The sequence below is a fragment of the Bos indicus genome, chromosome 24, assembly GCF_029378745.1.
Source record: "Bos indicus isolate NIAB-ARS_2022 breed Sahiwal x Tharparkar chromosome 24, NIAB-ARS_B.indTharparkar_mat_pri_1.0, whole genome shotgun sequence".
Classification (NCBI taxonomy): Eukaryota; Metazoa; Chordata; class Mammalia; order Artiodactyla; family Bovidae; genus Bos; species Bos indicus.
The window spans coordinates 2,614,568-2,728,690 of record NC_091783.1 but is presented as its reverse complement, the minus strand read 5'-3'; the positions used below and the strand labels follow the sequence as shown (position 1 = coordinate 2,728,690).

The 114,123-nt window shown below is 52.2% G+C and overlaps 1 protein-coding gene and 2 long non-coding RNA genes across 8 annotated transcripts; 2 read left to right on the top strand and 1 right to left on the bottom strand.

Moving 5' to 3' along the window:
* Positions 1-4,048: 4,048 nt before the first annotated feature.
* Positions 4,049-108,739, bottom strand: MBP (myelin basic protein). 4 transcript variants are annotated; one of them, XM_019986568.2, is made up of 9 exons: positions 108,244-108,739; positions 84,558-84,631; positions 64,898-64,985; positions 36,248-36,678; positions 15,147-15,254; positions 14,167-14,202; positions 13,760-13,792; positions 9,953-10,072; positions 4,049-5,408 (listed from the first exon to the last, which is right to left on the bottom strand). In XM_019986568.2, the coding sequence occupies exons 1-9, from the start codon at positions 108,722-108,724 to the stop codon at positions 5,364-5,366; spliced, it is 1,416 nt and encodes a 471-aa protein (XP_019842127.2). In that variant the 5' UTR covers positions 108,725-108,739; the 3' UTR covers positions 4,049-5,363. The 4 variants fall into 4 exon arrangements, with proteins under 4 accessions (XP_019842127.2, XP_019842120.2, XP_019842121.2 ...); XM_019986561.2 differs by lacking the exon at positions 108,244-108,739 and adding an exon at positions 29,789-29,866 and having other exon boundaries at positions 84,558-84,623; XM_019986562.2 differs by lacking the exons at positions 13,760-13,792; positions 108,244-108,739 and adding an exon at positions 29,789-29,866.
* On the top strand, positions 73,932-86,052 carry LOC109577770 (uncharacterized). 3 transcript variants are annotated; one of them, XR_011563750.1, is made up of 4 exons: positions 73,932-75,038; positions 77,943-80,378; positions 81,613-81,751; positions 85,584-86,052. It is a non-coding gene; the product is annotated as an uncharacterized lncRNA (long non-coding RNA). The 3 variants fall into 3 exon arrangements; XR_011563751.1 differs by having other exon boundaries at positions 73,932-75,228; XR_002183582.2 differs by having other exon boundaries at positions 73,935-75,038; positions 77,943-78,114.
* On the top strand, positions 94,091-100,346 carry LOC139179372 (uncharacterized). The gene is made up of 2 exons (XR_011563752.1): positions 94,091-94,475; positions 96,829-100,346. It is a non-coding gene; the product is annotated as an uncharacterized lncRNA (long non-coding RNA).
* Positions 108,740-114,123: the final 5,384 nt, after the last annotated feature.

Genomic DNA, 114,123 nt, shown 5'->3' with positions numbered 1-114,123 from the left:
CCACAGTTAATCCAACTGTTACTAATTTGTTCTTTTTCTAAAATCTGTTGTATACAGTAAGGCTAAGATAAAATTATGTAACTGCTACTTTTAGACCACTCTTTTTGCCACCTAATTTCTACTCATGTAATGTAGGCATTTTGGAGTTTTTAGAAAGGAATTTCAAAAGTGCCTTGGTACACATTTGGAGCCTCTATGTCTCTACCGAATACTCCTGAAAAGCAGCATTTTTAAACCATCTCACTGTTTATAACAGTGGAGGCGAACACCTTGCTGAAGGGAGAGCCCTGCCTCAGCCTCCTGAAGCCTTTCCTGGATGTGGCCCCTAAACCTGCCACATTTGTCCCATCTGAGCTCACCCTCTGTCTCAGCTGACCCCATTCCCTTCATACCCACTGCCCCTCACTCACATGGAGGGGTGCGGCAGACTTTCGTATGGAGGACTAATAAAATACTTAAAGCATGAAAAAATAAAGAGTGACAGGAACAATAGGCAGTGATCATATAATATTCTATTTAATCTTGTGCTTCACAGCATGAAGGCTTTTGTGTTAAGATTTATAATCCATTTTACAAATTTCTAAAGTGACAGTGATTCATTCTTGATTCACCACTAAAGGACATTTTTTAAATTAATTGTTTTTAATTTACAGGAGAGTCCTTCTTTTCAATCTTCAGAATTGTCCCATGGTCTATTTCTGCATTGGATGACATTTATTTAATACAATTTTGTGTTAGGAATGCATAGTTATTCCAATAGTCACTGTGCTGGCTTTAAGAATAACAAAGTTAGTTTTGTATTATCTTAGAACTCCTATATATTTACTTATTTGGGTTTGGGGTGAGTTATAAGCATTTAAAGGTAGACGTTTTCTCTAGGTAACATTTTCAGCATGTTAACAAAATACGATGCTGAATTTGCAATGAATTCAGATCCATGGGGCTCAAACAGTCTGAGGACATCTTGTTTCCCATCCTTGAGGGTATTTTCCACTTTTTCCCTTATTTGTAAGGTATTTGAAGGTAACTTAAATGAAAATCAATCATAATATCAACTTCTCTATTCATGTAGACATGTAGGACATAGGGTTTTCCCAGAAATACCGATGGAGTTAGTTGATATTACAACATCTGGTCCCTTTTAAAGATGCATCTCAGATAACTTTTTTCTTTGTTCACCTTACTCCTAGAATACGGTGGGCACTTCATGCAATTTTTCTGACTGAAAACTAAAGTGGTTTTTATTTTCTCCTGGGCTTTGCTCAGAGAGAATGGTAAGGAATCTGCTGTTCCTCCTTGTCTGTAGGAGGAATATTGTTCTTTTGGTGTTTAAAGTACGGCAGGTGGGGAGAGGGTGCTGTTCTCTAGAAATGACTAGATTATGGCTCATCTGCTGCCTCTACCATGGATTGCCTCAGCTACTTAAAATGGCCCAGCTGCATTTTTCCAGAATGTTTGGCTTTCTGATGATGTAACATTGCTGATATTTAAACACAGTTAAGGGCGTGAGTTTACAACGCATCTTGTGCATGGGCAGACCTGGAAAACATGAGAGTTGGACTGTAAAGAATGAGCATCTTAGAGTTGATGCTTTAAAATTGTGGTGCTGGAGAAGAGAGTCCCTTGGACATCATCAAGGAGATCAAACCAGTCAATCTTTAAGGAAATCAACCCTGACTATTCATTGGAAGGACTGATCCTGAAGCTCCAGTACTTTGGCTACCTGATGCAAAAAGCCGAATCACTGGGAAAGACTCCGATGCTAGGAAAGATTGAGGGCAGAAGGAGAAGAGGATGACAGAGGTTGAGATCGTTGGATGGCATCACTGACTCAATGGACATGAGTTTGAGCAAACTCCAGGAGATGGTGAAGGACAGGGAAGCCTGGTGTGCTGCAGCCCATGGGGTCGCAAAGATGTGGACACGACTTAGCAGCTAAACCACCACCATATGAATAGAAGTATTTTTTACAAACGCCAATGATTAATTTATTCTGCATCATCCATGTTATTTCTATCACTGAGGAGACTTTATTGTCATGTAACTTTAAAGGAGCCTCCCAGATGGCTAAGTGGTAAAGAATCTGCCTGAAAAACAAGAGAGATGAGTTCAGTCCCTGGGCCAGGAAGATCCCCTCGAGAAGGAAATAGCAACCCACTGCAGTATTCTTGCCTGGGAATACTATGGACAGAGGAGCCTGATGGGCTGCAGTCCATGGGGTCGCAAAGAGTCAGACACGACAGAGCGACTAAAACAACAAGTATGGTGCAAGTGTTAAATCCCTTTAGTCTCTAAGGAAAAATGGAGAAACGGCAGTTTCTATGCTCACCCATGGCCCCACACTCTCCTTTCTGCTGATACACAGATATTTCCCTGATTTTTAAATCCTTACTCAAGCAAGAGAGATGGTTTTATGACACTATTTTAGCATCAGAATAAAGTAATTGTAGGTTACCCTGGTAACCAGCTTCAGGGGAAGAAATTCTTATAAATTAACACAAAATAGCTCTTCTTAGAGTGCCCTCAGCTAGCTCCTCCATCGTCCTGGAGAAGGATGGACAACAGCTGGCTGTCTTCCCCAAGATACTCCTCATCACGCACTTTTTCTAGGCTCGCTTTGAATTATCTTTCTCAAGTTTAGTAATCTGAACTCTTGATGCTTTCTGTGTAAACTCTTTGAAGCGATTTCAAACTTTTAGCAAAGTTGCAAGAGTAGAACAAAGAAGTCCTCCTAGACTCTTCCCCAGAGACGGCTTTCCAGCGTTGCCCGAAGTGTGAAGACTAAGACCTCTGTGTGGCAGACCCAGTGCAGGCTTGCGCCTGGCACCCAGGCCTCCTGCCTGGCTGCCTCTTCACCCTGGAGCAGCACCCCCTTCTCCTCAGCTCTGCAATTTAATTAAACTCTTGACAACTGAGGGGGGGGTTGTCTAGGAAACCTTTGTCATTGCAGGAGAAACACACCCCTGCTGTGGGCTGCCTGGTGCCCCAGATCCATTTGCTGGAGTGTTAACTCCTGATGTGATGGGACTTCCAGGAGCTGAGTACAGCTTAAACGCAGTCATGAAGGTGAGACTGGAGCCCTTACAAGGAAGGAGAGACACCACGGTGTGTCGTGTGCCCTGGAGAGCAGGCAGTGTGTGCAGCCAAGGAGAGGGGCCTCCCCAGAAACTCTTTGCTGGCGCCTTGGCCATGAGCGTCCAGCCTCTAAAGTCTAAGAACATAAAACGTGCATTGTTTCAGCCCCTCAGTCCTGGCTGTCGTATTAGCACAGCCTCAACACAGCATCCAGGGCTCGTGGAAGGCTTGGCGCTCTTGTTTTCAGAGGCTTCCCCTCCACCACCTATTTCAGTGTTTTTCTCAGGCCCATCTTCTCTCCTCACAAACCCCAAACCCAGCTCACAGCCCACACTGGTTTTATAAACCGACATCCTCGCCGCTAACCTCTGACCTGCTCCTGACCTCTGGCCTGGCCTGCTCTCCCAGGGCTTGGTGCTGGGGCCCCTGGACCATCCTCTGCCTGGGGAGGGGGGCAGACAGGAGCCCACAGACGGTTCTCGGTCTGGACCACGTGGTGCAGAGGCGGCTGGGCGGATCGACGGGGTATCTGAAAAAGCGTGATCACCGTGCTGTTCTGTGCTGGTGGGAAGAGGCTTCCTTCATCAGATAGACCCTCCTGGCACCTCTGGACTCGGTGGGACGGTCTGCAGGTGAGCACGCAGAGATGGAGGTGTGTGTGGCTGGGGGTCTAGCACACCCCCCACTCAGAGCTCCGCCTGGAAACGAACTTTCCTGCAGCTTTGGGGTGATGCAGACCTCGGGCTTCCCAGTGGCTACCTGTAAAAAACCTGCCTGCCAGTGCAGGAGACCTAAGAGACACAGGTTCAATCCCTGGGTCTGGAAGATCCCCTGAAGAAGGAAATGACAACCCACTCCAGTATTCTTGCCTGGAGAATGCCATGGACAGAGGAGCCTTGTGGTCCATAGGGTCAGCACACACACTCATGTTCTGCAGACCAGAATAAAAGTCACAGAAGACAAGCCATGCAGATATCATTAAAAGTGTATTACTTTATTTCAATACTCAAGAACAGTGCATACTTTCCTTGAGACCCGTGGTCACAGCTCTCACTGTTGGGTGTGGCCACGAATGGAGGTCACTCAGTCACAACCAGCTCAATGACGCAGTGTGTGTGTCGAGCAATTTGGAGATTTTGTTTCTGAAATTTTCTTTTTTTTTTCTTATCCTCTCATCATTGAGGCTATGTATTAATAGACATTATAGTAAACCCACGCGAAATATTCAGAATTAGAAGGGGATTAAAGAGCCACGTTTGGGCGTTACGTTGACTATTCCTCATTTTCATCCTAAGGGGGGTTGTGACGCCAGTGTGGGGACTTCGTGGGGGTCTGGTGGAAGAGATGCTGAAATCAAAAGGTGGGAATCAGTAGGTTATGGGGGAAGCAAGGGAGATGTCAGCTGGGGTTAGAAAAGAGTGGGATAGAGGACCCCTCCCCGTCCTCACTGGGGCCGGCACCCAGTCCGGCAGCGATTCGGGAAAAGCGAGTGTGCTGGTCAGTGGGTTTCTGGGAGGAAGCAGGTGGGGTGGTTATCTCTCCCCAAGGGTTAGTGTTCGCTGTGCGCACCGGCGTGCCGAGCACGCCACCTGTCACCTTCGCGCTCGCGATGGCCACGGCCACCGCGAGGCTCCCGGAACGTCCTGCCACCGCTCTGAGCTGCGCCGCCTCCGCCCTCCGGCCGGGCTCCGTAGAAAGTAGGTCGTCGCGGGGGCAGCTGCGGTCCCCGCGCGCCTGCGCCGTCGCGGGACCCCCCGAGGCCCGGCCGAGTCCGCCCCGCGTCCCTTCTCCGCACGCGCCGATCCGGCTCTTCCGGGGTGTGAGCCGCGGCCACCACACGGGACACTCCCAGCTGCCCGCCCGCCTGCCACGTACCAAAGCTCCCGCCGCGAAGCCGCTCCACTGTGATCGGTTAGGAAAGGAAGTGCTTTAAGAGGTGAGAGGAGGCGGGAAAGAAACCAAAGGAAGCTCAGAGCCACAGGCCGGTCTCCACACTCTGCATGGGGGCCCGGCGGCAGGGTCCCCAGGGCCGCGTCCAAGGCCGTCCCAGGGCAGAAGGTGGGCGTGGAGGGTCGCCCACCCTGGACCCTCAGGGACCTCGCTGATCTTCAAGGGTGAGCTGACAGCTGCACCGTCTTCTCCATTGAGCCGCTGGCCAGGAGCCTGCAGGACGCGCATGTGGGCAGGGTTGGGGGATGCCTGCTGCACTTGGGAATTTAGACAATGGTTAGCGTCGAGGCGGTTGTATTAAGAAGCTGGGGACGGGGTTCTGGGAGAGGAGCTGGGCTTCAGCGTCTTGCCATCGGGGACCCAGAACGGCTGTCTCGTCCTCCCTGAGAAAAAGAAAGAGAGAGTTGGGAGAGCCAGGGCCCTGTGGTCAGTGGTTACCAGGTGCAGGGCCTCTCTCCTCGGGGTCTGTCTCTAGGAATGAAGCTGCATGGGGCTGGTCTCTAAGTCCGCGGCTCACAGCATCCTTTATCTCACTGCACATCCAAGCACCACAGGGCAAACAGGACAGGGCGTGTGGGTGCTGCTCTGGGAACCATGCGTTTCTGGGGGTGAAAAACTCAACTGATACATTGTTATGTCTCAAAGGAGGGCTTGTTTTCTCCTAACATTCCCCCCTCAAGAGATGGGAGGCCCAATTACCCTGCTGTCCCTGCTCAGCAGGAAGTAGCCAGAAAGACCTCAACCCCCCATTGCCAAAGAATTTGGCCTCCCATCTCTTGAGGGGGGAACGTTAGGTAGTTAGAATAGGAAAAAGGAGTCCAGATGGCAGTGGCTAAAAGACAAGGAAGGGAAAAGCCCGCAAAAATAGAACAAAGGAAGGTCTGAGGACCGGAGTGAGGACCTCAGGAAAAACAAACAGCACTCCTGGCTGACCCAGTTTACAGAGCAGGCCCGGGGGGAGGAAAAGACATATAAGAAGAGGAGCCAAAGGGCCAGGGGTCTCTCTCCAGTGCACGCGCGCTCTCTCTTCTCTTCGCATCTTCTGGGTCGGCATGCCCTCGCACCTCGAGGATGTATTTTCCTTTACTTTCTAAATAAAACTGAGCTGTAACATGGCACTGTAACACTGTCTGAGAGCTGTGATGCTCCGAAGGCTTTAATGTCCATAGCTTAAAATTTTTGTTGTGAGGAGACAGAACCAAGGAAATTACACACTCCCCTGACATCTAGACTAGAGATTCCCAGGGACCACGGGAAGTGGTCCATGAACGATGCCCGGGATGGGCTCATCTGCGTGAGGCTGAGATGCCGAGAGCACAGACCCACTTGGTTCACCAGGGAGCAGCCTCTGCCCCACCTGCGAGCCCTCTCCTGCATCACCAAGGAAACCAGCCTCCCAGATGAGCTGTCTACAAACTCTGACCTCAGGGTCTTCAAAAAACAAGAGTTGACATGTTTTCTGGACAAATACAATTTGCAGAAGAGCTGGCAGTGTTGGAGGCGGAGACAGTGGGTGGGGATGATGGAGACGAGGGAGCTTGTCCAGGCATTGGCTCGAGAAGGCAAGTGTCACCCCAGCTGTCACTTAGATGAACTTGGAGGAAGGTGCTTTTTTTTTTTTGCATTTGAATTCTCATTCAAATTTTAGTCTCTTGTTGGTTTTTCCTTTTCTCATAGGTTATGAATGAAAACTTGATCTCTTAAGGATCCCCTTGAGACTGTGAGCCCCCGGAAAGAAAGATGAACATGAAATATGCTATTGATCCGATGACAGACGGGCCTCATCCACGTCTTGCGTCACCCACGTGACCCAGAGATTAGGCAATGGAAGCACAAGGCCCCAGGTCTTATAGCTAACTCGGTCCACAGAAAGATGATGGCTCTGATTTCTTGCAATTTTGCTTTCCCCCCAAAACATTCCTCCATTGCTGATTCACTAGAGGCATTTTATTTTCATGTGTGGGGAAGTCTGTGGAATTCTAGCCTCTGGAGGTGTCGGGCATCATTCAGAGATAACTCCTCCTGCAGGAAAGGGGCTTTGTTCCCCAGCCTCAGGGCCAAGCCCTTCAGCAGGGACCTAGGTCTAGTCCCAGGTAAGTCTGGCTGGGCTTTGGGTACTTGGTCCTCAGAGCCGCTCCTGGAGTAGCCCTGAGCCAGGCAGCACTGGCCCCTCCTTGTCCTGAATTTCAGAGAGATTAACCTTAGGGTCTCCTGGAAAGTGGGATTTAGTCATGCAGAAGAGCAGATCGCTGCTCCATCTGACCAAGCACCTCTGCACTGAGATGGCTTAGTCCCCCTCCTACGCTGTTTGCTGAACAGCTTACGTGAGACACCACTGAGGGGAACTTTTGAATAAAAGACGGCAGATTTATGGCTTTTCTTTTTGATTACTGTGCCTACAATTTATTATCTACTGTGATCTAAATCTCTGACATCTGTTTCATCTTGTGAACAAGCAAGCCAGCCTAGGGGGGTGGGTGTTCCTAGCATCCCTGTTTGCTAGTTGAAGGAGCCGAAGCTCCTCAGAGAGGTTGAGTCATTTCCCCAAAGTCAGCCAGCAGAGGGGAGCTGGTGTTAGAAACTCTGATGAGGACGGACATCGTCCCACCTGCAGACATCTGGGTTTTGCCCTTGGTCGCTCTGGTCCGGAAGTCTTGGGGACTCAGAAATGGTCTGGACACTGCAGGTGACCTGATAGAAACACTGCAGCTCTGGATTTAGACCCAGAGCCCCGCCAGGATATGTGTCATCGCTGTCTCATTTCAGAATCAAGACACGAATATTGTAAGGCTCTCTGTTTCTTGGACATTTGAGATAGTATTTATCTCCTTATCAGATTTGCCTCAGGATCAACATTTTGAAGACTGAGTCCTACCCACATTGAATCTGACACCAGCCAGCTTAGCAATGGGTCACTCACCACTCACTTCATGTATTTAAATGTCTTCCTGAAGAGACTGAGTCTCCTCAAAGCTGAGTCCTGCTTCTCATCACCCTTCAGAGTCCAGCACCTTTCAGAGCCTAGGTCGCTGTGTCTGTCCTGGCCGTCTGTGTATCGCGACCACTGGATGTGCCACACACACATGGGACTTGATGCAGAATTAAAGTGAGGTGACTAACCCATGAGTCTCTGTGTTCCTGACCAAACCATTTCACCGTAAATTGTAAAATCTCGACGTTTCAACGAGCTCAGCAGGAAGCACACTTCTGCAGGTCAGAGGTGATTGGGGTTGAGGAGCCATCACGCTTTGCTGGTGGGGACTGAGCCCTTGGACGGGGCGCATGGGGCTGTTGGTCTCCTGGTGACACAGCCTCGCCACAGACCGCAGGACCTTCTCGGGTGAAATCACACTGTGACCTGCCGTAAGCCAGCAGGTGAGCCTTGGGAGACACTCCTGATCTCATCCGAGACCACAGACACCTGGGACAGGAGTCCGTGGAAACGAAGGTCTCCCCCGGGGGGCTGCTGGCCTGGGGCACGGGCAGAAGAAGCTGCCACATGGGGTGAGAGCATGGCAGCGATGCCAGCACCACGATGCCCGAGGCTGCAGGACGGTCCCGTGGCCCTGGGGGCACCGTGAGCGCCACGTCCTTACACGCTGCTCCTGCTGTAGCACATGGCCTCTGTCTTTCCTCGCTGGTGTCTGTCTTCCTCATGACACTTCTTTCAGCTGGAAGGGGAGTTGACTGGACCCTTGTAAGAGTCAGGACTGCAGTTGTAGCTGGACGGCAGCAGTTAAGTCATGGCCTCATTTGGGTCAAGAGTCAGTGAAAGTGGTGGCTGGGCTGATGCTCTAATGAGAAAACCAGTGGGACCGAGATTTGGTGACGTTTGTTCCTTCCTGCCAGGCTGCCGTGCAAATGTGGTTCCATTATCAGGGATGAAAGGCACCCCCGCAAGCCTCGAATCTTTGTGGAAATGGTCCCAGCTGCTCAAGAGGCTTGCTGGGGCTCCACAGGCTCAGCTCAGCTCCCGAGCCCCTCCAGCTCTAAGCCTGCTGCCCTTTTCCACCTTCTCGAGGCCTGTCCGGGCATCTGGGCCCTGCCCACTGGGGCAGCCGCGTCTGCTCTGTCTCAGGAGACTAGAGCCTGGACCAGCCCTTGGGCGTCCAGGCTCTAGGGCCTCTGTCTCCAGGGTGTTCCATCTCCTCACAGGTAAGCTTGGCCTCTGGACCTGGGCACCCACCCCTCTCACCCCAGGACAGCTCTGCCTGCTTGCAGCTTTGGGAGGAAGGAGTCTGAGGGGCTTGGTGTGAGGGGTTACTGCCTGGGGTCTGCCCCTCCTGAGTCCAGAACCTTCCCTTCCCTCCTCCATCCGGCTCAGGCCTGGGGGGGCTATGCCTTGTCCCCCATCAGGGCCCCTCCTGAGATCTCAGGTTTCTGAGCAGGGCTGACGTGTCACTGGCGATGCCAGCTGTTTCGAGGAGGTCTGGGCAGGGAGCCGGGCAGGTGGCATGGTACCCCTCCTGTCAGAGCAGCTCCCCACACATCCCCCCGTCTCACAGAGGATAGACGAAGCCTCAGGGAGCCCGAGGGACCTGGGCGTGTGGCTCCAGTGTGAATCAGCAAGACAGATGCCTGAGGTCCCCAGGTCCCTCTCATCGCCCTCAAGGACCAAGGTGCTGCTGCCCCAGCCAGGAGGCCACCTGACCTTCCAGACAGGTTGGTGCCCTCCAGGCCCCTGAACCTCTCGGGGTCCAGCACGACCCCTCTTGTCCTCAAGCTCCCTGAGGAACCCTGGCCTGGCACCTGGTGCAGCACCTGCTCAAGTGAGCTCTGCAGAAACGCCCGCCTCGAAGGGCTGGGATGTGCAGGAGCAACTCCTGAGAAGCAGCGGGTGGAGGGTCTGGAGACTGGCATCCCCAGACCGACCCAGACTTGTCCCCGGGCCCCTCCCAGCACCTCCCATGTGGAGAAGGTACGTTACCAGCTTGAAGATTTTGGAAAGCGTGCCCTGGGCGTCGTGCCCCTTGAGTCCCTTGTGAGCCGATTTGTAGTCAGACGCTCTGCCTCCATAGCCGAATCCTGGCTTCTGGCCCTCAGCCCCCTGCAAGAGAGGGTGAGGCTCGCGGTCTGTGCCTACGGCCTGCGGCCCTGCCCTGGTCCACATCCATCTGGCCTCAGCAGCCATTCGGCCACACACTGGGCGCCCAGCGCCTCCGGTGGGGGGTGGGACCTTCCCCGTGGCAGTATCTGCCCTTCTCCTGGCTGAGCGGGTCCCAGGGTGGATCAGCCAGAGTCACACACACTCTCCAGAGTCTTTGTCTGCACACCTTGGGGGAAGGGGTGCCTGGACTGTGCTGGAGAAGGGTGGGTGAGGCTGCGCCCCTGACGGGAGCCCAGGAGACAACGCCCAGCCCCAGGCTGTTCTGGCCATTGGCACAGACCCTTCACGCCAGCTCCCCTAGGGCTCAGCAGACTTCACACTTGGGGAATTGGGGGCTCATCTGTTTTTAAAGGGCAAAGACACAATTCCCAACTCTCCAGCTTGGAGAGGCCTCTTGCAGGCCAGAACCAGCTCCCCTGGCTGCGCTGTGGGTGCCCTGAGTGTGGATGGACCAGGATTCTTCCAGGGGCTCTGGGCTGTGAGTTGGTGATCATAGAGGGAGGGGGAGAAGTGGGCTGGGAAGCCGTGTCCCCCAGCTGTGCACCTGGGCACTGTCCCAGGACCGGCAACCGGGGTGGGTCTCAGCAACCCCGCTCCCTGGCTGCGTGGCCTTGGGCAACTGTTGGAAGCTCTCTGAGCTTCAGTTTCCTCTTCTGTAACATGGAGATGATGGACAACCTGCTCTGAGACTGGAGCTTGTTGCTCTGAACTCTGAAGCTTGCTGAGGGGGCTCCTCAGGCAGCCCCCACCTCTGCCTCCAGCTTCTCTGGGGGGACCCCTCTCACTTCAGGGAGGATGGAGAAAGCTGGCTTCCCGCAGGTAGCAACGACACAGTTACTGAAATGTAAAGGCGTGTGTCTCTGGGGCCAGTTTGCATTCATATAAGCTCTAGTTTCAAAGGGACCTTGCACTGTGAGCACGAGAAGGAAGGGGGACTCTGGGGCTCAGACATGATGAAAGTTAGCGCCTTGGGGTGCATGTCCCTTGCACGGATCTCATGCAACGGACAGGCTCTGGGATCTCACTTCACATTTTGCCAACAAGAAGCGGGACTCTTTCTGCCTGGGCCTCTCCTGAGAATTCTACAAATGAAGTAAAACCGTCTCTGATCGAGCTCTAGAGCCCTTGGCCTTAGCCTGTGGTCCTTTTCGGTGTCAGGACGGTGTTGTGGGGCTGGAGGGAGCTCGGGAAGCGTGGAGTCCATCCCTCTGGTTCAGGGGTGCTGGAGGTGGGCTCCAGGAGCTTCACGGATCTTGCAGGCCGGCTCCCTCATGTTTGGACTGAAGCTGGACCAGGGCCACCTGTCTAGGCCCCCACCCTCCCCCCACCCCACCCCAGCGCTACTTCTGCGGGTTCCTTCACTTTCAGCCAGAAACAGATGCTGGGAATAGATGCTGGCCACTCAGAACGAGGCATCCACTTTCATGTGAAAATCTGGTTTCAAGGGGTGTCAAGTGCGTGAGTCTTGGGGACTACACACAAGGGGCGCCTACTGCTGCCCTCGCATCCCACAGTTTCCACGGACACACTCCCTTGGTCACGGTCGCAGGGGCCAAGGACAGTTAAAGAGAGCTGCGCTGAAGGATAGACCAGCAAGGGAGAAAGCCGTGCTGTCCCACGCGAGCCTGTCATGCTCTGACTCTGTTGATTTTCTCCAGAATAAAATGCTTCTGAGAATAAAATGCAAGGATTGGTTTTCAGATTGATAATCTGCTTAATTTTTCTCCTTTCAAATTTTTGGTCACTTTTATCTTTGGACAACCTAGAATTTGCCAGAAAAACATACAACGTAGTTTAGAAAACTAGTGAAATTTTCAGGATCTCCAAATGAAGACAGTCATGCGGATCTCGGAAACCAACAGACCGGCTCACGGAACACAGAGCAGAATTTTGCTTTGGAAAAAAGAGAAAATTAACGGGTTAGTGGGAACAAAAACGGAGACATGGAGAGGCATGCAAAGGCATTCTATTAGCTGCTGGGTTGGAGGGGCCTTAAACGACGGGAAGAAAAAAGGTCTCCTCCCCCCATCACTCTCAGTCGTCAGCGGCTCTGCCCTGATCCACCACGCCTAGAAAGTTAAGAGGCAGGTCGAGTAGTTAATGAAGTAGGATATCTGAGTCAGAAGTGGGTTTCATTCTTCAGTGTCACCTTTTTCTCCTGCTGGCACAAGAAGTCCGTCATTAATTGGCTGTGGCCGCTGGCCCGCGTCAGTTCTCTACGTCATCGGCACTCTTTGCAAATTCATCAGATCAGAAAAAGGCTCACGTTTATCTGTATGAATGTCCCAGCAACCTCTCAGTTCACTCTGCAGTAATCATGTGTTGGAGCGGTTCCCAGAAGCTTCCTCTGCCTTTTCTCTGAGGGTGGATGCCTCCCTCCCTCCTTCCTTCTTTTTTAAAAATGTACTTACTTTTTATTGAAGGATAATTGCTTTACAGTATTGTGTTGGTTTCTGCCAAACATCAATGTGAAGCAGTCCCTCCACCTTCCTTCCCCGCCCTCCTCCCCGCTCTTCCCTTTTCTCTTTCCTTCCTTCCTTCTTTCTTCCTCCCTCTTCCCTTTCTTCTTTCTTTCTCTCTAAATTCATGCATTCATTTCTATGTTGCCTACTGACTGTGCATCAGTGAGATGCAGGCTCTGCGCTAGAGAGATCTTGTGTCTCCAAGGACGTTGGAGAATGTGTTTCTGTCTCCAAGACAGACACAGTTCCTGGCCTAGAGGTTAGTGGGCCTCTATTTATTCTGGAAATTTGATCAAGACTGTATCTAATATTTACTGGTAAATACTGCTGTTTGGTTGCTTAGTCGTGTCCAACTCTCTGAGACCCCATGGATGGTAGCCCACCAGGCTCCTCTGTCCATGGGGTTCTCCAGGCAAGAATACTGGAGTGGGTTGCCACGCCCTCCCCCAGGGGATATTCCAGACCCAGGGATCCAACCTCAGTCTCCTATGGCTCCTGCACTGGCAGCCAGGTTCTTTACCACTGAGCCACCAGGGAAGCCTTTACTAGAAGGTAATTTAGTTAAAATACAGATCAGCATTAGAAGTTGGTGTAGACACCAAATTTTACTAGAAGCTGAACAAGTCAGCCCTTTAAGATTTTCATGGACACTTAGTTCTCAGAAATTCCTAAAAAGGTTTTTCTGGATGGCTTGGTATCTAAGCTTTAGTTATTGCTAAATCAAAACCCAAACCAAAATCTTTTGGATCACTTAGGTTGTTATAAACTGAGTAACTGAACTCAGCATCCTTTTGCGTTGTTAGCAGAATCACCGTTTCTCAACAGAATGTCAACATCTGGCGGGGTGGGGTTAGTTCTTTGGACACGTGCGCAGGCCGACTGCAGGGACTGGACTTCCTCCTCCGCTGTTTTGGAAGGAAGTCAGGAACTTGCTCAAAGACGGGGGTCCTCCTTTCCTGGGGAGAGTCCAGCAGAGTCTCCTAGGAGCCCCTCGGTGCGTGGGCCCCGGGGCGAGGAAACAGGAGCGCTGGAGCTAGGAGGAAGGGCCTGCTGTGGGGGAAGCAGCGGGGCACAAGCCGGGAGGATGGAAGGAACGTGGACGTGCGAGCCTCCGGGCCGGAGAGGACAGGGGAGGGGAGGGGAGGGCGGGGCGCGCGGCACCTACCCAGCTAAATCTGCTGAGGGACAGTCCTCGCCCCTGCGTGAGGAAGAGAAAGAGAAAGTAACACAGGGATCAGTGCAGGCACGGCGCTCTTTCATCCAGCAGGAGACACAGAACAGCACTGAGCTGAGGCAGGAAATCGGTTTTGTCAGACGCGGCGCATCCCTGCGCGTGGCCACAGCTGCCCGGAGCCGCCCCGAAGGAGGACTTCCGATCCAGGCAGGGAGGGGAGGGGAGTGCTATCTGCCTGGGACAAGCGTTTCTCAGCCCGTTCTAGTTCTACGTGGGTTCCACGTGGCAAAACATCTTGGGGGGAAATGAGGGAGCGCTGAGTCCAGCCTGCTGTCTGGCCCATTCAGGGGTCCCAGGCGGGTGAAGCGATGGCGGCTCAGTGCCTTCAGAGCCCTTACCTTTCCTTGCGATGGAGGAGGTGTGCGGGGTGTCACCTGCAAAGACACAGCAGAATGGTGAGCTGGGGCGTGGTGCCTCCCTCACAGCGGCCCTGACCGCCTCGAGAGGGCCTCCTGTGGTCACCTGTCACCCCTGTATTCACCCAGCTCGTGTCCAGTTCCCAGCTAGATGGAGCTGCTTGCTGGGAGGGTCTGGCACCAATGGTATGAGAAACCACCTACTCGATCTCTGCCCTGCGACCCTGTTCTGTCCCAGGTGAGGGAGAAACACAGGATTTGAGGATCTGAAAGCACCCAGCGGCACCCAGATCGTCCAGGACACTCTGAAAGTGTTTGGGAGGATGTGAAACACGCCCAGGGCTCTGCACTCTGCGAGGCGAGCCCTTGACGGAGAGGGCGAGTGTCACAGAGACCTCTCTGGGGTCGGCAGTCAAGGGCCCCAAATACGAGGAGCCTCAGAAGGAGAGAGCCCTCAGGTGTGTGGTCCCTAAAGCCCTCATCATCCTGAAAAAGGAGGTCTACAACTAGAGCCTGTGCTTCTGCTTGTTTTTAAGACTTTATTTTTTTTTAGAGCCAGTTCTAGGTTTCTAGAAAAATTGCACAATAATTGCAGAGCATTGTCATGACCTACCATCCTCTGCACAGCCCACCCCCTGCCTTCTGTGTGGTCATTTGTTACAACTGGTGAGCCAATCTACCACCCTCCAGAGGGTTATAGCTGTGTCCCATTGGGATATTCTCAGACCCCCCCCCCAATAGATTAGAGCTGTCACCTGGGGATGTGCTCAGACCCCTTGTGGATCAGAGCTTAGAGTCACCTGGGGATATACTCAGATCTCTCCCCCCTGGATTAGAGCTGTGTCACCTGGGGACACACTTAGGCTCTCCTGGGTGGGGGCATGGCCAGGCACCCCTCACCCCTCCGCTCCCCCACCCTTGCCCTGCACCCCTCCACTCCCCACCCCCACGCCAACACTCACGATGTTCTTGAAGAAGTGCACTACGGGGTTTTCGTCTTGGGGCCGGCCGTGCTGCGCCTTCTGGGGCAGGGAGCCATAGTGGGTGGTTCTGGCCGCGTGGTGTCCATCCTGAGAGACAGGGGGAGATGTCTGGAAGGTCAGAGGAGATCTTCACGGGGACCTCCTGCAAGCCACCGGGACAGTGAGCCGCAGCCTCACGAACGCCTCCTCCATCCCCAGCTTGGGGCGCGGTTCAGAAGGACCCTTCTTGCTCACAAGGTGCTGTTGTCAGCAAGTCTAGAGTGTGCTTCTCGGGAGTTCAGTGCGTTTACTGGGCTCAGTGTTGCTGCTGGGACTCGTGCTCCTGTCTGGATTGTCATTGGCGTCACTGGCACTAGTTACAGGGGCGTGTTCCCACACGCGTCACCATCAGTGTCTATGACTCTCTGCAGATGTCCTCCCACCCCATCCACCAGGTCGGAAGCCCTGCAGTCATCCTGGGCTCTCTCTCTGCTCTATTTCCCCTTTGGGTCTGTTCACAACCCTTATAGGCTTTTCTTTAAAATAGTCCCTGCATTTGTCTCTGCCCCACATTGACAGCAAAGCCGAGACTGGGGCAGCCCTGCCGGGGCCCCGCACTTTCCCACCCAGATTCATTTGCAAAGAGAGGATGCTCTGTGCCTCCTGTCCACTCCCCCCTCCACCCCCCGGCCAGCCCCTGCGTCTGCTCACAAACTGGACCCTTCTCTGCAGCCCGGGGAGCAGGAGGAGCAGCTGAGAGCTTACACCACACAGCACATCCAAGTTTTTTCCACTTTCTGAGAACTTGTCTTGGCTTTGAGCTGTCCAGTCCCTCTCTGTCTTTTGAACGAGGTGTCCATAGGCCCTCCAGTCCTCCTTCTGTGACTCTGCGCCCTGCTGGCCCCTCAGGTTCTAAGTCCCTCCTTCTGCGGGTCCTGCAGGGGCCCAAGCTCCCTGCTCCCCCTGCCTCTCCCCACTGTGTCCAGACCCCACCTCCCCGATGCCCTGGCCATGCATTCTGCCAGCTGCAGTTCTCAGTTTCTCTCTGGCAGGCTCAGCAAGTGACCTGTTTCCTGTGCAGCTCAGTCACAGCCTCCCTCGGAGGATGGAGCCAGGCCTGGGGGTCAGTGCTGAGCCTCCCTCCCCGCATGGGGCCGGAACTTCATGGTATTCAGGTTCCCCGCGCAGGAAGCCCAGGGATTTGTGTTATTCCAGGTGGTGCTCATGGTGAAGAACCTGCCTGCCAGTGCAGAAGATGTAAGGGACTCAGGTTTGATCCCTGGGTCGGGAAGTTCCCCTGGAGAAGGAAATGGCAACCCACTCCAGTATCCTTGCCTGGAGAATCCCATGGACAGAGGAGGAGCCTGCCAGGCTATAGTCCATGGGGTTGCAGAGAGCTGGACATGACTGAGCAACTCAGCACTCAAGCACATGGGCATGATGGCGTGGGTGGAGGCCGATGCAGTGGACATTTGAGTTGAATACGCTGGCCACAGGGGCAAGCTGGAGCATTTCAGGAAGTGCTGAAACACTTCGCCCTCCTGACTCTAACTCATCCTCTCTGTGGGTGCTGCCAAATAATCTGCTTCTCCCTGGGTTGTGTTGTCTGTCACCCAGGGCCAATCAGATTCCGTCACTGCAGGCCAACCCTACACATTCTTCTCCAGTGAAGGAAAATGTGAAACCAAGAAGTAAAAAAGAAAACAGATGAGCTAGGAAACTGTTTAAGTTACTTGTGCATATGTTCTGAGTCACTTCAGTCGTGTCCGACTCTCTGTGACCCCGTGGACTGTAGCCCGCCAGGGCCCTCTGTTCATGAGATTCTCCAGGCAAGAATACTGGGGTAGATTGCTGTGCCCTCCTCCAGGGGATCTTCCTTAAGTTACTCACGTCAAGAAAAGTATCTTTTGTGTTTAGACACAAAAATATCTTTGTGTCTAAATATCCAGTGTATCTGGCAAATGAAGTTATTTGTTAAATAGCACCTTGCTGCTACTGCTAAGTCATTTCAGTCGTGTCTGACTCTGTGCGACCCCATAGACGTCAGCCCACCATGCTCACCCGTCCCTGGGATTCTCCAGGCAAGAACACTGGAGTGGGTTGCCATTTCCTTCTCCAACGCATGGAAGTGAAAGTGAAAGTGAAGTCGCTCAGTCGTGTCTGACTCTTAGCGACCCCATGGACTGCAGCCTACCAGGCTCCTCCGTCCATGGGATTTTCCAGGCAAGAGTACTGGAGTGGGGTGCCATTGCCTTCTCCGAAATAGCACCTTAATGGCCCAAAATGATGAAAACAGCTCAGATTTTTGCACAACTAATGCTTATTTTGGGGTAAGAAATGGCAGTCCACTCCAGTATTCTTGCCTGGAGAATTCCATGGACAGAGGAACCTGGTGGGCTTTGGTCCATGCTGTTGCAGAGAGTTGGACATGACTGAGCTAATGAATGCATGCTTACTTTGGTGTTTATACACCATTTTTCTGCAGGATGTGTTGGAATTTTCGTCCCAGAAACATTGTGTACTTCGATTGGCCCATTCTGTGACTAAACTAAGAAAGTTTCTTAAACTTTATGAAAAGGTTTTAAATAAATGTTCAGGAGTATCATGCAGATATGATATTATTAAACTTATTCATGCTGTGATGTAGTTAATGAAGTGTTGTGTGGGCAATAACAATGTTTCACGCCTAAACCACACACATCAGCTTCTAATGCTGAAAGAAACAGAGCGTGTATTTTGGTGATTTTTATAATGAGTACCTAGGAGAAGAAGACCTCCGTGCCATGAGGGTAGTCAGTAAGTTTACTGACCTGACACTGAAAGCGTGATCCATAAAAGAAACAAAACTGATAAATTGGACCCAATCAATATTTACAACTTTTGCAAAGGTCACTTTTAAGAGAATGAAAAGAAGCTACATACTGAGAAAACATTTGCAATCACATATATGATGTGGGACGTGAAACCACAATATGTAAAGAACTCTAAACAATCAATGGTAAAAAAAACAATCAACCAAGTTTAAAAATTGGACAAAATAGGTGACTAAACACGTCATTGCAAAGGATGAGCAGAAGGCAAGCAAGCACATGAAGAGATGCCCAGCATCATTAGCCATTAGTGAGACGTAAGTCAAAGCCACCCAGAGACACCACTTTCCCCTATTAGAATGGCTGCAGTAAAGAATACTGACAATACTAGGTGTTGGCTAGGATGTGAAGCAAATGGACCTCACACGCATTGCTGGTGGGAATGCAAAATGGTATCCTCACTCTGTAACACAGTTTGAGTCTCTAATAAAGTTAACCATGCACTTACCATATGACTCAGCAATCCCACTTCCTGCTTTGAATGATAAAAGAAAAATTACATGTTTTTGGAAGTGATTTTTATAATTAATGTATTCATCTCTGCTCTTTTGATGCAAGTAATTTAAATCTTACAACTTACAATCACACAAAACTCGGCCATGAATGTTTATAGCAGCTCAATTCATAATCACTAGCTCTGTAAATGAGGCAAATGTTCCTCACTGAGTGAAGTGATAAACAGACTATAGTGTGTCCATGTGACGCCGCACTGCACAGCAAGTAGGAAGGAGCAGACTTTCATACACTTGACAACTCAGAGGCATCTCCAAGGCACTGGGCTCAGTGAAAGAAGACGCTCCAAAAGGCTTCATACTGTGTGATCTCACACACATGATAGTCGTCAAAAGACTGCACTACGGGGAGGGGGACGGGAGCAGGGCTTGGCAGAGGTTGGGGTGGGGAGGGAGGGTGTGGTGTGAACTGGAAGGGAGGTTTGGGGGCGATGCGTCCCTATGGTGGTGGCAGCCATGTGCGTGTGAGAATTCACAGACCTGCACACCATACACAAGCCAGTCTCACTGTGTGTGGTCCCGCCACTTCATGGAAAATAGATGGGGAAACAATGGAAACAGTGAGAGACTTTATTTTCCTGGGCTCCAAAATCACTGCAGATGGTGATTGCAGCCATGAAATTAAAAGACGCTTGCTCCTTGGAAGGAAAGTTATGACCAACCTAGATAGCATATTAAAAAGCAGAGACATTACTTTGCCAACAAAGGTCCATCTAGTCAAGGCTATGGTTTTTCCAGTAGTCATGTATGGATGTGAGAGCTGGACTATAAAGAAAGCTGAGCACCGAAGAATTGATGCTTTTGAACTGTGGTGTTGGAGAAGACTCTTGAGAGTCCCTTGGACTGCAAGGAGATCCAACCAGTCCATTCTAAAGGAGATCAGTCCTGGGTGTTCATTGGAAGGACTGATATGTTGAAGCTGAAACTCCAGTACTTTGGCCACCTGATGTGAAGAGCTGACTCATTTGAAAAGACCCTGATGCTGGGAAAGATTGAGGGCAGGAGGAGAAGGGGATGACAGAGGATGAGATGGTTGGATGGCATCACCAACTCAATGGACATGGGTTTGGGTGGACTCCAGGAGTTGGTGATGGACAGGGAGGCCTGACATGCTGCGGTTCATGGGGTTGCAAAGAGTTGGACACGACTGAGCAACTGAACTGAACTGACCTAACATGAAACCTACCATTTTGCCATTTTTAATAGCACATTTTGGTGTCATTAAGTACATTTATGATGTTGTGTGTCCATCAGAGCATCCAGCTCCAGACCTTTCCCATCTTCCCAAACCAACACTGCACCCAGCAGATACTGGGTCCCATCACTGGTCCTGGCCTCCTGGAAAGCCCCACCCTACGCCCCCTGTGATTGGCCACTTCAGGGACCCCTGACCAGTGGGATCACGCAGTGCTTGTTTTTTGGGGACTGGCTCCTTTCTGCCATGCACAGCTTGCATCCGAACTTCCTTCCTGCTCAAATGCCATCCCTGGGGCCCATGTAAACCGCGTTCTGTTCACTCATCGCCCCCCTGACGGACACACGGTTATTCCCACCCTGGCTGGGCTCAGGCCCTGCAGTGCCGGCGGCTCTGAGGGTGCAGCCCAGCCTGCTTCCCCCGCGTCCTGAAGTGCACCCCTGACTCTGCGTGAGCTGGACAGCCAAGACCCCGCGGCTGCACTGAGGGCCCGACGGTACTGGGGAAAGGGGCTCACATCCAGCCCGGGGGCGCCGGGCGGGGAGGTTCCGGCCAGGCCACCGGTGGTCTGTGCCATCGGCGGTCAGTGCGCGGTCAGAGCAGTGCCAGCCCTTGTCACCCAGGCAGGGCAGGAGCCCCTGGCGGTCCTGGAGGCGTGCTTTAAAGGCAGCATGGTTTGGCTTGTTACATTTCACAATTTGCGGGGAGCAGATACTGCTTTCCTCATGCCTCGCTGTAAACAAGGGGGTCTGTTCTGTCCTGCAGGGGGATGGGAGGCCGGGGAGGAGGGGAGGGGAAGCCGGGGAGGAGGGTAGATGGCAGGGCCGTCCGGGTGCCCAGGGGGCCCCGCAGCCTCACAGCCGCTCAGGGATGGGGGGGTGCGGCCTGGCTGCTGATGCCCCCACATCCTCAGGCGGTCCCCTGACCCCATCTCTGCCCCCACCCTGGGGACCCCAGCCTCTGCCTCCGAGCTTGTGACGCACAGGTTTCCCCCTCAGGAGAGCCCTGGACTTGGCTCCTGACTCAGGACTGGTTAGTCACTCCCCGAGGGGTGAACGCTCCTCCTCTCTGCTCAGAAAGCACAGAAAAGCCAGAGCCGCTCACACTTTGAATTATTTGCCAGGACTGGCATCACTTTGTCTGCATCTATCCTGCTTCCTGATGCGAAGAGCTAACTCCTTGGAAAAGACCCCGATGCTGGGAAAGATCGAAGGCGGGAGGAGAAGGGGACGACAGAGGGTGAGATGGTTGCATGGCATCACTGACTCAATGGACATGGGTTTGAGTAAACTCTGGAAGTCGATGATAGACAGGGAAGCCTGGCCTGCTGCAGTCCATGGGCTTGAAAAGAGTCGGACACGACTGAGTGACTGAACTGAACTGATCCTGATCAGTTTGCAGGCGATGGAAAGGCAAAGAAGGAACTTGAAGGGCGGTCCTGCTGTAAAATAAGAGCCGGGCCAGGGCGGAGGAGGTGGGGAGGGGCAAGCGACAGTCACCCCCGACCCTGAGAGATCAGAAAAGGAAAAAGGGCCGGAGGTGGGGACCCCCACCCCACACCACACTGCTCTATACGTGAGGTTAGGATGTCCACACATTCTCTCCAAAGTACATAGAGCTGAATATTTGGGAAGCGAAGTTAGAAAATTAGTCCAGTTCTTTAAAAACGAAAGCTTCAGTTCAGAAAAATAGCATTTATTACACAGGGATTTCAAATAAAGTAGAGAAGTTTGTAGAAGAAACCCTGCCCCTTGGGGCTGTGCTTTGTTCACATGCTGGTGAACCACGGGCAGACCTGGCCTTCTGTACAGGGCAAGATGTGAGTCGTGCAGGGCCTTGGCACATGATCAAGCACGCGGAGGGTTACAGGCCCCTGACGTGTCACTCTTTCTTGACGTAACAATTAAAACAACAACTTCCTGGTGGCAAATAAAATAACGTTATGCTAAAAATCTAAATACTGTGGAAGGAAAGCCATGGGGTAAAGGACAACCGGTCATTAATGTTTGACATAAATTGCTTTTTCCCTGAGCCTGTTTGAAAAATTATGATTAATTTCCCCCCCACTTGTGATAACGTGTGCTTCACCAGCAGGGGGAGCTCGTGCACTTGGCGTGCCAGTCCCATCTCCAGACACCATGAAGGATTTTTAACTATTTTCCAATTTGCTCAAACTTGGAAGTAATAACAGGAGATTAGTTTTCGCCCGACACAGTGAAGATCAATGGTCATCCGATTGGGTAAAGATTCATTCCCTCGACTCTGACGGCTATTTTATGAAAATAGGGTCGAGGCATTTGTCTGCGTCATCATTTGCATTTGGATTTGATTAGAGACGAAGGGATGGAATTGTTCCCTCAGAAGAAAATGCTGCAGCTTGGAAAAATGAACACCCACTGTGTCTGGGGTTTGTGCTCAGGGGAAAATAGAGTCCTAGAGCTTGATTTAGTTCTTGTCTGCAAGAATTTAAAATCTTTCCTGAGGAATTGATTCTTTCAAATTGTGGTGCTGAAGAAGACTCTTGAGAGTCCCTTGGACGTCAAGGAGACCAAACCAGTCAATTCTAAAAGAAATCAACCCTGAATACTCATCGGAAGGACTGATGCTAAAGCTGAAGCTCCAGTATTTTGGCCACCTGATGCAAAGAGCTGACTCACTGGAAAAGACCCTGATGCTGGGAAAGATTGAGGGCAGGAGGAGAAGGGGACGACAGAGAATGAGATGGTTGGATGGCATCATCAACTCAGTGTATATGAGTTTGAACAAATTCCAGGAGACGGTGAAGGACAGGGAAGCCTGGCGTGCTGCAGTCCATGGGGTCACAAAGAATTGGACACGACTGAGTGACTGAACAGCAAGAACAACAACCTGGATCCACCATTAGAATGCCAGTGGCGGAAATTTGAGTGAATCCTGGGTCTGGGACATGTCTCCCCTCTGCATCCACCCTGCTTGAGCTCTGCACCCTAGACGCAGTCACACCAGTCAATCCTGAGGACAGTTGGACCCTAGAGCCTGGCTCCCTCCCCTCTCTCTGCCCAGGCTTCAGTTTGCTGGCCTTTTCTCCGGATGGATGACACTCACTGGGTGGGTGCCGAGGAGGGGCCTGGAGAGTAGTGGTAAACGCCAGGCAGACAGGCATCTGAGGACTGCCCAGATGCAGACTCACGGCTTGGAGATGTCACACAGGAGAGACGGGCCTCTAGAGGACTTCGGAGCGCAAGGCTCTGCCCTGCGGTGTGTTACGGGGAGCACGTTTCTGGCCCTCACAGAGCCCCGGCTTCCCTCAGGTCACAGGCGGTAGCGAGAGGCACTCGGGCTCCTGCTCTTGCACTCTGTGTCACTGTGCGCTGGCGGTGGGGAACTCGGTCCTTCAGTCACAACGTGCGTGGGTGATGAGCGTCGCTGACACCTGCTCCATCTTTTCCGCGTTGTGGGGAGGGACGTGAGCTCTTTGTGGAGCTGCTGTTTGGAAACGGTTGCCCTTTTTAAAACTTGAAATCGAGCATTTTCATGGAGGTCACGAGTGTGGGTGCCCTCATGCCAGGGTGCCTCACCCACCACCTGCGGGTCTGTTGTGATGGGTGCCTCAGAGCTGCCCCGGGTCTGGCCCGTCAGCAAGCAGCTAACCCTGTGATGGGGACCTTGAGGTGACCGAGGCCCGCGTCCTGCAGCCCGCCTCTCTCAGGGACAGGTGGAAGTGCTGTGTCAGAAGGACGCAGCCCAACATGACCTCTCTGTGGATCAGCCTCGGCCGCGTCCAGATGGTCGTCCAGAGGCTAAAAGCAGGACCCTTTTCTTTCTGGCACTTTCTTAGTCAAGTCGATCCTGTGAGTTCTAGCTATGCATGCAGCCCTCTGTGTCCCCAGGCTGATATAAAAGAGGAGCAAGGAAAGCCGTTCCTCCGTGTTTTATGGGGTGGACGCATGGTTGTTTTCACCTTGTTTTACAAGTGTGGACGTGGCTACTCGAAGGGGTTGTGTGAGGGGGTGAAAAGCACCCAACGAAGCAGCCGTGCAACACACACACACACACCTTGGTGTTTCAGTTTACAGGTTGAACGCGGTAGAATTCCGCTTGCACTCACAGAGCGGCGGTAAGAATACACACCTTCATAGATGGTTCCACCAGGGGTCCAGAGAGTGAAGGAATTTGCCTTTTGCTGTTTTCAAGCTGCAATTTGCATTTTGATTTTTCCACAATAAAAGCCTTTGGCTTTGTGGCACCCTAGGAAGCCCAGATCCAGCGGGTCATCTCTTTCACCTGCTCGGAGCCACGGGCTCCAACAGTGTGGGTGTCTTCCTGAACTGCCGACGATAAGGCAGAACAACAGAGTGAGACTTGGGAGCAGTGAGAGAGTTGCGTCTTGGGAAAGTGTTAAGAAAGCCAAAAGTGCTCCCTCCACATTGTCGTCTTTATATTTGAGAACCAGGAAATGTAGTCACGATGGAATGGCTCTTCTTTTCCTGCCCTTTTCCTCTTGCCTTACGCTTCTTTGGACGGTTTACGGAACTCCCCCAGAAATCTCGTTTTGGTGACTACAGGGAGTCGAGGACTTAAGGAAGTCCTCCTCAAGGACTTTCCGAAAAAGCAGTGTTGTGAACATCTTGTGCTGAAAGACTCTAACCCATGGCCGTCCCGTCTCTCGGCCCGTCCTTGGAAGGCAGGGTCATGGCAGTTATGTGCTCCTGTGGCATCTGGCTCTGAGCTAGCTGCTGGTAAAATATTATCTCCTAGAGCATGTGAACTGAAGATCACAGGCCTGCAGAAGAGATAACACATCTGCTGGAAACTGTCGGAGCTGCAGTGCGCCCCCTTTCAGAGCTGGCCCCAATGACCACGGCGTGTTTTTGCTCCAACACCCTGACCCTGCGATGCTCTGGCCGTTCCCAGAAACCACTGGACAATGAGGCCGATCTTGTTTATGTAAGTTTTTCAGAGGAAGCAATTGCTCCACTTCTGGTCAACCAGCCCCCGGTTCGCCTCAGGGGAGAGCGTTAGATGCTTTCTGGCAAGGTCGCTGCATTTCGATTGTGCAATCTGGGGAGAGAATTCTTGTTAGTCTGAATGATCCTTGCAGTCCTCCCCTGAGTTTTCACCCTCAGCAAGTTTAAGAATATGTTTGCTCCTGAATCATCAACTCGACGGAGTTTAATTAAAGCAGTGGACTCTCTTTCTTTAGAGAAAGCCTTGCTGTGTCAGCAGTGGGCTTTTCTCAGTTACAGGAGGAGCACAGGCAGAGCTTTCGTTTAGGTGGAGATTTTAGGTGGCCCATGACATGTTTTTTCCTGGCTGTTAGCAAGTGGGAAGGCCAGCGGGTGGTCTGTGTTTGTGGGGAGCTGTCTCATATTCTGCCCAGAGGGACTGTCACTTGGGCCGAGATAGGAGGGCCTGGCTTCCAAGCTGGAGTTTCTACTCTCAGCAAGTTGTGAAGCTGAAGGCAGTGGGGGGTGGGGTGGGGGAAGGCACATCAGCCTGTTTCCCTCTGCGATGTTTCGCCTGAAACGAGCGAATCAAAGCCCCCGGCGTCTTCTGGACCAATTCTTTGCCTCCATCGATGGCCATGCAAGGACTGGATTAGAGGCCTCCGGGCAAGGAGGGAACCAAATCTCCAGGCTGTGGGTGTGAGGTCACCCTGGAGGGAAGTCGGTGTCACACGTCACAGCCTATGTGTCCGCTGGTTCTGTGAACACGCAGTGGCTGCCTGGCTTCTGGTAGGGGCTTAGCCTCAGGTGGAGGCCTTCAAGGCTGGCCTCAGCTCTCACCCTGGGGAGTGGACCGGCAGGGGGAGGAGGAGGCCGTGTAGGGGGTCCCGGCCAGAGCTGGGAGCTGCCGTCAGGTCCACGAGGACGTTGCCCACGGTTGTGATTTCTACCCGTAGCTCCACCGTCTCATACCGCCTGATATGCAGCTGCCCGGGGCCCTCCTGCCCAGGAGCCTCCAGGAGGGTCCCTCTGCCATACCCGGGCCACCCTCACTGTCCTGGGAGCCAGACCTCATTCCCGTCTCGGGCAGCGCTGGGGAGCTCATGGCCAGACGCCCGGGCTCACGGTCCCCAGAGGAGGGGCTCAGCGCTGCTTCTCAAACAGGGCGGCGGGCTGGTGCTGAAAGCGACACTTCTGAACGTGGGCATGCAAGCTTCCTTGTCTCCTGTCTGCAGGAGGCAGGGCTGGAAGTTGGCATTAACTGCTCCGACTTTTCTTTGCTCCCATTTTGGAAGACCTCAGTGTGTCTATAGTATGCACATGACTTCCCAGCGTAAACATCCAGCTAACGCCTTGGTAGCTGCACAAACCAGTCTCCCAGGGCACCTTTCCTTGGCTTAGAACTCAGTTGTCTCCTTACGCAGAGTGGCAGCGGGTGGTGTGAGGGATGCAGAGTCTGGAAGGCTTATTTTTGGGAGGAAAAGCCAAGTTGCAATGGGCTTTCCTGCAACTGAAGGCCACGAGCCCCTGGGCGGCTGTGCTGTGAGGTAGCCCCTCTGGGTGGGGAGGGCAGAATAGACCCCAGGCACGACCCCGGCCCGACCCCTTGAGAGGCCAGTCCCCGGAGACCCAGACGGCCTGCCCCACATCAGCGTGGCCCCCAGGGAGCCTGATCTACTCTGGGTCCCCACAGCCAGACTGTCAGGGCCTGTCAAGACTACCCAACTCTGGTCCGAGCCATTTCCTTGGAAATGAGGAAGAAATCGATTCAGAAAACCTGGAGACAGAGTACGAGGGAAGTGTCTGGAAGGCTTTCCGTGTGAGCCCAATGCCTGGGGCTGGGGGCTGACAGACGGAGGTCTGTCCCCCGAGCAGAACAAGGTCGTATACGCCTCAGGCATGCGGAATAGCTCCCGAGCATCTGCCTTGGGGCTGGAGGGGGCTGTGCTGTTCACGTGGTTGCGAAAGGGCCCTGAGACAGGAGGAAATGGCCATGGGTCCGACCCCACAGAGACGCTCGCAGTCCCCAACTCTGACTCTCCGGTTGAGACGCTGAGGCCTGAGGGCAGGAGCGCAGGGGCTGCAGCCAGAGCTGGGCTGTGGGGCCCCGGGGGCGGGGTGGGGGTGTCTGCTGCACCCGTGATGCCTGGTTTACCGGCACAGGGTGGTGCTCCCGTTTCCCTCCATCAGCCTGGGGTCCCGGGGTGTCGGCAGGACAGACGGTTGTTTCTGACGTCGCTGCCAGTGGCTGGGGAGGGAGGCTCAGCGCAGACACCGCAGGTGGAGGGAGAGAGCAGACCCTCAGCATATGCTTCCACGCACGCACACTCCGCGCTTCTCCAGGCGCCAGGAGCCCAACGCGGCGAGCCCCAGCCCCTGGGATGGTTGGTGCAGGTTCAGAGTGGGGGGGGGTGGCTCTGGACAGACCTCCGGGTGCTCCTCTACCCCTCAGGCGGGTGGCCCCACAGTGGCCTCTGCAGGCTCATGAGGACCGGGTCCCCAGGGGCTGCGAGGGGCAGGCAGGGGCTTAAGGAAGCCGGTAAGAGCAGCTGCCAGGCATGGGAGCAGGGCGTCCCTGGCTCTGCCTGCGTCTCCAGGTGCAGGTGGGACGGGGCCCGGCCAGGCACGGCTCCCTGCTGCCCGCTCCGGGCACCTTTCCGCCTCCTTAGTCCACATGACCTCTGGATGATGCGGCTTTCGGAGGCCCGGCTGTGTGGGCCTGGGAGACCCGATGGGGAGCCGGGAGGAGGAGGCCCCGTATCCCCCACGGAGCCGTCTTCCCCGCTGTATGTGCATCTGCTCCTTGTTCCACCCTTGGAGCCTCTGCTTTTCCGATTCATCCTGGGTCCTCCAACGTCATCTCCTGCGTGGACATGGGCTCCCTGCCACCTTCAGGTCAGCCCTCGAGTCAGGATGAGGTGGAACTAAGTAGTGATGCGTCTCCTGGAATCGAAGGGCTCCTCGTGGGAGCCCCATTCTGGAAGGGCCTCCAAGGCACTGAGCCTGCTTGTTTCTTGACAAACAGCCAGTGGGGCTTTCTCACCCTTCCTGCAGAGTTTGTGCAGAGAGACAGACAGAAGATGGAATGTTCCGGAAGGTCTGGGTGTAGGATGTCAGCCTGACATCACTTGCCAGCTGAGTTTCTGAGCCTCGGGGGGAGGATGGGGGAGGTTTCGGTGCTGAGCTGTTGGGCCTGGCACCACGGTTCCCAGCGTGGCTCCAGCGGGCAGCTCTGTCTCCTCCAAGCTTCTTTCACGGCCCTTTCTTGTATCTGAAAACCATTTAGTGCCACCAGGCGCTTCAGCCCTTTCCCATGGCTGGTGCCTTTTCCTCTCCAATAAACATAACCTCTTTTTTTTTTTTAGTCCAGAAAGTAGTTGCTATATTGTTTTTTAAGGGAATAAAGAAAAGTCAATAAACCTTTGGGTTTTTTAAAATTTGATCTAATCTCTTTCCTGAAATAGTGAAGAATTTGACGTGCCGGGGGGAGACATAGTGAAGAGATCGCAAAGACAGAGGCCTGTCACTGGAGGCCCTGGCGCCCGGCCCCAGGGCTGTGTCTGCAGAACCTGGGGATGGCACCCCTGCAGGTATGAGAGCATGCATGTCCGTCCCACTTGTACACGTGGGCAGAGCACATCTATCATGAAGATGTGGAGGGCAGGCCTGCTGCCTTTGTTCCAGCAAAAGAGAAAAACCAAACACTCTGTTGAAGGTTTCTATTTATCCCCCGAACACCGAAGCGCTGGCCTCTCGCCCCCCACATTCTGTGCTGAGTCTGGGATTTCTGGCAAAGTCTCTGCCTGTTGGCGTCTGCTTTCTTATGGTGATGTGACCCACGGAGGCAAGGGCGGGGCTCCAGACGGCTTCAGGGCTTAGGGCGCAAGGGGGTCCTTGTCTGACCCCCACATCCCTGCCACAGGGTGACTGTGTACCTCAGCCCCCACACCCTTGCCCCAGGAAGGCATTTAGGGCCAGCCCCGGCTTCCTCCTGGCTGAGTCTGAACCAGCTGAGGCCCAAGGGCTGCAGAGAACATGTGCCTCCAGGGGGTCGGGCCCACACCACCTTCCTGGGGATGGGGGTGTTGCTTTGAGGAGCCACCGAGGCGAGGGGGTTCTCTGTGCAGTGCGCATGGTGACCACGCCTGAAACACGGTTCCCCTCTCTCTGGGGGCGGCACCCCTCCAACCCCCTGCAGCCTGGAGTGGAGGTTCCATTAACCCCCGGGGGCTTGACGACAGTGCCTCCCACATAGCCTGCAGCCCGGTGTCTGCCCAGGGGCCCAGTGCCTCTGAGCCTCCTGTCCCTGGCCTCCGCGGCCACCCTGCCCACCTTCCTGGACTGGCTTTCCGGAGCCGCCTGTCAGGCACGCCTGCTCCTTCTCTGGGGCTTGCCAGGTCTGGGGTCTGTGGCCCCACCATCACACAGGGTGACAACCTGGCTCTGGCGTCTCAGCAGATGTGGGCGCCCCTCCCACCCGCCTCCTTCCGGCTCCTGCCCTCCCCCGTGCGTCTGTGGAGGAAGATGCACAGTGAGGGTCCCTGAGCCCCCACCTGGGGCCCTCCCATGCCCTGTTCCAGCACGAGGTGTCCTCCTCCTGTGTCGTCCCAGGGTGGAGAGCCCGGCGCTGGGACACGGTGCCCGCTGGGACCCACGGGCCTGAGAGTGGAGTCTCAGCCAGACGGCACCCTGCACCTCCCCGGGGTCACCCCAAGGTCCCTGTGCCCCCCATCCTGCGCTCTGAGAGTCAGCTGAGACTCTGGAGGACTGACCACAGGCTCCTCCTCCTCCCAAGGATGCTCACTGGGCTCGCGCCTGGAAGGGCTCATCCACCTGGCATTTGGCGGGCACGCAGAGTCTGTTAGGCGCTGGTTCTTAAAGGCTGCCTCGGGGTGGGCCAGGCCTGCTGCGGGCATCTCCCTGCCCTCACCCCGCCCGCGGCCCTGCAGGGCCCCCAACCCAGAATCGAGGCCCTGCTTCCCTCTTGAGGCCCCTCCTCTCGGTCTCTGCATTTTCCTTTGCCGCACCTCCCCAGGAGCTGCCCTGCAGGGGAGACAAGCTGCCTCTCCGAGGCTCCTGGGGCGGGAGCGAGACAGCCCCGACGCCGTGTGGCCGCGGCCGCGAGGAGGAGCCGTCTTACCTGGTACATGTTGCACAGCCCGGGCGGGCTGCGGGCATGGGGGCCCAGGGGGCTCTTGCTCTGCTTGAGCCACGGGACCTGCCAGAGGGACAGAGTGGCGCCTGAGTCCGCGCGGGCACCCGGGCTGGCCCCACGTCCTCCGGCGGACCCCGGGTGGGGAGGAGGGCTGGCGGGGTGAGGATGGGAGGATGTGGCCTGGCAAGAGGGTGGGCAGTGGACCAGCTGGGGGCTGGGTGTCAGGGGACACACGGAGCGAGAAGACAGAAGGGGGCAGCCCCCGAGAGGACCGCAGAGAGATGGGACGAGAGGGAGGCTCGGGGGAGCGTCCTGCCCTAGCGCCTGCTCCGGGGCCATAGCTAGCTTTGTGGCCACCTTCTCTTAAACACACCACCGGCACCAGCCGTGTGGGTCCAAGACAGCTCCACGTGAAGAGCTGAAAGGGCCTTTCCAAGTCTGTAGTGGAGTGGATTTGACACGCCGAGGCATTTTATTTTATTATTCTTTTCCTTTCAGAGTTGAGTGTGTTAGCTTCTGCACGGGACAGACACGTCTTTCCCACTCTGTGGGGGTCACCGTGACATCTGTTATGCTGGACTCTCTCGGTTTGCCCTGGAGTAAACGGAGGTCATTGTAAGGGCAACGGAGTGTCCCTCCGGCAGACCACTTGCATATTCTTCTCTGCTGTTGGTGACATTTAGGAGTCTAATATTAATAGGGACTTAATAGTCCTTCATGAGTTATGAATGAATGTAAACTTTATTATAAATCTTCCTCAATAGTATTTGCTCTGAGTGCATTTTTCCTGTTCTATTACCTATGAGACAGTTGCCAAATCGAGCAACTTTGAGGGATGTGGTAGAGAATGTTATTACAGGACTAAGGACAGGGGCCTGCAGGAAGGGCCTCTGATAGCGATGACAAATGGTGAGAGAGAGAAACAGAGACAGCGGACGCCTTACAGAGGTCAAGAGATGAAGGCAGTGTAGTAGATGTCAAGAGAGGTCTTAAACTGACGACAGATGAAATGGATTTTTTAAAATGACGTGAATAGCTGGTTATGCATGGAAATAAGCAGTAGTTGTGATATGGGGAAGCATTATGGTGTTCTAGAAATATTATTGCAAAGTGAACAGAATTCCCGGAGGCAAGTCTGTGGTGAGCCTGTGCTTGGCTGGGTAGCTCATGTTCAGTTTTCTGCACATGTGAGAGGCATGCTCTGTGCCAGCAAGACGCACTGGGCGTTGGGTACTTAAATGAGTAAGACACGGAGTATTTATTTAGCAGCATGTCTCGGTGGACAAGCTTGAGGATTCTCTGCCTCTAAGAGGCATGGCTGCTCCCACCGAGGGCGAAAACCCTCAAAAACGGCCTGTGGGCCAGTCCACGCTGGCACCTGGTCCACAGACAAAGAAAACTTTCTGGTCCTCTATTTCAGACTGCGTCCCTTCTCCATGACGATGTCGTCTCTGCAGCACTTTCAGGCAGCTCTGGGGGCTGGCGGTAAGCCCCCACCACTGCCATCCCTGGCCCCCTGAGTGTTAGTCACAGAGCCTGGGACGCTGGCCCGAGGCTCTGAGATGGGGCGGCCCCCTGGGTGACCCCCCAGTGACCGGCCCCTCCTGCAGCAGCAGGAGGGACGATGTAGTTGAGGCGGGTTCTCTGCCTCCTGTCCAGATACGCTCAGGGTCAAGGGGAGGTTATCTCTGGCAGAAGAAGTGGGGCAGCCAGCCCAGGTGGGAGGAGAAGAGGTAGGAGGGCGTCACATGTCACCCCTGCCCGCCTTTTACTGCTTCCAATGAAGCAGGATGATTTCTGGGCACATAAGAGTGTTGTGATGTCTGTGACGGAAAAACTCGAAGATAACCTATTAACCAGAGTGTGACAAGAGGCTTCTCCAGTTCTGGGATGCTGACTCCGCACCTTAGTGATTCGCACGAGAGACTGAGGGTGTGTTTTTTTCCCTCATGACGAGATAGTCTCTCAGATATCAAGCGGAGCTCTCTGTCAACCAGTAAGAATCGGCCATTCCTTTTGCCAAAAGGAAAGTCAATGATGATGGAAATCAACACCAGAAAGTGGAAGTGAATTTAACAGGAGATGAATTAAGAAGAGGGTCTGGTGGCAGGGTATGGGTACAGATGAATGGAAGATAAATCAAAATTAATTCCATATCTTTATGCTTATTTCTGGGGCTTTCCTGTGGCTCATTCAGTAAAGAATTTGCCTGCAATGCAGGAGACTCAGGTTTGATCCCTGGGTCAGGAGGATCCCCTGGAGGAGGAAATGGCAACCCACTCCAGTATTCGTGCCTGGAGAATTCCACAGACAGAGGAGCCTGGCGGGCTACAGTCCATGGGGTCGTAAAACGAGTCGGACACGACTGAAGCGCCCTAGCACAGCACACGTGTTTATTTCCGGCTTACCAAGGCTCCCAGCTTGCACTCCACCTTGCATAGTCACTGTCTGCCTCACACTCCGACCTCAGATTCTCCAGTGTTGATCTGACCGCCTGGTCTGCACCCTCCGGGGAGTCCAGCTGGGGGCAGTCTTTCTGTGCTCAATCACTCAATAAGTGCTGTTGTGGGTTCCGTGTCCCAGACACACAGGAGGGTAGAGACACTCCCCCGACGTGTGCAGGACGGCATTTTCAAGAAATACTAACAATCAGGCAGAGTGAGAACTGTCCTCACAGAAGGATCAGAGAACAGAAAGCTCTGTGTGTAAAGCTGATGCTTGAAAGCAGAGCACAGAGCGGGTGCGCAGGCGCCAGACTCACCTGTTGTTCAGCTGCTGTCAGGAAGCCAGTCACACATGTGTTTAGTAAGGGAGGGACGTCAAAAAAGACAACTTAAAAAACTCACGTGCTATGAATTAGTGTGTTAAAATGTTTAATAAATGCATTAAAAAGGGAGAGATATATAAAAAGTAAAAGGTCATCACAAAATCAAATCGGAATACAGACAGCAGAAGGCAATCAGCATTAAATACATCAACACAATTTACAAACGTTTCGCTCGGAGGACCAGTACATTGCCGCCCACACAGGGGCGTCACATTCTGACCGACCTCTCGCCCGGAGCGCTGAGGGTGTGGAGGCCGCAGGAGGACACGGCGAAGTACTGGGAGCCAATCAATAGCTGATCCATAATCGATCAGAAGAATGACATTAATACTTCAGAAGGGATTCCTGTAGTAAATCTCAGCAAGTGTTTCTTTGGGTGTGGAAACAAGTACACCCAGCATAAAGAGATTTTTCTCTAGAAAGGTCTCTGGCCAAATCTCTTGGCAAACCCATGTGCTGCGTGGCTGGGTGGGTGACACTGAGATTCCTGGGTTGTGTGTTGTGAGCGGACTCACTCCCAGCAGAGGTGAGTGAGTGCAGCTCTACTGGCCCCAAGCCCGGGGCCAGACTCCATGGAGGGGGCACCTTACCCAGACCCTTCCTGCCGTGTCCTTCACATCACCCTCCAATGTCACCCTCCCCGGGGGTTACAGAACACATCTCCAGCATTAGGGTACCCTGTTAACAATGAGGAGTTAGCAGTTACTGTACAACTAGAATGTGAGTGAAGTTAAAATGCAGTGGAGAAAAGGCAGGGAACAGAACACTATGACTAATTTCCAAGACTGCTTGTCCCCAGGGCGCTAATTGGCAGCAAAGGTTCTCACCCCCCACAGTCAAGACCAGGGGCAGCGAAGGGAGGCTGGACACGGACTGCCATGGGTGCTGAGACCAGCGGTCCACAGACGCGGCTCTGACCGCAAAGTCAGCAGGCATAATGGGAAATAGGCATAACGGCTAGGACCTAAGCCTGCAGGAGGGCGGGCTCTCGTGGAGGAAGGCGACACAGGCCTTCTCCTCGAGTCCCTCTAGGGGGCTGCCCAGGTCACTGTGGCCACCTTGGTTACTCTCCAAGCTAAGGGGTCAAGATTCTGGGGTGAAGCCTGAGGATACAGTGCTGGCCCTCACAGGGCCCCACTGTCCAGGGACTTGGAAACCTGCTCCTTAAACGCAACAACTCCGTCTTTCTTTCCTCCCAAAACAAAGGCGAGTGGTCTCCATGAATGCACTTTTCATTTAAGGCTCTCAAAAGAATATGCCTCCTCAAGGAATTTGTGTGTGCTTTCCCTGAATGCCAACTCCTGGCCGCACAAAGGGTGGGTGTGTTTGTGCACTCCCAGCACTGGGGGCGCTGCTCACCCCGGGGCCCCCAACGTGTCCTCGGAGGAGGGGGGCAGGTGACAAACAGCCCCTTTTCCAGGAGCCAAGGGCTCCATTCAGCTTCACATGCTTCAGTCCAAAAGACCTTTCTAGCATCTAATAAGATGAGGGCTCTCCTGGTTTATCAACAGAGCAAAGCAAAAATAAAATCAGAACCAAGAAACAAACCCACACCAATAAAAAACTGCAGACTTCTAGCCATTGCAAGTGTGTCATTGGGTATAGAGTGTATTATGCTCATACCTCCAGTGTTTAAAAGTGAACAAAACATCCACAGGAAAACAGGTGAGCTGAAAAGTATTTCCAGGAAGCCCCACTGCATATTTTCAGCAAAGACAGGAATGTACCCTGGCCAGTGTTTGTAATAAGCAATCACAGATATGATTTCACATTAAAATTCTAATGGATTTCATTGGCATCAAAGGGCAAAGCTGTTCATTTAAAAATCTTCTTTATTCAAGACCCAGGCGTGAACAGAATTGATACTTTTAAAAGTACTAAATCAACTATTTCAACATTGTTTTTATTTTTTAAATCCTGTGAAAATGTTTTAATCTAGATTCTTGATAATCTAGCAAGGCTAGTTTGCGACATGGAAGTCTACTTCTGAGGCATCTTTTCTTTGAAAATGTTGAGGAATATGAGACTTTATGCAGTCAATGTTGAACTTTTACACAAAGGAAGAAAAACATGTATGTATAATACAGTCATTTTGAGATAAGGTCACAACAACTGACATAAATGCTTTCACAGTCTGATTTTAGCTTAACCTGTCACCACTGAAACGAAGCTTGTTTTATAACAGATGCTCTCCAGCTGTTTAGTCTCCGCACCTGTATTTTTGCTTTGGGTTAAGCAGCATATTTAAGGTTTCGAAACTGGTGACACTACAGGCATGTGAGGTGCTTTGCAAGACTGGGTTAGGCAGCCAGGGTCCGGTGTGGCTTGATAGCATCTCGGATTGAAACTAGCATTAGAAATGGGTCAGCTGACCCACTTTTAAGGGGTGGGGTACGACTGCCCCAAAGTACAGGACGCAGAAGGAAACCGTCAGGAAACAAACTCTAGAAGCCCGGAAGGTACACTGAGTTATTCACTAGAAGGCCACACGACAGACCTCAGCTCCAAGCAGGTGCCCGAAAACCTCAGCGCACCTTGACACCACACAGGCGCAGCTGACATCTGTTTTATCTTTAACAACATCAGGATCGTCAGTCATTTTAAGAACTGTAGCTAGAGACTAAAGCAAATCTGAGAAATTCCCGCGCTCCCAGGGCCCCAGCATTGAGGATGAGACCAGGACATCAAGGGCCTCTGCCCACACTCGGCTCAGAAGCCTCGTGCCTCCCTGGGCCTTTCAGGATAAGCACAGGACACAGCCAGAAGCAAAGGGCATCTTAGGAGTTTTGTGAGCACCCCCAATAAACCAGGGGCTTTTATGGAAAGCCTCACTCTTTCCAAAATCCCCCAGCTGTCCAACGCTCTAAAAATCAGGTGCCACGCAGGCTGTGTATTTGCTATCTGATTGTCACTTGGGGATTAGCTTTTCAATGAAACGTCAACCATGAAAGATCTATTCACCATCAAGTCCAGTAGCCACTGCTGCAACCTGGACCACAATAGGAGCAGTTTTCTCTTGTGATACATTTTTCTCTACAGAACATTTAAATAATGAAAGCGCAAATTCTATATTCAAACGAACAGAGTAACAAAATCATACAGTTTTGACCCACAGACACACTTCATTTATTCCCCTCTGCGACTCAGACAAAAGACAACGTCTGCTCAAGGCGAATTTAAATTTGTCCCAAAGTCCTCAATCGCAGTATTGTTACAAGGCAACTCGAGGCTAGCGGCACTGAGTCCAAGAACAAATGGGCTTAGCCCAGTGTTGACCCCGGAGCGCGGGAGCAGAAGCGGAACCAGCACTCAAGCCCCCAAGCACGAGACACAGGAGGCCCCAGCACAGGGCTCCCTTTCTGCGGCGCCCACACCCACGCCACCCCAGAGATGCGAACTCAGAATGTTCTCCACCCTGAACCGCGTTCCGACTGCATCCCTGGTCAGCGGGGGGAGGAGGGTGGGAACTTCAAAAGCCGAGACCCAGGGGCTCCTAAGCATCTCCAGCAAGACGCTGCGCCTCCTCTCGGGGCTGAGTCCACCCGCGGGTCCCCTTCCCGCCCCACTCACTCCCCCGGGGACGCCCGTGTCGTGCGCCTCTACTCCTCGGAGCTCACCTTGCCTGAGCCCCGCTTGGGCGCACCCCTGTCCGAGCCAAAGAAGCGGCCGAGGGAGTCGAGGATGCCCGTGTCTCTGTGTCTGGGGAGGAAGCCGTGCCTGGCGTGGTCCATGGTGCTCGCCGAGGCCAGGTACTTGGATCTCTGGGAGGGTCTCTTCTGGGCCGCCATTGCGTCCACCGCCCCGGGAGCGGCCGCACTGTCTTCCTGGATGGTCTGGAGCTCGTCTGATTCCGAGGGCCGGTCTTTGAAGGTGTTGTCCTCCCGGCCCGGGGCATCTCGGGAAAAGAGGCGGACCAGGTGGGGGCGGCCCCCCGGGTCAGCTGGGCTGGCCTCGGGCCAGGCATTCTTCGGGTCCGCTGTGCGCTTGGAGTCTGTCACCGCCGTGTCCTGCGAGGGGGCCCCATTGTTCGGGACCACATCTGCCGCTCCTGCAAACAACAGCGAGATGTGAACGGGGCTGTGCAGAGCGGGCCACGGACAATGCCGCTTTCTTCCCGGTTGGCGAACTGGCCGTCTCCTACAGAATCCACGGAGGGTGTGGGCGCCATGCAGCCCTGTGTGGCCCCTGACTGCCCTGGGGAGGACCCGCCCGGCCCGAGCCTCTCTCTTGGTGGCGGCTCTGTATCTCAGGGGCCCTGGGGATCGTCTCAGGGGCTCCGGACTGGGCACCAGGCCTCCCAGAGCAAACACAGCCATGCACAACATCGCCCCTGGGTGCTGCCACTCCTTCCCTGGGAGGCTCCAGGGTTCTGGGCACCTTGATGGCACATTTATCACCTAAAAGGCCACTGGTGCCCAAGCCAAGCGTGTCGGAAGCATGTATTTGACAAAAGGTATTTTTAGTGTTCTCAGTAAAAATGGAACCTCCCACGTCTTTTGCAATTCATGCCTTAAAGAAACGGGGTGTTTAGAATTCTTTACTTCCCAGAGTCCACAAGAGGCCTCTTGCAGGACAGAACTGCTTATTCAGGACATTTTGGTTGGGCTTCTCCTCTGCAAGCAGTGACAATCAGAAAACTTGAGTGGGAAGGGGGTGTCTCATGTTGCACACCACTCTCCCTTAGCTTTTCACAAAAATACACAGCATTTCTCTTAAGAATGGCAGGACCTCATCTTGCTCTCAATTACAAAGATGGGTATAATTGAACATTCCTCTCCAAAGTTTATTACGCATCGACAAAAATTGTGGGTATACTCACACTTTCCTGTAACAGCATCCATCCATCTAACTGCCCAGCAATCTATTCACTGACATTTACCAACAGCATCCACCCACCCACTCATCCACTTATCCATCCATCCATCCACTTATCTACCCATCCATCCATCTACCCACCCATCCACTTATCTACACATCCATCCATCCACCCAGCCTTACCGAGTACCTGGCAAACGTAATGTCCTGCACTAGTTCAACAAAAATGTGGTCCTTGTCTCATGAACAGAGATGAAAATGAGCAATATGAGTTGAATGGTGTCCTCTAGATGGTGTGTCCACATCCTAACCCCCAGCACCCATGCATGTGAACTTCTCTGGACCTCTGGTCTTGGCAGATGTCATCAGGTCAAGATGGGGTCACACTAGTGTAGGGTGGGCCCTGACCCAGTGACTGGTGTCCCTGTGAGCAGAGGGCATCTGGATGCAGACACACAGAGGAGAGGCCATGTGGTGTGGAAGCAGACCGTGGCCTGGTGTGTCCACAACTCAGGGTCTCCAGGACGCAGGGATGTGGGAGGCTCAGGGCAGCCCCTCCCCAGAGATACCAGGGAGAGCACCGCCCCGCCCACACCTGGTGCAGGTTTCTGGCCTCCAGAGCCGGGAGAGGAGAGTTCCCCGCTGTTTGAAGTCCTGTTTGCGGTCATTTGCTGTGGCTGCCATAGGACACAGACTGTGTGAAGTCACATCGAGTGACGACACGAAAGGAAGCGGGACACGGGCGTCAGGACAACCTACTGAGGGGACAGTGTGAGAGTGTGGGCCGCTCGGGGACAGGGGGGTGGGGGCAACATGCTTCTGCAGGGAAGGATGCCCGGGAGACAGTCCTAGGGAAGGAGCTTGGTGTGTTTACTTGGGAGCAGGGAGGCTTGGAGCCCCAGGGGGCAGGTGTGAGGCCTGAGGGAGACGGGGAGCCAGTGGGGGCGGGAAGGGGTGATGGCGGGGCAGGATGCGGTGAGGGGGTGGGGAGGGGGCCGGCGGGGGAGGTAAAGGGGGATGGTGGGGGGAGGGGCTGAAGGGAGGATGCACTTCAAGAGACAGGCTGGCCAGCCTGTGCAGGCTTCAGGGGTTGAGGTGAAGGGATTTTTTTTTTTTTTTTTTCTTTTTTCTTTTTTTTCAGAAAGTGCCCAGAGACAGTCAAGGAACAGGGTGTGGGCAGGACCAGACCTCAAGGGAGAAGAAGACTCAGCCTGAGCACAGGTGCGGGTGAACACAGGTAGGAGGGGCTAAGTCAAGGCAGGGCCAAGGTCGTGTCCGGGGCTGTCAGGAAGGGTCGGCCAATCTGGGTGATGGGCGCATGGAGGGCCTCCCCTTTCATCACACGTGTTCAGGGGAGGCTTTACATCTACAGCACCTACTTCCACAATATAAATTACAAAAACTGAAGGGTGCACACTCCTTTAACAAAATCAGAGAGTTCAAGAGACTGTCCCTGGGTGACATTCATTGTGCAGTCAATATATTGACCTATGCTCCCAAAGCGGAGTACGGACATCATAAATGTCTGTTGGACACCAACTACCAGGCAAACAGCCAGGCCGCGGGGTCCTGGGGTCTCTCTCCTGCTCCTAAGAGGGTGCACGCAGGTGTCAACTGTGCCTTACGCCAGCCACGCTACAAGCCTTACAAACCCATCACTTAGAGCGTGGCACATCGTTTCTGACACTGATTAAATGAACCACACGAAACCACTCATATTTACCACATATCAGGCCCTCACCACCTCGCACCGTCCTGAGACAGCACCCTGAAGAATGCTGTGGCCGGCACCAGGCTGTAGATTTTTACAGGGACGCAGAGCTAATTTATAGGTTGCAACAGAAAGGGTCTGCTTTTCTCGCTGTGCTTTAGATTCTGTGGCTAATATAAATTAATGCAAATGTGAACGGGAAACAATCGCTATATTGTACGTGGTTAAATGCATTAACGAAACACAAGCGCATCTGAATACTAATATTTTTACAACAGTCAGCCTTTGTGTCCCTGAATATGGTTATTTGTGAGGCACAGAGAAGGGCGTTTGTGTCCTGGAAGTTGCTTCTCCCGGGATGCAAGGAGCCCAAGGAGAAGCTAAAATCTGTGGATCTGCAGCATTTTCGGTAAGGACAAGTGCAGTGTTAATTTGTCAATTCATAACAGCTTTCATCGAAGAGGCCGAGTTCTTATTTAGATGGTAATTCTGGAGCAGAACTCTGGTGCACAATGTGAGTGGCTCAGATCTGGCAGGACCCCAACAGACATTTATAATCCTCTCTCAGTTACTGTTTAGATTCTACAGGAAATTGGAAGAAAACGTCTTAAAAAAGTCACACCTCCGTCTAATGGGTAAACCCACCCCAGGAAACTTAGGGAAGTGCACTTTTGAGGGTGGCGGTGTTAAAATCACAAGTGTCTCTGAGAAGCTGAGGAGCTAGTAAGTTGGAAGGTGGTTTCTGGGGCACAGAGACCCCCTGCCCTGCAGACCAGGATGGTGACATCGGGGCAGTGATGACTGTTTGGAGCAACTCACCAGTGTCACACGCCCCGGGGAGGCTCCAGCCCAGGGTCTCGCTGTGACCACCTGGCCTGTGGGTCCTTGGCATCCTGCCCCTCCCCTCCCCCACCCCCCGCCACCAGCAGGCCGGGGTCGGAGTCTGCAGTTTCTCCCGGGTTGCTCCAGACGCCCCTGACCACATCACCTCTTCCTTTACTTACCCCTGAGCTGAGTTTGCTCACGGCCCTGCTGGGCCCTGCAGCTCATGGAACGGGAGCTCCTGGGCGCTCAGCTCTGGCGTGACCATGACCTTGACTGTGACCTTGATGGTTCCCAGGACCGACCCTGCCTCGGCCCTCGGGAGCATCCTCCCCTGCCCTCCAGGATGGGCTGCTCCGGCCTCTTAGTTCTCCCCCAGGCCCTGTGGTGTGCCCGGCTCCGTGTGCTTGGCCTCCGCCCCCTGTACCCCCTGACCTTGACACCTACCCCCCAGCCCCCACCCACTGGGAGGTCTGCTCCAGGCAGTTGGACCGAGCTTCTCTTGATGCAGCTTCTACGTGGTCAGCCTCACAGAGGGACTGCCTCAGGTCCACCTAAATTGTTCCCAGCTGGCAGTGCCGTCCCTAAAGGCAGGGACCCTGCCAGACCTGTCCACTCAGGTCACTGGGGTGGCACGAGGTACTGAACCTGGAAGTGCTGTCTCCCAGGCCAGACTCCACCAGCAAGCAACAGAACCCAGACTCTGCTCTCTCTTCTCGGCTGGAAGGACTTAGTTCCCAGCTGTTCCACCATTTTTAACAGAGAATTTCCTTCCATCCCAAAAGGCTGGATGCCAGGGTCTAGAGAGCTCTGGCTTAGAAATGAATTCACCTGCACAACTGAATTCTTTCTGGCAATTTGCGGAGGTTCAGAGAAACCCCTCAGCACGGCTCCAAGGTTCCAGATAAAGCCCTTAGCATCCCTGCCTTGCCTTTCTCCAAGTGCAAAGCCGAGCGCAGGTGCTGGGTGAGTCACTCACATGGAGCGTGGCTGTCAAGCAGGGCTCATCCCCCAGGTCGTTTCATCCAGCTGTGCTCTGCACTGTCTGCAGCAAACCAGACCATGTGGACGGCGCAGGAAGCACAGGCTGCCCCGTGTGCAGGGGACGGTGCAGGAAGCACAGGCTGCCCCATGTGCAGGGGCCGGCGCAGGAAGCACAGGCTGCCCCGTGTGCAGGGGATGGCGCAGGAAGCACAGGCTGCCCCGTGTGCAGGGGCCGGTGCAGGAAGCACAGGCTGCCCCGTGTGCAGGAAGCACAGGCTGCCCCGTGTGCAGGGGACGGCGCAGGAAGCACAGGCTGCCCCGTGTGCACGGGCCGGCGCAGGAAGCACAGGCTGCCCCGTGTGCAGGGGATGGTGCAGAAAGCACAGGCTGCCCCGTGTGCAGCGGCCGGCGCAGGAAGCACAGGCTGCCCCGTGTGCAGGGTCAGGACCTGCAAGGTGTCGCCAGGAGGGTCTCCAGAGGCTGACCTTGACCCCCTGCCCACCAGATGAGGGCCCCAAGCCTCCGGCGGTGTCTGTGGTCATGAATAGGGAGGTGGGGCCGCACGCTTGTCTCTGGCACCTAGAGGCTCCTGTAGTGGCACACGTGGGACTGGGCAGGCTGGGGGTCTGCCTGGGCCACCCCTTCCATAGATGCAGAGCCTGGTGATGGTCCAGGAGGGAAAGCTGAGCTCTCGCTGGAAGTTTTATAAGTGTGACCAGCAGCCATACGGAGCAGGTCATTTACAAGTCCACTTGCTCAGGTGAGCAAACCGAGGCAGAGCAAGTGAAGCAGGGCTCCACGTAGGAGGTGATGCTTACTCTGAGGCCCCAGCTGCAGGCCACCCCCAGTTCTGGGTACTCCACGCGGGCCCCCACTGCCTTTACCTGACCCTAGGTTTTGCCTCTCAGGGTGACATTAACTGCAGATGACCGATGGCTGAGACATTTCTGTGTAACAGAGGCACTGACTGGGAGAGATGGGAGGGCTTCCCAGAGCCCAGCCAGGGCCTCCTCTGCGAGCAACAGGGCCCTGGGTCCCCCAGAGCTCTGCAGGGTGGGAGCGGCTGCCTTGTCTCCCCCTACACCCCGTCCTGCCCACCCCACAGGCACGCATAACCATCTGCTCACAATTTACTACACCAGCTGTCCTTGGCATAATGTGCTAATGCCTGTTGAACATTCAGAAAGGCTGAGTTGAGGGATCCTGAAAATCACATTGCAGCTCTGGCTGCGGACACGTCACCCTGCGACCATGCGGAAGCTCTGAGCCCTGCTTGTTTATAAACTGCTACTTATACCCATTGTCTCACTGTAACCAGAAAACGACAAACATCACACATTCATACATGATGGTCTCAAACAAACCGTGATGATTCAGTGAGTGCTGTTCTGTATTTAAATGACTGTTTTTACCTAGATTGTATACCTTATGCTGTTTTCTACCACATTCTTGGAAATTATACTCCATCACCGACTTGCATCAAAACCATATATGTGAGAGTGTGTGTGTGAACATACAAGAAGCAATACAGATGCCAAGCCACACCCCAGACCCAGAGGCAGAATGCGCAGCTGCTGCTGCTAAGTCGCTTCAGTCGTGTCCGACTCTGTGCGACCCCACAGACGGCAGCCCACCAGGCTCCCCCGTCCCTGGGATTCTCCAGGCAAGAATACTGGAGTGGGTTGCCATTTCCCTCTCCAATGCATGAAAGTGAAAAGTCAAAGTGAAGTTGCTCAGTAGTGTCTGACTCTTAGTGACCTCATGGACTGCAGCCTACGAGGCTCCTCCGTCCATGGGATTTTCCAGGCAAGAGTACTGGAGTGGGGTGCCACTGCCTTCTCCAGAATGCACAGGGTGGCCCCCAATTCTGCTCTTTTTTTGACTGGCTGGGGAGGAGTGGCCAGTGAGCTATTCCTTCTCCAAATAACCAGGCTGACCCTTTAACCTGCACTACACACATCCAGTGACATCGCTGTTCACCCGCGCCCCCGTGCCCAGTCACTGCCAGGGAAGGGCAGCGTAGGACATGCTGCCGACCTTGAGACCCAGCGCCCTTGACGCGCCGTTGTTTCCCACCCTCTGGGCTCTTAGGGAAGGCTGCACCTTCCTCCTCTGTGGGGAGAGCGCTGGTCTGGCTGGGACTCACGGCTTTTCCCCGCTTTGGGCCGACGTGGTGGCCGCTCTGTTCCACGCCCCCGGGAGCCGCTTACAGCCTCCTGAGTCCAGGAGAGGCCAGCGTGAGGATGGCTGCAGCTTCACCCCTGAGTTTTCCTGTATCTTCAAATGCCACAGAGGGTGAGATGGTTGGAGGGTATCACCGACCCAATGGACGTGAGTGTGAGGAAGCTTCGGGAGACAGTGACGGATAGGGAACCCTGGAGTGCTGCAGTCCACGGGGTTGCAAGGAGTCGGGCACGACTTAGTGACTGCACAACATCAACAGCTCAGGTTCACACAGTAGAAAGTACATGCTGTTTGTCAGAGCAGGACTGTATCCCTCCTCCCACCAGAATAACACACATATAGAACCCCCCTCTGTGAAGGTGAGTCCATCTATTAAATTTAACAACAAAATGAAAACCTTCTATTGACAAGATATAAGTCATGGTGGGCTTCTTCTCACTATAATTAATTTAACTTTTTAAAATTCCTGTGATTAGATAGCTTGAAACATAAGGCCTAAGGGATCATGCAACTATAATTTCATCAGGGAAGTTTAATAAAATTTCATATTCACAGCTGACCAGATCTTTAATGAAGCTAGAGACAATAAAAATGATCATCACTCAGCTAATTAGAGGTTTTACCAAGAATACACTTTAAAACTGCATGGTAGAGGCTTAGCCCACCACACATCATCATTGCTGGCTCATTCATGCGCATCACCCTCATTTAAAGGGAGGTTCCCAGGCTTCATGGAGCAGTCAAATAGTAAAAATGAGGAGTGAGGTCTTTAGACTGGCATTTCCAGAAGTCTGGGAAGCTTTCATCTTTGCTAAGACACAAAGATCCGTCTAGTCAAATCTATGGTCTTTCCAGTAGTCATGCATGGCTCTGAGAGTTGGATCATAAAGAAGGCTGAGCATCAAGAAATTGATGCTTTCAAACTGTGCTGCCAGAGAAGACTCTTGAGAGTCCCTTGGACAGCAAGGAGATCCAACCAGTCCATCCTAAAGGAAATCAACTCTGAGTATTCATTGGAAGGACTATTGCTGAAGCTGGAGCTACAATACTTTGGTTACCTGATGCGAAGAACTGAGTCATTGGAAAAGACCCTGATGCTGGGAAAGATCGAAGGTAGGAAGAGAAGGGGACGACAGAGGATGAGATGGTTGGATGGCATCACTGACTCCATGGACGTGAGTTTGAGCAAGCTCCAGGAGATAGAGAAGCCTGGCATGGTGCAGTCCACAGGGTCTCAAAGAGTCAGACGTAACTTAGTGACTGAACAAGACATTAAGAGAAAACAAGAAATTACCATGTACTAGCCTACACAAAAGGAAGAAAGGGAATTTGGGAAAGTACAAGAAAAGAACAAGAAGGCATCATCTCAGAATAAAAGGGATGCACTCAGGTCACTTTCTGACCCTCCTGCCGAGAGCCTGAGTCTGTCCACACGCCCCTTCACCGAGGGAGGCTAGTAGTCACTTTCTGACCCTCCTGCCGAGAGCCTGCGTCTGTCCACACGTCCTTCACCGAGGGAGGCTAGTAGTCACTTTCTGACCCTCCTGCCGAGAGCCTGCGTCTGTCCACACGCCCTTCACCGAGGGAGGCTAGTAGTCACTTTCTGACCCTCCTGCCGAGAGCCTGCGTCTGTCCACGCGTCCTTCACCGAGGGGAGCAGCCTTGCTGCTGGTCTTCTGGGCAGGGCCTGGACACGCCGGGAAGCCCCAGAGTCCCAACAACCCTCCCTCCTGCCGGGCAGGAGGCCCAAGCCCTGAACGCCACTCTGAACCCACAGTCCTCATTTTGCCACTGACCTCCAGCAGCTTCCCAGAGGAGCTTCTGGTACATATAATATACATGTGCTTGCTCCCCATATGACATCCCTCAGAAAATAAAATTTGTTCCTTCATTTTGAGGGCTCAGACTCACTGGTTGTACCTACATTTTTACCTTGGTTTTCAAAATAGTAGCTTTGGGTGGCATATCTAATTAAGTTTACAGCCCAAACTGTAATCTGTAATTTTACTTTCTTATTCTAGGGCTTCCCTGATGGCTCAGATAGTGAAAAAAAAGAAAAAAAAAAGAAAGAAAGAAAGAAAAAGAAGGGAAAAAAAGTCTGCCTGTATTGCAGAAGACCAAGGTTTGATCCCTGAGTCAGGAAGATCCCCTGGAGGAGGGCATGGCAACCCACTCCAGTATTCTTGTCTGGAGAATCCCATGGACAGAGGAGCCTGGCCGGCTACAGTCCATGGGGTCACCTGTTAAATTACAGGAAAAAAAAATCCCCAAACCAAAGTCACAACTGAATTGCCTTGCTCGGCATGTGCCCCAGCACAGGTCTCTCTGGCTCAGAACCGTGGGTCTCCACCGTCTGCCCTTTCTCCCTGGGGGGTCTGCCTCCCCAGTGGCTCCCTGGTGTCTCTCATGGGGCCTGAATGCAGGCGAGTACAGACCATGTCTCAGGAGCTGTTGAGGTCCACACAGTTCACATTCGAGCTGCTGGCACCAGGGTTCCCAGGAGCTCAGGCAATGCTTAGGAGGCCCACTGAGGTCACGGGGACCCCGCCCTCCCATCCCCACCCTGCTGTAATGTCCATGGTACCCAAGGCAGAAACCACCTGGAGACGGATCACACAGTGACCCTGCGTGGAACGGGGCCCTCCCCTTCTGGGCCGGGGTGGGCACGGGGCTCTGGGGCACTTTCCTCTAAATGCACGAAGGAGGGCTTCAGAGCGGCTGGAGGCCCCTGGCCTGGCGCGCAGCGGTTTTCTCCTGTACTGATTCGCCACCTGGTCTCCTAGCTCACAGTCGTGTTAGGAAGTGTTCTCCAGAAGTAAGTCCACGGGCCCCAGTGAACCACAAGGTGCTGCTGTCATAACTGTTTATACGAATCCTTTGTTTCTCTCTAAGAGGACCAGTGTGGAGCAGATGACAGCAGCCGTCATTGCAGAATCCACAAAAGCGCAGGGAATCTTTAGGGACCTGGTCTTCCACTTGCTGTTTTTACACTCATGCTTTACAACTTACACTTTTCCTCCATATTTCCTCCATTAAATATTATCTTAAAGATTATTGACACCATTGACACCCCTGTACAATGCAGGTTAGCACAAAGATCGCAGTTCCAGGTCGTCTCACACTGGGACAGTGACCTGCCGAACGTGTGACCCCTAGGCCAGGTCCTTCAGGGTGGGCAACCTGGATCAGAAGGCGGGGGTGGGGCGGGCGGGCCACCTGAGGTCATAGGCTGTTCTTGAGAGCCAAGAAAACCTTAAGGGAGACAGAGACGGTGAGGAACCCAACAAGTTATCCAACACTCCAGCCCATTGCAGAAGATATTCAGTCAGTCAGTTCAGTTGCTCAGTCGTGTCCGACTCTTTGCGACTCCATGAATCGCTGCACGCCAGGCCTCCCTGTCCATCACCAACTCCTGGAGTTCATTCAGACTCATGTCCATCGAGTTAGTGATGTCATCCAGCCATCTCATCCTCTGTCGTCCCCTTCTCCTCCTGCCCCCAATCCCTCCCAGCATCAGAGTCTTTTCCAATGAGTCAACCCTTCACACGAGGTGGCCAAAGTACTGGAGTTTCAGCTTTAGCATCATTCCTTCCAAAGAAATCCCAGGGCTGATCTCCTTCAGAATGGACTGGTTGGATCTCCTTGCAGTCTAAGGGACTCTCAAGAGTCTTCTCCAACACCACAGTTCAGAAGCATCAATTCTTCGGCACTCAGCTTTCTTCAGAGTCCAACTCTCACATCCATACATGACCACTGGAAAAACCATAGCCTTGACTAGATGGACCTTTGTTGGCAAAGTAATGTCTCTGCTTTTGAATATGCTATCTAGGTTGGTCATAACTTTCCTTCCAAGGAGTAAGCGTCTTTTAATTTCATGGCTGCAATCACCATCTGCAGTGATTTTGGAGCCCCCCCAAAATAAAGTCTGACACTGTTTCCCCATCTATTTCCCATGAAGTGATGGGACCAGATGCCATGATCTTCATTTTCTGAATGTTGAGCTTTAACCCAACTTTTTCACTCTCCTCTTTAACTTTCATCAAGAGGCTCTTTAGTTCTGCTTCACTTTCTGCCATAAGGGTGGTGTCATCTGCATATCTGAGGTTATGGATATTTCTCCCGGCAATCTTGATTCCAGCTTGTGCTTCTTCCAGCACAGCGTTTCTCATGATGTACTCTGCATAGAAGTTAAGTAAGCAGGGTGACAATATACAGCCTTGACGTACTCCTTTTCCTATTTGGAACCAGTCTGTTGTTCCATGTCCAGTTCTAACTGTTGCTTCCTGACCTGCATATAGGTTTCTCAAGAGGCAGGTCAGGTGGTCTGATATTCCCATCTCTTTCAGAATTTTCCACAGTTTATTGTGATCCACACAGTCAAAGGATTTGGCATAGTCAATAAAGCAGAAATAGATGTTTTTCTGGAACTCTGTTGCTTTTTCGATGACCCAGCAGATGTTGGCAATTTGATTTCTGGTTCCTCTGCCTTTTCTACAACCAGCTTGAACATCTGGAAGTTCACGGTTCATGTATTGCTGAAGCCTGGCTTGGAGAATTTTGAGCATTACTTTACTAGTGTGTGAGATGAGTGCAATTGTGCAGTAGTTTGAGCATTCTTTGGCATTGCCTATCTTTGGCATTGGAATGAAAACTGTCCTTTTCCAGTCCTGTGGCCACTGCTGAGTTTTCCAAATTTGCTGGCATATTGAGTGCAGCACTTTCACAGCATCATCTTTCAGAATGATGATTTCAACTGGAATTCCATCACCTCCACTAGCTTAGATATTAGATCTAAGCTAGAAGAGATATTAGATCCTCAAAAACCAAGAGAAGGTGATTAGGTTTCCCACAGCCCATAAAAAAGCAAGCAGAAGCTCAGAAATCGAAACTGATGGACAACATGACTTGTTCAAGTGATCTTTATAAATTTTGATTCTCCACTGGCTTCTGTGGTGGGAGGATGGGTTGGACATGCTGTTGCAGGAGTCTCACTGCAGAGCTTTGTGGATAAGCAGTCCCACCTCCCGACCCACCCCTCTCCCGGCTCAGCAGGGACCACTCAGAACCCCAGCCCCCTTCCGCAGGCGTCTGTCCCCCCACAACAGAGTCCAGGGAAGCGACTGTAAGGGAGGCAGACGTGGTTTCGTCTGGTGGACCTGGGCCCTGGCCAGATGATGGTTGATGGTGTGAAACTGCTCAAATGTCCAGGTCTCCTTGCTCTGAGTGGGGCTAACATCGGGCCTGCTGATACACGTGATCCAACAGAAGAACATCTCGTCTCATCTCACGGGATCGTCCACACAAGAAAGCATCCTGCCCACCCCGCCTGTGGGTTGCCAGCCCCTCTCCATCCTGGTGGGAGTGGAGGCACCGCCCTGGCCACCAGGCGTGGGGCCTGCTGGGCTTGGGTTAAACACAGATGCCGCCCTTCCTCCCTGAGATGGGCCCCCAGGTGCTGGCCTCACAGAGCGGCCCGTGGGCTCTGCCCGAGAGACTGCCGGGCTGGACTGGAGCTCAGCCCAGGCGCTCAATTCCTGTCCTGCCAGGGGCTTCCTTAAACTGACGGCCACAAACCAGGCTATGAGCACGAGGCCTTGGACAGAACCTCAGGTGAAAATGACGGGGACAAGTGCGTGGTCCAGAGGGATGAAGGGCATGGGGGAGCCGCTCCTCACGGGCAGCGGCCAAGTGTGGCCAGCTGCCCACGCGAGCAGGAGGGCCCGGGCACCTGCGTGCTTCTGATGGGACCAGGCCATTCCTGCAGTGGGGCTGGCGGGGCCTGAGGAGCCTGGAATTTGCTAGTGTGGGCCAGGGCGAAGAGGACTCTCCTTGTTTGTGGAATACTTCTGTCCCTGGCACTCGGCGCTCGGGGTCACCAGGGAGGGCGGAGGAACAAGAAGGCCCATGGTTACGGCCGTGGCCGTGCAGGGGCAGATTCTGCTTCTATGAGAGGCACGCGGCCGCCCGCAGAGGTTTCTTGACAACTCTGCCACAAATGCATCTTATCAGCCCACCCACGTCACACGAATGCCTCCTTTGTGGACACAGAACATACAGTTTTTATTTACTCTAAATAGCTGGCCCCTGGAACCCTCCCACGGTGGGGATGGGGTCACAGGCGAGAGAGCCCCACGCAGAGCCGGAGAAGAAGGGGGGTGGGCAGGCTCCTCCCCAAGCCTCTATCGCATTCCCTGCTCCCCAAACCCAGCTGCTGTCAAGACAGTGAGATTCCGAAGGGCCCGATGTTCACAGGGTTCCATTCCTTGTGTAGCCTCTGGGGGTCTCACGGTGACCCTGCACAGGCGCCAGAGGCTGCAGGACCCCTGAGAAGGTGACACCATGGGCACCACTACCCTGTCAGCAGGGAGCAACACTGAACAAATATGTGGTGTCCCCTCATGTCATTGTTCTGACAACATGCAAGGAGCATAAAACAACATGTTGTTAATGCCAGGGCATTTTGTTACTGTTATTATTATTTTTATGTTGCAAAACTAGCTTGGGAATACTTTGTGTAAAAACCCATAGTTTTCCATCCACCCATCCATCCGCCTACCCAACCACCCATCCACACATCCAACCATCCATACATCCACTCATCCATCCATCCACACATCCATCCATCTATCCATCTATCCATCCATAAATCCATCCATCCACTCATCCACACATCCATCCATCTATCCATCTATCCATCCATCAATCCATCCATCCACTCATCCACACATCCATCCATCCATCCATCCATCAATCCATCCATCCACCCATCCACACATCCATCCATCCATCCATCTATCCATCCATCCACTCATCCACCCACCCATCCACCCACACATCCATCCATCTATCTATCCATCCATACATCCACACATCCATCCATCCATCTATCTATCCATCAATCCATCCATCCACTCATCCACACATCCACCCACCCATCCATCCAGACATCCACCCCTCCATCCATCTATCTATCCATCCACTCATCCACCCATCCATCCATCCATCATCCATCCATCCATCCACTCATCATCCATCCATCCATCCACACATCCATCCGTCCGTCCATCCATCCACACATCCACACATCTATCAACCCACCCATCCAATATTCATTTCATGCCTGTGTGGGCAGAATGCTAAGAATGGGTCCCAATCTTCACCCCTTGTATAATCCCTCCTCTCCGAGTGTGTGGAACCCATGAACATGACAAGGTGTATCTATGGCAAAGCAGAGGTTCTCTGGGACTATTTCACTAACCACAGGAGCCTTTGGAAGGCAGAGTCTTCTTCATCTGGGGACAGAGACTGAGGCCAGGGAGAGAGATCCAGGTACAGGAAGGATGGGGAGCATGTTGCTGGCTTTAGAAATGGAAGGACCACCCGCAGGGTCCAGTGACTGGCCTCTAGGAGCCTAGGGGGCCGGCATCGTCCACAGCTCACTCTGCAAAAAACAATCGATAGGTTTGCTCTCGGGCGTTTCAGTAACTGAGAGCACGATGCCGAGGTCTCCTCTTGGGCACAGATCTGTCCCACTGCCCTGTCGGTCCCTGGGAGCCGAGGGAACAATGGTGTCAAACGTCTAGCGGCAGAGATGGCAGTGCCTCGCACAACGTCTGCCTTTCACAGGCGCCTCCCAGCACCTCCCAGTGCCAGTCTGGTGCCAGCCAGTGTCAGCCACTGCTCTTTTTAAGGATAAAAATAACTTGAACACGCTGCAAGGGAAGAAATGGTCAGCGAAATACTTTAAAAAACCCCTCAGGAAATAAGACATGATGTTTCAGGTGAAGAAAAGTGATGTAACAGATAAATGGAAATAAAGGAAACATTCCAAGATACCAGTTATACAAATGGTCTCAGGTAAACTGTCTTTATCTGCTGCTTTAACTGTTCCCAGATGCATATTGTTTTAGTTAAGGGTGTGCTAACAGTTTCAGGTTTTTTTGCTTTGTTTAGCTCCTTTTTCAGAAATTGTTTTTAAACAGTTTATCATGATCAGACACGATGTACATTTTATCAAGTATCTGACTGAAGAAATAGAAAATATTCCCTGTCTACTCATGCAGTAAAGGTAGACACTTGAAAACACTTATTCTGAAAATTCTGAAATTAAGCAAAACAGCTGCTTATGATAATCTATATTGTGTGGTATAACTTTGAATAATTTGATAATTCCATAAGGAGATTACCATATGCAGAAAGTCAACATTTCCATATCATGAAAATAAATTCATACACATACACCTGGGTGTATTACCAAGTTCTGCAAAATTGAAGAAAAATTGATCTCCCCAAATCTCACTGTGACATTTAACATTTTCATCTCAGATACAATTTGGCATCATTTGTTACAAGTCCTGGATTACTTTTGAGGGACCCTGGTTTCTGAGGAATTGGAAGAACAATGAACAGTGCAACCTGCCAGGTGGGGGAGCGGGTCCCTTGGAGTGAGGTGCTGTCATTACCTTGCTCACCTGTGATCACCCAGGCCAGCACCCGCGCTCACCTGTGATCACCCAGGCCAGCACCCATGCTCACCTGTGATCACCCAGGCCAGCACCCGCGCTCACCTGTGATCACCCAGTGTCCTCATCACCTGTGATCACCCAGGCCAGCACCCTCGCTCACCTGTGATCACCCAGGCCAGCACCCATGCTCACCTGTGATCACCCAGTGTCCTCATCACCTGTGATCACCCAGGCTAGCACCCATGCTCACCTGTGATCACCCAGGCCAGCACCCATGCTCACCTGTGATCACCCAGGCCAGCACCCATGCTCACCTGTGATCACCCAGGCCAGCACCCATGCTCACCTGTGATCACCCAGTGTCCTCATCACCTGTGATCACCCAGGCCAGTACCTGCGATCACCTGTGATCACCCAAGGCCAGCACCTGTGCTCACCTGTGGTCACCCAGGCCAGGACCCTCGCTCACCTGTGATCACCCAGGCCAGCACCCACGCTCACCTGTGGTCACCCAGGCCAGCACCCATGCTCACCTGTGATCACCCAGTGTCCTCATCACCTGTGATCACCCAGGCCAGTACCTGCGATCACCTGTGATCACCCAAGGCCAGCACCTGTGCTCACCTGTGGTCACCCAGGCCAGGACCCTCGCTCACCTGTGGTCACCCAGGCCAGCACCCATGCTCACCTGTGATCACCCAGTGTCCTCATCACCTGTGATCACCCAGGCCAGCACCCACGCTCACCTGTGGTCACCCACACCAGCACCTGTGCTCACCTGTGTTCACCCAGGCCAGCACCTGTGCTCATCACCTGAGATCACCCAGGCCAGCACTGCTCAGGCAGGTCTGGAGCAGGTGGCAATGTCCCTTCTGGCCTGAATCTCTATATATGTCTAAATGCAGTGCATGAAATGTCATCCTTAGAAAGTGGCTGCTAGGGACAAAGCTTTTAATCCCTGTGAATGCTCTGTACATGGTGAAGCAGTGAGCTGTTGCCCTGTGTTGTGGTGTGAGGGGTGTTAGCTCATCTGAGGGCTTTCCAGGGGGACCCTGAGCAGAGGGAGGAGGGACTCAGATCCCCTGGGGGCTGATCCATCCACATCTGTCTAGACCCTGTGTTAATGTGTGTTACTCTCACGCCCAGACCTTTGGGCCAAGGATCCCGCAGGTCAACCAGCGCCATTCCTGTGGGCTCTCGGGTCCGGACCCTGCCCAGTCACCACCCTGGACATTCCCTGACCCTGACTCCTGCTACCGCCTGGCACCGCTGGCATCAGGCGCGTCCGAGCTACTGAATCCCCGGCTCTGCTGCTCCTCATGCCACCCTTGTGGCCCTGCAAGCCCCACCCTGCCAGGGTGTGAGGCCCCTCCCTGTGCAAACCCCACCCCGCCAGGGTGTGAGGCCCCTCCCCATGCAAGCCCCACCCCACCAGGGTGTGAGGCCCCTCCCTGGACACCAGCAGACACCAACCGCACCTGCTATGCTGCCCAGTTTTAAGTCGAGGTGACAGAGGTGTTTCAGGCTCTTAACCTTGATGAGCTTCCCTGACTCCTCAGGACAAGTTGCCTGCCCCTTGGCCCTGTGGATGCCGCAGGGCCAGCACCTTGCTGACCCGGGGCAATGCCTAGGGAACCGACAGAGAGGGCAACTGGAGGATGCAGAGAGGGAGGCAAGATCCTGGGACTGTGGTTCTGTGTGGCCTAGAGCGAGAGGCTGTGACCCAGGAAACATCTGGAAACGCAAGTGCAAGGAGCCGGGCCGGCCCTGCCCTCATGGCTGCTCCTGCCTGTGGCTGACAGCTCTGCAGCCTCGTTGTGGACCTGTGGCATCCCCCAGGGCCGGCCTCTCTGATCCTCAAGGACAGAGGACTTGGCGCCCACCCACTGCTGATGAGCCAAAGGCCAAAGGAAAACTGCGTGCAGACTCGCCTTTGCTCCAAGTGTCGGCCCCCTGCTCCCGACGACTCTGCGCACAGCATCCAGCCCCCAGCCCCTGCTGTGCATGGCCTCCTGGCCCCAGGCTGCTTGGAGGGGACACCCGGTAATGGCCACACTGGTCTCACCCTGCAGGGATGGCTCAGGGAGACCCCAGGACTCATGGAGCCCCTCATAGAGGCCAGCCCTCTGCTCGGGACCCTTCCTGGAGTGGGGGGCGGCCTCCCTACTGCTGTGCTATGCTCACCTCCCCCGGCAGCCTGCAGCACCCCCACTGAGGGGGTTCTTGCTCATTCACACCTTAGGAAACCCAGGGATTATGTGCTGTGTCAATAGACAAGATCAGATCTGAAAAGCTAAAATCAAGTTAAACTAAAAGAAGAGAAGAAAAACATTCATTAAAGAGAGTTGTAATTTTTTTCAAGTAAATATGCTTTGAAGAAATGGAAATGTCTGTTTCCTTAACAACAGTGGTTATAATGGTTGTATTTTTGTTGTTGTTGTTGTCCTCTTCTGTGTGTGTGTGTGTGTGTGTGTGTAGGTGTTCACACGCACTCCCAAGGTTAAAGGATGCCCTTTGTAACAAGATACCTCTGGATACATTGATCAGTGGATGAACAGGCTCTTGATAATTACAATCGTGGTTTGCTTTCTAAGTAATCAGCTCACGTGTCAGGAATTAATCTGCTTATTCTTTCTCATTAGAGAAGGAACTCGGCGATGGCTGGAGGAAACAGGTGACAGCTGGGGACAAAGCAGCCTCTGAGAGTAGCAGGCAGACAGAGGGCCCTGGCCTGGCCTCCCCAACCTCCACACAAACAGCAGAGACCACGGACAAGGCAACACTGATCACGGGATTAACTGATCAGTATTGGCAGTATCTGACTACAGCAAGCTAGCAGCATGGCTTGAGGACAGTCGCCCTGTGGAGACATTTAAATGACAGGTTTCCTAACAGGAAGCACCTGCACCATGACCACTGACCTCCGACCTCTGGGGTCACTTCTGCCAACCTCTGCAGGTTAGAGTGTTCCCACAAGGACTAGGATCACTGGGATAAACAATCACCAAATCCCACACTTTTCAATATGTTCCTTCTTCTGTAGCAAGGCCATCTTCAGTTTAAAAAATTACTCTCATGAATTTAATCTCTTTTTCTATTAGAAAAATTACAAAGAGTGAAATTGCTTGAGTGATGGCAAGTGGGTGGAAACAGGAGACCCACGTTCCCCAACAACTGCAAGGACTGAAAACAATCACACATTTGTTCTGAGGGAGCAACAGAAAACGTTACTAAAAGTGCGTGGGGCAGGAAGGTACCGCTTGAAAAATCCAGCAGCAAAGTTGAAGCAGGAGTCGGTGGCCAGCTTGTGCACGGATCTAACACTCGTGTCAGGTACATACAGCACTTCATTGATACACACAGTTAACAAAATGTGAAAACACTTAATGATCTGCACATTCAAGTTGCTGGGCCAGATTGCAAGTTAACTACAGATGATAACATGTGTGTATCTCCTAAATATCACATTTCACTTATATGAAATAAAAGTCCAGGGTCCCTTGGTGTCTAGGAGCCTCGGAGCTGTCTGCCAGTGAGGCTGGTGCTCCTCCTGAACGTTTGCAGAGATGGAAATGTGCTTGTGCACGAGCAAAACAGCCAGTCCTGCGAGAGCGCGTGAGATCGCCCACCACCCTTCTCCCCAGTGCAGGAGACATGTGAGATGCAGGTTCCATCCTTGGCTCGGGAAGATCCCCTAAGAAGGGCATGGCTACCCAGTATTCTTGCATGGAGGATCCCATGGACAGAGGAGCCTGGGGGCCATAGTCCATGGGGTCACAAAGAGTCCAACAGGACTGAGCAACTGAACTGAACGTAACAGCCTTTGTGGAAACGAGGGAAGGCAGACCCACCTGTCAAGGATCCTGGAGGACATGGCCCCCCTCCCCCAAAGGAATAAGAACAGACAAGGCCACGGCCACCTCCTGAACTGGCGGGAGGAGGACAGCTGGCCCAGAGAGGCGAACTGGCCCTGTCCCGCTAGTAACTCGGCCTTGAGGGGAAGGGTCTCCGGCTAACCTGTGAATCGGAGGTGACAGCACTCCAGCTGCACGCCAGCACCCGAGGCCATGTTCGGAGTTCTGGTCGGGTTGAGGTGGAGATTGGACATGGTCCCTTTTCCTGATGGAAACTAAATGTGGGTGCTTTCAAGGTGGGGACCCTAGACCCACCAGGCTCACCAGTCACAAGAGTGGTGTGGAGGAGGGGAAGGGGCCACGAGGGGGCCACGGGGCTTCTGAGGCCCCGGACCTCGGCTGGACACGGGGCCGTCCGTCTGCCAGGCCCTCACAGCTGCTATTTGTGTCGGCGCGGCCTGTGTCCCTTTTTGTTCTGGAAATGGTCCCGTTGTCCTTTTGTGAGTCTGATGGCCTCAAGTGACTCTGAGCAGCACAAGCTATTCCACAAGCCAGGGCCAGCGGGGGAGCGCCCAGGCAGCCGACCGCGGGCCTCTGCCCGTCTGACCACCAGTGCGAGTCGAGGCCCGGAAAGCTCGCCGCGCGGAACGGGGGCCTCACTTCTGCCTGGACCACAGTCCTCACGGGGTCTTGGCACTGCAGGTCCCCAGCGGGCGTGCTCAGACATCCCAGCAAACAGGCAGTCACCTGCCCCCCGGCCCCTCCCACGTGCAGGACCCACGGCCCCGCCCACGTCCAGGCCCCAAGGCCCCTCCCACGTCTAGGCCCCTGGCTCCTCCCACATCCAGGCCCCCTGGCTCCTCCCACGTCCAGGTCCCCCGGCCCCGCCCACGTCCAGGTCCCCCAGCCCCGCCCACGTCCAGGCCCACCTCCCGAGCTGCTTGCTCAGCCGCTGCCCAGGGGCAGAACGCCTCAGGAGTAAAGGGCTCAGGTGGGCGATCACACTGGCTGCGGCATCCTTGGTGAAAAGCCGCAGTTTGCAATGGTGTCTTAGAGAGAGGAGGGGCGGGGGGCGGGGTCCCAGGTCCTACCACCCTTCCGTTATCCACCGGGTGACCGAGCTCCTCTGAGGGCCGCGGGTCGGGCTGTGGGAGGCAGACGACACACGATATGCCGACCCCCACTGGAGGGCTGCAGCCAGAGCGGGCCCACGGACCCTCAGTGCACGCGAAGGACACTGTCCCCTAAGGGACATGTACCCACGTCACAGCCTTTGGGTAGAAGCCGTCCACCGCCCCAGAGTCCCTGAGGACAGGGAGCCTACCCTCGGTGGGGTGTCACACAGCTCAAGTCGTGACACTGAGCTCTGAAGGCTGAGGGCTTGTTTCAGGGCTGGCATAGCCCCCCGTCCCTACGCCGCTGTCTTCTGAGGGGGCTGGTCACCTGGGTGTGGAGGCCTGGGGAAGGGCTGCCCGGGCAAAGGCCCTGAGCTCCAGGAGCCAGGAGCAGGTTGGGGTGGGGCAGGGAGTGCCGGCCTGCAGGGCTCCAGGGGTGTGGGGAGGCTGGGGGACCTGCGAGCAGGGGTGATGAGGGCAGAGGGGAACGCTGAGGATGGAGGCTGGGTTCTTGGAGGCATCCAGGTGAGCCGTGCTGGTGGCCTGGACCATGTGCCCTGACAGGTCCCAAGCCAGCCAGTAAGTGCTTCCCAGGTGGCGCTAGTGGTAAAGAACCTGCCGTCAATGCAGGAGACACAAGAGACTCAGCTTCGATCTCTGGGTACGGAAGATCCCCTGGAGGAGGGCATGGAAATCCACTCCAGTATTCTTGCCTGGAGAATCCCATGGAGGAGGAGCCTGGTGGGTTACAGTCCATAGGGTTGCAAAGAGTCAGACACGACCGAGTGACTTAGCACCCAGCACAGTGAGTAAGTAAGGTGAGCTTATGCGGATGCTGGAGGCTGGAGACCAGCGCTCTCGGCAGAGAACACACCAGCAACGCTGCCCACCCTGTCCCCGCAGGAAAGGGACAAAGGAGAGAGCCGGTGCTCAGACTCCTGGAGACGTTGGTGAGTTATCGCTGCTGCTTCAGTCGTGTCTGACTCTGTGCGACCCCATAGACGGCAGCCCACCAGGCTCCTCCGTCTCTGGGATTCTCCAGGCAAGAACACTGGAGTGGGTTGCCATTTCCTTCTCCAATGTATGAAAGTGAAAAGTGAAAGTGAAGTCTATCAGTCGTGTCTGACTCTTAGCGACCCCATGGACTGCAGCCCACCAGGCTCCTCCGTCCATGCCTGGAGTTATCGCTAGACGCCCTTTCTCTTCTGCTGTTTTCCTCTGATGATCTACTTCATCTTTAGGAAAACGAGGCTCAGAGCAGAAAACCCAGAAGAGGGGGCCGACTCACAGCCATGCCCATTTAATTTAAATACTGTACATGTGATTGAATACCACATTTGTATATGGACTAGTTAAAGGTCATGGGGGCTTCAGGCAGGCCGCTTGGATGGATGAGCTGAGGGCCACCGCCTGCCTGGCTCAGCACCTGCCCTGGGGACCAGCCTGGCCTCTTATGGACTGTTTAACTCCAATGACCCCCCACGACAGCCTGGAGCTCTGCGGTGCTGGGAGCCCCTTCCACACGGGAACTGGAGCCCACAGAGGCTGAGCCTCCCACCCAGAGGTCTGCTCCACACTCCCAGCTGCTAGGTGATACAGCCTCACTCAAGAAATAAGATGATCCCAGAGGCCAGGACATCAGTCCAGCAGCTCATGGTGGAGGTGATGGAGCACACCTGACACCTCACAGGCACAAAACAAACCTACGCTCACCCTGAGGGAGTCACCCGAGCACCTCTGGGAGCTGTGGGCCTCAGCTCAGTTCAGTTCAGTCACTCAGTCACTCTGACTCTTTGCGACCCCAAGGACCGCAGCACGCCAGGCCTCCCTGTCCATCACCAACTCCCAGAGTTTACTCAAACTCATGTCCATCGCATCAGTGATGCCACACAACCATCTCATCCTCTGTTGTCCCCTTCTCCTCCCGCCTTCAATCTTTCCCAACATCAAGGTCTTTTCCAATGGGGGGGATTCAGCAAGAAATAAATACAACTGAGAATGGGGAGAGTGCCCCCAGAGGACTGTCTGGGAACTACAAGGAGAAACTAGTACTTTAAAGACCGGGCTTCACAGGTGGCTCAGTGGTAGAGAATCCACCTGGCAATGCAGGAGACCCTCATTTGATCCCTGGGTTAGGAAGATTCCTTGAAGGAGGGCATGGCAACCCACTCCAGTATTCTTGCCTGGAGAATCCCATGGCCAGAGGAGCCTGGCAGGCGACAGTCCGTGGGGTTGCAAAGAGTTGAACACAACTGAGTACTTTAAAGACACAAGGTATCATCTTATTCAGTCAAATACACAGAGAAGTGATACCCTACGATGTTTCACTGCTCTAACAAATCTGTCAAATGAGCGCTGCCTCCTTCCCTAAGGACCATCCTGGACAAGCCCCTGTTCTCCTGGTGGGGCTCAGAGCAGGGCGGGTCCCAGGGCTGCCATCCTGTGTCTCCCTCCACCTCTGTCTTCCCTGTCCTGGCAGTCAAGACTCTCATGGACACAGTGAGCGGGTGGACAGGATGATTTCTAACATCCCTTCAAGTTCTCCACTTGTGACTTTTACTCCCTGGTTTTTATCCACCCAGGAGCTGCACTCACAGGATACTGATTCTATCGCTTGTCTGCTTCAGGCAGCAGCTGGTTCATAATCAGCAGCTCATTAAGGCTGCCCTCAAATATTCCGGGGAAGAGGTTGTGCAGTGATCGTTTCTGAAGGACTTGGATTCTATCTGGGATGCACTGAGCTGCGTCTGCCAGGCAGGACAGAGTGGCTCCCTCATCTTCAGCTGTTACTGAACTGAGATAGAATTTTAGATCAGTAATGACTGCTGCTTATGGATTTTGTAACTCAATCTGATCATCATAGCATATTAAATATCACTTAAATAGCATCTCAAAAAGATTTCCTTGTGGAAGGTTCTTGGAAATTTAAAAAAAAAAAAAGCAACTTTTTTTTTTCTTTTTAATGCTACATGAAGATTCTCAGGGAAATATCTGTCTGTGGCAGAGTACCTTCCAAACTTGGCCGGGCAGAGCTCACAGGTCCTCCGCATCCAGTTGGGAGTCTGTTTCCACTTGCCGTGGGCTCTGGCACCAAGGGCACCTCGAGCCTCAAGGAAACTCATTATCCAGTTGATCACTATTTGCATATGAAACAAATCACCAACACGCCATAAAAATACCTTGAGGTCACTGACTGCCACGTGATCGCCTGTGATAACAATTTAAACAGGAAAACACCCGCGCAGTGTGCTAACTACAGCTCTGCTTCCTTCGAGGAGCACACGCAGACGTCTGTCTGAAAACAGCAGCTGTCACTGCGGCAGACAGGGGTGGGGCGCCTGCAAGCCCCGAGGTGTCCGCTCGATAGTCACTCACAGTGGTTCTGTTGTCACCTCCACGTGCTGGCGAGGAGGCCGACACACAGACAGATGAGGACGGACATTGCCCCAGACCACACGCTAAAAGGTGGGGAGGGGGAGTCGATGCCACCTGCCCTGTTCATGGAGAAGCTGATGAGGTCTCACTTCCATCAGGCAGCTGGGAAGCTCCAGGTTAAATGTCAAATTCAACTGCAGCAACTGCTGCACAGTCAGCAAATGTACATGGGGCCTTACTTCATCTGCACCTGGTTTTTTTTTAATGTTTCATTTCTTTGTGTGTTCTCTCAGAGTAAATTAACTCTGGCCTTGTAAAATAAAAACACATATATATGCATATATATATATATATATATATATACACACATATGTATGTATATATTCTTCTACCCACTTAAAATAGTGATAAAGAACCCGCCTGCCAGTGCAGGAGACGTGAGAGATGTGGGTTCAGTCCCTGGGTCAGGAAGATCCCCTGGAGGAGGACAATCCACTTCAGTATTCTTGCCTGGAGAATCCCATGGACAGAGGAGCCTGGTGGGCTATAGTCCATGGGGTCACAGAGAGCTGGACACAACTGAAGCAACTTAGTATGCATGCATGCCACTTAAAAAATATATTTATTAGTAATACATACTTTATATGCTTTATAACTTTATACTTATATGTGCTGTGCTGTGCTTAGTCGCTTAGTCATGACCGACTCTTTGTGACCCCATGGACTGTAGCCCACCAGGTTCCTCTGTCCATGGGATTCTCCAGGCAAGAGTACTGGAGTGGGTTGTCATGCCCCCCTCCAGAAGATCTTCCTGACCCAGGGAACAAACCTCTGTCTCCTGCATTGCAGGCGATTCTTTGCCAGCTGAGCTACCAGGGAAGTCCCTATACTTATATACATATACTCAAATGTTTCTAACGTGAGTACTTTCCCCCTGGACATTGAACCTGGACAATTCTACATCCATTATCTGACCTAACGTGGTGCGGCCACGTTCTCAGGATCCCATGACCCTGTGAGCTGCACTAGCGTCCATCCAGGGTGACAGGACTCCGTCTGCTCTGACTTCGGAGATGAGCGGCATGTCTGGAAGGGACCACGGTAGCTCTGGAAAGAGCAGGGCTGCCCTCTCTTGGAGACTTCTGTCCTCTGGGCATCGTCAGGGAGACCTGAGTCTTCTGCCCGCATTGGCTGAACCACCTGCCCTGCTTTAGTCCCCTGACTAGTGAGCTCTGGGGGAGGGGTTGGGGTGAGTGTCTACCTTCCTTCCTGCCTGGATTTCCAACCACAAGGCTAGTTTGTGCCGAGTGTGTGGGTGTGAGGTTCAAAAAAAGCCCAGTAACTGTCCCACCACAGAACACCCAGGTTCCCCAAAACCCAGGCAGCTCATGGTTCTCATAGGGTGTGACTGAGTCCTAAACTGTTTCTTCCTCTTTGAGTGACCAGGCAAAACAGTCCCAAGTGTTTCCACCTGTGGCCCAAAGAAAAATTACAGAAAGATTTCCAAGAGCGTGCCAATGAGTTACTAACTTAGATCTAAATCATTCAGTAAAAATTTCCCAGGAAATGAAAAAGTAAATATAACTGCTAAGTAAGTCTGGGGCTTCCCAGGTGGCACAGTGGTAAATGCAGGAGACCCAGGTTCGATCCCTGGGTCGGGAAGATCCCCTGGAGAGGGCGTGGCAACCCCTCCAGTATTTTTGCCTGGAGAATCCCATGGACAGAGGAGCCTGGCGGGCTACAGTCCATGGGGTTGCAGAGTCCGACATGCCTGAGCCCAATGAAGTCTGCAGGTGCTCCCCAGAGATGGAGGAAGTCCCTCTGGTTTGAGTTGTGCAACTCATGGCTTCAGGCACGTTAGCCTGGCACTCAGCACATGTGCGGGGTCAGTGCCGGTCAGAGCCTCTAAACTCTCCGTCGGGCCTCTAAGTAGGACTCTCACAGAGCTGTCTTGACCTCCGCTGGGACCCTGAGGACAGGCATTCCGCAGACTTGGGTTAGGAAAAAGCTGATGGCCTCCCCGCACCTCTCACCCATCCCTGAGTTCTCTGACACGTGGACAAAATGATGTCCAGGAGCCTGAGGAGCATGGTTAAGTGGCTGCTGGTGACTCGTGGCTCATGGACCATCATGGGAGCAGAGTTTCTTCTTGTGTTTAGGGAGTTTCTGTCTGGTCAGGGAAAGACCCAGTTGCTGATTTCGTTGGAGTGACATTTGTATACACTTCAGAATTTGACAAGAATTCATATATACATCCCTCAAGAGTAGATAGTCAAGACTGATAGCCAAGATTATTTCAGCCTCTTTCCCCGTCTTCACTTTAGACTGGGTGTCTTTGGCCCCCAGGAAGGCATTAGGCTCGGGAGATTATATGAAGTTCAAAAGCAGACATCTGACAGCCCCGCAGGGCCCACATCTACGTGACTCAGAAGAGCAGAGCACCAGGCAGGGGGGCCTGGGAGGGGCCCCGTCCCGGGCCACCCCATCCGCGGCCACACTTCCCCCCTGCTGTGACCCAGCGGTAACAGCAGCTCTTGCCCTGAGGCTGACAAGCAGGGCACTGTTCCCCAGTCACCCCGATGGGCTGAGAGCCTGGCTGTGAGCAGAACCTCAGACCAGCAGATATTTGAGCTGGTCTTACTGTTCAAGGCACCGGGAGCGCACAGTCGACAAGACAGGCAGAAGCTGGCTGATGGCACGACTCTTCCCAGTAAAAAGCAAATCTAGCTTTGGACTGGGATGTTTGCACTTTCATTGGTTTTCACATTCAACTCTAGATAATAAAAAACTCTCCAAATTGCAGATGGATCTGAGAAGGTTAAAGAGGGCTTCCTTTCAAAGTACTTCAGGAATTATACCACATTTGTAACTTAAGGAAAAGGCTTATAATAGATTTTTTTCATGTCATACAGATATTATACACATGTATATATCAATAAAACTGTGTGTGGGCATGCTGATAGCAAAAGAGAAGGCTGATGTTGTTATGAATAATCCTAAAAGCAATTAACCTGCAGAATAATGATAAAGATGATGCTTACTTTAAAAATAAGTGAGCTTAGCCAAAACAACTCTAAAAGCCTGCTCTTCTTTGTATGTAGAACCTAAAATTGGACATTTCTGTTTTGTCACCTTCTTTTATGTGTTTATACACATATGCAGTTGGAATAGAAGACTAAAGACATCTTTTAATCTAGAGGATTACAGGCAGCTTTAGTGTTTAAGTCACTGACACTCAGAGGCTCTGTACAGACTCACAGACTGTGCCCCCCTCTAGACCCTAAGGCACGCAGGCTGCTCTCCAGGCAGGCTGCCCTCTCTCCCCTTTCCTCTGCCTCCATGGAGTGTAAACCCCACCACCAAGAGGCGCCGGGCTGTTCAGGCCCCAAGAAAACCCGCAAGGAAATCAGCACACAGCAATGGCTCCTATCCCGCCTGCCTATCTTGAGTCCACTCCACTAATCCTCAGGGCTTCATCTCTGGGCCTTTGGGCTGATTTTTATGGAAGCTTAAGACACTGAGAAAGTGGGCAGTGGTAGGCTGTCTAGCTCCATCCTTCTTGTGTGCCGCTCAACAAGGATGAGGTTATAGAAAAGGAAAGGATTTTTTAAAAACAGTATTTAGAAAGATGGTAACAATAACCCTGTGTACGAGACAGCAAAAGAGACACTGATGTATGGAACAGTCTTTTGGACTCTGTGGGAGAGGGAGAGGGTGGGATGATTTGGGAGAATGGCATTGAAATATGTATAATATCATATATGAAACGAGTCGCCAGTCCAGGTTCGATGCACGATACTGGATGCTTGGGGCTGGTGCACTGGGACGACCCAGAGGGATGGTACGGGGAGGGAGGAGGGAGGGGGGTTCAGGACGGGGAACACGTGTATACCTGTGGCAGATTCATGTTGATATATGGCAAAACCAATACAATATTGTAAAGTTAAAAAATAAAATAAAATACATAAAAAAAAAAATAAAAACAGCAGATAAATTGGGAACAAAATTAAAAAAAAACAAAAACAAAAAATTGGGGTGGATTTTCCTGCCTGATAAGTGAAGTGTGAAGAGACTCTTTTTTGGAAATAAGCAGAGACCCAGCCAGACCCTGTGGGGAGGCCTCGTTCTGTGACCGTCAGACCTGCAGGCAGGGCTGACAGAGGCTAAGGTGTGTCTTAGCAGCCAGAGAACAGCCCTCCGTTTTGATAAGCGAGCTACCAGGAGCCGGCCTCTAGGAATACAAACACGTGGAGCAAGGAGCGACACTTAGGGCAGGTCTGCTCAAGTCCCAGCTTGGCCTGTGGCCCTGGGTGAGCCACCAGGGCCACCATCATGCGGCGGAGGGGACCCAAGAGTGAACGTACAGAAATCGGTGGGAACACGCCCGTTCACTCCTGGGGTGAGAGGCAACCTCCGTCTCTAGGGCGACGAGTAAGTAAACTTTTACAGAAAACATATTTCCCAACACCTCCTGAGTCACTGTCGGTAGTTAAATAAACACCAGCGTGTCCAGGCCCTGGGACCACTGCCCTTCCTCATTAGATATTTCTTATGTGCACTGTTACCACTTCTAATGTCCACACCCAACTGATCAAATAAATGATCGGAGAAACACCGTATAGCAAGGGGAAAACTGGGAGATTTCTGGTGTCTGTGGGCACAAAACAGCACGAGAAACCCAACCAAGAGCACAAGCAAGATGGAGACGGGTACTGCAGGTGACCAGAGCAGTCTCATATGGGGGCGGAGGATGCAAGGGTGTTCTCAGGAGGCGGGTGGAGGGAACTTAGCCTCTAGGTTTCTGCACAGCCTGCTCTTCTAACAATGAGAACGGACTCACAGTTCACTCATGTAATTAAAAAGTTACACCTTCTCCCAGTGAGAATGTGTTTTCCCAGGATCACCATAGGAAATCACATCTTCTCATTTTCACGTTACGTACCAAACACATCACTGTCTTCCGAGATCTCCCGGGAAAGGTCACGAGTGTTTCTCTTCTTTTCATGTTCTCCTCTGTTAGTTTCACTGTCCTGGGGGGTGGAAAAAAAAACACAACATAAACTCTTAAAATAGTCTAATATGTTTTCCTCCTGACACATTTTGGAGCTGATTAACAAATTCTCACATCCATCCTCAAGGTCTGAGGTGGAATTTCAGTTCAGGGTGTGGATTTCTGTACAGGATGTGGAATTCTGCTTTGTTTTCTCTGCCTGAGCAAGCAAGCATCCGGAGGATGTATTTCCATAGAGAAGACACTGAAATGATTACATTAAACATGCTAGACATCATCCCATGTATCTCAGGAATGTGGCTACTTGGTCCCTGTTTTGGACTGTGAGCTGAAAGCATGGGATGGAATTGATACCAAAACTGATTCCCTTGGGCTCTAACTTTCTCCCAGTGGTAGCCCTGGGAGAGAACAGGACGTGGAGCTACTGACTGGTTCAAAACTGGGAAAGGAGTACATCAAGGCTTAACTTACATGCAGAGCACATCATGAGAAAGGCTGGGCTGGATGAGTCACAAGCTGGAATCAAGATTGCTGGGAGAGATATCGAGAACCTTAAATATGCACATGATACCACTCTAGTGGAAGAAAGTGAAGAGGAACTAAAGCACCTCTTGATGAAAGTGAAAGAGGAGAGTGAATAGGCTGGCTTAAAACTCAACATTCAGAAAACGAAGATCATGGCATCTGGTCCCATCACTTCATGGCAAATATATGGGGAAACAATGGAAACAGTGACAGACTTTATTTTTGGGGGCTCCAAAATCACTGCAGATGATGACTGCAGCCATGAAATTAAAAGAAGCTTGCTCCTTGGAAGAACAGTTATGACCAACCTAGGCAGCATATTAAAAAGCAGAGACATTACTTTGCCAACAAAGGTCTGTCTAGTCAAAGCTGTGGTTTTTCCAATAGACATGTATGGATGTGAGAGTTGGACTATAAAGAAAGCTGAGTGCCAAAGAATTGATGCTTTTGAACTGTGATGTTGGAGAAGACTCTTGAGATTTCCTTGGACTGCAAGGAGATCCAACCAGTCCGTCCTAAAGGAGATCAGTCCTGAATATTCATTGGAAGGACTGATGCTGAAGCTAAAGCTCCAATACTTTGGCCAACTGATGTGAAGAACTGACTCATTAGAAAAGACCCTGATGCTGGGAAAGATTGAAGGCAGGAGGAGAAGGGAACAATATAGGATGAGATGGTTGGATGGCATCACTGACTCAATGGACATGGGTTTGGGTAAACTCCGGGAGTTGGTGATGGACAGGGAGACCTAGCGTGCTGAAGTCCATGGGGTTGCAAAGAGTTAGACATGACTGAACGACTGGATAACAGCAGCAGCCCTGGGGGAGAGCCCCTTCTAGGGTGCAGGACTGATACTAACGTCCTCGACCCACCTGGACCTCTGAGGGGAGGGGCTGGACTGGCTGGGTCTCCATCCTGTCTCCTCTGGGAACCTGCACCCTCAGAGTTGGAGTTTCTTCCCTCCCTTCCCCCACTCCCTCTGCTCTTTTATGGAGACCATTGTGCTCTTTTTTGGGTGTGGGGGGACCCCTTGTCTTTTTTCTTGTTTATGTCAATTTTTTTTTCCAGGGTGCTTTTTGAATTTAAAAATTTAAGTGCACAAAATAGATGTGGTTCAGTTCCTATTTTAAATCAATCTTATGATATTTAATTATTTTCCTATGAAATGCCTGTGCTTGACATCAAATTCAAAAGGCACTGAAAAGGTCACGGGGAGATGGGTAGGCTCCCTGGGCACCACCCAGCTGCCACCCTGCCTGCGGGTGAGCTTCTAGCCTCTGTCTTCCTCAAAACAGCCTGGGCTCATTGCAGCCATTGCCCAAGTTCACTCCCTTCCTCCTCCTTTTTGTGTTTATGTAAATGCTGCCACACTCGGGATATGGTTCTGCTTCTTGCTCTGTCACTGAACCGGGAGTCCTGGAGGGGGCGTCCCTGAGGACACGCTGTCCTGGTCAGCGGGGACCCAGCCCCGCATCACAGCGTCACTCTCCCCAGGTGACCAGGCTCCTGCCCGTGACCCTGTGACCTGTTATGACTGACGCTGCCTTAATCCTTGCTTGCTTGCTCAACGTTGCACAAGACACATTTCTGGAGGCTGAATGAGTCAAACTGTAATCTTTTAAAGACAGTGCCTAACTTGGCTTCTGGCCAGACCATGGGCAGCCTGCCTCGCTGAGCTCCCCTCCCTGCTGCTTCACTCTCTGGGCTCCATGCACACTTCGCATTGCTATCTTTCAGATCATCCCTTCCGCCTGACCTGGGGGTTCAGGCCCTCACGGAGCTCCACCCAACGTCAGTGGCTTCCCTGCCTCCAGTCCCATTCTTGTGTCCCTCCTCCCCCCATCCTGTAGAGCTGAGCTGGTCTCTACTGTAGACCAATATGCCCCATCCCTGTCTCCCCACCAACACTGTAAACTGTTTGAGGATGGGGCCTTGCCTGATAAATCTTTCTAGCCCCAAACCCAGCACAGTGCCTGGTCCCCCACAAGTGCTGGAGAGAAAACTTCAATTTTATGCTTTTTAAGAGTAGCTTGAGGGCAGGAGGACAAGGGGACAACGACAGAGGATGAGATGGTTGGATGACATCACTGACTCGATGGACATGAGTTTGAGCAAGCTCTGGGAGTTGGTGATGGACAGGGAAGCCTAGCGTGCAGCAATCCATGGGGTCCCAAAGAGTTGGACACAACTGAGTGACTGAACTGAACTGAAGACTAGCTTTAAATGGCTAAGTTCTGTTTTAGCAGAGGGAGCCAAAGGTAACGTAGTATGCATTTTTTCATATCTACCTATTTATTTTTAGAAGAGAGTAAAACCTGGAACAGAAAGAATTTTGTGATAGATTCTTTCATCAGCTATAAATTCTTGTTACCTGTGCTGGTTTAACGTGTCCCTTCTATGCTTGTACCAATACCAGGTGTGTGCTGTGCTAAGTCATCTCAGTCATGGCCACCCCTTTGTGACCCTATGGACGGTAGCCCGCCAGGCTCCTCTGTCCATGGGATCCTCCGGGCAAGAATACTGGGGTGGGTTGCCATTTCTCCTCCAGGATATCTTCCCCACCCAGGGTTGGAACTCGAATCTCTCCTGCATTGGCTGGTGGGTTCTTTACCACTAGCGCCATCTGGGAAACCCATCAATATCATATCCTTCACTAACTACAAAATAATAAGCTTTATTGGAGAAGCGGTTAATTCAATACAATTTAGCTGTTACTATAAATCGTTGTGGATATTTTTCCCCACGTTTTAAAATCAGGATGCTCCTGCAAAATCAATGATGTCTTCTAACTAGAATGGACAGTGTTTTCCTTCTCGGTAAAACTCAGTAAAACAGTGCTGAGGGGCAGGGAGGATGGTTCAGAGGAAAAGCTTGATATTTCAAGCAAATTACTGTGCTTTCAGTGAATAGAGGCTTATGATATGGTCACATAGCTTCCTCACATCGATGGGTGAGGCTGGAGTGGCATCGTGCTGAAGAGATGCTTCGTGTCTCACACCATGCCTCACGAAGCCTCTGGGCTGTGGTAACAGGGCGCCCTTCCATCAGAGCGCCCACAGGTGCAGCCCCCGGCACCGGCGGTTATACAGGCAGGACCAGGGAGGCACCTCCCCCTCCGCCCCCACCTTCTCCCTTCTCCTACCAACCCTCTACTTGAGTAAACATCTCTCCCCCACACCATGGAGCACGAGGGTGTGTGGAAAGTACATGCTGCCCTGGGAAATTTACTGACTAATTTCTGTCCAAAGAAAAGAACTTGTTTCTGAGACCTGATACTGCTGCTATTCGTGAGTATAAAAAACATCCCTATAAAGAACACATTTTCAATAAGTGAAATGTCCATGCATGACACAAAGAAAATAAAGGCGATGTGCCTCAAATGGGATGAAATTTTCATGATAAAGAAGAGCTTCCTGTAAGTTATAAAATGTGATAAAGGGCTCAACCTATAAGAGGGTCAGGCCCAGGACACGGAGACCCCAAGTGTCCTTGTCCCAGTGCGTCCTGATTCCTAAATTGTGTCCGTGACTGTAAATCTCTGAGTGTGTATCAAGCTGTTAGGACTCCTTGTAATATTTGTGGCGGTTTTCCCTTCCATCAGTCTAACAGTGTAAGAATGCACTTACTTTCCCCTGTGAATTTTAGGGGAAAATACAAGCAAAACTCCCATAATCATCAAGGAGATTCATTATTCAGCAGTCTTGGCACAATGTTCATCATAACGGAAGCAGTTTGCTGTGCCTGCCAACATCGTGTCCAATTCCCTGGCAGCAGACCCCATCCTTTCAGTGCATCGCTGTCATTTTTAGAGATTTTCTTCTACTTGGTAGAGCTACTGACACACACATGCAATTATGGAGGAAAAGCTACCTTTTGTCAGTCCAGCCTTTTTATAAGACTGATAGTCTCAGGGTGGCAATTTTAGGAGGAATGACCCAGAGGATAAGTTGCTGATCATTATAGAAACTTCTGACAAATAACAAGAAAGCTCTGGGGGAGGGGTAAAAAAAACCCACTACAGGCACATTTTTTAAAAGTTAAAAAGTTTACAAAAGTTCTGATTCAAACTAGAAAACACATATCAGGAGAGGAAAGGTGTTGAGACATTTAAAAAGTGACATTCTAAACTGCAAAACCAGGTAAATGTTAGACTTGGAGACATGGTCCAGTATAGATTGCTTAAAAAAAAAAAAAAGAAGTGAGAACTGGTTTTGAGAAGTGTGCAGTACCTTAAAAAAAGACATTTCCTGAACTGCCATGACACTTGAGTGGGCATCATGGGTTTAGATTCAGGGGAATTCTTATCTGGTTTTATTTCCTCAATTCTCTTCTCATTCACTCATCAATTCCCATGAGGATCTCGTCGCAGGAGCTGAGAATGTGAGGAATGTGAAGTCATGGGCCTCCATGGGGAGCTCCCATGTTGTAGACAAAACTCAAAAAGAAAACCAGAGAACCATCCAGCCAGTCCCTATCAGATCAGCCCCATTTAAACTGGTCCTGGGTGGGGTGAGCCAGCTTGCTGAGTGAGCATCACGCTTACTTTTTCTGAGATACCCTAGGAAAAACGTACGGCGTGATCCACCACACTCAGTTCCTCGGATGTTGAGCAAGGTAAGTTTCACTGGTCACTCCCCCGCCCCCATGATGCTCCCTCCGTATCTTAGGCTTGACTGATGTCACCATCTTAAACAGAAAGAAGAAAGCCGGCAGAGATTTCATTACAGGTTCAGCAGCAGCACATTCACCACACTCCACGTCCACGTTTCAGCCTCTCAGGCTTGCCTGACAGAACACAGCCTGGTTGGACCCACAGAGCTCTGGGTACCAGTCACCATCCAGCATTATAAGCCTCATCAGAGAAATCTCAGGGTGCCACACACATCTTTGACCTTAGTCATCATGAAAGGGGTGCTGTTGTTATTGTTTGGTCACTAAGTCGTGTCTGACTCCTTCTGACCTCATAGACTGCAGCACGCCCGGCTCCTCTGTCCTCCACTATCTCCCAGAGCTTGCTCAAATTCATGACCATTGAGTCAGTGATGCCATCCAACCATCTCGCCCTCCGCCGCCCCTTTCTCCTATTACCTTGTCTTTCCCAGCATCAGGGTCTTTTCCAATGAGTCGGGTCTTGATTGTACCAAATCATGATTTGCACAAAAGCTAAGAACCGGGTCTCTGAGGACCATTTCTTGTACCTGAATCCAGCCCCCTCACCCCCAAGATGGGTAACTTTGGAAAACAATTGAAGTTCTCTCTACTTCATTTGCTCAAGTGTGGAAGGAACATCATAATGCAGAGGTTTCTAGCTGTGTGATTAGGAAATTCCTGTGAACTGAGGACTTTTTTAAATATTCTTGTTTCATCAGAGGAAAGGTAGAGAAGACTTCCTATAACATTGGGGTGATAATTCCCAGAGACAGAAAGAGTGACGGCAACAAGGGAGTGTCTTTGCACACTGTCTTTCGCTGGGGTCACTGATCTCACACGCGCTTTCTGACATGAGCCTTCTTCCCACTCTTTTCTCCCTGGATATCGAGCCGGGGCCTCAAGCAGAGGGTGGACACAGCTCCAGGGTCAAAGAAGGCAGAGCATCCCTGGTGGGAATCCTGAGGGGCTGACTCACATCCCCAGAGCTGGAATGTCACCCCTCTCCAGGGTGGTCACCCTCTGACACCCCTGAGCTGCCTGTGACTCCCAGGAGCCAGTGTGGGCTTGGCCACTGGGCCAGGATCACCTGGCCAGGATCACCCAAGATACCCAGGCCCAGGATCACCTTTGGGTGACCCTGGGGGTCACCCAGGACACCCCCAGCCTAGGATCCTCCCAGGAAGGTGCTCTGCTGGTAGAGAGAGGAGCCTGTGGAGCTGCGACCTGCGGAGAGGGTTGGGCGGGCACCTGGGGCGGAGGCCAGGGCGCTAGCCAGGCAGGCCCAGGCTCCAGAAACACTGTGTTTTCAAGGAAAATTGAAGACTCTCTCTAAGGGAAACTCTCTCTCTCTCTGTTTCAAGAAGCAAATCATTCCTTTCACACTCAGAATAAATTGAGGCCCTGTAGGGCTGGCTGTATAAGTGTTTAGCTTCAGTTCCCATCGTCTGCTCTCAGTCACTTCTCAGAGACCTCAGCTGCCAGCAGAGAGGGCAAGGGAAGCGAGGAAACCATCCGGCCGACGACCAGTCAGCCAGGGTGGTGTGGGCGCTTCAGGGACCGAGTGTGGTGGGGTGGGGATCGCATCTACAGGTGTTTTCTGTGGGTGAGAAAGTCTGTGTGTTCCTTCTGGCTTCCCTGGGGGCTCAGTCAGTAAAGGATCCACCTGCAATGCAGGAGACGGGGGTTTGATCCCTGGGTTGGGAAGATCCCTTGCAGAAGGAAATGGCCACCCACTCCAGTGTTCTTGCCTGGAGAATCCCATGAACAGAGGAGCCTGGCGGGCTACAGTCCATGAGGTGCAAAGAGTTAGACTTGGCGACTAAACCACCACCATATATATGTTCCTGTTACTTAAGTCTGGTGATAAACTTTGTTTGAAACCATTAAAGTACTAAAGTACAAGCACCAGAAAAAATTGTGTGTGTGTTTGTATACATGTGTGTGTCTGAGTGTGTGTGTGCCTGTGAGTATGGATGTGTAAGTGTATATTGTTTGTAAACTATTAAGACGTATATAAAATACTTCTGATTACTCTGCACTTATTACTCAGCATTTTTGGTTTATTTCTTAAAATAAACAAGGATCATAGTCTTATTCTTGCTCTTGGCTGGATTTGGACAAGTAACAGAAGATACCAGCAAAACACTGAAAGCTTACGGGATCAAAGTAAAGAATGGGAAGAAAAATGAAAACTGCTTACTCGGGTAATAAAATGGTGCAGCTGCTGTGGGAGAGTCGGCTGGCCCCTCAGAAGCAGAGTTACTTATTTGACTCAGCATGTGCGTCCTCTGTATACACCCAGGACAAATGAAAACATATATCCAGGCAAACACACACACACACACGTTCACAGCATCACAATTCACAATCCCAACAGGTGGGAACAACCTGAATGTCCACCAACCAATGAATGGATAAGTAAAACATGCCATTTTCCTACAGTGGAATATTATTCAGTAATAAAAAGGGATGACGTACTGACATGTGCTACAACACGGATGAGCCTTGAAAACATTGTCAGTGAAAGACATGAGACACACACACACACAAGCGTTGTATGATTACATACATAAGACATGTCCAGAATAGACAAATCCATAGGGACTGAAAGCACATTATGGTGGCCTGGGGCTGGGGGGTGGGGGTGGGGGATGGCTAGAGTGATTAACTGGAATAGATTTATGACTAAAGGTACAAAAATGCTTCCTACTCAATACTGTGGACTCCAGAGGAAAAGAATTACGACTCTCAATGGGATTAGACTTCAAATCCAAGGCCCCTTTTCTAGATTTGTCTGGAAAACATAGGAAGAATTTTTGATAATATGACTATATGAAAAATCTAGGATTTTTAAAAGTTAAGACGCTATATGAGAAAAAAGAAAACCTATGTCCACACTAAAACTTGTCTGTGAGTTTTTGTTTTTAGTGGTTGTTATTTATAGTAGCCAAAAACGTGGAAACAACCCAACTGTCCATCAATGGATGAACGGGTACACAAAATGTGAAATATCCATACAAAAGATATTATTTGACCTTAAAAACAATGACACAGGCTACAATATGGACGACCATTGAAAATGTCATACTACCTGAAAGAAGCCAGAGAGAAAAGACCACGTATTAAATGGTTACAGTCAGACATTCAGACAGAATGTCCAGAGTACAGAAATCTAGAAGCAGCGATCACTTATGGCTAGAGGCCAGGAGGCTGGGGGGATGTGACATCTGAAGAGTACAATTCTTTTCTGAGGTGATGAACAGGTTCTAAAATCAACTGCTGTGAGAGTCCCATGCATCTACGACTAAACTAAAAAAATCACTGAATTGTACAGATTATACAGGTGAATTGTACGGCACGTGCATCACATCTTAATAGAGATATTTTAGAAAGCGTAAATGCTTAGTTTGCAGGCAGTTTAAGTGAAACACCAGCATCACTGAAAGGAATTCAGCACTGCATGTCTGAGGCGCTTGCGGGCCCTATTATCTTGGATTAGGAAACGATCCTTGTACTACTTACTTTTAAAGCCACCGTCTCTAGAAGACCATTTAGTAGCATAATTACGATTGCAGTGTTCTGTAAATAAGCCACGCAAAGAAAGGAGCTCAGGACTTTATTTCATCACTGACTTTCAGAAGTCAGAGCAACATAAATCTTCACGAGTGTCACAGTAAAACTGTCTATTGAGGCCTGTTATGTAACTGGACATTCTAACATCTATTTTAGGAATGCAAATATCCTGCTGTTTATTTCTGTAAGTCACTGCTCTATCAGCAGGTTAAGTAGAATAAGAAGGATGCCGACACAGGAAGGGCATGGGGTGGGGGGAGAGGGAAGTGGGTTTTAGTGGAGCTCTTTTACTGAAAGAGTTTGATGGTTGGGTGACTCGAAAGTTTAATTAAAATGCACTTAAAGCTAATTCACAGAAGGACATTCATTTAGCTCAAACGGATATTCTACATTACTGGAAACAGAATAAGGTAATGGAAAATTCTGACTTTCTTCATCTGAAGGTGAATTCACGTCCTTTAGTTTTGTAGAATGAAAACCTCTCCTACCTACTGTCCTGGAACTTGTTGCTCTGAGCCTGCACGTGGGTATTCAACTGCTTCCTTGATGCAGACAGGACGACAAGCAGAAGGCTAGTACTGGAAGATGCGTCTTCGCTCAAAGGACAAACACGCTGATGTACCAGGTTTCAACTATTTTTCTGAATGTAAGCCTCACCTCTCCCTCCTCTGTTTCCTCCTTCCACACAAAATGGGCATAATGATACCACGTAGTTCCTGGATTATCCTGAACACGAAATAGTCCATATGTGTCGTGACTGTAACAGAATCTGACCCTCAGCTAGTACGGTCACTGCACGACTTCATCACTACTGATTTTACTACATGCATTTTCTGTTTTTTCCCCCACATTTTAGTAAAGGTGGAAATAAAATCTTTGTAAATAAAAATCAGGCTTTAATGTACCTGTTAATGCAATAAGATTGAGAAACAAAAGGAAGAGAGATTTCACAGACAACTCGGATTGCGCCTGCGTTCTGGTTCCCTTGCTCAAAAGGAACACACTTGTTTTGCAAAATGGAATTGCCACTTGCCTCTGCGGTGCTTTTCTTCCTAGCTGAGTTCCGTATGCACGATCACCCAGGCGGATCCCCAAAACAGAGAACCTGCTCAGACTCGCTCCAGGAATCAGAGGAACAGTCAGGCCGAAGCTGGTTTCCACCCGATCAAGAGCAAGATGAGTCACCTGAACTTGGTTAAGAAACCAAGTGCTCTCAAGAACTTGATACACACAGATGGCGGATGCCGATCACCAAGACCACTGGGATCAGTTCCTCGCTCCATCTAGAGCGTGTGCTTGACACTCTCTGCAAATGCACATTCAGGTATTTCCAGCAAAAGTAAGGGCCCCTGCAGGGTCTGAAGTTCACTACCAAGGTCAGCTTGGATGCCTCCCCCTGACCAGACTGCACCCAAGCCGACCCTGGGGTGAAGCGCCACTGACTTGCTGGCTGTGCCAGTGCCCGGGGGCCCGGGAGGTGCGGGCACAGGCGGGCTGGTCTTCATTCCCACAAGGTGTGCATTGCAGGGTGGAGGGGAGCCAGCCAGGGAAAGAGAATGAACCCAGGGGTGTGGGTGCACACCAGTTCGAGGGGCACATGATGAGTAGCTGGAAGAGGGGGTCCGCAGCAAGGGCGGAGGGTGGGGGGAGTGGCGGGTGCAGGTTGGGGGGACAGGGGCTGGGGGCCAGGCCCCGGGTGTGCTGGCAAGGACACTCTGCAGACTGAGTCTGAAAGAGGCATTATCTCACCAACACACTCAAAAACATTTTATTTTTAAATTCTGAGATGCTGTTTTTTTGTGATTTAGTGCAGCTAGGAGAAGGTCAAGTGTGAACACACACATCTGTGAATAGCCCGGGCTGCAGCCACCCTCACTCTCCAAGGGGAATTAGAGTAATTAACAACTTGCCTTATTTATTCACTCACGACTTACATTTGGTTACATATGATGTGTGCAACAGCATAATTTAGGATGCAGTAAATAAGAGACTTTGTTTTTCAAGTATCAAAAGTCACGGAAACAATAATGAAGTTTATCTACACTTCTGTGTAACCACATGAAAATTAAATTAACGTGCATATCAAATCTCAATTAGGACTATCATGTGTTAGACTTGTCTGAGTGCAGAGCTCGGGCTGAGCCTGAGAAGATGTTCACACAGCTGCCGATGGGTATTTTGCAGTTTGGAGGCTGGTGGACGAAAAAATGTCCCCCCCCCCCCCACACACACACCCACAAAGATAAATTTTCATTAATGTATTCCGGTCTCTAAAATCTCTCAAATTTAAGCTTTAAAGTCACATTGCTTTAGTCATGAGTGAAAAGGACAGGAAGCATCACTTTGAAATCTGGATTTTTAGGTTTTGTTTCATTTAAAACATTGTAAGAGTGTTTGATTAATTTTTTAAAAAGCTTTTCCTTAATAACAAAGCAAGTGCAGAGTTTTTCATATGACACACTTTTCACTGTCAGAGTTGGAAATAAACTTGTCCTCAAAGATAAAATAACACGGTGGCCTTTCTGAAATTACCTGGCAGGTCGTCAGAAACAGCAGCTCGGGAGCTGCCTGTGGGCAACCCAAGTGGCGAGCCCTAAAGAGACTGGGGATTAAAACCATGTACCACCCAGGCCCTCTCTCCAGCCGGTCCACCCGGACCCCCTAAAGGAGGTGCTCAGTACACTCTCCATTCCTGGGAAATCTAACTCTTCCACCCTCTTCATGCTTGAATTCAAGTCACTAACAATTCATGAAATCTTATCTGCAGTGCCATGCTTGCAACTATGTTCTCAATCCAATGCAAACCCCAAACCAAACCTGAACACGATTTTCAGGTCAAGTGTATCCATCTTGAGCTCAAATACTTCCCCAACTTAAAAGGAAACAAACGATTCACTGATGTCAGCATTGCCTCAGCTTGTTGTGTGCTGCGTGTCTGATGACGGGCCAATGTCTCTGGCCTCCTCGCCCCCTCCCGTCAGTTCTCAGAAATGATTCAGTGTCACAGACGCAGTAACACAGGAGTCAGGGGCCAGGACAGGGAGGGAAGGAACGCGGAAGGAATGCCTGTGAGACCAGCTGTAAACAAGACGGTCAACAGGTGTGTCGTAGGTCACTGGGCTCCCGACCCTGTGTGATCAGCTGCTGGGGGCCCAAGAACTTGACTGTGAGCAGAGAAGGCTCATGGCAGGGTGCGGGGTTGGGGCTGAACGGCGGGCTGCTCTGCTGTAGTTTCATCCAGAGGACAGGTTTATTGTCACGTTGTTTATAGTTAATGATGGGTGTTCAATGTGTCACTTTTCTTAATAGTTTTCCAGTTTCTTTTCCATTTAGGCGTGTGTGTGTCTGTGTGTGTCTGTGTGTGTGTGTGTGTGTGTTGAGGGCAGGGCAAGGTGGAGGAGGTGCAATACAGAATCTATGATCCATCTCAGAAATGTCTGACAAAGTGTCACTTCTACTGAACGACTCTTGTGGCCCAAAGTCAGCTCTTTGCAAATTTGTTCGTGGTTTCTGATAAAAACTAAGTTTGCTCAACCCTAATAAGCCCTATGGTAGGGTGACAGGACACAAAAGATGTGCACTGCAGGGGACTCCACGCCCCTGGTGTTTCAAGCCCTAAACCCTCAGCTGGGGGCCTCAGGTCCCCTCAGGGCCCTTGCTTAGCAGGTGAGCAGAGAAGGTCCGTCTAGTCAAGGCTATGGTTTTTCCAGTGGTCATGTATGGATGTGAGAGTTGGGCTATAAACAAAGCTGAGCGCAGAAGAATTGATGCTTTTGAACTGTGGTGTTGGAGAAGACTCTTGAGAGTCCCTTGGACTGCAAGGAGATCCAACCAGTTTATCCTAAAAGAGATCAGTCCTAGGTGTTCATTGGAAGGACTGACGCTGAAGCTGAAACTCCAATCCTTTGGCCACCTCATGCGAAGAGCTGACTCATTAGAAAAGCCCTTGATTCTGGGAAAGATTGAGGGCAGGAGGAGAAGGGGATGACAGAGGATGAGAGGGGCCCCGGGCAGGGGTCCACGAGGCCATCCTGGGAGGCGGGGCTGGCCTGGGGCCAAGCGAGGGTGGAGTGCAGCCAGGTGGGGTCATGAATTAGGGCTGCTAAGCTGCCTCCTTCGGGTTTATGCTCCCCGGGGCACCACCTCGTCACTGCCTCATTATTTTTATGAGGGCTGTTGAGGGGGTGGTTTGCTTGCTAATGACACCCGTGTCTCACTCCTCACTCAGGTCTGTTTGTGAGGCCCATGGCTGCTCGACTGACAAAGGTGTACATGTTCTGAGCTTTTCAGAGGCAACAAAATGCTCCCTCACAGTCCTTACAAATCAGAATCAAGCATAGGCTTGTGCTCGGCACCCAAGACTGTGACAACAGACTGTCTTCAATCCCCTTGGAGAGCAGGTGGGTGCTGACCCCGCACGTCTGGGGCCCGGCTGTTAAGTGAGAGCTCAGGAAGTCTCGGCAAGGCTGTGCTCTCCTGCTGCTGAGAAGGGCTGCCTCTCAAACGTGATGTTCACCACCCTCCTCGGGGACACCGCTGTCCCTCGGGGCCCAGAGGACAGCTGGGAGCCTACACCCCCTTCAGAGGCGGCCCTGGGTCCTTCAGTGCTGATTTCACAAGCTTAGCCTGGACCAGGTCTTTCATTTTACACTCCTGTGGTCCCTCCTCAAGTCAGATACAGATCCCATGCTGATTTCTCCACGACTTGAATCAGAGACTATTGATCACTTACAGATTTTGGAAGGCCTCCTTGAAAGGGCGCGTTTTCTACATGATTTTATTTCTCTTTTCAAGAGCTCACTGAAGTTCTAGCACCAAGCAAGTCAGGTGGTCAGGCTTCTACAGGAAGTGCAGGAAACGCAGAAGCAGTTAGACTCATGGATGCTGTTTGCCATGTGTGACTCCCAGTCCTGCAGCAGGCGGCCCCCTTGGGCGGGAACGGGGAACCCTCACGGCCGAGGTCCGCGGCTGGAGCTCACGGCGCTGACCTCTGCAGCTGTTGGTACTTATGAGGGTGTGTTTTCAGAGGACTTTACCTTCTGAACTCCATATTCACTGCTGTACGAAATCGTATGACTTTGAGAGAGGCCCTGGTGTTTGTCATTGACAAGAAGGAGCTGATGTGAGTCTGCCAGGTTCTGGGGACGCTGGAACTAAGGGTAGGTGTGTCAAGCACAGTGGGACCACACTGCCCCTTGAGACATGCGGATCTTAAAATCTAAGTCCTTTCAACATCAGTAACATTAAAGATTTGGTTCTTGGGTTGTACCAACCACATTTCATGTGCTTCTCATCCTGCGTGTCACGTGACTGCCCGCCGGGTGGCTGGGGTGCAGGGCAGCAGCTCCTGCAGGTCTGCACAGCGAGGAACCAACGCGAGGCAGCTACTGGACAGTGCGCTGTCTGCCCACCAGGAGGTGGTTTGTGAAGTGAAGTGTTGGTCGCTCAGTCATGTCTGACTCTTTGCAACCCCATGGACTGTAGCCCGCCAGGCTCCTCTCTCCATGGGATTCTCCAGGCAGGAATACTGGAGTGGGTAGCCACTCTCTTCTCCAGGGGATCCTTCCAATCCAGAGATTGAACCTGGGTCTCCCGCATTGCTGGCAGACTCTTAACCATGTGAGCCACCAGGAAAGCCTGGAAGGTGGTTTAATGCTCCACGGTTGAGGTGAAGGGGGATTCTTGATAGGTGCACGTGTGTGTGTGACACAGATGGGCATACCAATGGAGACAGAGGGAGACAGACAGACAGACGAAGGACTCTGGGACTGTTGAAGACAGATTCGAGTGCAACTGTGCCTGCATCTCACAGTCTAAGGCTTTACTAGACGCTGACCAGGTGTTTCCACATATCTGAGTATCAGACTAGACTGGTGAATGTCTTCAGGGAAATACTTTCTATTTTTCTGCCCTCTAAATTTTAAAACATCTCTTATTTAGCTTAGTAACTACTTGAGATTTCCAAAAATAATTATTCAATTCTCACCTAAGACAATAGAATTACCCGAATACGGGTCTGACAGTCGCCAACACAGAGCAATGACTCCCTGCTCAAAGGCACGGCAGCCCTGTCATGTGGGTCTGGGCGACCCGACCCGATAGAAGACAGTCTTAGCAAACCCGCTTCCTGTGCTGTGCAGTAGTCATGGCGACGGTGGTCGGTTCAGGAGGAACCACAGGAGGAAGCCTGACGTGGGGATAAAGCACCCTGGCTTTGGGGTTTAAAGGCCCCCCTTGTGCTGTCTTCGGGGCAGGCGGCGGGGAGGATATCCTGCCCTGGGGATGGGACCCTCAGGTGAACAGTGTCGGTCTGGAGCTGGCAGTGTGGGCGGGAGGAGCACTGGATCCCGCCAAGAGCAGCACCGGGAGGGGCAAGGACACACACATCCTCGAGCGGAGCCTCAGGGCTCTTAGTTTCCGTGTGGGTGGAGAAAGGACGGCAGGGACCCAGCAGCAAGTGACAGCTTCAAGTAGAAAGCTTCTTCCTCTGGAGGCCGGGGTGGCAAGTACGGGGCCTCCTGCCTCAGAGAGACCACTGACGGCACCCCACACTTGGGGCAAGATGATGCTGGATCACGGTTCTGTAGAGGAATACACTGAGGCACAAACCCCCGGGGGCAGAAGCCCGTCCCACAGCGCGGATGTCAGCCGGTTTGCAGGAAAGGTATTTTCCTGGCAAATCTACATTTTCATCTCCGTGGGGAGGGCTGAGCTGCTTGGTGCTCCTGTATGTATTTGCAAACTCCACCTCTCACTTCTCAGAGTGGTGCTGGCACAGCATCCCAGGGGCTCATCAGACAGTGGGGTTTGGTGATTAAATACCGAATGGCTTCCCCAGGGCTATGATTATACCTGGAGGGGCGGCCAGCATGCTCTGGGCTTGGAGGAACAGCTCAAAGAGCTAATCAGTTTAACTGGAAACACAAAACAGACTAACCAGTTACTCCCTGCTGTAAAATTCCGACAGGCATCTGAATTCCGCAATTGCTCTCAACCTTGTTTCTCAGCATGGTATCTTTTTTCTTAAGTTGATTAAATGGAAAAATCCAGAAACATGGCCGGGCACCTTTGGGGAACTTTTGTGTGCCAGATACCACTGCCAGGAATAGTAAGGAGGTCCCACAGGTGAAGAGCAGGCTTTCAAAATTATTATTGTTAGATTTTCCAGAGTTGGAATGGATCAACAATTGATTTCATCATTTTGGAAAATGTGTGGGAATGCCAGATAAAGTGCTCTTTATTTCTCACATTTCCTGGTTATAATGCTTCTAACTGGGCCTCCCTGGTGGCTCAGGGGTAAAGAATCCACCTGCCAACTCAGGAGACTCAGGTTTGATCCCTGGGTTGGGAAGATCCCCTGGAGGAGGAAATGGCAACCCACTGCAGTATTCTTGCCTGGGAAATCCCATGAACAGAGGAACCTGGCAGGCTGCATTCCATGGGGTCACAAGAGCTGGACACGACTTAGCAACTGAAGAACAACAATGCTTGTAAACTAGAGAACAGCCTCACTAGCTTCATATGAGAAAAAGACATAATGAGATCTTAGAGCTCCTTCTTCAAGTTGATCCCCACGTGCACTGGGGTTAATTCCAAAAAGAAAGTTAAACAAAGCTTAAGACCCACGGGGGAGAGACTGCCTGCGGTCAGAGCAACCCTGGATGGGACGGCAGAGCAGCCTCAGGGACTAGCCCGGACCTGAGCACCAGTGGGCTCTGCAGAGGGTCAAGCGGGCTGGCTCTGATTGCGCCCGTTCCCCAGGGCCCAGAGGGGCCCCGGGCTGCCCGGCCCAGCCTTCCCAAGGGGTAGACGGTGCTATTTTTAGCTTGAGGAACTGGTTTTTCCTCCTGGAGTCTCTGCAGGCAGGGCCGCTGAGAACTGTGTGTCCCCGGGGACAGGTCACCGGCTGAGTACTTCCCCAGTTCTGCCAAACGACCTTGTAAATACGCTCCGCCCGAGAAAGAGCCGATGAGTTAGCGAAGGGGGCTTTCTGGAAACCAAGTCCCGCAGGACACGCAGGAAAACAAGGACCCCAAGGTGAGTAGGCGGCCTTCCTGCCTGAAGGCCTCTGGTCCCCCTGGAGGATGGGTCTCCCCCCGCCAGCCTCACTCTGCTCCTGACGGGCCAGGAGGGTACTCACAGCCACCTCGCTGCTGGAGGGGAGCCTGCCACACGAGGACACGCGAGGCTGGAACAGGGAGAGAAAGGCCGGAGCCCCTTCCCTCATGAGCTCCTCCCTGCATCCTGATGCAGCTTCATCAGGAGAGAGGAGCCAGTGAGCCAAGAGTGGGGTGCCACGGGGAGGAGCCTGGGGGCAGAGGTTGCGTGCTCCTGGCAGGGAGCCCCCGGGGGTGGCGGTGGGTGCCTGGTATGGGACGGGGTCGCCACACGGAGCCCCTGCCTCCCGTGCCCAGCACAGGCCTGCAGGCCACGAAGGCAGCCTGCGGGGGCCTGTGGATGTGGGGCCGATGGTGGAGGCGACTTGGTAGGGAGAGGGGGCGGCAAAGAAGCCAGAGCTGGGAGGATGCATGGGCTGACTCTCCTTGCAGCCCCCTGCCTGCTAACGGGTCAACAACTGCTCCCAGGACAAGCTCTCATCGGTCCATTGTCTTGTAAGTGAAAAGAAAGCCTCCCAGAATGACTGCAGAAACATGCAGGATGGTAAACAGCAGGGCATGAGCACGTGTAATCTTTTCTGTTCTAAGCTGAAATGCTAAGTAACAGCACAGACCACTCCTTAAAAGGCTTCAGACATTTTCTATCAAGTTACAAAAAATTAAAAGAAGAGTCATGTACAGATGTGAGAGCTGGACCATAAAGAAAGCTGAGCACCAAAGAATTGATGTTTTCGAACTGTGGTGTCGGAGAAGACTCTTAGAGTCCCTTGGACAGCAAGGAGATCCAACCAGTCCATTCTAAAGGAAATCAGTCCTGAATACTCACTGGAAGGAATGATGTTAAAGCTCCCAACATTTTGGCCACCTGATGCAAAGAGCCAACTCGTTGGAAAAGACCCCGATGCTGGGAAAGAGTGAAGGCAGGAGGAGAAGGGGACGACAGAGGATGAAATGGTTGGATGGCATCACCGACTCAATGGGCATGAGTTTGAGTAAGCTCTGGGAGATGGTGAAGGACAGGGAAGACTGGTGTGCTGCAGTCTGTGGGGTTGCAAAGAGTCCAACCTGACTTAGCCACTGAACAACAGCAAAGAAGAGGACTGTTCCATGTAACAGCGTCCCATAGAAGCCATTGGTCTAAAACGACTGAATTTTTTTTTTTTTTTAATTATCAGAATGTTAAAATTTAGCTTTCAGATAACAAAAGCCTAAGTATGGGCTCTCCTGTTGGTCAGAAATCTGACTTTGGTAAAAATTAAACCAATGAGAAGGATGTTTTGGTGTTTTACAATGTCCAACAACAGGAAAGAAACTGCAAGCCACAGAGGTTTTTAGAAGCAGACTTGCAAATCAGTCGCTCTGAGCCTTAAAATACCAGGTGTTAACAGGATGGGGCTCTCTTGAGAAGAGCTGCTTTTCCACTTTCACTCTCAGCGGGGCCTCTGTGCTCCTGGGGCAGACACCGCCCAGACCCATCTTCACAGTAACTGAACATTCAGAGTCACCACATCTTCACAGGGAGAGCATCAGTAAGGCAGTTCTCGCGCGAGTTACACGAAATACCAGGAGTCCCCAGTCGGTATCCACTCCGACCGTTTACACACTGAGAACAAGGGTCCTGCTTTCAGCAGGGAGGGGAGAATCCCAAACCAACAACACTGTAGAAACATAAACCCCTTCTAGTTGCCTTGGGCCTGAAATCATTAGAAAGAAACACCATGACATTGTTTTAGATAAAGCAATGTTTTCTCTCAAGTGTTTGAAACACTTTATAAAATATGAACAAAAATAGTTATGTAATCACGTATTTACATGCATGCTGCTGCTACTGCTGCTAAGGCGCTTCAGTCGTGTCTGACTCTGTGCGACCCCATAGACGGCATGGCATGGACGCAAATTATGGAAAATTACCCACTCGGCTGATACAGAAATGTTTGAGTCCAAATATAGATCAGAGAAGCAACCATGGCAGAAAGTTCATTATTCTTAAGTGAAACCTGACTACACACCCTTGGCAAAGAGGGGTGGGGGTTGCAGCATGACGTAACTCAATCCAGTGGACGTTTATGAAGCACTTCTGTGCGCATGCGGGTCCATCCTCAGCATCATGACGTTCTGTGAACTGTCCCTAGTCTTGAGTTAAAGGACCAAAGACATGGGAGAATTAACCTTTCCCTCCTACAAAGGAGGGGGAAGCACACACACATCAGGACTATTTCCTCATACTCTGAAACGGTTCCTCGGTGGATAGAGGTGCCCTGGTGATGGGTCATCGGTTTGAGGGGCTCAGTCACTCTGGGGACCCAGAGGTCATCCCTAGAGGCTCCTCACCACACAGGGAAACCAATGCCTGTGGAATGAGGTGGAGAATGGGAAATCTGAGCCTAAAAATCCACAGAGGATTCATTCTGAGTCGCTGGAGGGATTCCAACGGTTTTTACTTGCATTTTTTCCTGTTTGTTCTCCTGCATCTTCCAAGCACCCTAAACAACAGTGTGGAAAGGGACGTGGGGGCAGGTGCCCCCAGACGACCAGCCACAGTGAGACCGCAGCGGGCCTGGCGTCCTGGCCCAGGAATTCGGGTCCTGGTCTGTGTGCAGGACTAGCATTCTCAGACCTAGAAGTTTCCAGGGAAGGAAGGTAACAAGCCAGTGGCTTTAGGGGAAAACCCTGGCGGCCACAGGGCGTATGAGCACCTGAAGGATTGGGAGTGGCTCACTCCTTACCTTATTGCCCTTCTCGGCACCGAAGTCCCGCTTCCCTGCGTGGTTCCCCATCCTGAGCCTCGAGTCTTCAGATGCTGAAAGAAAAGAGAGGCCGTTAGCCTTGGAACTGGTACTTGCAGAGTTTCCAACGTGGTTTTTCAATCAGAACAACAATCCCGTTCCGAATGCGACATCTGTTTCTGAAGAGAGAAAACGAAAGCCCCCAAACTCAAGGGGCACCTGAAGTCTCCGAGGGAGCATCGCTGTCTTCTAATCCCTGGCAAAAATCCAGACCCAGATTCCGTGCAGGGACAACGCACGGTTCAGCGAGTTTCCTTGTCCAGGAAGATCAGCCCATCTCTAGCGCGCTCACAGACCGTGCGCAAGTCCAGACCAACAGAGTCACACTTCACGCCCGGTGACGTAAGGAGACGGACAGACGTGGGGAGGAGCTGCGGACGCTCCACAGACACCCATAGGACGCTTGCGGCTTTGAGAATCCCGCGAGCCTGGAAACAGCAGACCCGACCAAGGCCACTTATCAGACAAGCACCCCAAGGATCTGCAGAATTTGCAGGAAGATACTGCTGCTGCTGTCGCTTCAGTCGTGTCTGACCCTGTGCGACCCCATAGACGGCAGCCCACCAGGCTCCCCTATCCCTGGGATTCTCCAGGCAAGAACACTGGAGTGGGTTGCCATTTCCTTCTCCAATGCATGAAAGTGAAAAGTGAAAGTAAAGTCGCTCAGTCGTGTCCGACTCCTAGCGACCCTATGGACTGCAGCCCACCAGGCTCCTCCATCCATGGGATTTTCCAGGCAAGAGTACTGGAGTGGGGTGCCATTGACAAAACTGGAACGGCTTCAGTGCAGAAACCAAGGGGTTTCCAATGCCCATGGATAAAGATTTGCCCAAGCAAATTCTAGAGGACATGTACATAATTTCAAGAAGCAAGCTGCAAATGCAAGAGTTTGGGTCCCGTTAATGTGCACCTTAAAAACAGAAGTTTCATAAACATTCTTGAAAAACATCTGCTTTTCTTTTCCAGGTACTTGCAACCTCAAATGAAGCAGCACAAAAATACAGCACAGGAAGAGCTGGCAGGCAGCTGAGTTTTCTCTGAAAGGATACCTGGACCAGAAAGTCTTGGCTCTACCCTATCTGGCAGGGGTCTCTGCAAACCTGTGTACAGGGGCTCTGTGAGAGGGCTGCCAGGACACGCAGGTGAGCAAGGAAGGCCGATGGAGACAGTCATGAAGCCTAGCAGCAAAACCTGGGTCATCCTTTCCTTGATTTCCTGTGCTTGTTTGGTACCCAGACAGGGGCATCTCCACTAGCCCCTGATCCAAGCCTTGTAAAGCCCCCTTTGTTCAGGACCCCCACAGCTGTCTGCCCCCCATGTACTTCTCTTCACCACTACAGACCACCTAAAATGGAGCCACCACAGATTCCAAACCAAAAGCACCTAACACATATATTATAAAAATTTCAGATAAAATAAATCATATCTTCTCCAAGTCTGGTGGGTTTCTGCTTATTGTTCCTGAGAATGCTTTATAAGCAGCAAGAGACTTGAAAGGTTGTTAGCTGCTATGGTTGGTTTTCCTTCTAAGGTCCTGAGTTAACCAAAAACCAAAATGAAATAAGTATACAAAAAACCCTGGAGAGTATAGCTTTCCTATATCCCCCTAGCTGGCCAGTGGTAAAATTAGGACTCAAATTAGATACCTGAATGAGCTTCGATGCTCGCTCAGGCAGTTCTTGGTATCAAACTCCAATGATATTTCTTTGTCTGGTTCTTGAATTTTCCTTTAGAAAATGTGGAGGTTAAAATACATCAAAGTACAGAAAGGAGAGGGAATCTTAGGTTTTCTACAAATAATGACTTCTTCATTTAGAAATCTGATTGATGGGGGCTTGGTTGAATCATCTAGGATCTCAAAGACATTGAGTTTCAACCTTGAAACCCAACAGTCCACATTCAGAGGCGACACGATTCATCAAATCAACATCAACCAGAAACAACATGAAATGAAGGTCACAGCTTTGGAACATGAAAAGAACGCACACAGACCTCACCCACCAATCCCTGTGCTGCAAAAGCAAACACTTGCCTTGAAACTTGGAAGATAAAGTTGTATTAAAAAAAAAAAAGCACATGTGCCTCATTTGTGTTTTCTTGCCCAGACTTTTGCAGCAAATGTACTGTTTTTCTCCCCCAGAAAGGTACTCAACTGAAGAATTCAGCAAAACTCATTCCACACAGGTCCCTCATCCTGCTCGCATCCCTGGACCTGCAGGAACCACGAGGACCACTTGGTCCTGGCTCAGGTGACCAGTGTTGACCATTGCAAAGTTCAATCATCATGTTGCTTTGTTCAGTCGCTAAGTTGTGTCTGACTCTTTGGGACCCCATGGACTGCAGCCCACCAGGCTTCCCTGTCCCTCACCATCTCAAACTTTTGAGCAGGCGTTTGCTCAAACTCATGTCCATTGTGTCAGTGATGCCATCCAACCATCTCATCCTCTGTCACCCTCATCGTGTGATGATTCAAAGAACACGTGAGGACCAGCTTCCAGCTGAACAAGGAACAGTGCTCCTTGAAAAGCAACAAAATGAACTGTCCTCTAAACATGGGGAGGGTTTCTAAAATATTTCATACACCCAATGAAAGGCAAGTTTCGTTCCTGCAAAGACACTCTTTAGAGAAGCGTGTCAGTGTCAGTATCTGAACTTCCCCAAAGCCTCCCGCATCACTGGGTGTCTCCTCGGTGACTGTGAAGGCTGTTGGATGCTTTTCCCCAGGTTGACTGGTGAGAAAGGGGGCAGCAGCGTCTGACAGTGTCGCCTCATGTGTCTGGGGAGCAGTGGGTGGTCGCCGGGGTCAGCACAGACAGCCAAGTCCCTGCAGAGTGGAAACCCTTCCTGTCTTCATATTTTTTAGGTGGAACCCAGGGCAGATCTTTCAAGATCTGAATTTCAGATTAAGTGCTGAACTTCAAATGACGTAGATCCAAGTGGGGACAGCCTGCTCTGGTAAATCAAAGCCAGGGCTCTAGTGGCGATAAAAACACTGCTGACTTAGAGGAACCACACGAATGCGTCACGTATAAAGACATACGCGTGGAAATGTGCTTTAAATGTGTGTGTTTACCTGGTGGCTACAGTTAAGAGCACTGTAATGGAGACAGGCGGACCTCGCTTTATTGTGCTTTGCTTTATTGCTCTTTGTGGCTGCTGCATTTTTTATAAATTGAAGGTTTGTGGAAACTCTGCATTGTCAGATGATGGTTGGCATTTTTTAGCAATGAAGTATTTTTAAATTTAAAAAATGATGCTTTTAAAAAATAAATAAAATGGATGTTTTTAAAAATGCAAGTTGACCTTTGCAGATAATTTCAGTATTCTATCGTCCACCTTCCCAATTCACTTACATGGATCACCCCCAAAAAGCCACTATGGGGGTCGTCTCACTGGGGAAATGGGGTCTGAGGCACACACGGTAGTTTGCTTGCTGAGACGGGCACAAGCAGGAAGGAGGGGACTCGCCTTCGCCTCCTTGGGGCCCGAACTGCAGTTGGAGCGCAGGACTGTGTGTTCTGTGTGCAGGATGACGGTCTGAACCCCAGGAGTAGAGCCGGGGTCATTCTGAACTTCCAGCTCTTCGTGCTGCCACGCAGGGTCGTGAGTATCGATAACCAGCATGGTGCATGTAATACACAAAATACCATGCATCGAACATCTGCGCATCCATTTCTCTGTTTAACAAATAACAGCTGGTGTATTTGATGGGAGATGGATAAGTTAGGAGGCTGACATTAACAGATACTCACTGCCACATACAAAGTAGACAGAGGGCAAGGGCCTGTTGTATAGCACGGATAACTTTATTCAATATATATCTTTTGGCTACATCATGCAGCTTGTGGGATCTTTGTTCCCCGACCAGGTGTGGCGCCTGGGCCCTCAATAGTGAAAGTGCAGAGGCTGCCAGGGAGTGCCCTCAAAATTCTGTAATAACCTACAAGAAAAAAGAATCTGAAAAGGAATCTGTCTATATCTATATATCTGAATCATTGTGCTGTATACCTGAAACTAAAACATTGTAAACAACTATACTTCAATTGTATCTAACTATATCTAAATTGTTATATATTTGCAACTATTCAATTTCTACAAATATAAAAGTGATAAAATATAAATATAAAAACTTTTTCAATTACATACAAATAGTTATTTCCAAAATAAAGAAAGAACAGAGTTGTATTTGAAACTAATCACAGGCAAAATAGTTAACTTCTTCTCCAGTTGGCAGCCTGGACTTTGGGGTTCCCTGCCCTGGCGCAGAGAACCGCCCACTGGCATCCATGTTCTCCCCTGGCAGCACCTCCTCCGGCCTCTGTCTTTCCCTTGCCTCCTCAGTCACCTCCCCTGCAGCTTTAGGCAAATCCTGACTCCCTGTCCCCTCCTTCCAGAACACAAACCTCAGGATTTAACCTAACAGGACACTGAGCGACGTGTCAGTATCGGGGGGCGGGGGGGAAGCATTGCCTGTGGACACAGAGGAGCTGTTTTTGGACCAAACGCTCTGAAGCACAGCTGATCCAAGCATGAGACGCCCGCACTGCCCCTTGCTGACGGGAAGCTTCCTCCAGGCCGTGTGTTCTGACCAGAGCTTCATCACCCCTTGGAGCATAACTTTAGGTTGTCCTTGGGAGGACTGTCTGCGAAATACATTAATCAGTACTTTTAAAACTCAAGACTACTGGGCACAGAATAGAAAGAAACAAACATTCCAGGTCAGACTTCTGAGTGTGTACAGACTTCTCCCTCGGTCTCAGATGAACAGAAAGAGCATTTATGCATCATTTCCAATAGGCAGATTCTAGCCTTAAATGCACAATTCACACTGGCAGGAAAAGAAAGACAGGAAAAGCCATGTGACCATTCTTAGCTCAGGGTCCCTCATCAGCGGGGCCATCGGGACGTGAGGCGTGCGGCACAGCCCCGACGGCGGGCTGTGGACCTGACTCCGGGGGACTGGGCCCCACCTGCTGGGGACAGAAGGAGGCAGGCTTACGGAGGCACCCCACAGCTGGTCTCCGTAACACGCTGCAAAGAGCCATCTGCAGGCGGAAGAGCTGGACCTGTGAAGTCATCTCTATTCCATTCCATTTTTGCAATTAATCAAACAGAGAGAAAGAGGAAAATTCATGCAGAATGCCCTTGGAACTCAGGCCAGAAGCATCACTGGGTTATTAGGAAGCTTTTTGTGAAATAATATGAAAGGAACATGGTGGGAGGGGAAGAGGAGGGTCAGTGCTGGGAGCAGGGCGGACTCCAGCTGACAGCGGCTGCCCGTACTCCTTAGGTGCAAATTCAGGCCCACGTGAGATTTCTAAGCAGCCACTGGGATGACTGAGAATTTCCATAATGTTTTCATGACCATGAATGCTTGTGTCGTTGTGGTGGGAGTGGTGGCATGACTCCCCAGGGTGGGTGTTGACCGGTTGAGAAAACATCTTCCAGCCGTCTAGCTGTCTACGATCGCATACCTTCTGCAGAGCACTTGACATGGGCTCTCGCACGTGTGGATATCCACGCTGAAACTCTGAGGTCAGGGGAGAGAAAGGGGTGAGAAGCTCAGGAACCCAGAAGCGACGCTCCTGCTCGGTCCTAACCCTGACCTTCTCCATCACAGACAGCCCCGCACGGGACACGGTGCGACTTCTCCTAGGTCCAGACCAGACTGGGGGGTGATGGGGCGGGGCGGCAAGAAGAGAGAAGCAGGCGAGACTGAGACTCGGGGGAGACTGCAGAACACCCAAAGGCTGAGCTGGTTGTTTCTAAAGTAACTCTGAGTGCATTTTCACAGGTGATGGGATTGTCATGAGATCATCGTCTCCATAGTTTCACTGAGGGAGAGATGAGGCCTCAGTCCAAAGTGTTCATCCATTTCTAGATTGCTCATCAACATGATAAAGAGAAGCCTTTGCCCTAATAAGTCACCTTGAGAAAACGGCTGAATTACACACCAGTTCACGGTCCTCATGAACGCCTGTACGTGGATCCTCAAGCTTAATGAGGAAAATGACAGCATCTTTCTAATTTCCTGCCTAATATCTTGCAACAACAGCTGGTGAAAATATGTGCGAAGAATTATTTGGGTTTTAATTCCACGCCCGCCAATTCCTATTTACTGCAGAACTTAGAAATTTGGTTCTCTGAGCTCCCGATTTCTCATCTGTCAAAGCAGATCATAATACCTGCAGTGCATCTGTAGAGGATTCAATAAGGTAACAGACTCCAATTCCCTGGGCCCCTGACAGTCCATTGACAACATAACCACCCCTCCCCCTCCCTTAGAGAATGGCTTGTATGTTACATAAGGTGGCGACAGCAGAATGAGACAAATAAGGAGTTAATTATGACCCCGAAGGGCCAATCATCCGCAGATATTTTAACTGTCAAAGTTCAACTTCCTTGTAATAAAGATGTTCAATGAATACATTGCCTCATAATCAGGAGACAGCCAAAGGCCATTTGTCTTTCTCAGCTGACTTGGGTGCAATTTTTCACGTACACTAGCTCAGAGTATTCACAGCTTTTCTCTGTCCTGTTTGCACTCACATACGTGTGAATACTGACGGTATAAGCAACAGTAGGATGTCGTCTGCAGGGAGGGGCTGCAAAGGACCCAGAGGCTGAGGTCGCCTGGGATTACAGACGTGGGTCAGGTGTGAAACCGCAGAAGCACTGAATCCACAGTCAGGGTTTTAACATCTACCCACTGGAATCCGCATACAGCCGTCCCAGCCGGGAGAGGATTAACATGGGCTTTGGCAGCAGGATTAAAACCCCACCAGGGGGCTGACTTCTGCTCTCTCTGCTTTTCAACATCATTAAAGCAACGTTTTCAAAATTCCACGTACTTTGGTATTAACCCTTAATGGAGTCCTAGCATTTTTGCTGTTGCTGTTCGGTTGCTCAGTTGTGTCTGACTCTCTGTGACCACGTGGACTGTAGCACGCCAGGCTTCTCTGTCCTCCACTATCTCCCGGAGTTTGCTCAAATTCATGTCCACTGAGTCAATGATGCCATCCAACCATCTCAACCTGTGTCGCCCCCTTCTCCTCCTTACTTTCAATCTTTCCCAGCATCAGGGTCTTTCCCAGTGAGTTGGCTCTTCGCATCAGATGGCCAAAGTATCAGAGCCTCAGCTCCTTATTAGGCTTTCAGGCTTATGTAAAGTGATAACTTTACTGCTCTCACTACTGTCACACTGTGTGCCTAACCTCTGAGCTGATCCAGATGACTTGCAGCCCCTAGTTCCTGTGAACTACACGCTGAAGGGGCTTCGAGGTGCCCAAGGGGCACTGCATTTCCTTTCTGGGAGCCGCTGATGCGAGGCAGGGGGAACGCGCTGCAGAGCTGAAGGTGGGCCTTCTGCCTCCCACACCCCCTGCACCCGCCTGGCACCCCACAGGCGGCAGCTGCTGGCTTGCTCCCAGCCGCCTTTCTGTGCTGGGCACAGCCTGTCTTGGGGTGTGGACCTTGACAGACCACACAGATCCCAACCCCCTAAGAGGTGGGCGGAGGCTGCAAAGAGTCTGAACAACAGACAGTAGGCCTGCTCCTTTGACCTTTAAAGGAAAACCCAGAGAGCAAGTGTGAAAGAGCACGGAGCTCACATAGAAAATCAAAGGGCCTAACAGAGAAGAGTGAGATGAACTGAGGACTTCTACCCCGCTGGGGTCTGTCCTCCTCCTGCCCTCCCACCCGCATCCCTCTGCTTCCTCCCTCCACCAGGACTCCAGGGCTCATGCCTGCTTTCTGCAGACAATCATTTTTATTTCCCAGGTCAAAAACATTCCTGTAATACCTTGTGCTCAGAACACAGTAAACAGTTACCACCATCACCAGAACAACCATCCCAGGTAAACCCCCACACACTCCTGTGAACGAGACAAAACGAAAGCCCATTTTAGGATGGGAACCGGGGCGGGATGCCCAGGAACGCATGATGCTGAACTCTGAGACCCTCGGGATCCCCCCAAACTCCCTCACACCCTCAAGCTTCCAGCATGAGACCACCTGTGGTCTCGCATAGGAAGTGTCAGAAGAAACCAGCTTCTAGATTTGACGGGATGGGACACTTTGTGCTGGGTTATCACATAATATCCACAACTACTGATCACAGTCCCAGAGATGGTAAAGAATCTGCCTGCAATGCAGAAGACCCAGGTTCAATCCCTGGGTCGGGAAGATCCCCTGGAGAAGGAAGTGGCAAACCACTCCAGCATTCTTGCCTGGGAAATCCCATGGACAGAGGAGCCTGGTGGGCTACAGTCTATGGTGTTGCAAGGAGTTGGCCATGACTGAGCAACTAACTCTCTATCTTCTCCAGGCTTATGAGATTTACACCAGGGACGAACAATGCCTGAAAGTTCTCAAAAACCATTAAAAAAAAAAGGAATCACAGAACCACAAAAGGGCAGAGCTGTGGAGTCTGACTGTGGTTCCTTTTGCCTGGTCCCGGGTTATCAGTTGACTCTGCAGGAAAGTCATCACCAGAACAGGATGCAGGTGATGTCCTGGAGTCCCCGGCTCCAGGTGCTACCATAACATCACCTTTCTCAGTGACAACAAAGCATTTCCCTGAAGGAAAAAAGCAGCAAACCAAACAGTAATTCATTAATGCTTAAGTTAGGATGACTTTTAGAAAGCCTTGTAAATATATTCACACGTATATGATTAGCCAACATGTTTAGCTTTTCATAGTTCTCACAGGGAGACAATACTTTGGCCACATGATGTGAAGAGCCAACTTGTTGGAAAAGACCCTGATGCTGGGAAAGACTGAGGGCAGAAGAAGGGGGCGACCGAAGATGACATGGTTGGATGGCATCATTGACTCAGTGGACATGAGTCTGAGCAAGCTCCAGGAGTTGGTGAAGGACATGGAAGCCTGGCGTGCTGCAGTCCATGGGGTCACAAAGAGTCGGACACGACTTGGTGACTGAACAACAATGGGAAGACAGGAAATTCTGTGTGAAAACAGCCCCTCCCAGGAAGCTGGGCTGCTGGGTCCCCGGCCCGCCAGGCTCACAGTCACAGGCTCTCTGATGGGTGGGAAATGGACTCAGACACATCAGGACACACACCTCCCGCAGCAGGTGGGGCGTCCACAAACAACCCCGTCCTGTGGCATGCAGGCCGGGCCCCACTGACCCCCCTGCCCATGCTGTGCTCAGGCGGCCCACCTGGAGGCCAGCAGGTGGGGCTTCCAGAGAAACAGTCCCAGAGCTCAAGTCCCTGGGGTACCCCTTCTCGTAGGCTCTCTGCCACTTGCTCTGAGGCTTTGGTCCCGGAGTGCACATGTTTACTCCAGGAGGGTTGTGAAATGACCAGTTAATATTTTACTAGCCAAGTGCAGTGGGGGTCACATGTGTGCTGCTCTCCCAGGTACCGGTGTGCCCATAACCAGGACATGGGCACTGGAGACAGAGGAAACATGGACTTCATGGGCCTCACACAAGGTCAGAGCCAGCGGTCAAAGGGCAGGAGGCGTGTCGAACTCGTGTATTTAATCTACCTCCAGAACAACTCACATGTTCCCTGGCGTCAAACGTGACGGCTCCTAATAACTGCATGGGGAAGGAACTTGTGTATTTAATCCACCTCCAGAACAACTCATGTTCTCTGGCGTCAGACGTGATGGCTCCTGATAACTGTGCGTGGGGAAGGAACATGTTGCTCAGGCCCAGGTTGGCGTGAGGTCTGCAGTCAAGAGACCCACAGCCCGAGTCCTCATCTTCCTGAAAACACAGAGGACACATGAATCCTGGACTGCCGATCTCACCGCTCCAGCTTCAGACCAGCAGCCCCACGGTGCTTCCAGGGAGAGGGTCAGTCTCCCACCTGGCACCTTCTTCCCAGGTGAGCTTCCACATGCTGAGTGGGGAAAAGAAGGCAGGTGTGATCATCACCCCATCAAGCTTCCAGATGCTGAGTGGGGAAAAGAAGGCAGGTGTGATCATCACCCCATCACAGCCCCACAGGCACAGGGCTCAGAGCTGATGTCAGGGCTCCGTGTGGTCACTGGGGCGTGCGGGACTGCAGAGGGTGAGGGACATGAGCCGGCGGCTGGTACAGATAAAGCAAAGGGAGGAAGTCATCCCAGGAGATCAGGACTCAGCAGACAGGGCTCGACCAAGGCAGGAGGCCCAGAGGGTGGCCAGTGTGATGGTGCTGCCCGCATGCCGGGTGGAAGGGACCTCTCCAGACGTCCATCCTCCCAACCTGCTCCCATCCAGGCGGAGGTGGGTGCTGTTTCAACACTCCTCCTTTCACAGACGATGAGACTCACGAGGTTTGGAAAGTCCTGATGACACAGGTTCACAGTCACAGGTTCAAGGCTGACCCGGTGACTAGGGCAGGGCGCTGAATTTCTGCAGGAAAAGGACCCTCGATGCGTGCAGTCTCGGGTTTATTATGGATCAGAGCTGCCTGGGGGTTAGAGGCGCAGCTTTTTTTTCATTTCATGTTTTAATGTACGTTCTGACAGCTCAAAACTCATTAACAGCAACCTGGGTGGAGCCTTGACCATTGTTCCCCACGACGTCACTCCCCGCTGCAGAGAGCAGTGAACGGTGGAGCATTAGAGGAATATATCCTACAAGTGAATCTTTTTTTAAAATTATTTATTTTCGGTTGCACTGGGCCTTTGTCGCTGAGTGTGGGCTTGCTCTAGTTTCGGCGAGGGGGGCCTGCTCTTCACTGCGGAGCTCGGGCTTCTCGGTGCAGCGGCCTCTCTGGCTGCAGAGCATGTGCTCAGGGCTCAAGAGCTTGGCTCAGCAGCTGTGGCACCGGGCATGGTTGCCCCGCTGCATGTGGGATCTTCCCGGACGAGGGAAGATGTGTCTCCCGCACTGGCAGGCAGATTCTCAGTCACTGAGCCACCAGGGAAGCCCACAAGTGAATCTTTTTTTAAAAATTCTGTTATTGGAAAATTGTATTGACTTATGTAAATGAATAAATAACAAGTATCTACAGAGCACAACAGACGTGACGAATATGAGGCTGCCAATAAGCTTGTCGTTTGAACCTGAACTTTTCAACTGGCTCTGCCTGCTTTTTAGTTTCCAAGTGTCATCTTTAAGGCCTAAAAGGATCAGTATCCTTTCAGAGTGTGTGTGTGTGTGTGTGCTCAGTCGTGTCCGACTCTTTACGGTCCTATGGACTGTGGCCCACCAGGCTCCTCTGTCCATGGGATTTTCCAGGCAAGAACACTGGAGTGGGTTGCCATTTCTTTTAAGAAGGATGTTTTATCACCACAAGGTGGAGGCCTTATGGTTTTATTTCTCCATCACGATTACGATTATTCAGAAGCCTTTTATAGAAAATAAATGAAAACTGAAAACATCTTGGCAGAGAGCACTTACAATACTGTGTTTATCCGACCAACTGTGGCCACGCCGACACTGTGCTAGAGGGTCTTAATCACTCACACTCCCCACAAAGCATGGGTTTTGATGCCGAGAGGGGGTAAAAAGGGGGTAACGTCCAAAGACAGTTCAGGACCCACCTAAAGGCTCAGGAGGGTGACTGAAGCGGGGTGTGCGGGGCAGGCAGCCCGAGTCCAGTCCCCTCCGCCACCAGCAGCGGGCAGCCCTGGACAGGTCACCTGCTCTGCTGTCCTGGGGAAGCGAGGGGGCGGGGTGGGGGGCGGGGGTTGCACTGACTTCCGCTGGGGTGGCACCACACGTCTGGCCGGTAACCCCGGGGGCTTTGAAAACTGAGCCTTTCCAGACACGGTTTGAGCGAAGCTGCTGCACCATGTCGGTCACGCAGACCTGAAGCTGGGGGGCCGGGTCCAAACGAGACAAGACAAGCTCTGTCACCTGAGTGTCTCCTGGCCGCCGGTCACCTTTCCAAAGGGCTAACTGTGAACTGCACTCTAATGGGAGTGGCGACTTAAGGCTGGACTAGAAACCGCTGAACCCAGGGCAGTCCACACTGCATCTGGTGCAGTGCCTGGCCTTTCAGTTACTGGTTTCCAGCCTGGTTACCAGCCCGGTTACCTGGTTACCAGCCTGGTTAGCTGTGCAGACAGGCTACACACACGGGGTCTCAACAGGCAGCCAGGCCTACGCAGTGCAGAGACCTCAGCCTGGTGGTCTCTCTCTCACGGAGCCCACGGCACCCATTTGGGTCCGGGTTCACCTGCTGTGAGGGGTGAATGACACCCCCCCGTCTCCTTCCTCTCTGTGTTTTCACACCTGTCTCCCAGGTTCTGCATCACGCACCCCGGAACGTCTGTAATTAGTCGTGAAACCCACATGAGCTGCCTGCAGAAAACTCCATAATGGGCAGGCTAAGCTGAGAAACGGATGGTGAAGCAGTGGGGTTTGGGACCGTCACCCGTCAGAGCTCCGACAGATCACAGACCTCACAGTCACCGAGGGCGGCTCCAGGCAGAAAAAGCCAGGAACACACGTGGCATTGAGTCCAGGGTACATTTGTCAAAGTCTTCTTTAACACATGTTGTGTGTGCGTGTGTATGTATGCTAGTGAAGTGAAAGGCGCTCAGTCGTGTCCGACTCTTTGCAACCCCATGAACTATACAGTCCATGGAATTCTCCAGGCCAGAATACTGGAGTGGGCAGCCTTTCCCTTCTCCAAGGGCTCTTCCAACCCAGGGATCAAACCCAGGTCTCCAGCATTGCAGGCGGATTCTTTACCAGCTGAGCCACCAGGGAAGCCCGTATGTATGCTAACCCGTGTCCAGCTCTTTGCAACCCCATAGACTGTAGCCCTCCATGCTCCCCTGTCTATGGGATTCTCCAGGCGAGAATACTGGAGTGGGCTACCACTCCCTTCTCCAGGGGATCTTCCTGACCCAAGGATCGAACCTGCATCTCCTGCGTCTCCTGCATTGGCAGCGGATGCTCTACCACTGAGTCACCTGGGAAGCCCAGATGTTGTGAAAGCAATGAAGTTAAGTCTCAGAGATTCCAGGCTCTGAAGTGATTCTGCCACATAAGCCCACAAAAATGGCACCTGGGGCCTTTCCTGTCTTCATGAACGAATGAGGTTTTACTAAAAACGAGTATAAATATTTGTACGGGTTTTCATCTACCTTCACATTAAAATCTGCTTGAAGTTCCCATCACACACTTTATTTTGGTGTTGCTAATCCTATGTAAAAATTTCCATATAAATACACGTATTTTACTGCTAGGACTGTTACTTAATGTGGCTTTAACATGACACCTCACTGCCCTTTCAGAAAGGCCGTCTTCCAAGTCAGTACTGCTATGTCCTTTTTCTTTTCACATAACAATTTCCAAACACCGTCTGAAATCAACAAGGCTAGCTTCTAATACCTGGTTCAAATCCTTCTCTCTTCAAAAATGAGTCTTGACATACAGAGATAATGACAGAATAAAGTAATCATCATCTGCCTCTTAAAATAGACAGCATCTTCCCTACAGCCGTATAAATGATCCTTCAAAACCAGTGATGCTTTGGGCTCGAGTCTGAAATATAATTTATCCTCTGCTTCCAGGAAGACGGTGCCAGATGGGACCCCACCTTGTAAACCCCTGGTCTTAGCTCGTCAGCCCAGGGTTATTTTGTTTTCAGATATCCATAAGGATCCGAATAAAAACACCGGAAGCACACCCTGACCCCCACCACACTCAGAGAAACCTAGCCGCTAAAATACGAGAATCATTTGTGTCTAAGTTCCTGCTTGATGTGGTCTTTTAAGGCAACACAGTGAGCTGAATAAACCATGCCCCGCATCCTGGCTGGTAAAGAATAGACTTGGACAGTGGTTGTTGCTGCTGTTGTTCAGTCGTTAAATTGTGTCCAACTCCCTGCGACCCTGTAGACTGCAGCACGCCAGGCTTCCTGCCCTTCACTGTCTCTGGGAGTTTGCTCAAGCTCATGTCTATCGAGTTGGTGATGCCATTGAACCATCTCATCCTCTCTCGTCCCCTTCTCCTCCTGCCCTCAATCTTTCCCAGCATCAGGGCCTTTTCCAGTGAGTCAGCTCTTTGCATCAGGTGGCCAAAGGACTGCAGGTGACTTGTGCAGAATTCAGACTCTCCCGGGTGTCAGCTGGATGGTGATGATCAGGGTTAGTGGAACCAGCCAATCGGAGATGCAGCAGACACTACCCTGACCTCCATGCGGACGACGGGAGATGAGAAAAACTTCTTCTAATTTTCCCAGAAAGTAAGTGCGGGGTGGAGTGCTGAGCCCTTTATAAACTAAGTGTGATCAGAACCAGGGGACGGAGCTGCTGCTGTGAACAGCTGTCCAGGGCAGGTGGGCATCCTGGAAAGAGTCCTGAAGAAGCCGCAGATCCTCACCCCAGCCCTCACCCTAACTCACCCCCAGCCAGGCTGCAGGCAGGGGGGTGCAGGGCTGCTAGGAGGGTCAGAAGCGGCCGTTGAGTCCCTGCCCTCTGCTGGCACAGCCCCCCGTCAGGAATCTTGCGAGGTGCTCAGCAAACGTAGTGCCTTGGGGAACCTATCTGAGGACCCCAAGCTCCCTGACGACACACTACAATTCAGTCTTCAGGGTCACAGCCACGTCTCTTTCATGCAGGGCCTCTGGAAAGGCATGGTGTGGCCTCTGAGTGTCCTGGAGAATCAGGGAATTTAAACTGTGCAGCTGCCTCATCTGGGTGCCTGCAATGCAGCTCTGGAGCTTTTGTCTCAGAGCAAGTTTAGCAAAAATGTTAGGTTCCAACTCTCCAAGAAACCGGATGGAGAGGATGAATATCCATAAATATTCCTTGTCAGATACGCCAGCGCTCAGAGGCACGGAAGAGAAAGTCACCCCCTAAATGGAGAGAGTATCAAAAATAAACGATACGCACAAGAACACACTGCCAGTATAGGATGTGATTTTCCATGAATCATTCTTTGAACAGAAAGTCATTTACCAGGAAATAGAATTTCTCGATCGGGCCGAAGTAGATGAGCGGGGGCTCGTGCAGGTGTGTTCAGGCGAACCTGTGTCACCGAGATGCACCTGGGGCCCTCTTCACCCGTTTCTGCCTCTCACTGAGCAGTGGGCCTCATGACCACTAGAAACACACGTTCCTGGGCCGAGACCCCAAGACTCGAGGTGGTGTCCAGGCACCAGGGCCTAGGACTCTGCATTTAATGAGCACTCTGGCCGACATGCAGGCAGGTGGCTGCCAGGTCGGGGGTGGTCGTTGGGCATCATCCTTATCCACAGCCCCCGAGGAGACTCGGGGTCCCACTCCAGCCGCTGCAGGTGCTCTGCTGGGGCGCTTATATCCTGTTCCCGGCCAATCTCGGCCCCCGCCCGCCATCTCCGCGGGCTCTGGCAGGTTTCTGATCAGACTCCGGGGGGAGGTCCTCCGTCTCTGGGGAGGCTGGCGGCTGCTGGGGGGAGGCTGTGGTTCTGGCTTCTTTGCTGGAGGAGCTGTCTCTGCCCCTGGCTCTTTGCTCCTGCCGGGCGGGGCTGCAAACTGCAGCAGAGGGTGCCGGATGTGTCTGGGGGAGACCCTCTGCCACTGACACACCCCAAAGGCAGGGCCCACACTTGTGGGCGCAGTTGTTAGTGGCGAGGGGGGCCAGCGGGAGCCCGTTCTTGACTGAAAACCTCGAGGATGGGACCACCAGGCTCCTCACACTCTGACAACTCAAACCCTTGACAGCTTCCACCTCCCAACCCCCTCGTCCCATGAAACAAGGGGAAATTGACTGCAGGAGTCATGCTCTGAAATAAACATTTCAGAAAACCCCATGACAGCGGGGCATGTCACCTAGAGGCTCTGCCTGCCTTTTTGACCGCCACACACAAGAAGTCTCATTCCAGCTGGGGGGCTGCTGGCTGAGGGGCTCCCAGCAGCTGGGACCTCGGCGCTCAGCCATCATCTGCAGGGCCTGGGGCGGGACCTGGCATCCCAGAGTGTCCCTCAGAGCTGCCTGCAGGGTGGTCCGCAATGAATGTCGGCCACCGATCAAAGCAAAACCTGATGCAATAAGCCACCAAGTCAACTCAGCTTTCAGAAGAAGCATCACCACCACTCACTGTTTTCTAGATTTTTAACACCTTGGAGGTATAAACCAAATCGAAGCCTAGTTACCACGTAGTTAGCATCAGCACAACGCTAAAATCCAGCGTGTTCACTAGAACACGCTGAACGGCTCCTGTGTCCTGGGTCTTGAAATTCACAGCACCCCGGAGAAGCGTCACTCCCCAAGAACAACGGCTGGGGCTCTGAGCAGAAGCTCGTTTCCTGTGAAAGGCTGTGGCTTCGGGCCTCAGAGACGCCGCCTCGCACCCTGGAGGGTGGCACCCCCTTGTCGCCAGCTCTCAGCCACTGATCCCTTTTCAAAACCGGCAGCAGTTCTGATGTGGGCGTCACGTCCCCGCTGAGAGAGACGCTGCTCTTGCATGTTTTCATACCGACTCTTTCCTTCAAAAGTGGGGCCCTTTTAAAACAGCGGCCCCTGGTTTCTGGTTAGTCCCAGCTCTCGTGAGCAGCATGGAGCTGGGGCCTGGGGCTGGCAGGGGCCAGGAGGTGGCCCACCGTCCCTCCCACCCTGGGGACAGTGACTGGGGTCTACATGGTCAGACGCGGGTGTAGGGACGCCTGGGTTTGGGAACGTGCTCCCGAGCCCTCAGGAGCACAGCGCAGTGTCGCTGGCTGTCACACGGTCACCAGACAAAGCAGAGGACGCCCTGGGCGTCACAGGACCTCCCGGGTCTGCTGACCCCCGAGAATTCGCGTCTCCTCGCCTGTGATGAGAGGAGGACCCCACTCATTCAGAGCATCGCTGAGGGACAGCGATAAGCCATAGACTACACCCAGCTCCCCATCGGGGGCCTTAGGGGGCAGGAGGGCCCCCACCTGCTGGGGGATGGTCTGACCCCAGGATGCTGACGGAGCCTGTCTGGACACCATCACTTCATTTTCCTGTGTCCTTTCAGAAAATAAGTCTGTCTAGGAACAGACTCACAGACACAGAAAACAAACTCACGGTTCCCAAGGGGGAAGGGAGTGGGGAAATAAACTAGGAGCCTGGGATTAGCAGATACAAACTGCTGTATATAAAACAGATAAAAGAGGTCCTACTGTGTAGCACCAGGAACGACATTCAATATTCTGTGATAGACTATAATGGAAAAGAACATGGAACAGAATATAGGTAAATTGCTTTGCAGTACGCCGGAAATGAACAGAACACTGTAAATCAACTATACTTCAATTAAAACAAAAAAACAAGACTGAAAACTATAAAAAGAGAAAGAAAAATAGTAAGTCTGTCTGGGTGGCGGGGAAGATTAGTTAGGCTTCTTAGTGGTTTTTGGGCTTCCCTGGTGGCTCAGACGGTAAAGAATCTGTCCGCCATGCAGGAGACCCAGGTTCAACCTCTGGGTCGGGAAGATCCCCTGGAGAAGGGCATGGCAACCCACTGCAGTATTCTTGCCTGGAGAATCTCAGGGACAGAGAAGACTGCAGAATTACAGTTCATGGGGTTGCAAAGAGTCGGACACGACTGAGCAATTAACACTCAGTGGTTTTTAGATACGTCATAAAAGTATATATATACACACACACATATATATATATACACACACACACATATGAAACAGCAGGGGCTTCCCTGATGGCTCAGATAGTAAAGAATCCACCGGTCAATGCAGAAGACGTGGGTTCGATCCCTGGGTTGGGAAGATCCCCTGGAGAAGGAAATGGCAACCCACTCCAGTATCCTTGCCTGGGAAATGCCATGAACAGAGGAGTCTGGCAGGCTACAGTCCATAGGGTAACAAAGAGTTTGATATGACTAGGCACACACACACACACACACACACACACTAAATATTCCAGCAGGAGTTTTGTAGACACGATAAAGCTTACTCTAAAATGTGCAGAATGGTACAGGAGCCAGCCCAGCTAACAGGATTCTGATAAATAAGAAGGAAGTGAGAGGGCTCAGGCTACCTGATGGTCAGGGTCACCCTTCAGCCCTGGTAAGCAGTACGGTGTGATCCGGGTGGCCGGACAGACATCTCGATCACGGGAACAGAGCAGGGAGCCCAGAGATAGACCCACACAAAAATGTGGACACAATTTATGACGAAGATGGAAAACCAAGTCTGTGGAGGAAGGATCATCTTTTCAACAAATAGTATTGGGGAAGGTGGCATTCCTATGTAGGAACAAAAACCAACTAAAACCAAAACCCTCCACCTAAACCTCACTCATCAGACAAAACTAACCGGAAATGGACAACTGACTTCAGTGCAAACTGTAAGTATAAAACTTGCAGGACAAAAAGAAGCCAGGAGAAAATCTAGGCAAAAGGTTCACCCAAATCACAATCCATAAAAGAAAAAAAATTAGACTTCCCTGGTGGTCCAGTGGTTAAGAATCTGTCTGCCAAAGCAGGGGACATGTGTTTGATCCCTGGTCCAAGAAGATTCCACATGCGGAGCGACTAAGCCTGAGTTGTGTAACTTAGGCTTACACTAAGCTGTGTAACACAGCTACTGAGCCTGTGCTCTAGAGCCCATGCTCCACAACAAGAGAAACCCTCAAAGTGAGAAGCCTGCACCCTGCATTTAAGAGAGTAGGCCCCGCTCACTATAGCTAGAGGAAGATCTTGCAGCAACAAAGAACCATCACAGCCAAAACTAAATAAATAAGCAATGCAGATTTCAATTCAGTGGGTCTCAGTAGCCTGAGATTCTGCACAAGACACAAAGAAAAAAAATCAACAAATGGATCTCATCAAAATGAAAAAGTTTCTCCTTGCAAAAGCACCCGCGGTTAGGCTGAAGACAAGCTACACTGACCGAGGAACTGCAATCCACCAGCCCCGTCTCCAGAGCGTATCTACAAGGAACTAGCGAGACCAAACAAGCCAATCAGAAGGCGGGCAAAGGCAAGACCAGGCTGCTCCCTGGGAGGATGTGCAGACGGCAGACACGCTCGTGGAAAGACGGGCATCGCTGTCTGTGATGGAGACGCAGACTGCAGTCACGGTGAAGTGTCAGCACACACCTGTCAGAGCAGCTCAGACACCACGCAATGGCAGTGCCACATGCTGTCACAGAGACCCAGGACCACGCACACCTGGCCGGTGGGATGTAAACACTGCAGACTTTCTGGGAAAAGAGAGCGCAGGGTCTTGTGAACTGGAACATGCGTTCGCTGTATGACTCAGCAATGGCATTTATCCCAGAGAAGCAAAAACAAAAAACCGTGTTCTCACAAAAACCTGTACGTCATAGCAGGTGCCCTCAAATAGTCACAAGCTGGAAACCCTCGAAGGGTGGACGGTTAAAACCAAAAAACTAGAGGAGCAGGGGGTGGGGGGCATCCATTCCACAGAATGCTACTCAGTGATAAAAAAAGAACGAGCTGTCCAGACACTGAATGACTTGGAGACACCTCAAGAGAACTGTGCTTAGTGAAAAAAGCCAGTGAAAAAGAAGGGGGTATATTGTATGATTCTGCCTAAACAGCATTGTCAAAATGACGAATTACAGAAAATGGGGAACAAAGCAGAGGTTGCAAAGGACACGGGCTGCAGGAGGGGGAAGTTGGCTGTGGCCACAGCGGGCAGGCTGCAGACCTCGTGATGGAGAGGTCCCACCTGCGTGAGTGGCCACGCGATGATCCACGTGTGATAGAATTACACAGAACCACACACAGACGCATGGGAACATGTCACCTGGTGAAATCCGACATCTCAACCCCTCTGATCAGTCGTACCGATGTTAATTTCCTGGTTACAATATCTTCTACAGTTTTGCAAGATGTTATAAGCATATGTGGAGCTCTATTATTTCTCACAGTTGCATGTGAATCTACAACGATCTCAAAATACAAAGTTTTTAAAAGTGCTTCCAGGGGACTTTGCTGGCAGTCCAGTGGCTGAGACTCTGCTCTTCCAACACAGGAGGCTCAGGTTCGATTCCTGATCAGGGAACTAGACCCCACATGCCATGGCTAAAAGTCCCACCGGCCACAACTAAGACAGCACAGCCAAATAAATAAAAGTAAATAAATATATATTTAAAAAAATTGCTTCTGGGAGTAACCTTTGTGTGTGCCCTGTGGCTGAGCCCAGGTTCTCCCTAGAGGATGCACTTAGAACTAAAAGCACCGGGTCACAGGAACGTCTGTCTTCAGCTTTTCTGGGCTCTTGTCTAAAGTGTCTGCTTTTGTTTATACTCCTCCTCACCACCATGGGAGTTCTCAGTTCTCCTTGTCTTCCTCAATACTTGGCATAGATGGTAAGATCTTTACAGATGGGTATGAAAAGTTATCCCATTGATGTGATTTCTGCTTCTGAGAACTGGTGGGTTAAACATCCCTTCCCATTTTCCTAGCCTCCCTGGGCTTTCTCTTCTGGGCCAGCCTGCTCAGTTACTTCTCCTCTTGGGTGGTTTGTTTTATGTTGCTGAGTCTTAGAATGTTTGGTACATTCCAGATACTTCACCCGAGTCTGTCTATCCTCACTCTCCAGGCATCCATCTTTTTTGTTATTATTATAATAGAGCCTCACACTTACTCAGTGATGCTCACAGAGTTCCGATCCATATTTATGAATTTTTAACAGTTATTGACTCTCAGACACTGCTAAAAGCTTCATAGTATGCATTGCTGGTTATCTCTTCCTGGCTGTAAAGTGAGGGTGGCTCTTTCTCCGGAGACAGCCTCAGCTCGCGCCCGAGAGCTCCAGCCTGCAGCCTGCAGGCCTCTCTGGCCCCGGTTCTTCACGTTAAGTCACACGTGTGTGTCTCTGCTGGTTCCGTTTCTCTGGCTGAAGCCTGAGGCCACACGTTTAGGAGGACATTTGAACTGCGCTCACTGCGCATCTCTGTGGCGTGAGACCAGCAGGGTCTCCCCGTGTATAATTGCTCAGTTGTGTCCAACTCTTCACGACCCCATGGACTGCAGCACGCCAGGCCTCCCTGTCCTTCACCATCTCCTGGAGCTTACTCAAACTCCTGTCCATTAAGTCAATGATTCCATCCAGCCATCTCATCCTCTGTTGTCCCCTTCTCCTCCTACCCTCAGTCTTTCCCAGCATCAGGGTCTTTTCCAGTGAGTCGTCTCTTCTCATCAGATGACCAAAATACTGGAGCTTCAGCATCATTATAATTACTATTGGTTAAATTACTGTACACTTACTGTTGATTAAACCCACCTCCTGGGGCCCCCAAGCTCAGGCTGACTTAAGCTTCCTTCGGTGGCTCTAAAGGACCAGTGGAAGCGATTCACTGCTTAGTGACGACTTACTAAAAACTGTGCTGAGGCTTTAGAGAACTGTCTTTCCCTCTTTATTGACAACTTTACTGAGGAAGTTAGGGAGAAGATGACTAACAGGGATGTGACAGCAGCCTTCCAGTCCCACCACCCTGAAGAGGAAGCACGTTTTGCTGGGTGTAGCCACCCTTTAGAGGTGGAACTTTAAAGACAGAGAAGTAAAGTGAAGTGAAGTCACTCAGTCGTGTCTGACTCTTTGCGACCCTGTGGACTGTAGCCCACCAGGCTCCTCCATCCATGGGATTCTCCAGGCAAGAATACTGGAGTGGGTTGCCATTTCCTTCTCCAGGGGAATCTTCCCGACCCAGGGATCGAACCCAGGTCTCCTGCATTGCAGGCAGATGCTTTAACCTCTGAGCCACCAGGGAAGCCAGAAAAGAGGAAGGCAGCTCGGTGGGTGTTGCAAGTTGCCCTCTTCACCCTGCAGGGCAGCAACAGGGGCTGGTGGCAGATTTCTGGAACTGAGCCCTGGGCACCCCCGGGTGTCTCTGTGCCTTGGTTTCCTACTCAGTGAAAATGAGGGTTCTAATAGGGTAGTTACATCAAATGAGGGCATCCCAGGGTATCACACCTGTTAATGCAATGATATGCGGCTCTCAGAAGACAGCCTGGCCACTGGGAAGTGGTCAGAAATGCTACCTGGATACCTGGGGAGAAAAGGCCCAGGGACAGCTGTGATCCAGTGTAAGATTTTTAAAGACTCGAGAGAGAAACTGAAAGTCAAACAACATAACCTCCCATTAATGTTCAAAACTTCAGGAGGAAAAAGAAGAATTGCCAGAAAGCTTGGTCTCTGCCCTTTTCCACATTCACAGATGCCTTTGCTCAGGGCAAGTGGCCAGAGCCATTCCCGACCCAAACCAGGCTGGAGCGGTTCAACACCAAATCACAGCACAAGTGACTCAAAGTGTTCTTGTCTTTGGGCAGAAATGGGATACTTTGGAAAGTTTTTAAAGTGAATTTGAACCAAAGAGCTTTTGTTTAACCCTGAGTTAGTAAAGGTAGTCATTTCGGAACAGTTAAACCATTGGGAGCTACTATCAGCCACCATTTTACATAATATTTAACTGGATTCCCTCCTTTCAAGGTTTTGGTTTATCCCATTTGGAAAAAAAAAAAATAGGAGGACTGACGGCTCCTCCCCTGAACTGGGAGAAACAGCTGTGAGGCTGCGTCCCAGTGCTGACCATCCCTTCCTGAAGGGCTGCTCTGGCCTGGCTCCGGCCTGGCTCCGGCTGGGTCTGCACCCCACTCAGCTCCCCACGTCCATGAAGGCCCCCAGCACTCCGGTGTGACTCTGCCAGGGAGCCGGGGGCAGGACGGAGCCCGACACGGGGTGTCCCAGACCCCTGGGCCACACTCTGCAAACCGTTTCCCTGAGCTGGGGGTCTTGTCCAAAAGCCACAGGTCTTAAATAGGACACACCCTAAAGCGCCCTCTGAGAATCTCTCCAGGCCAGGTGTGGAGTCCCTGTCAGAACAGCCAGCGCCCCCAACCGGGTCTGCGACTGCCCACACTCCAGCCGCGCAGCAGAGGTTAAGTGAAGTCACGGTATGGGTTCCCTCACCTTGTCGCGACTGGAAAACAGAGAACCAGGAACCCAAAGGCGCTTGTTTCCTGCCAGAGTCCTACTGAGATCCCCAGAGAAACTCTAAGGCTTCTCCAAACCCACCTCTGCCTTCCGAAAGGAGAGGAGAAAGGAGACCCTGGGAGAAACGAGACAGTGCCCCCAGCAGTCCAGAGGAGCCAGAGCCACCGGGTGCCCGGGAATCGTGCAGAGCATGCGGTACCCTCGGGACGCCGGCCAGTCCCCGGGCCCAGAGGGGCTTCACACCCGGGCGCCAGGCGCGCAGGTGGGAGCAGGTGGACGCTGCGGCGCGGCGGAGCCAGGCCAGGCCTCCGGAAGGCGGAAGCCCGGAGCGTTGCCTGTCGCCGCCCTCGGCGCTCAAAGGGAAACTGGTTTTCGCCCGGGCTGGGGGAGGGGACAGGCAGGAGTCGGGGGTAAGCTCCAGACGTATCCTTACGGAGCACGTTAAGCGGCGGGGACCCCGGCCTGCCCTAAAGCTTGCCCAGGCAGCGGTCCCGCACCGCCCAGGGTGGCCTCCTTGACCTTTGCCACCTCCCACCCAAAACTCCACCCCGAGCGCCTCCTACGCTCTGCCCGCGACCCCGGCCCCCGACCCGGCCTTGCCCACACCTGGACACCCGTCGGGGACAGCCCCGCCGCTCCGGATCGGCGTCTACACCCGCGCCCACCCCTCGCAGAGTGGCCACCCGGGTGCCACCTGCCGCCACCTGCGCTGCCGCCCGATGGAGCCCCGCGCCCCGTCCCCGCGTCCCCGCTCCGAGGGCGCAGACAAAGGCACCCACCTGCCCTCGGCGAGGTCACCCACCGCGCGGCGATCGTCTCTCCAGGCTGAGGGCACCGCGGGGTCCGGGCCGCCTCCCGCCGCCCGGGCCCCAAGCGCGCGGGGTCCCGGGGCTCCGGCGCCGCCTTCGGGGTCGGGGCCGCGGTCTCCGGGGCCGCAGACTCGTCCTTGCTGGCGCGGCGGCGCAGTCTGGCTGCTGCTCCGAGGGCCGGGCGCGCCCGCCGCTCCTCCCCCGCCTCCCGGGCTTCCTGCGAGCCAGGTAAACACTGCCGACGGGAGCCGGGCCTCCCACCTGCCGCCCGCGCGCCGACCACCTCCCCGCGGCTCCGCCTCGCGGGCTCCGGGCGCACGCGGGCCCCGCGTGGGGCTGCCCTGTGCGGCGCGGACTCCGGCCCGGGCTGAACTGCGGCTCTAGAGCCTCCGCTCGCGGCTGAGCCGCCGAACCACCCCGCCCGAGCGCGGGGAGGGACCTGCGATAGCATCTGCTCCACGCCCCATTCCGCTGGCGGCGAGGGGCCAAGCGCGGCCGCCCGGCTGACTCCGCTGCACCGGCTCGGGGTTCGGGGCCGCCGCAAGACTGGCCCCTTGAGAGCTCCCGGGGGTCCTCGTGCATCCAGCGTACAGACTGGTGCTCCGCTGGAGAGCGGCGCCACAGTGGGAGGGCGCGCCCTGGGGTCTGCGGCCTGAGCATCTGTTGGCTTGTGGTCAGTGTCACGCTCTTGGTCCGAAGGAAGACTGTCCTTTGGACATCAGTCACCTGCACACAGTCAGATGGCCCTTCCCCTCACCCTCAACCCGGATTCTCAACCTCCTGATGGTTGGAAAAGTAGGAGGCGTGGGGGGAGACGCTGGCGGAGATGCTGGAGTCCTCACGACTTAGATTCCGGGTCGGGGGTCTGATCTGATGCTTTGTGGGAGCCGGCGGGGACCCTCCCTGTTTACCCCAGGGAGCGGAAGTCTGACCCCTGGCGAGGCTCAGCCCGGGTCCCCTGGGCCGGCCGCGCGCCAGGAGAGCCACCTCCCAGTGTGGCTTCAGGGCCCCTTGTCCCAGCCAGCCCTCACAAGCCGGGAATCTGGGAACCACGTCCCCGTGCTGGTGATGCCAACAGAACTGTGTCCACCACCGCAGAAATGTTTGCTTCTTTCCTCGGAAAAGATTCGTCTGGGGGTTTCTGGAGTTGGAGAGGGGAGGTCAGGAAGACAGCTGAGCAGCAACGCTGGCCGATCAGAAGGCGAAGTTTGCCTGTTTCCCGGTTTTCCGTGGGGCCTTCCCTCCTTGCAGTAGAGGGTGGCTGGGTGCGGGTAGGGGAGCCGGAGGAATCCAAGGACGCTCAGGGCACTGACTGACCCCAGAAGCTCCCTGATTCCCAGGTCCCTGACTCCAGTCACTCTTAAACTGCCCCCCCCATATATACTGGGTTCCATGTGGGAGACAGTTTTAGGTGGCTCAGATAGTGAAAAATCCACCTGCAATGCAGGAGACCCCGGTTCAATCCCTGGGTCTGGAAGATCCCCTGGAGAAGGGAATGGCCACCCACTCCAGTATTCTTGCCTGGGAAATCCCACGGACAGAGGAGCCTGGCTGGGCTACAGTCGATGGGGTTGCAAAGAGTTGGACATGACTGAGTGACTTTCACTTTAGCATCATAAACCACATCTCATCTTCTTCCCCCAGATGTCTTCCTGGGGTGACCAGGAAATAGGAGGACAGCCTTCTGACCTGCAGAGGTCAGTGAAGGCTGAATACCGGGGAGCCCAGGCCACAGGGAGACAGCAATGTTTGCCCTGCTTCCTGCTTGTAGAAACTTCACAGATGCCAACAGCCATCTCTGCAAATGGCAGACCTGCCAAGTTCCAGTTAAAACTGTCCTTATAGTGTTTATAAAATCCCACCATGCATGTATTTGGGGATGTAATGCCCCCTGATTCATGGGAACTTCAAGGACAGTGTACGTGAGGGAGCAAGGAACACCATAAAGTGATGAATGGGTGTTTGGAGGGCCCCACGTGCTGGTGGGAGGAACCAGCGTGAAGGAGGCAGAGGGGGGCGCTCCCCCTTGGGGCTGTGGGGTCACACTTCACATGAAGATGGTCTTGCGTCTGTGAGCACAGTGACAGGGGTTTATGTTATTCGTTTCAATAAAACTGAAATGGGTCTTTTGACAGGTAAAAGATAAACTATCCAAACCTCACTGTCTCAGATATTTCTGAGCAAGTTATATGACCGCTCCCCTTATCTCCCACTGCTCTTCATATGATGAGAGGAAGGAGCCTTCCGCACTTCATGTTGGAGCAGGGAGCACAAAGTTTCCTGCATGGTACACACAGTACATTTTTATTCAGTCCAGTTAAATCTCCAAATTACCCAAACTGAAGGAAGTCAGGAAATTAAATACTGTCCGGCAGACCAGACTGCATGAGTTTAAAAAAAAAAAAATCCCTTCATCAACAGATACATCTTTGGAATTATATTTTTGCTTAGACCTAGAATCACTTTCATCTCTGGTTTGTAATGAATAGTTGCTGACGATACCCACAAAGTAGATAATCTACTTGTACACTGTTGAGGCTTGATGGTTCTGCCGTAAGTTCCAGTTAATAACTGAACAGACTCCACTGTAGCTGTGAGTGCCAGAAAATTAGGTGCATGAATTCCACAACGTGTAACATAAAAAGTTATGTAAACAAGGAAAACATTCGAGAGAGATCTCTTGACTACATGCACACACACAACACAAACACACACAAGCCACCTGTCACTTCACTTCTTTTTATCCAAGAAAAAAAAGGCAAGGAGATTTGTACAACTTTGGTTGTGTGGGAAAAAAACAACAAAAAAATTTTTTTCATGCCTTTTTCTACCATCAGTTTGTTGATTTTGTATTTATACAAAAAGTGTGTGTATATATATATATACACATATGTATCTAGCATTTTTCTTTAAGTATAGCTTCTTAATTTTATTAATAAAAATAAAAGCAAACTGCTTTCCGTAAGACCCAGTCACTCTTGAACTACAGAAGGATATTCTGGATTCAGCGTATTTTTGAAGGAAATGTGTACACACACAATAAGTATCATCCTCCCACTCTAATTGCTTCTAGAGTTTCTGTTCTCCGGTGAGATCTCAACCTTGAATGGCGTGTTTTCAACACCATGGTGAGCTCTTGGGCGCATGCGCACTGACAGGGAGATGCTTCATCCTGTGTGTCGGTGTGGCAAGTGTATTTTCCACAGATGGCCCCCAGCCATTGCAAACCCACAAAACCCATGTTCTCCTTCCATTGTGACTTTGTTGCCAGTGCCATGGAGAAGAAGGGATGCGTGTCCCTGCCCTTGACCCTGGTGCGCCCCTGTGATGTCCTGCCCTAGGCGTCAGGCTCTGCACCTCTGGGGTGAGGTCCCAGCAATGCTGAGCTCGTGTGCATCCCTCTCCCGGGCCAGCGTTCTCGGAACCCAGCCCCTGCCCTGCAAGCGCGGCCCAGGGACACGCCAGCGCCTTCAGCAGGGAACCAGCCTGGGTCCCCTTGGCCTCTGGGTCCCCCTAGCCGAGCTCCCAGGCCTCATGAAGCAGGAAACAGCCATCCTCCCCGTGTGCTCCCCAAACTCCTGACCCCGAATCGGGGAGCACAGAGACACTGTGGCCTTGCTCCCCTGGGTCGGGAAGTCGGGTGCCTCGGTGGTGCCTGGAAGGCTGGTCAGAATGACAGAAGGCGGGGCTGGGGGTGATGAGGGGTGAGGGGGGGGGGGCACCGGGCAGCCTGCAGCTTACTTCGCCCCTAGGAGATGAGCACGGGCTCCTTCTCCAGGAAGGCCAGCGTCTCACTGAGCAACAGTTATGGATGGAGCATTTCACCCCTTCATTTGCTTTTACGTTTTCAGGACTATTTACGATGCACTTAAATCAACTGTGTCCTTAAAGCCAGACAAAGGAGGAGATCAGAGGGCCTGAGCGCCGGAGGAGGGCAGCCACCCCAGAGGAGGCGGGCGGTGGGGGTCTGGGGGGCTTTCTGAAGGGAGCGGCCTGGTGGCTGTAGGGCTTGGCCTGACAGAGGGGGTGAAGACGGAGGAGCCAGGATGGGGCAGCGTGTGCCGAGCACGCACGTGTGCCACATGTGGCAGGGACAGAGCCGCCCAGAGCCCGAGGGGACAATGCAGACTGCCGCCGGAGCCGAGGCCGGTCCAGCGGGGCCTGCGCTGGGGGCGGGGCGGCGCTGGGGGCGGGGCGGCGAGGCCGTTGTCCTGGTGCCCGCCTCGCCTGCAGCCGAGCGACACGCAGGGAACTCCTGCCTTAGCCCCGGTCCTCATGGCAGCTCTGAGATGAGACCTCGATCCCCGCGGCCCCCAGGGTCTGGGGCGGCCCGAGGCACCAGCTGGAGTGGAGGCAGCGGGGCACCTGACCTGCACCCCTGTTATGATGAATGACTGCCTGCCCGTCAAGTACTCGGAGGGGTGCCCGGCTGGTGGGCCCCTGATTAATACTTGCTGCCTTTGTCGAAAGGGCTGGAATCAGAATTCGGAAGATGCAGACCCCACCTGCTTCCCTCTTTGCTGATCGCAGAGGGCAGGCAGTCCATTGGACGGGTAAGGCAGGGAGGGGCACTGAGGAAGAGGGAGGGCTCCCGGGGACACTCAGACCTCTGGCAGGGTAGCTTGTGGATGCTGACCAAGATGAGGGACGGCAGATGATGTGCACATCTGATGGGGACAGCAGGGAGGTCAGGCTGCACGCAGGGGTCTGGGCGGCCCAGATAACAGCCACGTTCTCCAGCTCCTGGGCACAGCCTCCGCAGGCTGCCTCCTCCCCGCTCACCCTCCCTGCTTCAGCTGCTGGCTGTGGGGACTCAGTGAAGCTCTCGGATCCCCTGCACAGTGCCACCTCCCCCCCACCCCAATCCCCCTGCAAGGACTCGTCTCCTTGGTGCCCGTCGTCCACTGCTGTGTGCGTGACAGGATGGGTGGGGAACCAGATAGAAAGACTGCAGGAGGGAGGTCTGCCTGGAGATAAGGCCTTGTCTCTGTGTCAGTTAATAACAGCCAGTGGGAGCAGGCACAGAAGGACACAGGAAGTGGGGATAAGGGGTGACAGGGTGGGGAGGCGGGGACCAGGGCAGCAAGTGTTGGAGGGGAAGGCGTGCAGTTCAACATAGAAGGAAAGGAGCCGCTGTGCCCATCTCGGGGGAGGGGTCGTGCCTTTCAGGACACTCAGAGGCAAGTGCAAAGGCCCTGGGGTGGCCGGACGCCTGCGTGTTCAGAGAACCATTGGAGCCACTGTGCTGGAGGGAGGAGAATAGGGGGACCGTGAGAATAGGTTAGAGATTCGAATCGGGCAGGGGGTAGGGGGCAGGCACACAAGGGCCTTTCCATCTACTGCGGCCACTCTGGGAGATGACGTCTGGAGGGAGACTGGAGTGGGGAGAAGCAGAAGCAGGAAGCCAGTTAGAAACCAGTGCAGTGGTACGGGGTGGAGACTGGCCGGCACTGAGAGATGCTGGGTGCGGGGTGTTCCTTCAGGCAGAGCAGGGACAGGCTGAGAGGCGGTGGGATGAGGGCAAGGGAGGAGCAGGACCCGGTGGGCCTTCCGGGGTCAGACCCTCCCCCGCGGCCTCTGCTCAGCTCCTCTCCGAGGGACGATAATAGATGGGGAAACAGTGGAAACAGTGTCAGACTTGATTTTTCTGGGCTCCAAAATCACTGCAGATGGTGACTGCAGCCATGAAATTAAAAGACGCTTACTCCTTGGAAGGAAAGTTATGACCAACCTAGATGGCATATTCAAAAGCAGAGACATTACTTTGCCAACAAAGGTCTGTCTAGTCAAGGCTATGGTTTTTCCTGTGGTCATGTATGGATGTGAGAGTTGGACTGTGAAGAAGGCTGA

Coding starts and splice junctions, on each gene's coding strand:
- MBP (XM_019986568.2), bottom strand. CDS start 108,724: ATGCTATCGCAGGTCCCTCCCCGCGCTCGGGCGGGGTGGTTCGGCGGC. Junction 13,793..14,166: donor CTCCTCCATCGCAAGGAAAG/GTAAGGGCTCTG, acceptor TTCCTCACGCAG/GGGCGAGGACTGTCCCTCAG. Junction 10,073..13,759: donor CCCTCAGCAGATTTAGCTGG/GTAGGTGCCGCG, acceptor CCTCTCTTGCAG/GGGGCTGAGGGCCAGAAGCC.